Here is a 121,896-nt window from a genome sequence, read left to right as displayed (position 1 = left end):
TTATATATTTTTTCAAACATTGTAAAAATTGAAAGGCTTTCCAGAAGGTGTAAAAAAAATACATTCAGTTTAAGGGTTATCATTTTATATAGGCTAATATAAAGTATTTTCCCATAGCCGTGGCCCCTCTCCAGACATACCAACGTGATGATGTGCCACGATCACCGAAGTTTGCTGGCAAATGCACTAGCCCGGAGCACGGCTAGGGGAGCGAATCACTGTCCCAGAATCAATACATTGTGGAGAGGCTGAGCTCTGATTTTAAACCCGCCCTCCGGAGAGATCTCATTTCCCCCAAAACCTCCCATTTTCTCTCGCTCTCTTTCTGTCCCTCTCGTTCCTTACCTCTTATTTCTCGTCTTTTGCTGTACCCCTCACTCACGAATCATGGATCTCACAACGAGATGTTTGTTTCTTCTATCCTTCCTTTGCGTGATATCGGCGATCGATCTAGAAGCAATAGAAACAAGCTACTATGTGGAGCCCACTGCCACCTCAGATGTGATCGACTATAAGGATCCCTGTAAAGCTGGTAAGCTTTTGGAATGCTTTTTATCCAACATTTATGTGGACCTAAAACATGCCACGAAATGCTTTTATGTATTCGGAAGTGAGGGAAATTCATTTGGAGATGACAGCGGTGAATCGAGTTTTAAAATAGATTTTTTTTATGATTCTTTATTTTTGACCTATTGTCATAGTTTTGCTGATTTACACATGATTGAGCATAGTAACATACTGTTGGCATAACTCATGGTGGAAAGATGGCACCTGTGGAAATAAACCGAGGACATCAATGTAATTTCTCAGGGTACATTTTTCAAAGCATGGAAAAAAAGTTTGGAATCTTTACTGGAAGAACATAATGGAAAATGCTATTTGTTTTAAAGTTTCGCCATATCTTTATCTATAGTTAAGAGTATATTTAATGTATAACCTGTCTGTGTAGTTGTCAAAAATATGGCATTTTTAGAATAGCCTATTTAATCAAATGTATAGCCTAACTTGGAAGATTCATTTGGATAGCACCAAATTATCACCCATTGAACTGTCGGTTGAAATTATTAAAATCCTTGCCGTTGTTACATTTACTTAGTCTATCCAGGCCTTGGTCGTGAAGAAAAACACTGCATTCTACTATGTTATTATGAGGCTCTTGTGTTCCCCACCTGGTTTTGTCATTGCGCAAAATGACGTGCATTTACTTCACCGGCTGTTCACGCGACCACTGAAAACAAGCGGCTGGAGATTGGGATGTTGTATGCTACATATGGGGTGTATTCATTACGCCATTTCTGTTGGAAAACATTTAACCGTTTACTCCAAACGAGAAACGTTTTGCAACGAACCCGAGAATTTCTATTGGACAAATTCAGGTAGGTCCCTCCCATTTTCGTTCCGTTTGCTTCCGTTTGGTTCTGTTTGGCTCATAGTGAATACACCCCTGATCTATTTCATCCTTATGTATGAATGATCTCCACTTCTGACCCCCTCTAAAAACCATTAGATCCATATAGTATGTGTTCTTCTAATTATATGTTGGCTGTTATCTGCAAGTTTCCTTGGACATTGCTCTCATCATCATGGGTCTTCTTCTCCCATAGCCAAGGTTGAAGGTGTCTTTATTCATAATCCAGACAATAAGTGCAGCCTAATTAAACTAAATCAATACATTTGGATTAGCTACATCCAGTTCTGTTGAAGTGTTGGATTGCACCATCCCCTGTCTAGCTGATGTCTCCAAATATATAAAGTCAACATTCATAACAGAATAGGCCTATATTTTGTATAGAAGAGGATATTCTCAGTTGTCATCGTAATAAACACTGTGCTGTGAATTCACTGTATCTCCTAGTGTCTTTGGGGAATTCTGAGAGATTTTTTCCTCATCTGGTGAATACATTTATGTTACAGATAGAGACATGGCTCCTCTTAGAAATGACCCCTCTGAAAGTCCTCCCTGGTACTTAAATGTTTTGGTGCTTGTATATGTCTCATTCTCGCTTGACAGCATCATGCAGGGGATGGGGATGTGGGCAATTCCATGGTAAACAGAGTGATGGCACAAACAGCACAAACCGTCATTCTTTTACCAAACTTTGCATCTGCCTTGTTCTTCAGGTAAATGTGTTTTTGTAAAATGTTCAGCAGAAATTGTTAAAAGTAGTCCTCGTGCATAGAGTTGTGTGGTTTGTTTAACTTTTCAATCAGTGGTTTTTGTTTTACATACATTTTAAAGAGTCTTAGCATCATTCTGTTACAGTGGAATTGACCATGTGTAAAGTCTTACTCTTATTCAGGTCCTTGTCAATTCAGTCCTCCGTCACCTCCTCTTCCTCTCTCATCAGTCCAGTGGCCTGGATTATTTGTCCTATTTTTGTAATGAGAAGAAGCTGGGTTGAGCATGACATAGAAGACCATATACCAGCCACTCTAAATTGCTGCAGAGGCAGATTATAATTCAAGTGGCAGATTATAATTCAAGTGGCGTGTTGCAGTACAGAATGCATCACACACACACTGCTCATATTTCATGTAGCTTGTTTATACTCCTCTTGTACATAGTAAGGAGTGATGTGTTTTTTGGGGGGGGGTTCAAGAGGTTGCTTCCTCTACTCTCAACTCCCTACATAGATATGTTTAGAGGAGCAACCCTTATGTAAATCATCAGTATCTGTTATCTCAGTGGTCAGGACAAATTGTTATATGTCACTTGTAAATAGTAGGATAACTGACACATGACTAGGGTTGCAAAATTCAGGCAACTTTCAATAAATTCCCTGGTTTTCCCAAAATCCCGGTTGGAGGTAACCCGGAATCAGGAGGGAATAAGCAGGAAAGCAGGGAATCCAGAATCTTCCAACCAGGATTTTTGGAAAGCCAGGGAATTTATTAAAAGCCCTACACATGACTCCAGGTAAGGAGCCTCCCAGAAGCAGGGTCAATCAATCAGTACAAGTGCTCCAAAGTGGTATTCCTAAATATAAAAAATGATGTGTCTTCAAATAAGGATTATATGTATAGGCTGGAATTGAGAATGCAACATGAACAAAGATGTTATTTGCAGTGTTTGCTATGGATCAAGGTCCATGGTGTCCATTTGTAGCTTGCCGAGTATCCCGTTTACCTAACATGATGTCTTTCATTTGTCTAGAGAGCAAATTACCAAAACAAGCAAGCTCTGTAGTGTATTTAGGCAGGGACTCTAAGTCACGAGCTGTAGCAATCAAATGTCAAGAAATAATTACTTATTTTAGTAATGATGCTATACCATTCCCATCATCATTATGAACAGAGTGTTATTATGTTCAATGTTACCCCTGGGCATTGTTTAGGACAGGTGGTGGCGAGACAGTTGCAAGAATAACTCCCACCCACGTCAAGCCTCTCAGAGCCCCCTCTCCCCTCCTCAATCCCAGCTCTTCCAGCTCTTTCCACCTGCTCCTTCAGCATGCTCTACATTTGTTAAATAATCCAAGGGATGGCTGATGTTGACCCGGATCCAACTTTTGTACTCTTTTCCCAAAGATATGCTGCACCTATGATTCAGCCCTATTTCATCTCACTCAAACGTCTTCACTCAATGACTCGCTCACTGACTCACTCTCTCACTCACTAGTTTACTTGTTCAAAATGCTAGAGTGCAAAAGGTGACAATGACTGTCAGCAATCAAAACTGCTGTTGTGTTCCTTCACTCACTTGGCCTCGTGCCTGTATAGATTTCTACTCTTATTTCCCCTTAAGGACACCATTGCATTGAGTCAATTTGATAGCTATCTGCTGCTCAAGGTTAGTTGTAGATCAATACAATGGACAGTGTGCTTTCCAGCTGACAAGATTAAACGATAAAATAAACAAATAATTTAACTTTAGGTTCACTTGAGCAAAATATATTTGCTAACATTCATATAAAATGTATATGGGGATAAGCCATTTAAAGCTGATAGTTAAATGATGGAAAATGCCTTAGTTCACAGAGCTCCAACCTTGGTAGCATCCCAGAAACTCATTTAAGACTTTAAGAACCCATTGAGATTAGATCCACTCACTTTCTATATAAAAAATGGATGAGAGCAAGTCACGCTCAATGTCTTCTCTATTTAAATAATGATAGATCTTCAAGAGAGCAGAAACTGAGTTGACATTTGATTATGGATTATAATGGGGTAGATGACTTAATCTACCAAGGAGCGTCTTGCAAGGGTTGAGTCTCCTGAATTTGAAATCGTATCCTAATTTGTATTCTGACATCAGTCTGCGGGCTTGCCCTGTGTTTGAGCTCCTCTACTCTAAGCATTACCAAGAGACATCTGCTGTGTAGCCTATAGGGAGGGAGAGGAGACCAGTCTCAAGCAACCCCCTGCCCTCGCTTATGCAAGTGGTTTTCCGTCTCGCCCAGCCCCTCTCCTCTCCCCTCTGACTGGCTCTGGCAGTTCCCACAGACTGTAGGTCATTCACACCATGCCAGGGCAGAGCTGCTGGAAGGAAGAGGGCAGGCTGGGCAGACTGGCCACACCAGCGTAAGGTGAGTGCAGCCCATTCAGAGGGGCTTGGCAGCTTATCCCGGGGCTGTTTACTGGCCCTGAGAATTGCATGTGTGCATATAACCCAAGCCTTTAATCATTCCCGCCTTTACTTGTGCATTTGGCTATGAGCTAGTCTCTGACTTGATAATAAACACAGGATTATGGGGTGATGAGGGATGGTTCGAAGGCAGGCAGCCGTCTGATGCCTTTTATCATCTGACAAGTTTAGTTCGATAATTCCCTGATTTTATTTCAGGTGTCCTCAGTTGTTGAGAGTATGACCCAGAGGAAGCTTGTTGCTTGAGGCCCTGTTCTCTTGTCAGACATGGAGAGCTCACATGTCTGGGTTCAAATCCTGGATCTTTATATAACTCACAATGCAAAATGTGATCCTAGCGTGTATAGTCATTCTCAAACAGATAGCGAAGTGTGAATGGTTATTCTCAAACCGATGTAGTTACTAGTGCGATTGACAGTAAGAACCAGATGTTTGTCATTGGGGGCACCTCTTTGAGGGGTGACTCTAGTCAGCAAAAAAGCAGTAGGAATGTCAGTATTGTTGTAGAAATGTTTTACTCGTAGTATGGCTTGATAATGGCTGTTATATGGTTTGTTGATTTACTTCTAAACTTTACATCTCTATTTCATTATTTAGTTCATATTGGGACCTGCCCCTAGAAAGCTCTAAGACCCATTATCATTACAAGGCAAATAGTTATCTAAAGGGTAAGCAGCCATGTATGGAAGATGAAATGTATACAAACCAGCCCACCCCACACACAATGTAGTTTACATCAACAGGTTTGCTCCTGTAGTTTTCAGGTGATTAGGGTGCCATAATGTGTGTGCATTTGTGGGGAGTGGGACAATTTGGTTGTTGTCAGCACTAAGAAATAACAAATGCCGTGGGAGTGCTCATTTAAATGAAATGACTCAAAGCACACCCAATTAAGCAACAATAATGAGATGCTAAACAAGCAAAATGGGGACTTCTTTACAATTCAGTCCCATTTGTCATTCAGTTTGACTATTCATTTGATCTTCATTACTGTTCATCTGGATATAGTATTGTTTTCCCAACCTGTAGTTTCTTAGAAGTCTCTCTTTTGATTTTGAACATTATTTTTTATTCATGGGATATTTTAAGAGGGTTTGAAGTCTATTTGTGACTCAATGCATCTTTAAGCATATCTCAGCTTGACTAATGAATTCAAGTCATATTTTAAGCAACTCTTCTCTAATCTCAGATCTGTACCTTATGTAGCTAGCGCTCTTGACTAGCAATGCATTGCCAAGATGTGGCAGATTAGTGATGAGATGTAATGTGTTGCAATGGTTACATGATCATGGAACTCTATAATGATTATTTGAAAATGTTATGGATATACAGTTAGGAAGTTATTGGAGAACACTGTCAGTCAACATTAAGCTTACATTTTAGACATGGATAAATATGGGAAATTAGATCTAGCTAATGGGCCTGATGGAGTGTGAAATGCGTAAATTGAGACAGGCTCTGGACGTGTGGCTCTCCAGCTGAAGCTGTCTTCATGGTGTCAATAATAGGACTCAGTGGAGTGGCAGTAACTCTGGCCTGATCTCTGCTGTGGTGCCTGATGAGACTTCTAGGCTTCTATTGGAGTATTATCCCACCTTGAATCTGGGGCTTTAGCTTGAGGCTTCTCTGGAACTTCTCTCCTAATTACACCTTAGTTATCTTTGAAATGAGTATACAAGTTGAATTTGTTCTCCTGCCTTGGGCTGAAGTTGCAGTGTGAGGAAATGTCAAGATAAGCATTTGTTTAAGATTAACAGCTGGAGTTGTTTTTACAGGAAAGGGGCATAATATTTACAATACTCCCACCCATAAGTCCACCAACCAGCTCTTACTGGAGTTATAAGCTTTTCATAGATTGTAAGATGCTGTTGCCTCACTATTCATGATGCTTGGATGCTTTCTTCGTTTTTTTCTCTCAGGCATTTTAAAGATACAGTATACTCGTTGTGCCTCCTGTTGCTGTATCTCCCTGTTGTCTCACTTTAGCCAGTATGTGTTGCGTCAGATAGGGATTGCAGGCACAGAATGAAACCTGAAAAGTGATACTTGTACTGACATCAGATGGTAATCATCTTAACTCAATACAGTATTGGCTTCCATTGGAATTCAAATGCAAAGTTTGTTAAAGAACACGTTCACTGTGAAAGGCGTCGTCATTGTAATGCATTTCAAGCACACGTCTACTGTTTTTTTTCTCCACCCCTCATCTCAGGGTCTTCGATGGGAAAATGCAATTTTTCTTCAGGGAAACTGAGTCCTACAGATGTCTTTAGGTCTTAGCCTCACGTTGCCTGCACTGTGGCCCTACTGATCCAACTTTCCGTTGTGTGACAGTGGTGTTCATTTTTAGATGATGTAGCAGATGTGGTGCCCTGGCAGTCACACAGAGACAATTGCCGGTAAAGAGTGTCAGTCAGTCATGGTGTGTGTCTGACACTAAGGAGGCCATGTCCTGGGAATTCCCTGAATCAAGTGGTGTTTAATTTGATAGAGATCTTGTGTGTAATCTTACAGGACACAGATTGATGGGGGTGGTCTGAGATTAAAGGGATTATGATGGTTAAGATTATCTAAAGAGACATTCCTTCCAGATATGGGGGAGGGGGCAGCCTGGTTACATAGACTAGACATAACATAGTAAACTTAAATCCGAGACACTGAAATTAGTGTTACATGTTAAATTTAGTATGGTTACATAAGACAGAAGGTTACTTAACGGTGCACTATGCAGAAATCGCTCTGCCATTTCCTGTTTGCTAAGATTCTAATACTTTGCCTAATTTCAGTTTGTGACAAAACAAAGAATCATTGTATGATCTAAACCACTGTGAAATATATTTTCAATTACCAAAAATATTGTATTTTCAGCTTTTTGATGCTGGTGTTAAAAATCGAATGTAAAAGAAGCAAAAATGAAACTTAAGAACGGGAAGCATAGAATTGGCACACAGAACAGATCTACTGCTTCTTAGACTTGCTTTCAATGAGAATGACAGATCTATAACTCATACTTCTATGTGAGTTACATATTGCAGCTTTAAATCAAAAAAGAAAGGAGGGTGGTTGGTCGGGGTGGATGGGTCAACATATAACGTGAACGTCTAGCAACCCAAAAGTTGTGTGTTCGAATATCATCACGGACAACTTTAGCATTTTAGCTAGTTAGCAACTTTGCAATTACATTCTCCTGGGCATGTTAGCTAACCCTTCCTCTAACCTTAACCCTTTAACCTAACTCTTAACCCTAACCATTAGCCTAGCTAACGTTAGCCACAAAAGAATTGGGATTCGTAACATATCATGTGACTTGTAATACGTAACATATCATACAAAATGGATGATGGACATCCACAAATTAATACATACCATACAAATTGTAACATGTATATCATACTAAATGGAGGGAGACAGATTAGCATTTACTACACTGCTCAAAAAAATAAAGGGAACACTTAAACAACACAATGTAACTCCAAGTCAATCACACTTCTGTTAAATCAAACTGTCTACTTAGGAAGCAACACTGATTGACAATACATTTCACATGCTGTTGTGCAAATGGAATAGACAAAAGGTGGAAATTATAGGCAATTAGCCAGACACCCCCAATAAAGGAGTGATTCTGCAGGTGGTGACCACAGACCACTTCTCAATTCCTATGCTTCCTGGCTGATGTTTTGGTCACTTTTGAATGCTGGCGGTGCTCTCACTCTAGTGGTAGCATGAGACGGAGTCTACAACCCACACAAGTGGCTCAGGTAGTGCAGCTCATCCAGGATGGCACATCAATGCGAGCTGTGGCAAGAAGGTTTGCTGTGTCTGTCAGCGTAGTGTCCAGAGCATGGAGGCGCTACCAGGAGACAGGCCAGTACATCAGGAGACGTGGAGGAGGCCGTAGGAGGGCAACAACCCAGCAGCAGGACCGCTACCCCCGCCTTTGAGCAGGAAGAGCACTGCCAGAGCCCTGCAAAATGACCTCCAGCAGGCCACAAATGTGCATGTGTCAGCATATGGTCTCACAAGGGCTCTGAGGATCTAATCTCGGTACCTGATGGCAGTCAGGCTAACTCTGGCGAGCACATGGAGGGCTGTGCGGCCCCACAAAGAAATGCCACTCCACACCATGACTGACCCACCGCCAAACTGGTCATGCTGGAGGATGTTGCAGGCAGCAGAACGTTCTCCACGGCGTCTCCAGACTCTGTCACGTCTGTCACATGTGCTCATGTGCTCAGTGTGAACCTGCTTTCATCTGTGAAGAGCACAGGGCGCCAGTGGCGAATTTGCCAATCTTGGTGTTCTCTGGCAAATGCCAAACGTCCTGCACGGTGTTGGGCTGTAAGCACAACCCCCACCTGTGGACGTCGGGCCCTCATACCACCCTCATGGAGTCTGTTTCTGACCGTTTGAGCAGACACATGCACATTTCTGGCCTGCTGGAGGTCATTTTGCAGGGCTCTGGCAGTGCTCCTCCTGCTCAAAGGCGGAGGTAGCGGTCCTGCTGCTGGGTTGTTGCCCTCCTACGGCCTCCTCCACATCTCCTGATGTACTGGCCTGTCTCCTGGTAGCGCCTCCATGCTCTGGACACTACGCTGACAGACACAGCAAACCTTCTTGCCACAGCTCGCATTGATGTGCCATCCTGGATGAGCTGCACTACCTGAGCCACTTGTGTGGGTTGTAGACTCCGTCTCATGCTACCACTAGAGTGAGAGCACCGCCAGCATTCAAAAGTGACCAAAACATCAGCCAGGAAGCATAGGAACTGAGAATTGGTCTGTGGTCACCACCTGCAGAATCACTCCTTTATTGGGGGTGTCTTGCTAATTGCCTATAATTTCCACCTTTTGTCTATTCCATTCGCACAACAGCATGTGAAATTTATTGTCAATCAGTGTTGCTTCCTAAGTGGACAGTTTGATTTCACAGAAGTGTGATTGACTTGGAGTTACATTGTGTTGTTTAAGTGTTCCCTTTATTTTTTTGAGCAGTGTATGTTAAGTCTACCCCTGAGTCCAGGTTGCAACGGAGGGTCAAAGTGTAACATACACACAAAGTGCAATCAAATGTTTCATCAAAAGCCGTTTTTATCTTCACATTATGTCCACATGAAAACCATCTTTGTCCCAGCCACCGAGCGTGTCGCGCTGATAAAAATGCCTGTTGTGTGTTTTCCTATCATAGATGTTTATGTTAGGACACTGAAAACCATATAACCTATCAACTGGAATGAAACTATCTATCAGAGCAGAAATGATCAAATTGTTCATCTTTTAAATTCCTGTTGATATTAATACCATGCCTGCAGCTGTTGTCATTTAGTTAATGAATGTTGCTGGAAAGAGAGAGAGAGTGGCAGCAGTGCTATGCTCAATAATGATCTGCTCCCATCTGCCACTCTCTCTCTCTCGCGCTCTCTCTCTGGGTTTGAATCTACACTACTAGTCTTTCTTTGCTTAGTCTGTTTTGACAGGGGTGCACATACAGTGGGGTTTCTCAGTTTAAAAAACAACTGGCCATCCTGTCCTCTGCCCGGTGCCCCATATTGAAGATTCCAGAGATTCAGTTTGTGACCGTGGATAATTCAAGCCAGGAGACAATGGGATTAATTCTCAATCGCTGCGAGATTTTCCTTAAACCTGCAGCTTCTCCACGACGACTGGGAAGCCTGGGGAAATGAGGCCTAAGGCCGCAGGGGCTGTGCATTTGCTCATTTCAATCTTCGCTGTTGTCAGGGAACAATTATAGGCTGGATTAAGAGCTTGTCCCCAGAATGTTTTGTGGATGAGTGTGTGTCCGCCATGGACGAAGAATACATTAGCCCTCTGTGTAGGGCAGTGGGGTGGGGGTAGGGGTAGGGGTAGGGGGACAATCCTGCACCTTGTTGTGTGGTTAGTTCTAGCATTAGGCCAGTAAATCACTGCTAATAACTAACTGAGTGCAGTATTACTGTAGCATTAAGAATTAGGTAAAGCAGGGTAACTCTTCAAATTGCAGCTGCATTTACATCTTCCACTGTGTTAAAGGGAAGAGTACTTTGCAAATTATTTTGGACATACCTCTCTTAGTGCTCACTGTCCTCTCTGTGACATCAGCCCCAAATTTATGTTGGTTTTGTCCAAGTGCTTGTCTGTTCTCTCATCCTTTAATGCTGTCAGTCAGTTCTAGGAATCAAAAGTAAGAAGTAAGACAGTTTGTATCCATTGCATACTGTATGGACAGCTGGGAGCTAGCAATGATCAGATATACTCTTGGCACAGAGTTTCTGTATTAGTGCTGATTAGGAATAGTCTGTTTAGTGTTTCGGGGATTTGGTAACACACAGCAATTTAGCGTTTTTCTGAGTGCAAATTCGAGGATCCCTTTGACTTCTGGTATTTCAAACCTGCCCGCAGAACTCTGAGCGTGCCCTATCTTGCAGGCAGAGATCTACATATTTTCTTATTGCTGTCATTAGCCTGTAATCCTGCCTAGCCCCACCGCTCTACAACATGCCCTCTCTGACCCTCTCTGTTGCTTGTGGGAGACTGGCTGCATCTCAGCCAGCTACATACTGTTTCAATAATTCTCCTCTGGTGGATAAGGGACACAAGCCAAAACCTTTTTTCCTCTATTGTTTTCTTTCTCTTCCTTTCTCTTTGAGATAATCACACACCACTATCTGAATGTTATCAAGGGCCGGGCCAATGATAGCTCAGTTATAAAAGAGCTTTGTCTTAGATGCTTTTGTAGTGTTCTAAAAACAACTATACACGCTGAACATATGCTTTCACTTTGATTCCTAGACCACAGTTTGTCAGTTCCTAGTTGTCCATCTTTCACTATTGCACTTGATTTTCAACAAATCTGGGTAATTCTTGGGGTTACCTACTTTCACGCTCAAATTGTGAACACACAGTAGTCAGTACCATATTCACTCCAGCCACAGCAGAGAACTCCATTAGGTCTGACGTGATCTATCGCTTGCTACTCTGCCTCCTATCCCCAAGGAGTAGAACCCTCACACACAGTGAGAACATGTTTTCAAAGGATAATCTTTCTCCCTCCTCCTCACATTCTCCTCCCCACAGGGTTATGAGGTGGGCAGTGAGGCTTTATGCCCTCCTCACACTCTCTTCCCCACAGGGTTATGAGGTGGGCAGTGAGGCTTTATGCCCTCCTCACATTCTCTTCCCCACAGGGTTATGAGGTGGGCAGTGAGGCTTTATGCCCTCCTCACATTCTCCTCCCCACAGGGTTATGAGGTGGGCAGTGAGGCTTTATGCCCTCCTCACATTCTCTTCCCCACAGGGTTATGAGGTGGGCAGTGAGGCTTTATGCCCTCCTCACATTCTCTTCCCCACAGGGTTATGAGGTGGGCAGTGAGGCTTTATGCCCTCCTCCTCCCCTTTTCCTCCTGCTCTCATCTTCCTGTTCAGACATGGATTAACCTGCCACCCCTTCTCTCTTCCGCCTTCCTTCCCTCCCTTCCTCCACCCCTTCACTCCACTCCTTCACAAAGAACAGGCTGTAAATCCAGCAAACGTGCTGGTGTTGAAAGCTTGTAAAACAGAGCGGCGTGTCTCTGTGGAGAGGACTCCTACCATAAATGCTACAGAAATAGGGCATTTTAGAAAGGAATCCCATAAAGCATATTCCTCATAAAGGGTGACTGTTTGGTTATTTTTCCTTCTCCTTGGCCTCATTTAAAAACCTATTACTTGTTCAAGGTGCCCCATATACAGTATCGAGGCAGCAACTCGCAGTATTAGGTCTGCTTGAGGACTAATTAACGGTACAAGAATATCAGGACATGACATTTTCCCTCCGTTCTCTTAGCGGCAACTGGATTGACCCAGCACATCTGGGGTATGCTGCTCTAAAAGCTTTTGAATGTAGCTCTTATTAATTGATTTCATATGTCCTCCGTTGAATGTCATACAGAGATGTTCCCTCCGCTGATAATATGATTTATTTAGCTTGGAGTTTATAGAGCTCTGAGATTCAGACCGCACTCCTCTCCTGTTATTCAAACATTCACATAACTGCTGTTTCACAACTCTGTGTGTCTGTTTGAGAGGGCTAAAGAGAGGGGAGGGATTGTGTGTGGTTGTGCGCGTGTGTATCACTGTCTAGCTTTTTCACCCTTGCTTTGAATGGCTGTCTATGTGATCCACGTGGTTTGTCCGACTGCAGAGCAGGAAAACCTTGAGGCTAATGGACGGTGCAAAACGATGTCCAATATTGTGAAAACACCTTAAATATGTCTGACATGCTTTCTCTCTCGGTGTCTGTTTCAGCTGCCTTTTGGGGAGACATTGCTCTGGATGAGGAGGACATGCACATGTTTAAGGTGGACCGGGTTATAAACATGGTCCAGCGGACCGTCCAGACCTTCAATCAGACAACCACAGGTGAGCAAGAGCTGTGAGGCTGACCCAGTCATGGTCATTGAGACTATAGACTTCGGCCTAGTGCCATAGGCTTAAAGCTTGCATTTTCTTATAGATGTGCCTGTCATCAGTTCTAAAAGTCTGACTCCATTTATGCATGTGCTATTATATAGTGCTGACTAAAATGTGTCTCAAAGGAAAACTCCACCCAAAACATTTAGTATTTGTTTCATTAGTCCATTGTTGATATAGTCTCAAAATGTTTTGCTTATCAGCAATCAAGTTGTCAAGATATGTACCAGTACTTTCAAAATATGGCCCATATGATGCATTTTGTATCATATGATGCTGCGTTTTGCATGATTCTGTATTTAGAAAGTTACATATCTTGAAAACTTGATTGCTGACATGACAAACATTTTGGTACTAAATCAACAATGGACTAATGAAACAAATACCAAATGATCGTTTTGGGGTGGAATTTTCATTTAATGACACAATACAAACAATTCCAAGAAAATAGCTTTAATACAGTTAAATAGTTCCCACATTTTCCCACCTCAAGGCCAATTATAAAAGGAGGCTTTGCAACTCTCTCCCAGTGCATCTGCCAGGAAGATGTGTACTATGCATGAACCACTCAGCACCACGTGATGGCTCGGTTCCAACACTTGGTTGGCCATGACACCTGTTATAAACTAACAGCATGTTTATCACCAGCACTCTCAAAGTGTTTATGACGGCTCTATAGAAAATGCTCAGCAGGAGTTATAAAGCACGCTTCATTGTCGTTATTATCTCTTTACCACTTTTCAGCTGTTCCTAAATGGTAGTCTCAAATGTTTAAGTTTCTCATGGTTTGTATTTTATGGTCTGTGTGAACTGAACTGTCAATTCACATAACAGGTCAATTTCTGACTCAATAATATTTGTTACGGCCCATTCTAGATTCCACAAAAAGGTGGTTGGTTTTTACCATGTTCTCACCGGAGTTTAACTTTTTGATTATGATTATATTGTACAAACTTTATCTTTGGCTGGGTTTTGTGAATGACAGGGTCTTCTGCCAATGAGACCAGTCGAAACATAGCGGTGCCAAACCGGCAAGGATCACACCGCAGGAAAAGGGCGGCAACCTCCAGGCCTGAGAGGGTGTGGCCAGAAGGTGTCATTCCCTATGTCATCAGTGGAAACTTCAGTGGTAAGTCCCACATCATCACTGATGTTTACTTGCCCTATGGTTCTCATATGAGCCCTATAATATAGTTCCCTACTAAAAGGTAGCAGCTGGTGTCTGTTCAGCATAATTGCATTCACAGTACCTACATTAAAATGAATGTCTTGGCAGCTATTGTACATAAAACATTTGATTAACTTTACTTGGGATGAATTTGGCAGTGGATCTATAACTACGAGCAAGCTGTCAGCATTGGTACAGTATTCTATCCTCCTTTTTACGTGTGTCTTATGTTCGTCAGCCTCACTGATCTCCCTTCTTCCCGTCACATTCAGGCAGCCAGCGGGCGATATTCCGCCAGGCCATGCGTCACTGGGAGAAGCACACCTGTGTGACCTTTATGGAGAGGACAACAGAGGAGAGCTACATTGTGTTCACCTACCGGCCATGTGGGTGAGTCCACGGAGGTCTAGGTTCGCATCCCTCAGGAAGGAAGTCTAACTGGTCAGCCTGCTCACACATGACACTCCTTTATCCACACAGCCATAATGATTTATCGCTTAAGTACTTTTCCTTACCTCTCCTCCATCGGCCTTTAGTGCGTGCTCATCCCCTCTGTCCGCAGTCTGTCTGCATGAATTGTGGTAATTGCAGCCCCCTGCAAGTCCTGGGAAAGACGGCCATTCAGGCCTGAGGAATGCTTGCTGTGCCTCATAGTCCTGATTCATCTTTCACTGGGCACATGTGTTTTTTTTGAATGGCATCCAAGGGAGACCTCCTCAGCTTTATCATAAGCTTTATCATAACCCGCCAGCTTTTATTCCGCGTGATATAGTTGGTCCTTTTCCCAGCTATGCATGTTTTTAAGTTCAAATGAGTTTACACAAAAACTGTAGAAGCGTTGATGGTGTTACATTCTGACTCTGTGCACACACAGTAAATCAGTTACCAAGAAGAGCATATTAAAGTGCGGATATGGAACATAAACTGCCCTTTTTCCACCCAGCTGTTGATAGCCATTTTTTTCCTGGTAACTGGCCTCCAGAGTAACAGGGATGACATTATCCACGCAGGCGGCTGCGGTTAGCAGTGGGAATGCCTGAGCTCTGGGCTGGCCTGCTGCATATTCAGCAGGCTCCATCTGTCCTGTGCAAAGTTCAAGACCCATCTCAGGAGAGCCTGGCTGGGTTCATAGTAATTAGAGAGAGGCTGGTTGGCCCACAGGGGCGCAGTGTGTGCACATGGACCGGGCTCCCACACTGAGCCTTTCATGTCAGGGAGGGAGAGAAAGAGCCCTGCAGTCTGCAGCCAGCCTTTACGGTCACACACTGTAACCCTCCATCTACAGTGAAGCACGCATCAATGAATGTCACCACTGTATTCGATCCCGGGCTGTGTCACAGCCGGCCGCGACCGGGAGACCCATGAGGCGGCGCACAATTGGCCCAGCGTCGCCCGGGTAGAGGAGGGTTTGGCCGGCTGGGATGTCCTTGTCCCATCGCGTTCTAGCGACTCCTTGTGGCAGGCCGGGCGCATGCACACTGACTTCGGTTGCCAGCTGTACGGTGTTTCCTCCGACACGTTGGTGTGGCTGGCTTCCGTGTTAAGCGAGCAGTGTGTCAAGAAACAGTGCGGCTTGGCGGGGTCGTGTTTTGGAGGATGCATGGCTCTCAACCTTCGACTCTCCAGAGTCCACACGGGAGTTGCATCGATGGGACAAGACTGTAACTACCAATTCGATATCACGAAATTGGGGAGAAAAAGTGGTAAAAAGTACAAAAAATAAGATGCCAGTTGAACCACAAACTGTTGTAGTCAGACCCTGCGTCTCTCTACGAACAGGGATTCCTTCCCTTGGCTTATTCGTTATTTGTTCACTGCCTCTGGTTTACACTTGCATGTTTGTGGAAGTAAAGCTCTATATATCCGGTGTAACACGAAGTTCACAAAGTTCTTGTTACATGATTGATCTGTAGACATAAATGTAGCACTTAGATAGTACCATGGTAAGCAAGATGGCCCCTCTTGCGCTAACACTGTCATCTTTGTGTCTTTTATGTAGCCAGTTACCACAGTCTTGGGCACTAGCTTGTTACCCTGCCTGTTGACCTGTCCCTGATCTGTGTTCTGTGTGTTGGAACCTGCAGGTGCTGTTCCTATGTGGGCCGCAGGGGTGGCGGTCCACAGGCCATCTCCATTGGAAAGAACTGTGACAAGTTTGGAATAGTGGTTCATGAGCTTGGCCATGTGATTGGTTTCTGGCACGAGCACACCCGGCCCGACAGAGACGAACATGTCAGCATCATCAGGGACAACATCCAGCCAGGTAAGACAACTGTGTATGGAACAGCCCACTCATCTAACATGGAGAGATGTCATATGAGATCAGCTTATTTTATGGCTCGATGATGAGACCATCACATGATTCTGTGATGAACATAGTTTTCCCTTTCTAGGTGATAGCCACTCACTTTTGCCATTCAGTTTGCTGGTACAGTATTTCAGGTAGGGGTAGGTTTCAGCTTCTGTTTTCTTGCTTCTATTCACAGGACAGGAGTATAACTTCTTGAAGATGGAGCCAGGGGAGGTGGACTCTATGGGAGAAGTGTATGACTTTGACAGCATCATGCACTATGCCAGGAATACATTCTCAAGGTAGGAACTGGGCTAAGTTCCACTTCATACACAGCAGAACAGGCATCATAGAAACCAGTTGCAATCTAGGTCAGAGAGCAGATTCCCAGACTATGTAACTTTTGCTCTCTTAATGTTTCTCACCATATCTGTTCTATGTTACTGCTGGAAGTTTGATCTCTTCATAGTTGGGGCTGTGGCGGTCAGGACATTTTGTAAGCCGGTTATTGTCATGCAAATGCACGCATTTGGAACATCCACATTTTTTTAAGTCTAATAAATCCATTTATTATACGCCATCATTATTTATTTTAAGCAGGTCTAAAGAAACTGTATTTCAGAAGAACCGAATATTAGTCTGCCTATTGTATGTTATCTGGCTATGCTCCATGCCATAGGCTGTAGGCTTGTTCATTTAGCAGACAAGATATGCTTATAAGTCCCGTGCCATTATTTAATTTCATATTATACAATTTTAGAAAGGATATTTCTACCATTCTGGAGCGTGTGCGCATATGAAGTGGCTATGTGGAACTTAAAAGTTAGAATTTGAAATAGGTCCTATACGCTCGATTTAGAGTTGCACTAAAAGTATGTGGACACCCCTTCAAATTAATGGATTTGGCTATTACATCCGTTGCTGACAAGTGTATAAAATCGAGCGCACAGCCATGCAATCTCAGTAAACAAACATTGGCAGTAGAATGGCCTGTACTGAAGAGCTCAGTGACTTTCAACGTGGCACCCTCATAGGATGCCACCTTTCCAACAAGTCAGTTCGTCAAATTTCTGCCTTGCTAGAGCTACCCCGGTCAACCGTAAGTGCTGTTATTGTGAAGTGGAAACGTCTAGGAGCAACAATGGCTCAGCCGCGAAGTGGTAGGCCACACAAGATCACAGAACGGGACTGCCGAGTGCTGAAGCGCGTAGCTGTCCTCGGTTGGAACACTCACTACCGAGTTCCAATCTGCTTCTGGAAGCAACGACATCACAAGAACTGTCCGTTTCCATGGCCGAGCAGCCGCACTCAAACCGAAGTTCACCATGCGCAATGCCAAGCAGTCCAACGGATGAATCTGGGTTTGGCGAGTGCCAGTAGAACACTACCTGTCCGAATGCATAGTGCCAACTGTAAAGTTTGGTGGAGGAGGAATAATGGTCTGGGGCTGTTTTTCATGGTTCGGGCTAGGCCCGTTAGTTCCATTGAAGGAAAATCTTAACGCTGCAGCATACAATGACGTTCTAGATGATTCTGTGCTTCCAACTTAGTGGCAACAGTTTGGGGAAGTCCCTTTCAGCATGACAATGCCCCCGTGCACAAAGCGAGGTCCATACAGAATGTCACGGATCCCTCCGTAACTGTCATTAAGCACACCTGGTCCGCATTCCCATTGATTAGTAATTGTATAAGTGTGCCCTTTGTTCACCATTGTCCTGTAGATTATTGTTACAATGTCTGTAGGTTGTGTGAGTACCTGTGTTGTTTTGGCTTTTGTGCCACTTGTATTAAGTTTGCAGCGTAGCATAAGGTAACCAGTCCATCCAGTATGCATAATAATACAGTCTACACTCAAAGGCAATTTACTAGAATTTGTTTCATTTTGTAGTATAAGCCAGACCAATTATGTTTTTTGCCGTGCGTAATATGCGTTAGGCTATGTATTTTATAAACGCACAATCATCATTTTAATTCAGGTTAAAAAAAATTTGTGCTTGGGGCCTCTACGTATGGGTGTTCTACCTGCAACATCTTAAATGCTTTGTATTAATCATCACCTTAGAAAGCACTGTCCATTTCGTTATGTTTGGCTTTGAAACAACATCCACAATGACCACGTTTAACACTGTTTCAACCTGTTGAACTTCTTTCTTCAAATTGATCATCACAGTGAGGTCAAACAAATGTAACCTAAAGGTGGGTTTTAAAAGCATGATACTGTTTACATGATATGTTTGATGTGATTTTTGATCGCATTTGCATTGATGTCAGAGTGGTTAGAGGGACAATAGAGCCCTGAGCACCAGGCCATTAGGACCTGATGGGGGTTCGCGAGTTGGGTACTACCAATGCATGTCCAGAGTGCATAAGAGGAGATTACCGTGACTCAACGGTCACATGGAATTTGACTGCGGTCATGACTATTAGTGTGGTGGTAATAAACAGCCCTATTCATAGTTTTACTAATGTGTCAGTCTCTTTAATTTCATTACTTTGTTTCATTTCAGTGCCAGGGGCTGACTTCAATGCGCATGAAAGGTTGCACAAGTTGAAGTTTAGTGTCCTTTAACACACTCTCAGAAAAAAAGGTACAGAATTGTACTTAGATGGGTATAAACTCTTGTCACTGTAGTGGTACCCTGTCAGGTACATCCGTTGTACCATTTAGTTATAGGTATATAGTTTTACACTTGTAGTTCATACCTTAAAAGGAAAAGGTACATATTTGCATTTGTACCACCAGTAACAAAATAGTTTATTTTAAGTTGCAAAAACAATATAAAGTCCCTCGTGTGCACGCCTCTCCGCTATCTAGTGCTGAGTGATTAGTGCTGTTTGAGGTCGGTTTCGGTTCTATTATTACAAAATATATTTTTTAGACATTAAATGCACCATGCATTATGTGGGTTGAATGCTGTAACAACAGAGAATAAAACTATTAATAAAAGTCCCATGATGGTAGTGACTGTCCATGACTGCCTATCATTTACTAACCATCATTTATTCACATTACTTCAATATAATATTTGTTATCTTTGATTAATTTCTTATTTCATTCCAAGTCATCATCGTATTTCTATAGAGCTGCTACCTATGCTGTCTGACAAATCACTTTTTTATTATTTTAGTAGTTCTTCAAAGTAGTAAATAAGGTATTCTTTTATGACTTCTGAATACCAACTATCAAACACTTAAATCATGTATTTTCAGGTAGAGATACCTCGCAAAGCAACTGCTTTCTATCCCTCTTGCGCATTCTCTCTTATCTCCGTCAACGTGGTCTCTCTGTCTGCTCCACACAGACCAGACAAGCAAGCGGGCGCACAATGTATTATGGTCATTGTAGTTAATTACCACATTTTCTGCGCTAAACTATGTAGAATATTGGCCTGTTTGAAACTACAACTCCCTACTACATCGCACAGTTCGGGCTTGATCTGATTTATCTCTACAGAAACTGAGCATCAAGCTCACAGAAAAAAAAATTAACGAAAAGGAATTCAAATAATTTACGATGTTGATCAATTAGTTATTTAAAAAACGAAAAATAGCCAAATTAAATTTTGGTTAATCGCTCACACTACCAGTATACCACTTCTGACACCAATGGAGTGAATTCGGTGGGTAGCCCCGACCAGGACTTGAATCTGGGTCCAGTGACTGTCAAGCCAACGCCTTAACCGTTACGCCAAGAGGTCTGGGTTGGTACAGTATTAATTACAGCTTACCTGTATTTGTCACATGCAGTTATGTAAGCCTTTATAAAGACTTCAGAACTGTCAACGGACATGCACAAACTTTAATTAACATAACCATAGACCACTTAAACTGGTACAACACTTTCACTCACGGGTGGCCAAAATTACTAATCCACGTCTCCATCCTGGGTAACAAAAATGTACGTTCGCAGTACCCTTTTTTTGAGAGTGCGTGATGATTGTACCTTTTTATATTCAAAGTATTGGTTACAAAAATGTGCCATTATACTAGATTATCCGCACATGTACCCTTAAAGGTATTGAACAGTACCATGTGAGATCATATGTGTACCTCTGAAGGTACAGGTAACTGCCACAATAAAGGAAACACCAACATAAAGTGTCTTAATAGGACGTTGGGCCACCACGAGCCAGAACAGCTTCAATGCACCTTGGTATAGATTCTACAAGTGTCTGGAACTCTTGGAGGGTGGTGAAAGCATTCTTCCATGAGAAATTCCATAATTTGGTGTTTTGTTTATGGTGGTGGAAAACGCTGTCTCAGGTGCCGCTCCAGAATCTCCCGTAAGTGTTCAATTGGGTTGAGACCTGGTGACTGAGACGGCCATGGCATATGGTTTACATTTGTTTTCATACTCATCAAACCGTTCAGTGACCACTCGTGCCCTGTGGATGGTATTGTCATCCTTCGGGGGCATAGCCATGGTAGACAAAATATTTGGCCAAAATAATGGCCTGCCCAGGATTTTTATACATGACCCTAAGCATGATGTGATGTTATTTGCTTAATTAACTCAGGAAGCACACCTGTGTGGAAGCACCTGCTTTCAATATACTTTGTAGCCCTCATTTACTGAAGTGTTTCCATTATTTTGCCAGTTACCTGTACCCCAGGAAAGAATACTGTACCCTAACCATACCCTTTCTTTTGAAAGTGTACTATTAAATTACTAACCTGCTGACATTTTTAGCTTGGGAGACAGAATCTGAAGAGTTTTAAGTACAGGGAAGCAAGACAAATTTCAATAAACAACACTTGATGGACTTCATGAATGTGTCAGTGCCTTGGCTTTAAGGAAGAACAGCTGCAGAATATATGACTTCTTGAGTGTCTTGACTTTCTCTCTTTCTTCCACAAGTTTATTTTGCCTTGGATCTTTTAACTCTCTCAACGGTCACCGCTTACATTTTAGCATGCAGTGAGATTCACATAGGATTTTATTGCTCGTCCTTGTAATGGGATTTCAGAGGATAAAATAGTGTAATCTGGAGTAACATGTCAATAGAGTTGAAAGAGCGGAGTTACAGAGCTTTCCATTTCAATCATGGTACTGTTTCTGATTTACTAAGTTTTCCTAGACAGCGCCAACCTTTTGATATTGTATAGCCTCATGTCCACCTTACCCAGTCCCTCTGTACGCTGAGTAGAGCCTGCCTACCAACCCCCATGTAATACAATGCCTATCTGTTCTTCATAATGGGGTTGAGCATATATCATATTAATTTCTTCCAGGTAGCCTTTCAGATAGCTAAGTCTCTCAGTGAGGATGCTGTCCAGTGGCAGCTATGTATTAAGGGGGGGGGGGGGGCATTTATGGATAAGGTTTGATTATGTCTACCTTTTGATGAGCTAGCTTTTACCCACAGCCACAGGTTGTTCCAATTATCCCTCCCCTGGTTGGCTCCTGCTGCTGGAGTGTAGCAGCAGCCCAGTAAACCTCCACATCCATCCCCAGTTTCAGGTTTAGGTAGAGCAGCTAGCACCAGTGGCCCTGCTGCATCAGGCTGCGTGTCACTTTCATACATCCTGTGAAGTTCCTTGTAAAAGCTTTCCTCTCATAGCGTGAACTGCCTCATTATGCCACATATGGCCTCTTTTGAAGAGGCTTTGATCGTCGTTAGCAACATGATCCCACATACCAGGCAGTTATAGGGTTTTATTCCTGAGGTGTCTGCTGGCTAGCTTCATGGCTCCCAGGTGTTAGCGGGATTTAGGTCAAACACTAATGACCAGATGAACATGTTTAGGTATGGGGTAATGGAGACATATGTACTGTAATTTCCCCGACATTGACTTGACAAGCCAAATCTCAGAGTACAGAATCAAACTGATTCTGTTTCCAGGTGCGTTCTGACTGCAGGCTATAGATTTTGCAATAAAATAGTTTATTTAATTGATCTATTGTGGCATTTGTGATCAAGGCGTCAAAGACGGTTTGTGCAGTCTTTAATAGAAGAGTAAGGAGTGTAATAAATCACATCAGATAAATTCATTCTTTCCCAGATTTTTTTCATGGCCACATAGATGGAATATGTTAAGAAAGCTTTTGTCTCATATTATCTTACTTTTTCCTCTAAGATTTTTTTCTGTAGAATGTATGTAAGGATTAAGAAAAAAATACAGCAAGAAAACTGCTGTCCACTCCATCCAAACTCTCCTAGTGCTGTTGTAGTACATGCTGCTGCTATTTGACCAAAAATATATATATATCTTGGCCTTGAAGTAGGCTTGAAAAGGAGAGCAGTGAATGCGTCATAATCTTAATGATACTCCACCGTGCCAGTTTGTCCGTGGGTGATAGCTGACCTCTTTCTTCCAGATTCCCTGTCTGACGTATCTGGAAATCTCTCCAGATGCTGTCCTGTCAGTCCCAGACCAAGACAGTGGTATTATAGTGGCTGTTAGAGGGTGGGCTGGTCCATCCATTCTTTTTTTTAAGGCTGCAGTTCAGCACTGTTTCTGTTGGATCAAAGCATGGCCAAAAAAGTCCACTTGGGACTGAGTTGGAGATTGAGGTGTCATTGTAATTATATACTGAACAAAAAATATAAACGCAACATTGAAAGTGTTGGTCCCATGTTTTCATGAGCTGAAATAAAATATCCCAGAAATGTTCCATACGCACAAAAATATAATTTCTCTCAAATTCTGTGTACACATTTGTACATCCCTGTTAGTGAGCATTTCTCCTTTGCCAAGATAATCCCTCCACCTGACTGGTGTGGCATATCATGAAGATGTTTAAACAACATAATCACTACACAGGTGCACCTTGTGCTGGGGACAATAAAAGTCCACTCTAAAATGTGCAGTTTTGTCACGCAACACAATGTCACAGTTGTCTCAAGTTTTGAGGGAGTGTGCAAATGGCATGTTGACTGCAGGAATGTCCACCAGAGCTGTTGCCAGATAATTTAATGTTTATTTCTCTACCATAAGGCGCATCCATCATTGTTTTAGAGAATATGGAAGACCACATGTAACCACGCCAGCCCAGGACCTCCACATCCGGCTTCTTCACCTGCGGGATTGTCTAAGAGCAGCCACCCAGACAGCTGATGAAACCGAAGAATTTCTGCAATCATCTCAGTGAAGCTCATCTGTCCTCACCAGGGACTTAACATGACTGCAGTTTGGCGTCGTAACCGACTTCAGTGAGTAAATGCTCACATTCGATGGCCACTGGCACGATGGAGAAGTGTGCTCTTCACGGATTAATCCCGTTTTCAACTGTACCAGGCAGATGACGGCGTCGTGTGGGCGAGCGGTTTGCTGACGCCAATGTTGTGAACAGAGTGCCCCGAGGTGGTGGGGTTATGGTATGAGCAGGCATAAGCTACGGACAACGAACACAATTGCATTTGCTCATGTTTCAGCATGATAATGCACAGCCCCATGTTGCAAGGATCTGTACACAATTCCTAGAAGCTGAAAATGTCCCAGTTCTTCCATGGCCTGCATACTCACCAGACATGTCACCCATTTGACCATGTTTGGGATGCTCTGGATCGACGTGTACGACAGCGTGTTCCAGTTCCCGCCAATATCCAGCAACTTCGCACAGCCATTGAAGAGGAGTGGAACAACATTCCACAGGCCACAATCAACAGCCTGATCAACTCTATGCGAAGGAGATGTGTCACGCTGCATGAGGCAAATGGTGGTCACACCAGACACTGACTGGTTTTCTGATCCACGCCCTTACCTGTTTTTTTAAGGTATCTGTGACCAGTCATGTGAAATCTATAGATTAGGGCCTGATGAATTTATTTCAATTGACTGATTTTCTTATATGAACTGTAATTCAGTAAAATCTTTGAAATTGTTGCATGTTGCGTTTATATTTTTGTTCAGTGTAGTTTTTATAGTTTGAGATGGATGAAGAAGTGATTGATAGAAAGGATATGGGAGTGTATGTTATTAAAAGTTTGGGGTCACTTAGAAATGTCCTTGTTTTTGAATGAAGAGCAATTTTTTTTGTCCATTTTTAAAATAATATCAAATTGATCAGAAATACAGTGTAGACATTGTTAATGTTGTAAATGACTATTGTAGCTGGAAACGGCAGATTTTTTAAAATGGAATATCTACATAGTTGTACAGAGGCCCATTTATCAGCAACCATCACTCCTGTGTTCCAAGGTATCTGTGACCAACAGATGCAATCTGTATTCCCAGTCATGTAAAATCCATAGATTAGGGCCTGATGAATTTATTTCAATTGGCTGATTTTCTTATATTAACTAACTCAGTAAAATCTTTGAATTTGTTGCATTTTATATTTTTGTTCAGTGTATAATGCATACAAACCCAGCATAAAGGTTTCATATAATCTTTGTTTGGCAGTGGGCAGTCTATAGGGGATTGCGTGACAATGGGGGAGTATCCTGGCACTAAGTTTAACATACCAGTTACATGAGGTTCCCTCCCACAGCCGTGTGTGTGGGTGTGTGATTGAATTTTGGTACCGTCTGTGCAATTCGACCCAAATTTTCCCAAACAAAATGTGAAACTGTTTAGCGCTACAGACAGCGGTACCAGTGATTGTTGTTCCAATTTAATGCCCCTTTCCCAATTGCAGGAAGAGATTTGATAGGCCCCAGCTCCCCAATGTGACTGTAACGTGAGTCTGGGCACACGCAAAGCGAATGAAAGCTGGAGGACAGGGAGGCCAGACCAGACCAGACCATAATCATTACTACACAGCTCTCTGATATGAGAACCAGCTGTTGGCTCTCCTTTTGTTCTTATTTTTCTGCCCTCTTTTTCACTGAGCCTGGACCTATCCTTCATGCCTCCTATTGCAGCCTCGCTGTCTGGACCTCGTCCCAAATAAACTGCCATGCGCTCGTGGCAACTGAATTTTGGGAAGCCGGGAGGCTGAGATTGGATACAAACACTGCCAGGCCACTGCACAGAATGGGCTGTCTGGCCCTTTATTTTCTAACTGTACAGACAGAATGAAGTAGGTTTATGATTGTTGATGCTCCCTGCTTTGTTGTGATTTCACCACTCTGAGCATTCCTATTTTCCCTAAATATAGCCTTATACCATTATTTTACTGTTTAGAGATAAATGTTTTCATTGTGGATTGTATCGAGAGTGTGGTCAGTGTGTTTTCAGAGATCCTTATTAGGAGACAAGGTGCTCCTGTTAGCTTTTCTCAAGTCACTGAGGTTTGTGATCCGGTTTACACTTCCCCTGCATGCTGATTGGCTGATGTACCTGTCCCAATGTCTCCCTTTGTTTCCCCATTATTAGCCTGTGTGTTTGCACAGCGTTTTTACTGTAAATCACCGTGGGAAGCCAGGGCCTTTGCTGAGATTGTTGTTGGGAAGATTTCATGGGCAGCCCTCATGTTTTGAAGTGTCTCCTGGGGACACGTAAGGCAGCTCCCCATGCTTTTTGTCTGGGGCATGTTACCCGACCCTGGGCTTTATCCGCCCCCCTACGCTGGGGACATTTTTAAGGCCTGGTGCATGGAGCAGAGCCAACTCAAATAAAGACCTTCCAGTGTGCCCTTTGTCTACTCTGACACCGGCTGCAGTGGCGTTGTTCACCGGCAGCCAGCATACGGCAGGCAGGCAAGTAGACAGACAGGCAGGCAGTGCTTCAACTGTTAGCTCAGGCTGTTCTGTTTGCACATGCCTGGCATTGATGGGCACGTCACCATGGGAACGGCCAGGGAGAAGGCCTTTGCTCACCATTGCAGAGAGAGAAAAGGAGATGATAAACTAGCAAAGTGTCAAGTGAGAAAGTGGTGTGAAAACGTCTGTTTTTTCGGCATCAACCGTTCCTTTTCAAGCCAAACGCAAGCCACCATGGTGTGAGTTTTGTACTTCTTTGTAATCGTTCTTGTTCCTTTTGACTTTTAATCCTTATGCTAAATGTTGTTGTCCATACAACAAACCAATCCATTTTGAGACTTTCCCATGGAGTTGTCAGAGGAGGGCTTTTGTTTGCAGTGTTGGACTTTTTGTTCTGTACAGCCTGTACAGATGGAAGTAGTACAGCACACATGATGAGGTCAGTGTGAGTTCAGTTCTGACACTCAGTCCTGTCTGAACTACTTACGTCCTCTGAGGACGACATTCCTACAGCCTTAGAGGGGACCACTGACCAGGAACAGTCCATTGGTTATTTATTATATAATAATATTAGAAGTTAAGCACTTAGTTATTTTTTTATTTGAGTTTTTTTTGTATTTTACCCCCTTTTTCTCCCAATTTCAATTATGATCGTGTCTCATCGCTGCAACTGCCCGAATGGGCTCGGGAGAGGCGAAGGTCGAGTCATGCGCCCTCTGAAACATGACCCGCCAAACCACGCTCATTAACACCCAACCGCTTAACCCAGAAGCCAGCTGCACCAATGTGTCGGAGGAAACAATGTTCAACTGAAAACTGAAGTCAGCCTGCAGCCGCCCGGTCCGCCACAAGGAGTCGCTAGAGTGCGATGAACCAAGAAGCCCCCCCGGCCAAACCATAGTGAGGTCACTGATAACCAGTCAGTGGGAAGCATGACTTGGCATCACACTCTGTCCACTTTCTTAACTGGCAGAATGTTCCAGTGCATATTTGGTGGTGTCTCGGCACCAAATTCCAAAATCAATAAACGTGTTTAAGATGGGGGGGAACATTTTGTACATATTTTCTCATGTGTTCGTTTGACCATGTATGAATTCAAAGGCTTATACATATCTTTATTATTATTTGAGTTGTTATTTCCACATCTTCAGCTTTTTAAATGCATCCCTTTCTGATCAAGAGAGAGTGAAACAGGGATTATATGGCCTCCAAGCCCCTTGTATGCCCCCATACAGTAGATCTCACTCCTTGGCTCAGGCCCTAATGGCAGGCCGCCAGACTCACACAGGCAAAGCTGTGGCCTGATGCGTCCATAAGTTTCAGCGTCCTCAGTAGATCCCTAAATAATGCCTACTATCAGTGTTACTGGCAGCAGTTTAGCTGCTGGTTGATGGATCTTTAGGCTTCACCAGAGTCCTCTGAGTGAACATGTATTTTCTGAGTGTGTGCAGTGTTGGAAAAAGTACCCAATTGTCATTCTTGACTAAAAGTAAAGATACCTTTTAATAGAAAATGACCCAAGTGAAAGTCACCCAGTAAAATGCTACTTGAGTAAAAGTCTAAAAGTAGGGCGCAGTGGTCTAAGGCAGTGCTAGCTGTGCCACTAGAGATTCTGGGTTCGAGTCCAGGCTCTGTCGCAGCCGGCCGAGACCGGGATACCCATGGGGCGGCGCACAATTGGCCCAGCGTCGTCCGGGTTGGGGGAGGGTTTGGCTGGCTGGGATATCCTTGTCCCATCATGCACTAGCGACTCCTGTGGCGGACCGGGCGCAGTGCACACTGACAGTCACCAGGTGTACGGTGTTTCCTCTGACACATTGGTGTGGCGGGCTTCCGGGTTAAATGGGCATTGTGTCAAGAAGCAGTGTTGCTTGGTTGGGTTGTGTTTCGGAGGACGCATGGCTCTCGACCTTCGCCTCTCCCGAGTCCGTACGGTAGTTGCAGCAATGAGACAAGACTGTAACTACCAATTGGATACCACAAAATTGGGGTGAAAATACAAAAAAATACAAATAAAAAAGCTCAAATAAAGTAAAAGTATAAATAATTTCACATTCCTTATATTAAGCAAACCAGAAAGCACCATTTTCTTGTTTTTTCATTTAAGGATAGCGAGTACTTTTGGGTATCAGGGAAAATGTATGGAGTAAAAAGTACATTATTTTTATTTAGGAATGTAGGAATATAGTAAGTAAAAGTTGTCAAAGTAAATTACAGATACCCAAAAAAACAGCTTAAGTAGTACTTCAAAGTATTTTTACTTAAGTACTTTACACCAATGTGTGTGTGTGTGTGAGTGCCTTCTTGGTTTTGTTGTGTTTTGATCTAACCGCAGTCTCTTCTCCTGAAATGCAGAGGAATCTTCTTGGACACAATCCTGCCACGCTATGATGTCAATGGAGTGAGACCGCCGATTGGCCAGAGGACAAGGCTAAGCAAAGGGGATATCACACAGGCACGCAAACTCTACAAGTGTTCCAGTAAGAACAGCACAATTATTGTAAACAATATTTTGAATGGGTTCAACATACATGTTGGTGTAGAGTTGATACATACCATATGGTAGATATTAAACAATAGGCCTATGAAGTTGAGATAATATTGCATAATGGACATAATATAGTGCTTGCTGTTGCTTTAGCTTACTGCTGGGAGTGAGATTGTATTCTCCTTTTTCGTGTCTCATTATCACTGAGAGTGATACTCAAAACACTTTGTTTTCTGAGGTCTTTTACTGTACATTGGATGGAAAAAGTTGAGCATTTACCATTGATGTGGCGTGGTTCCCTGGCAGTGGAGGCTGCTGAGGGGAGAACAGCTCATAATAATGGCTGGAATGGAGTATAATGGAAGGGCATGAACACATGGTTTTCATGGGTTTGATACCATTCCATTATACTCCATTCCAGCCATTATTATGAGCCGTTCTTCCCTCAGCAGCCTCCACTGTTCCCTGGCTATGGTTGCTGTGACTCCCCCGGCCAGGAGAAGGAGTGTAAACAGTGCCCTAGGACAGGAAGTTTGTCATCACTCTTTCCCAGATAGACCCAAAATAACAGCTGGTTTCAAGAGGACAATGACTAGAATGATGGCTGGGAATCAACACTCTGTTCTTAGGGTCCAGAGATCACGACATTTACAATGTAAACTGAATACATACAGTTGAAGTTGGAAGTTTACATACACCTTAGCAAAATACATTTATACTTAGTTTTTCACAATTCCTGACATTTAATCCTAGTAAACATTCCCTTTCTTAGGTCAGTTAGGATCACCGCTTTATTTTAAGAAGGTGAAATGTCAGAATAATAGTAGAGAGAATGATTTATTTCAGCTTTTAATTATTTCTTTCATCACATTCCCAGTGGGTCAGAAGTTTACATACACTCAATTAGTATTTGGTAGCATTGCCTTTAAATTGTTTAACTTGGGTCAAACGTTTTGGGTAGCCTTCCACAAGCTTCCCACAATAAGTTGGGTGAATTTCAGCCCATTCTTCCTGACAGAGCTGGTGTAACTGAATCAGATTTGTAGGCCTCCTTGCTCGCACACGCTTTTTCAGTTCTGCCCATAAATTTTCTATAGGATTGTGGTCAGTGCTTTGTGATGGCCACTCCAATACCTTGACTTTGTTGTCCTTAAGCCATTTTGCCACAACTTTGGAAGTATGCTTGGGGTCATTATCTATTTGGAAGACCCATTTGCGAACAAGCTTTAACTTCCTGACTGATGTCTTGAGATGTTGCTTCAATATAGCCATATAATGTTCCCTCCTCATGCCGCCATCTATTTTGTGAAGTGCACCAGTCCCTCCTGCAACAAAGCGTCTCCTTCCTGAGCGGTATGACGGCTGCGTGGTTCCATGGTGTTTATACTTGCATACTATGTTTTTACAGATGAACGTGGTACATTCAGGCATTTGGAAATTGCTCCCAGGGATGAGCCAGACTTGTGGAGGTCTACACATTTTTTTCTGAGGTCTTGGCTGATTTCTTTTGATTTTCCCATGATGTCAAGCAAAGAGGCACTGAGTTTGAAAGTAGGCCTTGAAATACATCCACAGGTACACCTCCAATTGACTCAAATGATGTCAATTAGCTTATCAGAAGCTTCTAAAGCCATGACATACTTTTCTGGAATTTTCCAAGCTGTTTAAAGGCACAGTCGACTTAGTGTATGTTAACTTCTAACCCACTGGAATTGTGATACAGTGAATTATAAGTGAAATAATCTGTCTGTAAACAATTGTTGGAAAAATGACTTGTGTCATGCACAAAGATGTCTTAACCGACTTGCCAAAACTATAGTTTGTTAACAAGAAATTTGTGGAGTGGTTGAAAAACAAGTGTTAATGACTCCAACCTAAGTGTGTGTAAACTTCTGACTTCAACTGTACATGTAGGTGTTGGAAACGAAAACAAACCCTCCTGGCGCTTTACTAGTAGTTCCATTGGTCTTTAGAAATCCTTTTTTTGAAGGCTGAAGGGACAACTTTCACAAGTTTGAAATAGTCATTCAAAAAATAAAAGTGATGTCAGTGTGTTAATTGTGGCTCAGACAGGGAAAACGGGGTTTGTCAGAACCACATTAAAGCTCAGTGAATAAACGGCATACTGCTGACCAGAACTGGACCTCCTGAATGTGGTTTTATTTGGGGCAATCATCCGTCTTGACCATAGATGGTTCAGAGGGGTGGGGCTGGTTGAATGGGTGTGTTATGTGTCTTTCCCAGTGATTAACTCCGTCTCAGTGGAACAGGAGAGAGTAGATGATGTGGCGCACAGCGCAGCACAGGGAATGCAGCTAGGAGGGAGTCTCTGTCGGTTTTCCTGGAAAACAGATTCTGCGTGCATAGTGCGGTGGATCCTCATTCATACAGCATTACTGGGGGCATTTGTCATACCCCAGTCTGCTTGGTAATGGTTTAGTATCAGCAAACCTCTGCCAAGAGTTATTAGACAGAGCTCTCACCTCCTCTTTAAATGCTCACACAGGTTCGGAGGGAGTCAATGAACGGTAACTGTTGAGGGAGATATTTTTCTTTCTCCCACTGAACAGAGGAAGGTGAAGTGAGCAGGGAAGTAATATCTGAGGTTTGTGTCCTAGAGAGACAATAATTATATGCTTTCATGCTTTTTCCTCTCCTCTGTTGATCCGTGAGTAGAAAGCTCCCAAGGTCTGTTCAGTTCCCCAAGAGACAGTTTTTCCCAAACTTTTTATAGTCCCGTACCCCTTCAAACATTCAACCTCCAGCTGCGTACCCCCTCTCGCACCACGTTCAGTGCACTCTCAAATGTTGTTTTTTGCCATCATTGTAAGCCTTCCACACACACATTATACAATACATTTGTTAAACATAAGAATGAGTGTGAGTTTTTGTCACAACCTGGCTTGTAGGAAGTGACAAAGAGCTCTTATAGGACCAGGGCACAAATAATAATATAATTATAATCAATAATTTTGCTCTTTATTTAACCATCTTACATATAAAACCTTATTTGTTCATAGAAAATTGTGAATAACCCACCACAGGTTAATGAGAAGGGTGTGCTTGAAAGAATGCTCATAATTCTGCAATGTTGGGTTGTATTGGAGAGAGTCTGTCTTAAATCATTTCCCACACACAGTCTGTGCCTGTATTTAGTTTTCATGCTAGTGAGGGCCAAGAATCCACTCTCACATAGACACGTAGTTGCAAAGGGCATCAGTGTCTTAAGAGCGCGATTTGCCAAGGCAGGATACACTGAGCGCAGCCCATTCCAGAAATCTGACAGTGGCTTCTGATTTAAATTACATTTTCACAGAACCACTTTTGCAATTTCGATGAAGCTCTTTTGTTCAGATATCGGTAAGTGGACTGAAGGCAGGGCATGAAAGGGATAACAAATCCAGCTGTTTGTGTCGTCCGTTTCGGGAAAGTACCTGCGTAATTGCGAAGCCAACTCACTCAGGTGCTTCGCTACAGTTGAAGTCGGAAGTTTACACACACTTAGGTTGGAGTCATTAAAACTCGTTTTTCAACCACTCCACATATTTCTTGTTAACAAACTATAGTTTTGGCAAGTCGGTTAGGACATCTACTTTGTGCATGACACAAGTCATTTTTCCAACAATTGTTTACAGACAGATTATTTCACTTATAATTCACTGTATCACAATCCCAGTGGGTCAGAAGTTTACATGCACTAAGTTGACTGTGCCTATTAAACAGCTTGGAAAATTCCAGAAAATTATGTCATGGCTTTAGAAGCTTCTGATAAGCTAATTTACATAATTTGAGTCAATTGGAGGTGTACCTGTGGATGTATCTCAAGGCCTACCTTCAAAGTCAGTGCCTCTTTACTTGACATCATGGGAAAATCAAAAGATTTTGGTTCATCCTTGGGAGCAATTTCCAAATGCCTGAAGGTACCACGTTCATCTGTACAAACAATAGTACGCAAGTATAAACACCATGGGACCACGCAGCCGTCATAATGCTCTGGAAGATGACACAGTCTGTCTCCTAGATTTGAACATACTTTGGTGCGAGAAGTGCAAATCAATCCCAGAACAACAGCAAAGGACCTTGTGAAGATGCTGGAGGAAACAGGTATAAAAGTATCTATATCCACAGTAAAACGAGTCCTATATCGACATAACCTGAAAGGCCGCTCAGCCAGGAAGAAGCCACTGCTCCAAAACTGCCATTAAAAAAAGCCAGACTACGGTTTGCAACTGCACATGCGGACAAAGATTGTACTTTTTGGAGAAATGTTCTCTGGTCTGATGAAACAAAAATAGAACTGTTTGGCCATAATGACCATCGCTATGTTTGTAGGAAAAAGGGGGAGGCTTGCAAGCCGAAGAACACCATCCCAACTGTGAAGCACGAGGGTGGCAGCATCATGTTGTGGGGGTGCTTTTCTGCAGGAGGGACTGGTGCACTTCATAAAATAGATGGCGGCATGAGGAGGAAAATTATGTGGATATATTGAAGCAACATCTTAAAGCTTAAAGCTTGGTCGCAAATTGGTCTTCCAAATAGATAATGACCCCAAGCATACTTCCAAAGCTGTGGCAAAATGGCTTAAGGACAACAAAGTCAAGGTATTGGAGTGGCCATCACAAAGCCCCGCACCCCACCATACCCCTGTCTGTACATTATGCCCTGAATCTATTCCACCACGCCCAGAAATCTGCTCCTTTTAATCTCTGTCCCCAATGCATTAGACGACCAGTTTTGATAGCCTTTAGCCGTACCACCATCCTGTTCCATCCTGTTCCTGTTCCTCAGGTGATGTGGAGGTTAACCCAGGCCCTGCGTGTCCCCAGGCACTCTCATTTGTTGACTTCTGTAACCGAAAAAGCCTTTGTTTCATGCATGTTAACATCAGAAGCCTCCTCCTTAAGTTTGTTTTACTCACTGCTTTAGCACACTCCGCCAACCCTGATGTCCTTGCCGTGTCTGAATCCTGGCTTAGGAAGGCCACCAAAAATTCGGAGATTTCCATACCCAACTTCAACATTTTCCGTCAAGATAGAACTGCCAAAGGGGGAGGAGTTGCAATCTACTCCAGAGATAGCTTGCAAAGTTCTGTCATACTTTCCAGGTCTATGCCCAAACAGTTTGAGCTTCTAATTTTAAAAATGAATCTCTCCAGAAATAAGTCTCTCACCGTTGCCACCTGTTATAGACCCCCCTCAGCTCCCAGCTGTGCTCTGGACACCATATGTGAATTGATTGCCCCCCATCTATTTTCAGAGTACGTTCTGTTAGTCGACCTAAACTGGAATATGCTTTACACCCCGGCAGTCCTACAATCTAAGCTAGATGCCCTCAATCTCACACAAATTATCAAGGAACCCACCAGGTACAACCCTTAATCCGTAAACATGGGCACCCTCATAGATATTATCCTGACCAACTTGCCCTCCAAATACACCTCTGCTGTTTTAATCAGGATCTTAGCGATCATTGCCTGCATCCGCTATGGGTCCGCGGTCAAACGACTACCCCTCATCACTGTCAAACGCTCCTTAAAACACTTCTGCATGCAGGCCTTTCTAATCGACCTGGCCCGGGTATCCTGGAAGGATATTGACCTCATCCCGTCAGTCGAGGATGCCTGGTCGTTCTTTTAAAGTAATTTCCTCACCATCTTAAATAAGCATGCACCTTTAAAAAATGTAGAACTAAGAACAGATATAGCCTTTGGTTCACTCCAGACCTGACTGCCCTCGACTATCACAAACATATCCTGTGGTGGACTGCACTAGCATCGAATAGTCCCCGCGATATGCAACTTTTCAGGGAAGTCAGGAACCAATACACGCAGTCAGTCAGAAAAGCAAAAGCAAACTTTTTCAAACAGAAATTTGCATCCTGTAGCTCTAACTCCAAAAAGTTTTGGGGCACTGTAAAGTCCATGGAGAATAAGAGCACCTCCTCCCAGCTGCCCACTGCACTGCACTGAGGCTAGGTAACACTGTCACCACCGATAAATCCACGTTAATTGCCCTCCAACTGCTCTTAAACGCTAGTAAAACCAAATGCATGCTTTTCAACCGTTCGCTGCCCGCACCCGCCCGCCCGACTAGCATCACTACTCTGGACGGTTCTGACGTTGAATATGTGGACAACTACAAATACATAGGTGTCTGCCTAGACTGTAAACTCTCCTTCCAGACTCATATTAAACATCTCCAATCCAAAATAAAATCTAGAATCGGCTTCCTATTTCACAACAAAGCCTCCTTCACTCACGCCGCCAAACATACTAGAGGTCGACCGATTATGATTTTTCAACGCCGATACCGATACCGATTATTGGAGGACCAAAAAAAGCCGATACCGATTAATCGGACGATTTTTTTTTTTTTTTTTAATATATATTCTTTTTATTTTATTTTTTTTATTTTTTTTGCGGGGGGGGATTTTTTTTTAAATTTGTAATAATGACAATTACAACAATACTGAATGAACACTTATTTTAACTTAATATAATACATCAATAAAATCAATTTAGCCTCAAGTAAAATAATGAAACATGTTCAATTTGGTTTAAATAATGCAAAAACAAAGTGTTGGAGAAGAAAGTAAAAGTGCAATATGTGCTATGTAAGAAAGCTAACGTTTCAGTTCCTTGCTCAGAACATGAGAACATATGAAAGCTGGTGGTTCCTTTTAACATAAGTCTTCAATATTCCCAGGTAAGACGTTTTAGGTTGTAGGAATTATAGGACTATTTCCCTCTATACCATTTGTATTTCATTAACCTTTGACTATTGGATGTTCTTATAGGCACTTTAGTATTGCAAGTGTAACAGTATAGCTTCCGTCCCTCTCCTCGCTCGAACCAGCAACACAACGACAACAGCGACCATCGAAGCAGCGTTACCCATGCAGAGCAAGGGGAACTACTAGAAGGCTCAGAGCGAGTGACGTTTGAAACGCTATTAGCGTGCGCTAACTAGCTAGCCATTTCACTTCGGTTACACCAGCCTCATCTCGGGAGTTGATAGGCTTGAAGTCATAAACAGCGCAATGCTTGACGCACAAGGAAGAGCTGCTGGCAAAACGCACGAAAGTGCTGTTTGAATGAATGTTTACGCGCCTGCTTCTGCCTACCACCGCTCAGTCAGATACTTAGATACTTGTATGCTTGTATGCTCTGTCAGATTATATGCAACGCAGGACACGCTAGATAATATCTAGTAATATCATCAACCATGTGTAGTTAACTAGTGGTTATGATTGATTGTTTTTTATAAGATAAGTTTAATGCTAGCTAGCAACTTACCTTGGCTTACTGCATTCGCGTAACAGGCAGTCTCCTTGTGGAGTGCAACGAGAGAGAGGCAGGTCGTTATTGCGTTAGACTAGTTAACTGTAAGGTTGCAAGATTGGATCCCCCGAGCTGACAAGGTGAAAATCAGACGTTCTGCCCCTGAACAAGGCAGTTAACTCACCGTTCCTAGGCCGTTATTGAAAATAAGAATGTGTTCTTAACTGACTTGCCTAGTTAAATAACGGTATGTAAAAATACCGATTTCCGATTTTTATGAAAACTTGAAATCGGCCCTAATTAATCGGCCATTCCGATTAATCGGTCGACCTCTAAAACATACCCTCGTAAAACTGACTATCCTACCGATCCTTGACTTCGACGATGTCATTTACAAAATAGCTTCCAATACTCTACTCATTAAACTGGATGCAGTCTATCACAGTGCCATCCGTTTTGTCACCAAAGCCCCTTATACCACCCACCACTGCGACCTGTATGCTCTAGTCAGCTGGCCCTCGCTACATATTCGTCGCCAGACCCACTGGCTCCAGGTCATCTATAAGTCTATGCTAGGTAAAGCTCCGCCTTATCTCAGCTCACTGGTCACGATAACAACACCCACCCGTAGCACGCGCTCGAGCAGGTATATCTCACTGATCATCCCCAAAGCCAACACCTCGTTTGGCCGCCTTTCCTTCCAGTTCTCTGCTGCCAATGACTGGAACGAATTGCAAAAATCGCTGGAGACTTATATTCCCCTCACTAACTTTAACATCAGCTATCTGAGCAGCTAACCGATCGCTGCAGCTGTACATAGCCCATCTGTAAATAGCCCACCCACTCTACCTACCTCATCCCCATATTGTTTTTATTTACCTTTCTGCTCTTTTGCACACCAGTATTTCTACTTGCACATCATCATCTGCTCATCTATCACTCCAGTGTTAATTTGCTAAATTGTAATTACTTCGCTACTATGGCCTATTTATTGTCTTACCTCCTCACGCCATTTGCACACACTGTATATAGACTTTTTTTTATTGTGTTATTGACTGTACGCTTGTTTATTCCATGTGTAACTCTGTGTTGTTGTTTGTGTCGCACGGCTTTGCTTTATCTTGGGCAGGTCGCAGTTGTAAATGAGAACTTGTTCTCAACTAGCTTACCTGGTTAAATAAAGGTGAAAAAATAAATAAATAAAAACTCAATCCCATCGAAAATTTGTGGGCAGACCTGAAAAAGTATGTGCTTGCAAGGAGGCCTACAAAGCTGACTCAGTTACACCAGCTCTGTCAGGAGGAATGGGCCGAATTTCACCTAACTTATTGTGGGAAGCTTGTGGAAGGCTACCCAAAACGTTTGACCCAAGTTTTAAACAATTTAAAGGCAATGCTACCAAATACTAACTGAGTGTATGTAAACTTCTGACCCACTGGGAATGTGAAGAAAAAAAATAAAAGCTGAAATAAATCATTCTTTCTACTATTATTCTGACATTTCACCTTCTTAAAATAAAGCGGTGATCCTAACTGACCTAGGAAAGGGAATTTTTACTCAGGGATTGTAAAAAACTGAGTTTAAATGTATTTGGCTAAGGTGTATGTAAACTTCCGACTTCAACTGAATATCACATTTGACATTGTCCTTAAGCTTGAGTTCATTTGCACACAAAAAATCATACAATGATGGCACGACCTGTGTGTTGTCCTTGTTAATGCAGATAGAGAAGAGCTCCAACTTCTTAATCATAGCCTCAGTTTTGTCCCGCACATGGAATATAGTTGCGGAGAGTCCCTGTAATCCTAGATTCAGATCATTCAGGCGAGAAAAAACATCACCCAGATAGGCCAGTTGTGTGAGAAACTCGTCATCATGCAAGCGGTCAAACAACTGAAAATGATGGTCAGTAAAGAAAACTTTAAGCTCGTCTCACAATTCATAAAAACGTGTCGATACTTTGTCCCTTGATGACCAGCGCACTTCTGTATGTTGTAAAAGCATTACATGGTCGCTTCCCATATCATTGCATGGTGCAGAAAATATACGAGAGTTCAGGGGATTTGCTTTAACAAAGTTAACCATTTTCACTGTAGTGTTTAAAACGTATTTCAAGCTGTCAGGCGTTCCCTTGGCATCAAGAGCCTCTCGGTGGATGCTGCAGTGTACACAAGTGGTGTCGAGAGCAACTGCTTGCACACGTGTTACCACTCCACTGTGTCTCCCACTCATGGCTTTTGCGCCATCAGTACAGATACCAACACATCTTGACCACCAAAGTCCATTTAATGTCACAAATCTGTCCTGTACTTTAAAAATATCCTCTCCTGTTGTCCTGGTTTCCAGTGGTTTGCAGAAGAGGATGTCTTCCTTAATTGACCCCCCCCATAAACGTAATGGACATATACCAGGAGCTGTGCCAAGCCCGCCACGTCTGTTGATCCATCCAGCTGTAAGGCATACAATTCACTGGCTTGTATGCGAAGCAGTAATTGTTTCAAAACATCTCCTGCCATGTCACTGATGCGTCATGAAACAGTGTTGTTTGATGAAGGCATTGTCTGTATAGTTTTTTGGGCCTTTTCCCCCAGCATTGTCCCAGTCATATCTGCAGCAGCAGGAAGAATCAAGTCCTCCACAATAGTATGGGGCTTGCCTGTCCTAGCCACTCGGTAGCACACCATATAAGACGCTTCTAGCCCCTTCTTATTAATGTTATCTGTTGCTTTTATACATGTCTTACTACTCAAAAGTCATCTTATTTTTCAAATTGGCATTTTTTTTCCTAAATGTCTGCACAAGAGTGAAGGTTTCATCAAGTTGTGAGATGATAGTACTTTTGCAAATATAACACATTGTGGCTGAGGAAAGGCACTACTCCCAATATAAGTGAACCCCAAATCAATGTAGTTCTCATCATATTTGCGCCTCTTCGATGGTCCAACATCCCTGTCTGTTGTTCAGTGCTTTCCCGGGTAAAGGGGCAGTAGCTCTTCAGCTGCATCAAATCCACAACTGTCAGTGTCATGCTAGCTGGGCTAACAACAAATGTAGAATTACTGATGCTAGCATTGGATGTGCTTGTGGAAGCAGAACAACTTGTGTTGTTGACAGCTGCAGGTGTAGTATGTGTCTCTATGGACACGGGCCTTACTAAATGGACTGTTTGAAAATGTGATGAAATTAAATTTTAAATATTTTATTTATTTGTATTTTTAAATGTGAATCACATTTTTATTTGGCATGACCCCAACAGCATTGCACGTACCCCAGTTTGGGAATACTTGCCCTAGAGCACTGTCCCCCTAAGCCATGCATGCTGGTTGGAATGAACCCTTGTAGCCAGTGGTGGGCCGTCAGGGCCAGCAAGGCCTTCTCTGCTGGCCTAAACATCATCAGAATATATATATTTTTTAAATATATTTTCCCACAAATATGTATTAAATTATTCCCCAGAGTAAGAGTTATACTCTTCATTTCATAGCTTTCCTCTTGGTTGCACTGCTTCCAGCCCCAGGTTGAGATTTGGAGGGCTGGTCTTTATGTTAGATCTTTTATCCAATCATATTCAGCCATCATGTGTTGCCAGGGGTCTAAAATCTGCCCTCAGGCCTTCAGAATCAACAGTGCGGGCGCTTGTAGCTTATAGTGAATGGAAATGAAAATTTAGTGTCAACCAATCAGCTTTAGAGTTGGCTATTGTACGCCTGCTGGCTGGCTCCAGTGTTACACAGGAGCCAGCTAGCAGGCGTAGTGCGTGCACGTCTTTTGATTGGATTACCAATATTGAGAGGCAGGTCCTATGGGCAGGTCTATGCAGATCTAGGAAACTGAATTTGATAAACGAATTAATCCGCGTACTACTAAGCTGTTTTTTCAACCCACAATGGCGGAAGGAGGAGAAGATATCGATTTGGTCGAGGATATAATTATAACGCCATTCTCAAGACAAACTTTTCAAGAAAAGTTAGACATTGTAAGGAGAGGTCGCCCGCCACTTTCAAAGTTTCAACTACGAGCGCTATCAATGGCTCACAGGCTCCTTACAAGCAATGGTGCTTTTGAAAACTTTTGGGGACACCAGAGTGGATCTACAGCTCAACGAACAAGCGCGCAGGGCAACGGAGCTGCACAATGAAAAGGTGAAGGGAAATATTGAAAAGACTCATTGATTGTGTCATGTTTTTGGGTAAACACTGTTTGTCAATTTCAAGGTGACGCAACGCCTGGTTATACTGCGTTTCTGTCTAAATGTATAGTGTCTAGAGCCATGGCATCATAATGATGGTAATAAGAGGTGGATTAATTCGGGTGGGACTGTCTAGTACCTCACTGAAGGCCCAGGCCCCAGGCCCACGGCACGCCACTGCCTGTAGCACAGTTGGTTTAGCCAGTTGGCCATGGGGAGGCTTGACTACCAGAATGTACATTATGTATTACGTCTCCCAGAGGGTTGGGTTATTTATAGTAAGCCAGGTTTATTTTGAGACGATGTACAGAGAATGTGTCTCATACTGTTTTCTGCTATCGCTTCTCATCATCTGGAAGAGGTTGAATATCATCACGATCAGCAGATGTGCCTCTGAACATGAAAGAGTTGCCCTCCTCTTAAGATTCAGGATTATACAGTGCCTAAACAAAGTATTCATACCCCTTGACTTATTCCACGTTTTGTTACAGCCGGAATTCAAAATGGAGTAAAAATAATAATAATTCTCACCCTTCTACACACATTACCCCATAATGACAAATGTTTTTAGGAAGTTTAGCAAATGTATTGAAAATGAAATACGGAAATATATAATTTATATAAGTATTCACAAAGGTGAATTTGCCTCCCAGTGTCTGTTGGAAAGCAGACTGAACCAGGTTTTCCTCTAGGATTTTGCCTGTGCTTGTAGCTGTATTCCATTTCCTTTTATTAAAAAAAACTCCCTAGTCCTTGTCGATGACAAGCATACCCATAACATGATGCAGCCACCACCATGCTTGAAAATATGAAGTGTGGTATTCAGTTATGTGTTGTTGGATTTGCCCCAAACACAACATTTTATATTCAGGACATAAAGTTAATTTCTTTGCCACATGTTTTGCAGTTTTACTTTAGTGTCTTATTGTAAACAGGATGCATGTTTAGGAATATTTTTTTCTGTACAGGCTTCTTTCTTTTCAATATGTCATTTAGATTAATATTATGGTAGCTACAATGTTGATCCATCCTCACTTTCCTCCTTTCACAGCGATTAAACTCTGTAACTGTTTAAAAGTCACCAAACAGGAAACCACTCACCCAGAGGCGGCGCTCCTAGTGGCCGGAGACTTTAATGCAGGGAAACTTAAATCAGTTCTACCAAATTTCCATCAACATGTTAAATGTGCAACCAGAGGGAAATAAATTCTAGATCACCTGTACTCCACACACAGAGACACGTATAAAGCTCTCCCTCGCCCTCCATTTGGTAAATCTGACCACAACTCTATCCTTCTGATCCCTGCTTACAAGCACAAATTAAAGCAGGAAGCTCCAGTGACTCGGTCTATAAAAAAAAGTGGTCAAATGAAGCAGATGCTAAACTACAGGACTGTTTTGCTATCACACACTGGAACATGTTCCAGGATTCTTCCGATGGCATTGAGGAGTACACCACATCAGTCACTGGCTTTATCAATAAGTGCATCGAGGATGTTGTCCCCACAGTGACTGTACGTACATACCCCTCACCAGAAGCCATGGATTACAGGCAACATTCGCACTGAGCTAAAGGGTAGAGTTGCCTCTTTCAAGGTGCGGGACTCTAACCCGGAAGCTTACAAGAAATCCTGCTATGCCCTGCGACGAACCATCAAACAGGCAAAGCGTCAATACATGTTAAGACTGAATCATACTACACCGGCTCCGACGCTCGTTTTATGTGGCAGGGCTTGCCCAGCTGCCCAGTGACACGAGCCTACCAGACGAGCTAAATCACTTCTATGCTCGCTTCGAGGCAAGAAACACTGAGGCATGCATGAGAGCATCAGCTGTTCCGGACGACTGTGTGATCACGCTCTCCATAGCCGACGTGAGTAAGACCTTTAAACAGGTCAACATACACAAGGCTGCGGGGCCAGACGGATTACCAGGACGTGTGCTCCGGGCATAATGCTGACCAACTGGCAGGTGTCTTCACTGACATTTTCAACATGTCCCTGATTGAGTCTGTAATACCAACATTTTTCAAGCAGACCACCATAGTCCCTGTGCCCAAGAACACAAAGGCAACCTGCCTAAACAACCTGCCTAAACGTCCGTAGCCATGAAGTGCTTTGAAAGTTTGGTAATGGCTCACATCAACACCATTATCCCAGAAACCCGAGACCCACTCCAATTTGCATACCGCCCAAACAGATCCACAGATGATGCAATCTCTATTGCACTCCACACTGCCATTTCCCACCTGGACAAAAGGAACACTTATGTGAGAATGCTGTTCATTGACTACAGCTCAGCGTTCAACACCATAGTACCCTCAAAGCTCATCACTAAGCTAAGGATCCTGGGACTAAGCACCTCCCCTCTGCAACTGGATCCTGGACTTCCTGATGGGCCGCCCCCAGGTGGTGAGGGTAGGTAGCAACACATCTGCCACGCTGATCCTCAACACTGGAGCTCCCCAGGGGTGCGTGCTCAGTCCCCTCCTGTACTCCCTGTTCACCCACGACTGCATGGCCAGGCATGACTCCAACACCATCATTAAGTTTGCTGACAGTGGTAGGCCTGATCAACGACGAGACAGCCTATAGGGAGGAGATCAGAGACCTGGCCGGGTGGTGCCAGAATAACAACCTATCCCTCAACGTAACCAAGACTAAGGAGATGATTGTGGACTACAGGAAAATGAGGACCGAGCACGCCCCCATTCTCATCAATAGGGCTGTAGTGGAGCAGGTTGAGAGCGTCAAGTTCCTTGGTGTCCACATCCACAACAAACTAGAATGGTCCAAACACACCAAGACAGTCGTGAAGAGGGCACGATAAAGCCTATTCCCCCTCAGGAAACTAAAAAGATTTGGCATGGGTCCTGAGATCCTCAAAAGGTTCTACAGCTGCAACATCGAGAGCATCCTGACTGGCTGCATCACTGCCTGGTACAGCAATTGCGCGGCCTCTGACCGCAAGGCACTACAGAGGGTGATGCGTACGGCCCAGTACATCACTGGGGCTAAGCTGCCTGCCATCCAGGACCTCTACACCAGGCAGTGTCAGAGGAAGGCCCTAAAAATTGTCAAAGACCCCAGCCACCCCAGTCATAGACTGTTCTCTCTACTACCGCATGGCAAGCGATACTGGAGTGCCAAGTCTAGGACATAAAGGCTTCTCAACAGTTTTTACCCCTAAGCCATAAGACTCCTGAACATCTAATCAAATGGCTACCCGGACTATTTGCATTGTGTGCCCCCCAACCCCTCTTTTTACTCTGCTGCTACTCTCTGTTTATCATATATGCATAGTCACTTTAACTATACATTCATGTACATACTACCTCAATTTGGCCGACCAACCAGTGCTCCCGCACATTGGCTAAGCGGGCTATCTGCATTGTGTCCCACCCACCACCCGCCAACCCCTCTTTTACGCTACTGCTACTCTCTGTTCATCATATATGCATAGTCACTTTAACCATATCTACATGTACATACTACCTCAATCAGCCTGACTAACCGGTGTCTGTATGTAGCCTCGCTACTCTTATAGCCTCGCTACTGTATATAGCCTGTCTTTTTACTGTTGTTTTATTTCTTTACCTACCTATTGTTCACCTAATACCTTTTTTGCACTATTGGTTAGAACCTGTAAGTAAGCATTTCACTGTAAGGTCTACTACACCTGTTGTATTCGGCGCACGTGACAAATAAACTTTGATTTGATTTCACCATTGGCCTCATGGTGAAATCCCTGAGCGGTTTCCTTACTCTCTGGCAATTGAGTTTGGAAGGACGGCTGTATCTTTGTAGTGACTGGTGTGTATTGATACACCATCCAAAGTATAGTTAATAACTTCACCTCGCTCAAAGGGATATTCAATATTTACCCATCTACAAATAAGTGTTCTTCTTTGCGAGGCATTGGAAAACCTCCCTGTTGTTTTTGGTTGAACCTGTGTTTTAAATTCACTGCTCAACTGAGATACAGCTAATTGTAAGGTCCATCTGGGGTACAGAGATGAGGTAGTCATTAAAAAAGCATGTTTAACACTATAATTGCACACAGGGTGAGTTCATGCAACTTATTATGTGACTTGTTATGCACATTTTTACCCCTGAACTTATTTAAGCTTGCCATAAACATAACAGCAGGGTGGAATACTTATTGAGTCAAGACATTTCGGCTTTTCATTTTTAATTATTTTGTAAACATTTCTAAGAACATAATTCCACTTTGACATTATGTGGTATTGTGTGTAGGCCAGTGACACAACCTCAATTTAATACATTTAAAATTCAGGCTTTACCACAACAAAATGTGGAAAAAGTCCAGGGTTGTGAATACTTTCTGAAGGCACTTTAATTGTTGCATCAAGCTGCTGTCTTCTGGAGCATCCCTTTAGTGGGACTTGGCTACTTCATTGCTGTTTCTCTATGCTACTGCTGGAGTCCATATGTCTTAGCTCATATCAGTACAGAAACGAATTGCTATGTCCTCCACTGGTTGATGTGGTCCTCATGTTAATGTCTGTCTCTCTCGCGCACTCTCTCTTTCTCTCTCTCTCGCACACTCTCTTTCTCTCTGTCCGTCTGTCTCTCTCTGTCCGTCTGTCTGTGTGGATAGGATGTGGAGACAGTCTGCAGGAAAGCAGTGGGAACTTCTCTTCTCCTGGCTTCCCCAACGGATACTCAGCCTACATGCACTGCATCTGGAGAATATCGGTCACGCCAGGGGAAAAGGTGGGAGGCATGATGAGGCCTTGGAAAACTGACTGACATAGAAACTTGGATCAGTCTTAGAAGTGCTTTGTTTATCATGGCTTAGTAGTGATACCTCTGTTTTCCTTAGGATAATGTAATCTTAGATGATGATCTATATGATCCCTTTGAGTCAGAACTGGAGTTTTGTTCTTCTCATGTTAAAAAATATATATATATATATAAATGCTGATGCCCCAGATACTCAACTAGTCTAAAGGCAAGTTTTATTGCTTCTTTAATCAGAACAACAGCTTTCAGCTGTGCTAACATAATTGCAAAAGGGTTTTCTAATGATCAATTAGCCTTTTAAAATGATAAACTTGGATTAGCTAACACAATGTGCCATTGGAACACAGGAGTGATGGTTGCTGATAATGGGCCTCTGTACGCCTATGTAGACGTTCCATTAGAAATCAGCCGTATCCAGCTACAATAGTCATTTTCAACATTAACAATATCTAGACTGTATTTCTGATCAATTTGATGTTATTTTAATGGACAAAAAAGTTGCTTTTCTTTCAAAAATAAGGACATAAGTGACCCCAAACTTGTTAACGGTAGTGTGTGTATATGTATGTGTGTGTGTATGATATATATATATATATATATAATCACCCGACCTCAACCCAATTGAGATGGTTTGGGATGAGTTGGACCGCAGAGTGAAGGAAAAGCAGCCAACAAGTGCTCAGCATATGTGGGAACTCCTTCAAGACTGTTGGAAAAGCATTCCAGGTGATGCTAGTTGAGAGAATGCCAAGAGTGTTCAAAGCTGTCTTCAAAGCAAAGTGTGGCTGCTTTGAAGAATCTAAAATCAAAAATATACTTTGATTTGTTTAACACTTTTTTGGTCACTACATTATTCCATATGTGTTATTTCATAGTTTTGATGTCTTCACTATTATTCTACAATGTAGAAAATAGTAAAATAAAGGCAAACCCTTGAATGAGTAGGTGTTCTAAAACTTTTGAATGGTACTGTATATATGTTTTATTGTCACATGCTGGATATATGCAGGAAAATGTGTTGTTTTACAGGTTCAGCCATAGTAGTACCACGCCCCTAGAGCAAATTAGGGTTAAGTGTTTTGCTCAAGGGCACGTAGGAAGATTATTTTCACCTTGTCGGCTCAGGTATTCGAACCAGTAACCTTTCGGTTACAGGCCTAACACTAACTGCTAGGCTACCTGCCGCACTGTACCAGTTCTGTAACCTTGCTCTCTTGGTTTTTAAGATCATTCTGAACTTCACCTCCATGGATCTGTACAGGAGTCACCTGTGCTGGTACGACCATGTCGAGATCAGAGATGGATACTCCAGGAAAGCCCCTCTGAAAGGTCAGGATTTATTAGAAGAAAGATATAGTTCCATACATGCACTACACTACGGTACAGTGATGCTGAAAATAAACTTAATATAATAAGTTTGTCTGGACAAAAAAGTAGTTCTGGAGTCTGATAAGGTGGTCTGGTGTGTGTGTTCCAGGTCGTTTCTGTGGGGATAAGCTGCCTGAACCAATCATCTCCACTGACAGCCGGTTGTGGATCGAGTTCCGCAGCAGCAGTAACTGGGTGGGGAAGGGCTTCTCCGCTGTGTATGAAGGTAAGGCCAGAGCCGGAGCCCAATCCCCAGCAGCCCCATAACAACACAGCTCAGCTGACTGACTGGGCACCTGGGTCACAGACTGAACAACGTGCCTGAAAACAGCTCAGTGATTCTGTCAAATCCCCACATCTGGCTGCCTCCATGCTAATGGGTAGAGCACGTTATTCTGCATTAATCAGATTTTGGTCCAAGGTGATTTTCAGCTCAACATTATATCCAGACTGTAGAGCATGATGTTTTTAATATAGGAATCATTTTTAATAATCAACATTATGAAATACATGAAACAAAACACAATACCCTTGAGAGAAATGTGGTAATGATGATGATGATGATAGATAACGATGACATCACTGCATGTTCTCTGCCATTCAGCCATCTGTGGAGGGGAGGTGAAGAAGGATAACGGACAGATCCAGTCTCCTAACTACCCAGACGACTATCGGCCCAACAAGGTGTGCATATGGAAGATCAGTGTGTCTCAGGGCTACCACGTCGGCCTGACCTTCCAGTCCTTTGAGGTAAGAGATACGAGCCGCTTTGTTATTTTCATACCCTCCACATCCAGTAGCACATTTTTACACAGTGCTACACAGACTGCGAATCCTACCATGACATTGGGGGTTTCCATTTTTTTCATGGGACTGATTGTTAAAATTGTATTTATGTGGCATGATGTTATTTTCATCTGATCGTCAAACAAATCACTTCAAAAAGTAGGCCACCTACACACTTTCGTCCACTGCAAAATAATTACAGCACTGTGCACCCGCGATTGATGAAGGGAAAGAGATTTGTTGCAAAATACCCCAATTGTCATTAGGCCCACTCTTGTAGCCTGAATTAATTTATGCGTCTTGCTGACAAATTGACATTTTTTGTAAAAAGAAAAGTTGGTACACCTGAAAAGGGGCTGAACTACGGATGTGTCTGTCCCAAGCTCATCGGCAAGGTAAACTTTTGAGGGCCCAGTTAAAACAATGTTGCAAGTTTTCTAGCGATAGCTCAAGACAGAGGCAGAGTGAAGAGATGAATGTGATTGAAAGAACTTGAACCAACTGAAACCAGTTTAAACCATGACAGAGAGATGGGGGTGTTCGTTTAATTTGGAATAAGCTTTTATTTGTATATTTACCACTAGCAGTACACAATTGCGTTGTAAACAAATAGGAGATTGGTTAAATTAGCCCCCCCAAAGTTAGACTTTTGTTACATTTAGCGGCACTCATGTCTCATTCAGGGGGGCCCCCTAACTCCCCCACCCGCTTTCTAATTTACATACTGCCGCTACATCCATATCCTCTGCAACCTTTAATTATGAAAATGACTTGAAGTTCTACTAACCCTGTCCCTTTGTCTCCTCTTTTCCTTAGATTGAGAGGCATGACAGCTGTGCCTATGACTACCTGGAGGTGAGGGATGGGAACTCAGACAACAGCCCACTACTGGGACGCTTCTGTGGCTACGACAAGCCAGATGACATCAAGACCAGTTCCAACCAGCTGTGGATGAAGTTTGTGTCTGATGGCTCTGTCAACAAGGCTGGTTTCGCAGCCAACTTTTTCAAAGGTCAGATCTCAAGGGTTTGGACTATAGAAAATAACACCTAAAAAGTCATTGCTGATGGCATATACCCTCGTTGTAGAAATTACCAGTGTGATTTCCATAGTAATAAATCTCTCAGCAGCATGTCAAATTGAGTAATTTGAGAGTAATTCCGTCATGATTGATTTAGTTAAATTATGTTTATTTCAGGATAGTTAAATTGCAGCATTCATCATTTGTGACTTATAGGCTGTTGAGTTGCGAGGCCGTGTAAAGGTAACATGTTGTTGTTGTGGTTGTAGAGATGGACGAGTGCTCCAAGCCCGACAATGGTCGCTGTGAGCAACGCTGTGTCAACACACTGGGCAGCTACAAGTGTGCCTGTGACCCGGGCTACGAGCTGGCTGCCGACAAGCGCAGCTGTGAGGGTGAGTACAGTAGAATGCTGCCCAGATCCGTCTCAATAATGTCTCCTCTACTGCAGGTCACATAGTAATGCAGTTCACTGCTGTTATTTAATCACTACCACCCAAATACACCAAGTCCAGTTGCCCCACATACAGTAGCTAGAAAAAATACCTCCAGAGATTTGTCATTGGATTGTCATTTGGATTTCTGCCACCAAATGGGGTTGTAATTTGATGCACTCACCCAACCAAAATTCAATCCAACATCACAGGTAATCAGAGCCCAACGCAAGTGTTAAAAACATCCTAATTAGATGATCACCTGTAAATTAGAACCAGACAGAAGTGCTGATGCAGTGGTTTATAGCTTCACCTTTTCGTTGCTCTTTTTTTTTTTTACCAAACCTGACCACTGTCTGCCTCTAGAGGAGGAGGCCTGCTATTACATGTTCCTCAAACATTGAATAATTATCGAGCTTAACCCTTTTGGATTACATACATTTCTGCATGTTTAAGGTTTTGGTGAAAATAAAGTAGGGTGTCTGTTATAACATTATCCTCAATGGTTTATTAATACCCAGCTTAACCTTTTTGGATGACACGCATTGTGTTTTTAAGCTTTTTGGGGATAATACCCTACCACACTTTGCATTAATACGACAGAACATGATATTGCGTAACTGTCAAGCCTGTCTGAGACCATCAGCGGTAGGTTGCTGTGAAAACAGCAGGTCAGCCAATTGTGTTGACCTTTATTGACCGATATGTGTAATGAAAATGATTCTGCTACGACAGATAGATGTTTTGCACAAATTGTCAGTGATACACATTTTTATATACACCATTTTATCATTATAACCATATGAAGTTTAAGCACATCTTAACCATTGTCCTGGTCTCCTCTCCTCTCCTCTGTCTGTCTGCCTGTCTGTCTGTGTAGCTGCCTGTGGAGGTTTCATCACCAAGCTGAACGGCTCCATCACCAGTCCAGGCTGGCCCAGAGAGTACCCCCCCAATAAGAACTGTATCTGGCAGCTGGTGGCACCCACACAGTACCGAATCACTCTGCTTTTTGACGTCTTTGAGACTGAGGGCAATGACGTGAGCACCGGGGTTGTTATGACTGAGCACGGGTTGGGTTTGTTCTATCCCCATGGGCCTTAGTGGTGTCATCATGAAGCTGTCCTCCTGTCTGTCATAGAGTATAGACTGTTTGTAATATATTCCTGTGCATCGTATTTGTACAAGTTGTAATTACATTCCCTTAATGTTTCATGCTGTAATGGCCTGCTGTTTCTCTGTCCAGGTGTGTAAATATGACTATGTGGAGGTGCGCAGTGGGCTTTCAGCAGACTCAAGGCTACATGGGAAGTTCTGTGGAGCAGAGAAACCCGAGGTCATCACCTCTCAGTACAACAACATGCGCATTGAATTTAAGTCAGACAACACCGTCTCCAAGAAGGGATTCAAAGCTCAGTTCTTCTCAGGTGAGCCTTTGACACTGTGTGTGTGTCTTTCCCTCCAAGAGTCTGTTTCTGTGTGTACAGTGGCTTGCGAAAGTATTCACCCCCCTTGGCATTTTTCTATTTTGTTGCCTTACAACCTGGAATTAAAATTTATTTTGGGGGGGGTTTGTATCGTTTGATTTACACAACATGCCTACCACTTTGAAGATGCAAAATATGTTTTATTGTGAAACAAATAAGAAATAACACAGAATAACAGAACTTGAGTGTGCATAACTATTCACCCCCACCAAAGTCAATACTTTGTAGAGACACCTTTTGCAGCAATTACAGCTGCAAGTCTCTTGGGGTATGTCTCGATAAGCTTGGCACATCTAGCCACTGGATTTTTTTGCCCATTCTTCAAGGCAAAACTGCTCCAGCTCCTTCAACTTGGATGGGTTCTGCTGGTGTACAGCAATCTTTAAGTCATACCACATATTCTCAATTGGATTGAGGTCTGGGCTTTGACTTGGCCATTCCAAGACATTTAAATGTTTCCCCTTAAATCACTCAAGTGTTGCTTTAGCAGTATGCTTAGGGTCATTGTTCTGCTGAAGGGTGAACCTCCATCCCAGTCTCAAATCTCTGGAAGACTGACACAGGTTTCCCTCAAGAATTTCCCTGTATTTAGCGCCATCCATCATTCCTTCAATTCCAACCAGTTTCCCAGTCCCTGCCGATGGAAAACATCCCCACAGCATGATGCTGCCACCACCATGCTTCACTGCGGGGATGGTGTTCTTGGGGTGATGAGAGGTGTTGTGTTTGCACCATACATAGCGTTTTTCTTGATGGCCAAAAAGTTCAATTTTAGTCTCATCTGACCAGAGTACCTTCTTCCATATGTTTGGGGAGTCTCCCACATGCCTTTTGGCGAACACCAAACTTGTTTTTCTTATTTTTTTCTTTAAGCAATGGCTTTTTTTGGCCACTCCTCTGTAAAGCCCAGCTCTGTGGAGTGTACGGCTTAAAGTGGTCCTATGGACAGACACTCCAATCTCCGCTGTGGAGCTTTGCAGCTCCTTCAGGGTTATCTTTGGTCTCTTTGTTGCCTCTCTGATTAATTTTCTCCTTGCCTGGTCCGTGAGTTTTGGTGGGCGGCCCTATCTTGGCAGGTTTGTTGTGGTGCCATATTCTTAAAAAAATGTAATAATGGATTTAATGGTGCTCTGTGGGATGTTCAAAGTTTCTGATATTTTTTTATAACCCAACCCTGATCTGTACTTCTCCACAACTTTGTCCCTGACCTGTTTGGAGAGGTCCTTGGTCTTCAAGGTGCCGCTTGATTGGTGGTGCCCCTTGCTTTGTGGTGTTGCAGACTCTGGGGCCTTTCAGAACAGTTGTGTATATATACTGATATTATGTGACACTTAGATTGCACACAGGTGGACTTTATTTAACTAATGTGACTATGTGACTTCTGAAGGTAATTGGTTGCACCAGATCTTATTTAGGGGCTTCATAGCAAAAGGGGGGTGAATACATATGCACGTACCCCTTTTCCGTTTCTTTATTTTTTTGAATTTTTTGAAACAAGTAATTTTTTTCATTTCACTTCACCAATTTGGACTATTTTGTGTATGTCCATTACATGAAATCCAAATAAAAATCAATTTAAATTACAAGTTGTAATGCACCAAATAGGAAAAATGCCAAGTGGGATGAATACCTTTGCAAGGCACTGTATGAGTGACGGTTCATCAATTTGACACCACAAGTGTGCTTGTGTGGGAGAAACATTCATCAAGGTAGTGTCCCTTTATGTCCCCAGACAAAGACGAGTGCTCAAAGGAGAATGGAGGCTGCCAGCATGAGTGTGTCAACACCTTCGGGAGCTACAGCTGTCAGTGCCGCAGTGGCTTTGTGCTGCACGAGAACAAACACGACTGCAAAGAAGGTACCAATTGGCCACCTGCGCACTGAAACTGAGACCCACTGGCACATTGATTCTGGGTTTATTTATTTTATGCGGGTTGGAGCTCTAGAGGTTATTTTTAGGGGGATGACTTCCTATTGCAATGAGTGGGGGTGAGCGAGGAAACACTACCATGTGCCAAGAACAACAGCCCCTGAGTGGGGTTTGGACATTATCTTGTGTGGAGCAGTGATGATACAGGAGAGGGATGCTAACTTTGTGGATGTGTTTTTGCAGCCGGCTGTGATCACGTTGTGAACAGTGTGACTGGCACCATCACAAGCCCCAATTGGCCAGATAAATACCCCAGCAAGAAGGCATGCACTTGGGCGCTCTCCACCACTGCAGGCCATCGCATCAAAATCGTATGTGTCCGTCCCCCTCCAACTCTCTAACAAACAGATTGCATGTGTGTGGCTCTTGGTATGCTTGTGTTTGCAGGAAGGGGGGTTTGAATGAACTGTGGAAATCATTGAGGACTTTATACTGTACTGTACTGAGCACCACAGCCTCTGTTGGCAGTGTGATTGAAACAATCCCCTAAGCATGAATGGCTCTCCCTTCTGTAACATTCATACCATTTGTCTTCATCCATGGCATGCTGTACATATCTCAGCTTTTTGAATATAGTTAACTGGGCTTAGCCAATGAAAAGTGATTGCATGTGTCTTCGTTCCAATGGGTTTCTAAAGGTTATTCCTCTAATAGGGAACCATTGTATTTCATACTCTATCTCTTGTAAAACAGGCTGTATACCTGCAATCCTCTTTCCCTATTTGATCTCCTTCTCTCCCCTCATGCTTTTTCTCAGGCCTTCAATGAGATTGACATGGAGGCCCATCTGGAGTGCGCATACGACCACATCGAGATCTACGATGGGCGCGACGGCAAAGCCCCCAGTCTGGGTCGCTTCTGTGGCACTAAGAAGCCTCCTCCCATCATGTCCAGCGCCAACAAGATGTTCATCCGCTTCTTCTCTGATAACTCTGTTCAGAAGAAGGGCTTCGAGGCCTCCCACACAGCAGGTATATTACCGCCAACACAACTTAGACTCACAAACTTAGAGCCCACTGTATGGCTAGATGTATTGCACTTGTTTCTCCTCAAAGGTTATTGGTTAGTTCCTTCTGAGTGATATCTATGGATGTTTTTTTGTTATTATCTCCAGAGTGTGGAGGTCGTCATAAGGCTGAGGTCAAGACCAAAGACCTGTACTCCCATGCTCAGTTTGGGGACAATAACTACCCCGGTGCGTCTGACTGCCAGTGGGTGATCGCTGCTGAGAAAGGATACGGAGTGGAGCTCATCTTCCAGACCTTTGAGATTGAGGAGGAGGCTGACTGTGGCTACGACTACATGGAGCTCTTTGATGGTGTCGATACCAAGTCCCCAAGGCTGGGACGCTACTGTGGCTCTGGGGTAAACTCACTGATAATCTCATCTATTGAAGGACCAGCGATGTACTGTCATAATATCGGTATTCTTTCTTTCAGGTCTAGCTTTGTTGAACCAGCTGTGTTAAAACAACACTTTCAGAGATTGTGTAAAATTAGCTCTGCAGTTGAAAAATAACCTTTCACACTGTGTTTGAGTGTTAAAGTTTTGAAGATTTCTACTCCGCTCTCCGGCTTTAATCACTTTGTTAAAGTTGATGTGTTCCACCGGGTTGGAGTATATTGCTTCAGTAGCAGCTGAGCTTGATAAAAGCGGACCCTGGCTGGCTTGTGAAAGGCTATCATGGTCTCCAGCATTGAGCTGTAACTGAGAACTAATCAGCTGACGCTGAGGCTACAGTAGGTGGGGGGGAGCTGAAACAATGAGGCCACTGGGGAGTTGAAGCATTAAATCCGTAGGTCAAGGAACAGCTTGATTTAATTTAACACACATCAGTAATAAGCCTGTGTCTCTACTCTACTGATGCCTGGTCCTGTAAATCAGTGCTAGCAGGAGCTGGAGGACACATAATGCTCACAGTACCAAGTGGGCCACTTCCTCCATCAAGCCCTTTTTAGACATATTGGACTAAACTGGAAACAGACTGTAAAGTAAAGTGGAAAGCTCATTATATGATTTTTATTGGAGAATAAGTGGCAGTTGTTCACTCCAACAGCCCTCCCCTCCCTTACCCTACAGCCCCCTCAGTCTGGATCTATGAGATATCATTTGGTTTTAATTGAAGTGCAGTCAGAGTGCCAGAAGGCGACAGCGGTTAACTCCATCTGTGTTTTCTCCTCTGTTCCCCCAGCCTCCTGAGGAGATCTACTCTGCCGGCGACTCCATTGTAATCAAGTTCCGCTCTGATGACACCATCAACAAGAAGGGCTTCCACGTGCGCTACACTAGCACCAAGTTTCAGGACACACTGCACTCGCGCAAGTGACCAGCGGGGGCCGGAAAGGGCCGGGTTGGGCAGAGGGGCAAGTGGAGGGGCCCCCAGGGGAGGCGACAGCCTGACACTCGGAAACCTTCGGCCACCAAGATCATTCAGAAACGACAGAACAGCCGCAAGACCACCAACCGCACCTCAGCTCCAAGGGGCTCCAGCTCCCTACAGACTGTGAGGAGTAAAGCCATTCTACAGTAGACCTTGTTTTTACCTTTTTTTTATGGTTATGATTGGGGCGGGTGGGTGGATATCCGGTTAGGTGGATTCAGGGAGAGAATTTTCTACCCCCAGGTTTTTTTTTGTTCTTTTTTTATTTTCTATGCCTCCTAATGAGAGCGAAATGAACAACAGTGGATTCTCAGGACCTGTAGGAAGGCAGGCATCAGCCAGACAGATCCCTGCTTTTGTCAGGCCAGCCCCCCCACGCCAGGGGGGAAGGAGGCGAGGAGAGAAAAGGATGGGGAAGAGACTGGAGGAAGTTCCAGAGGGATTCACCAACCTCAATCTTCCAGCCAAACTCCTCCAGAATACTAGAGCTCCTCTCCTCTCCTCCTCACATTCCCACCCATATTGTTCAAGGATTCCAGTCAATAAGAGGATTAGAGGGATGCCCTTGACTTGAGGTTTTGATACTGTATGTCTGAGAATTGCATGTAATTACAAGAAGAGAGAAGGAAACTGTACAGTGACAACACCAGCATTTGTAATTGGCATTGTCCTGGCAACCAGTGCAAGATTCTCGCTATTACCATTAACAAGGAAATTAAGGAAGCAGTTATCTTATTAAAGGACTAATACATGAAATGTGGCCTATGTCTTCTGGTTGGTAATTGCTTGCCCATTGAGGGGCTATTGCTGTATCTCTCTGTGTAATTGTAATGTGTATGATTATTCAAAGGGACATGACATGCTTTCCTCAACTCAAATCATCAGTAAGCACTTTACAGTGAATTGTTCAAAAATCATGAACTAACGATTTTTTGTAAAATGCAATGCAAGTTCACTTATTTTTTATGCATTTTATCACTTTTATTCCCTGATTTTATTTTCATTGCACCATTTGGTTGCTCAGGTGTGCTTGAAAGCTGTTTGTACCCTGTAACATGGGGTAATAAAGATATGGGTTCTGTTTCAGTGTTCACGTACAGTTTTAATGTGCAGCATTTTCTCTCCCTAGACTAAAACTCTCCATAAATAGTGCAATCTCCAGGGGCAGGCCAGAGCCCTTTTTTGTGACAGAAGGGTCTGGTGCAGGCGAGTCTGAGTAGGCATTGTCATAGCAACACCTTCACAATATATTCATCTGTTTATGATGGGGCTCTGCTGAATTCCATGTATTATGATGTGTTGGTATTGTGCAGCGAGAATGATGTTGAATACATGTCAATTACTGTTATCCCACTCTCTTTTCGGGTTCTTTTTAATTTGACTGAAAATGCCAGCTGTCACTTAATGTCTTTGCCTCTATAATCAATCAATGCAGATGTTCAGCATGGTTGGTTTTGTAAGAACCAATGGATGTGCTTGTGCTAACAAAGTAAGTGCTCTGTGTGTGTGTGTGTGTGTGTGTGCTCCTGTGTTGTTTCAGCTGTGTTTTTACCCTATGCTGTTTAGGTGAGAGCCCTGGGCACTGTAGGGGCAGAGAATGCTTCCACAGGACTGATTATTTTCTAATAGCCTGAAGCACATAGGTCTGAGACTGCCAAGCTCCACAAACCAATGAAGGCCAAGAATGTTCAGGTATTCAATCACACAACACCAGCCCCCCACAAAAAAGCAAAAACATTTAATCTTCCTAAATGATTTCCTATGTTTAGTTTGAGTTTGATTCATGTTGACCTGTGAACATATCCAGTAACCTCTGACAATGGTTCAGCCACCGTTTTGCTCTGTACAATACTGCCTTATTATTCATGTTGCATGAGTGAAGATGGTATCAAGCAATCATCCTCGGGGTGGCACCAAACAATGAATTCACACCAGCTGTGCTCACTGGAAACCAAATCTGTACATCTAAGAGCAGAAAATAGCATAGCTGGTCTTTGTGCATTTTAAAATGTGATAATTTGAATAGTATTTCTTCATTCGTTTGTTCTTGCTTAGCAGGAAGAACATGGTTTTGTACAGTAATTAAAAAATGAAATATTCTGTAGCTAAACTGCAAATTGATTTGTAATAATTTATTTAACTAGATATTATATGCTCTGCCATGGTTGATGCGCAGTAATTGCAAATTATGAAATCCCAATAGTGTTGTCTCTGTATACAGTTTTGGCAGAATCTCCAAGCACAGACATCCAATATATACTAATTCCATATTTGAACATAAGCTGGCAGACTGCTGCTGTGTGATTTAGTCATCAGACAATAAGGCTTGTGGCAATAAGGCTTGTGGATATCTATGTCAATAACAGTTCTGTGTTCACCTAATGGCTGACATGAAAAATTCATTACACTCATTGCAATTCATTATTAATCCTGAAATATTTGTCATGAATTATTAACTGTCACTAGAGGAGACATGTCAAGCTCTCCTCCTAGCTCTCACATTGGCTGAGTGTCAGACTAAGCTGATTATGACATCTCTCTTAGTATCCCTGTTCTCCTGAAACATTGTTACCAAGCAAAATCAGAGGCAAGGGGGGGAAACCAAGGACACACACCACTAAACCCACTCGATTGTTCAGCTGTAGAGAGAAGAACTTGCAATCAAAGACTACCAAAATAACATCTCTGTTGGATGTTTGCCCTTCAAGAACATCTATAAATGCTTAGAGTTAGTGGGTAGTGCTGTTGAAATGTGTGCTTTAAGACTGATGGCTCATACAAAGGTTATATGCAAACATTAGCCTATGTAATTTCAATTATCAGTCTTTTAAAATCAACTTTGAAATGCAGTGAAAGAAAATGACCACTTTCAAGAACATTCTTCTAAAGATATCTGTTTTATTTAATTTTAACAGCAATACACACATATAACAAGACTAGTTACAGTTACATCAAGTAACTCCCTTTAAAAGCATTATTGTGTCACATAAATTAACCAATGTGTTTGACCTTGTCGGCAGGGCAGGAGAGAGCCTTTGCGTTGGTGTATAAAACGGTGCACTCTACTAGCCTGAAAGCAGTGGAGGGAGCCGAGTCAGTTATAGTAAGTATCATCAAGTGCTTTGCAAAGAGCATTGAGTGCCTTCACCTGAGAGGCTCACAAGTGATCATATTATTATTATTATGTCATGGTTGAGTCATTCAAACAGCCAATGTGTGAGCAGTTGGTATAGGTTTGTGTATTGTAGGTAGGCGGACAAGAAAAGGGTAAAGGGAAGCATACAAGCTTACTATTGATATAAAAACACATGGAAAAATACATTTTCTACACCCATCAGAGAAAGAACATGTTTTAAGATGTACTGTGCCATAGAAGAGAGAAACCTTCACCACAGAACATAACTCACATTTTTCTATGTTTACAATTTTCCCATTTACAATCTGCAGTGCAGGAAGATGGGGTACCACATACCTCAGAGAGAAATGTACAGTACATTTGAACCATAATGACAGGTTAGCATTTCTTGTTGTTGCATTTTGTTCAGGTAGGTGTGGCTTCTCCTTAATGTCCTTGTCCGCTGTTGAAGTTGAATTACTCCTGGCTGTGGCATTGTTCGTGGAATTGCAATTTCCTTTCCTCCAAGGTGCTCCTCAAATCACTGCTCTATTTGCACAGTATGTTGCAGCACTTAAAGAGTGTGTTAGTAGTCTCAAGATACAAGGAATCACTTTCCAAATCTGTGTTAGCAGCATAGATACTTACACATTAAGCTACATCTCACACTACATCTAAGATGCACATATATAAAACGGACAGGAGTCAGAGCACAGTAGGGATTCATATTTTCCCGAAAATCTACCAAGTTTAAATACCGGGAATAATTCATATTTATCCCGATAGTCCCGGGAAATACAGCAAAAAACGGAAGTGCATTTAAAGCGTTTAAAACCAAGATATGGTCACTATTCCAGGGTCCTCCCCAAATAAGAAGGTCGCTGTGCAACCTCATCACTTGGCTGCATGCACCAATATGTACAGATTTCAGAGAAAATTAAACATATATTCAGTAATGATATGATCTTTGATCGCCAGCGCATTTCAGCAGTAGGATATCTCGACACAGAGCGCACTCCGAGTACAGCGTTGTCGAATCATTCTAACTTTGTAATGGCAGTCAAAAGCTAAAATGCTAGATAACCTCTAACGAATGACAGATCAACTAGATTTTTCCAAATATAGGAGATGATTATGGGATACAGATAGCAGATCAGCTCATAAATAATGGGGAGATGAAGAGTGGAAATAGTTTAAATATCAAGGTAGGCGATCTTAACGGGGACCAACTCTTTAAAAAAACATGAATATCTACTGCATACCGTTTGTTGATCACACAATCTCTACCAAAGCTCTCATGGGCAAGTACCAGACTGCGCAGAGAAGCTGGGGAAATGTTATAGCGGTATTTTGCCATGCATAGGTGAGACGTGCCTTGATTATTATTTAATTTTTTATTTAACTAGGCAAGTCAGTTAAGAACAAATTCTTATTTACAATAACGGCCAAACCCAGACGACGCGGGGTCAATTGTACGCCGCCCAATGGGACTACCAATCATGGCTGGTTGTGATACAGCCTGGATTCGAATCAAGGACTGTAGTGACGCATCTGGCACCGCGATGCAGTGCCTTAGACAGCTGCGCCATTCGGGAGCCCAAATAATGCAACCTATGGATTACAGAATAAAGTTAGGAATTTCATGCGATACAGGAGTCAGGATTTGACGTTTCAGTGGTATTGGGACTGGATAGGAAAATAGCCAAGGCTCTAGAATAGCCTCTGAATTGTGTCTGTGACAGAGATGCCTAGTGAATTGAGCATAGGCCTGTCAAATGTGTGCCTGTCTGAAGATTCACAATGACAGGTCAAAGAGCAGCCCAGCGAGGCACATGTTCATTTCTAGGCTATAGCCTACTGTAAGGGTTTCCTGTTGGGGTTATTAACTGCGTTCGGCTCACTTGTGCAGTCCGGCAGTGTTAATTATGCGTTCGCTTTGCATTTATGGCGACTTTGTTTGAAGTAAATATGCTAGGCTAAAAGGCTTCCATGCGACAACCTGTTTGTATTTTGTGTAATTGCATATTGTGCCAACTTTGGGGGAATTTTTAAAATAATTTTCCCATTGTTAATGTTAATTCCTAGAGTAGGCCTACAGCTGTAGTACCTTTCATCCATGTTTTTACATCCTTCTAAATGTACATTTATCTGCCTTGTGGTGAATAACCTTATGACTCCTAACATTCTCTTCTGAACAATCATATAAGTGAAGAGAAATTGTATGTCATTTCAACCAAAAAGTCTGTGTTGACATTGAATCAATGTGGATAACTGATTGGATTTGCAAAAAGTCATCAATGTCAGGGAATTTTGTCATTTTTTTCACCCAACATTTAACCTAAATCCAATGACAAAGTGACATTTTTGGTTGATTTCACATTGAATTCCAGCCTGGTCTGATAGACTAGACATAACATAGTAGACTCAAATTAGTATGATACAGTAGTTATTTTTGGGTTCCTATGGTTGCGAATGTCCAGCAACCCAAAGCTTGTGTGTTTGAATTTCATAAAGAACAACTTTAGCATTTTAATTAATTAGCAACTTTGCAACTACTTAGCATGTTACCTAACCTTAACCTCTAGCCAGCCTAGCTAATTTTAGCCACCTAGCTAACGCCAGCCACAACAAAATTCGTAACATAAACCATACATTAACAAAAATATATACATATTGTACAAATTGCAATTTGTAACATATTGTACGAATTGCAATTCATAATATATCATATTAATTATAATTTGTAACATATCATATAAAATGGATGATGGAGATCCACAAATTAGTACATATCATACGAAACGTAACATATCATACTAATTGCAGTGTCCTGGATTTACGTGTACTATGTGACATCTACCCCTAAGTCCAGGTTGTGAATTCATGTTTTTTGACAATTCAACCAAATGTAAATCCAAACTAGACATTGAACTGAGGTATGTGCCCAGTGGGATGTGATATGAGTGATATCATTGGAATAAGGGATCATTGGAATAAGGGAGTGCATGACACATTCTGGCTTGCATTTTTTTATGGTACAATACCTGTCTTTTTGGACCTCAAAGTGTGGTTTCAAACTGCCAGAGATGAGGTCAGTGCTAACAGCAGGTCAGAGAACAGTCAGTGATTTTACTGTCAGGAACAGAATAACGTGGACAATAGAACAATGTGGACTCAACCAGTATTTCATTACCATTGTGTCATCTCCTTTCAGCAGTAGGCTGCATCCACAGAAACCAAAGCATGTCCTGCAGACTACCTATTCTCAACAGACTATGTTCTGTTCTTTTGGAAAAAAATGATTAAACTTTCAATCATCCACACAAAGAAATATCTACTTCCACAAGATGCTTTTACGTACATCTGAAACCTTCCACCTGCATTTATAGAACAATACTACACTGATGTTTAGACTGAGCCTTTTGGTTCTGCTTACAGAGGTGACAGTAGTGGTTGAGTTATGTTTGTGGGGTCACATGGTGACTGCTGTGTGCCAGGTGACTGGTCCTAGTTGCCCTCCTGCCCAGCACAGGGCAGCGCCAAAGGCTGTGGTGCCCAGTACTGCCAGGCTGGCCTTCAGCACAGCACCAGGAGGCCTGTGGAAGTTGGCAGGGCCCATGGTGGCCAACATAGCTGCAGTCACAGTCAGGGTAAACAAGATGGACACTGCTGTGTTAATGGCCACAATCTGGCCAAATTTAGCAAAAGGCACGATGACACAGAAAAAGAGAGGGACTGTGGAGATCACGGTGGTGACAGCACTGGACACAATGGCAACTCCCACGTGGTTTACTGCATCTAGGGACCTTCTTTGCCTTTTAGCTGACAGGCTCTGAGAATGAAAAACAGATTGATATATTGAGTCTTTTCTCTTTATGCATTATTTCCCTCAGGCTTATTTCATTAAATATGATGACTTTTAAAGGCCCTGTGGAGTCAAAAACGTGAATTTTCTGTGTTATATAATTCCAAACTATGAGGTTGGAATAATACTGTGCAAATTATGATAATGCCCCTTTAGTGTAAGAGCAGTTTGAAAAGACGGCCTGAAATTTCAGCCTGTTTTGGAGGGATGGAGATTTTTGGCCTGCCTGGTCAGTAAATTAGTCAATAGACCAAGAAGAAACACTTCCAAACCTCTCTGACAATAACAGCACATTTTCAGTTTTCCCCTCCCTAGTCAGACCACTCCCAGACAGTCCTAGCAAAATTCTTGCTTGAGAAATTGCTCTTTGCTTAGAAGCTATTGTTGTTTGTTTTCAATTAAAATTGTAAGAAAATAATCACAGTGAGGTACTAAATTGTTATCTAGAAATTATTTGTAATTGAGATAAAAACGGCTGCAATGAACCTTTAAGTAAACTGAATATTGTCGAGGCAAATCCTTCATTTACATAGTTTTACTCTCTTACAGTAGAATATATAAAGGAGTGAATTCAATACCTCTATGCCAGTTATAGATGATTATCAGATTATGTGTTGTACGTACCATAGTGTGTCCTGGTGTGGCTGGTATGGTCTCCCCAGCTAGCAGGTAGCCCTCCACCAGGTGCAGGCAGTAGTCCACTGAGGAGCCCACTAGGATGGACAGAGAGATGGCCTCCACGGCCCCCAACTCCCAGCCCAGCCAGTACATGATGGCCACCACCAGACAGATGACCCCTGTATTTGGTCAGGAGATCAATGTTGCACACTGACAGACAGATGACCCCTAACCCTCCCAAGGCTAAAACCACAGAAAATACAGTATGTACAGTACAACAGTTACTGACTTCCTCTTACATTATTCCCAATAACACTTCATATCAATACTGCATCATATCTTATTATTGGAGACTTTTCTCTGCAGTCTATGCATAATGGGCCTATCTGATGACAAAGGTTTGATCAGCAGTGTCTTACCCAGGATGGTGAGCAGTATTGGCAGCAGCAGAAGCGGATGGGCAGTGAAAACAGACACAGCTGCCACACAGATGGCCAGGGACAGGAGCAGACTGCAGAGGGCGCTCTCGACACCTACATATAACCCACAGAGAAGGCAGTCAGTCAGCACAGGAAGGTTACATTCCCAGAAGGACTGAAATAATCTTTTAGATACATAAAAATGAAACATTTATTGATTGTGCCTTAGGCATGGAACAACTGTGTCCTCCGGCCTCTCCACTTGCCTATGATTTCCATAAAGATCTGCTTCCAGTGCTCACAGGTCTGGAAACCTCTCCGTAGAGCAGAGGACTCTGGGAGAGTCGAGAGCTGCTCTTGTAGGAAGGTCTCCCATTGGAGGAAGTCTGAGTGTGTCTGGAAAGAGGATTTCCCCTTGTAGGTGGTCTTGGGAACAGACAGATAAAAAAGACTCAGTTTCTGCCACAGATCTGGACTGGGCTACAACATTAACATTACATTAGAGGTGGTAGTATACACCACGGACAACCGTTGTACTCACAGACTCAAAGGCCATGGAGAGCCAGCTTACTCTGCCACCGTGCGTCCCCACGACCCCATGGGACAGCTGGCCTGGCAGCAGGTTGGGCTCAGGGAGGGAGTGGCAGTCTGGGTTGAGTAAGGGCAGGATAGAAGAAAGCTTGTTGCCTAAGGGGGAGAGAGAGAGGGAGTACAAGAGAGAGAATACATGTAACTCATATCAAACATGGTTTATGTGTGCTGTTATATTTGTTAGACTGTGTCTGTGCAGTTGGTACCTGACGGTAGACACTGGGCTCCTCCCGGCTTCACAAGCTGTTTATTAGCACTGATAGCTTTACAGATTTGGCAGAGGTGTCCAATCTCTTGGAAGATATCAAAGTTTGGATCCAATATCACACTGCCCTTTGGAGATCATTTTAGAACAAATCAATACCACTAAAACAGTATTGATTATTGAATTACACCTTATATCGTTATTGTCATGCAGTTGGCCCCTCACCATGTCCCCAATGACGTGGTTGTCTGTGCGTTGGGTGCGGTTGACTCCAAGTATTCCAAAAACCACAAACACCATCGCACCAGTGTCAACCAGAGGACGGACTGCTGGCTTGCCACAGCCACCTCCACTACAGGGGTTAAAACCAGAAGTCTTGGACCTTTTGGTTGAGGTGGAATCTTTGAAATAAGGTACAAAACAGGAAAAAAGTAACTCCCTCACATTCATAGGCAAACATTCATAGTACATGCTTTAATTTAAACCAATGCAGAGTAGTTATGCAGTTCCCAGATGTCTTCTGACTCCAGGTGTTCTCCCTCTTACCTGTGGGGAGTGGAGTGTAGAAAGAGCCCTGTGTGGGTCCGTCAGGCCCGGAGCTGATCACACAGCCAGGTGGTTCTGCACACACTCGGCTGGGATGAGGACTCAGCTTGTGCTGGGCAAAGTACAATCTCCTGGGAGGCGCAAGGAGCTCTGTCAACACCTTGCCCACAAAAAGCTTGACTGATTGACCAATTCACTATTCAGCCATCATCTGTCCATCATTCCTCTTACCTGCTGTGCTGCTGCTCAGCCGATGCCACATAGAAGCTGAACTCTGACCTCCAGCCGTGGCGTGGATCACATGACTGGGAAGTGATCATCCAGCGAGGGTGGGGGTGGTACACACGGGACACACACACAGTCATGTGGGTGCTGAAGTTGCTGTGAGGTCCACTGTATGCCTGTTTAGAGAAACCAGAAGTTATACTAAGTATATGATGGAGTTGGTTATCAGAGGTGAGATATTAAATCATAACCCAGAAATAGTGTGTTTATATTTGTGGGTCTCCTAACCTGAAAGGATGGAACTTCTCCATGCCCGGCACTGAGGCTTTTCCAGGGCGATGGCACGCTGCTATTCAGAGAGAAGCGGTACAGAGTGATAGAAGCACCCACATCCAGCTTAGAGACATACACTGTCAGCAGAGGCCCTGCCATGAAAGGATACAGTGAGTGGCAGCAGTAGAGAAATAGAGGCACACATTAAAACATTGCCAGAACATTGCCACGGATATATTCATGTGGATCCTCTTTGGATATATAATACCATTTTATCCAGTACCTGTTGTGATGGAGGATATGCTTGGTGTGATTGGGCTCTGTAGAGTTGAGTTTGAAGTGCTCTGTGTATGTTGCTGAGGGTGAAACCCAGGCATGGAGGGGGTAGTATGGGTAGGGCTGTGCAGAAGATGAGGTTTCTCCATGAACAGACCTGCAGGAAATAGGACACTTCGATTCAACACTTCAAATCAAAGCCAAATGCTTGGCTGACCTTAATATCCTGATACATGCAATGGCCTGGGAGTGTTGTGAATGTGGGCACTGAACTGGAGCATGCAAATATCCGTAGGAAGAAAAATAATGTAATTGAGTCAGCTCTTATCAGGAGTCGACTGTAAATTAATATCCCAGTTTAAAATGAATTGTACCATGTCATATAAAGACATTTACAGCCAGACAGTTGCAGGACCTGGGTTTAAAGTTAATTTGGGTTTAAAGTAGTGGAATCGGTTTACTTTACACCCATCTGGGTTCCATCACAGAGATTGATGGCGACGTCTCACCAGAGCACATGTGGCAAGAGATGCCCTGGGCACTGAGGTTGTTCCTCAGTCCCAGTAGAGTCTGGAGGTTGGTGTCTGGGCGAAATAGTAACGGGGCATGAGTAGCCGGCCGCAGGAGGCAGCAGCACCCAGCAGACAGCAGCAGGACCAGGATGTAGATGCCTATGGGCAGCAAGACAAAGACTGGCCTGTGAGAGAGGCAGGTCAGATGGGGTAGATCACTGAGGGGAGAGGCATTAGATTAAATTGCTTTTCTGTGAGGAAGAGCAGGGATAGGCAATACAAAACGCTTTAGTTGAAAAAGGCATATGGGCATCATGAGATGTGATTCTCCCAGCCCCTGCAGACAGACAGAGCCCTTACCTAGAATGACTTTGCGTTTCTCCACGGCTGGCTCTGCCACCCAGTGCCTCAGAGCCCACTGAAGTTTAGCACTGACCACACCTGCATTCCCCCGCCCTGGGGGTGAGAGCGAGGTCTCCACTGACAGGGACAAAATGGCTGCATCTACATCAGTGACACAGGAGCCTAGATGAGACAGGATGAGACAGAGAGGGGGGTGAATAGTGTCAGGACTCTATTACCTTTCATTCTCCTGCCATTCATTTATGCAGCTCTGTCCAGATCAGTATCTCACCTGGCTCCATCTCCACCGACAGGAGGGCCACATCTTCATCCTCATCTGACAAAGGACTGTGACTCACTGACAGTCCTGTAAGAGCTTTCCACCTTTAAGATAAAGTGCATCAGAGAGGTGCAGCTTTAGAACCTCACTTTTTTCATAATAGGAAAACAAAATGAAAAGGCAAGCAGCACAACAGTAGGAACTCTGTTCTCTAGCAAAAAAAGGAGGAAAGATGGAATCACACCATTTGAGACAGGTGTTCTCCTGGGGGTCAACACACTGGGTCCAGATACACAGGGCAGCGGGCATGAGGATGGACACCCAGAGCCAGCAGCAGCTGACGATGAGGGCCATGAACAGGCCAAAGTCATGCACTGCCGGAATCTGTTTGTAAGGGTAAAAGACCTCAATATCGCAATACATTTACATTGTACTTTTCATGTTGATACATACTGTATACAGACAGTTTGACCTCACAGCTATTCATTCCCTTTGGAAGGATTATGCGATATGGACTGACAATATTTCTGAGTACCTGTGAGAAGGTGTTAGCAGCGTAGGCAGCTGCGGTGGTGAAGGAGGTGAGAAAGGTCGCTCGGCCAGCAGTTTTCACCGTGTACATCATCCTCTGCACCGGGTGGACCAAGTGGGAAGCCTGTCTGAATGTACTGATGAACACAAACACATCATCCACACCTGGAGAACAGTAAGAGGGGAAACAGAATAAAGAGTGGCATGTTACCTGTAACAAAGATGTTGTTTCTCAACCAGTTTGACCATGAGAGAAATTCTAGAGTATATTTTAATATTGTCACTAACCAATGCCAATGATCACAAAGGCTGCAACTCCATTGAGGATGCCAAGGTATCTCACCCCAAAGACCACATGGTAGAGGAAGAGAGCCACCTGGCAGCTCAGACCAATGCTAGTGAGCCCAAAGAACGTCAGGAACACTGTAGAGAGACACCAAATAGACTGGGTTGGAGACCTCATGCTGCAAGTCTTGTATGTGGTATCAAAATTCTAAGAATAAGACACTTATGCTAGCTTTTATCAGATACTATGTATGACAGCAAATTAAGTATAGGGAATGTTAGAATAACATGCATGTAATATCCAATGCAGGTGAGAGAGTGGATGGGAAATTACCTGAGAAGGAGGTGAGGACATAGACCAGTAGAGTGATGCAGCCCCCACTGATCAGCGCCAGCAACATGTCTCTGTGGAAGGTCTGTCTCACCTCGTTATCAAACAGCTCTGTGCCCCCATACAACACCTTCACCTGGCTGGCATCACACAAACCCAGAGACGTTCGTAGTCAGAAAGAGGGAATGGAAGAATACTGTGTGGGTGTCATGAAAGGAGGAACTCTTTGATGTGCTTAATTACAATTGGTCTGGAAAGTGGAGACAATATTTACAAAGTCAAGTCTTGGGGGGAAATGAAAAACAACATCAGTTAATCTCAATATCGATGTCTCTTTTGTTTTTTAGAGTTTATAAGCCATAGCCCACCTGGTGGACTGCTGAGCCAGGATGTCAGAGTACTGAACCACAAAGTTCCTGAAGCGCTGCCTCTGCTCCTCAGGCCGGTCCTGGAGGGAGTAGTATGAGGGCAGCGGAGCTCCGAATTGGATCTCACTGCGCAGGAGAGAGGAGGAGAGCCGGTCAGGGGCCAGACTCTCATCCACATACCAGTAGAACTGTGGGTGGGTAATCGCTAGACTCAGAGCACCTGGGAGCAGAAACACAAGTGAAGATCAAAGTGGTAGTCACTGCCAGCTCCCTTTTGATCTTTCAATTGACCTCCCATAATAAAATGAAGGACAAGCTCGCCACTTAATCATGCAGAGCAGTGACTGTACCAGTGGAGGCTCCTCAGAGGAGGAAGGGGAGGACCATCCTCTGTGATAAATCGTAAAACATAAAAAAGTTATCATTTTTAGATAAAACTATACTAAATATAATCACGTCACCAAATAATGTATTAAAACACACTATTTTAAAATGAAGGTCTACAGTAGCCTCAACAGCACTCTCTGGGGTAGAACCATGTTGTAGCTGGAGGACAGCTCAATTCCGCCATCCTCTGGGTAGATTGACTTCAATACAAAATCTAGGAGGCTCATGGTTCTCACCCCCTTCAATAGACTTACACAGTAATTATAAAAACTTTGAGAGGACGTCCTCCAACCTATCAGAGCTCTTGCAGCATGGACTGACATGTTGTCCACCCAATCAAAGGATCAGAGAATTAATCTAGTGCTGAAAGCATAAGGTACAGCTAGCTAGCACTGCAGTGGATACAATCAAATATTTTTTGTTGTTGTTGTCACGTGCACCAAATACAACCTTACCGTGAAATGCTTGCGTACAAGCCCTTAACCAACAATGCAGTTCAATAAATGAAATAAAAAATTAAATTAAAAGTTACACAATAAAATAACAATAACGAGGCTATATAAAGGGGGTACCGGTACCGAGTTAATGTAAATGTAGGTAAAGGTAAAGGGACTATGCATAAATAATGTGCAGTGAGTAGCAGCGGCGTAAAAAAAAGGAGGGGGGGGGGGGTCAATGTAAATAGTCTGGGTCGCCATTTGATTAATTGTTCAGCAGTCTTATGGCTTGGGGGTAGAAGATGTTAAGGAGCCTTTTGGTCCTAGACTTGAAGCTTCTGTAGTGCTTGCCGTGCGGTAGCAGAGAGAACAGTCTATGACTTGGATGACTGAAGACTGAATTTTTGTGGTTAGTAGTTGACTCAAAGAGAGAGAAAGACAATTGCTGAACAGTTTTGAACAAATATATTTCTTCCCGAAATGGAGAAGCAAGAGAGAGAAAGAAAGTGCCATTTTTCAATTTCAGTTTCACTTACTTAGCTAGCTAATGCAGCTAACGTTAGTTAGTTTTGCCTACTCGAACACCCTCCTCAGACAGAGGGATGCTATGTTAGCTAGCTGGTTATGACTATCCCAACACAACACTGGAACTCCTCCAAGTCAAGGTAAGCTTTTGGTTTGACTAATTTATTGCCACTGGGGCCTGCCGGTGTAACTGCTTACTGACTGTACACTGTAACGTTACTGCTTGATTGTAGCGGGTGAACTAACATGTTAATTCTATTAGCTATGCTGACTATGATGTTGCTTTATCTAATATGGAGACAACTATTTAGGCTGTGTGTAGCGGTTATGATATGATTTGGCTTGGAAAGGTGTTTTTGCCTGGCCACATACAGCTTATGTGTTGTGCATTAAAGTCCACAAGCAAAGGGACAAGGTGAGAGGAGGAGAGCGCATAGATGCGTGAAGGAATACAACGTGGCTGCTATGAAAGTGAACTATGTTTACACATGATCAGGGGTGTATTTACTCTGCCGAAAAACGTTTCTTAAATGGAAGCAAACGGAACAAAACGGGGATAAACAGACCTGAATTTGTCCAATAGAAACTCTTGTTTGCAACTGTTGGACTAATGATTACACCCTACTGTATATCAGCTCGACCTGTGTGCATCTACGTTGTAAACTTTCATTCATAGGCTAGGTTGTACCAACCTCATGATGGATATAGGGAAAAGTATAATATCATGTAGTAGATTAAACCTATTGCTGTTACATTGAACTGGGTGAATGGACTATGAATGACAATATTACAATATGCTGTAATAGAAATAAGGCCATACTCATGAAGAAAAAAAATGTCTTTGCTGATCTTAAACGGCACTGATCGCCACTGGACTGTACCTACAGTAATGCCAAGTTTAATGAACCTCAGACTCACCATGGATGTCAGCCAGGTCAGGTCCCATGCCATCATAGTAGATCCTGCCTCCCCGTTCACTGGGGAAGAGGTAGGAGAGGAGGGAGCTTGGAGGGGAGCAGTAGGAGGGGCCCAGGGGCAGGTCTCTCAGGACCTCCAGAGGCTTCCAACAGAACTGCTGGAACTGGGGGTGCTGCATGAGCAGGTGCTCTATGTGGTGGATGGTGCGGAGACGCTCTGGGGTGAAGATGTTGTTGTCCCCCCCACCCTGAGCTACAAACACCAGCTCCATCCTCCACAAGGCTTGGCTCTGCAGGTATGAGTAGTTGGGAGCAAACCTGCGCATCCTAGTGTGAGATCTCTCACTGTCTCTGAACCCCTCTTCCCCTTTGAACTCATGACTCTCAGGTTTTCCTAAGTTAGTTGTATTTTTATCCTCCTCTCTTATCTTTGCTTTACCAGCCCTTGCCTCTCTATGCATCTCAGTCTTTTGCTGACTCAGGGCAACTCCTCTCTGTTGCATAACTACTCTTTTGAACGTGTGGTTTTTCAGAGATTTCGAATTCAGCCCTCCATGTGATGTCCAGTTGGATGCTTCATCTCCCTGCCTACCCAGTCTGTCCAACAGCAGCTCCTGTAGAGCAGTGAAGTCATAGTGGTCCACGTCACGCCTGCGTCTGTCCCAGGACCCCAACTGAGTCTTTATGGCAATGGTGAGTGCATCAAACCGCTCAGCGGAGAAGTGGCTGTGAACCTCAAAGGCACTGTAGGAAAGGTCTATGTCCAATGGGGGGCAGTATAGGAACATGTAGGCAGAGAGGGCACAGGGAAGAAAGACTCCAATTCCCAGGACCACCCCACTCACCCAGGGCTGTGTGTAGACCCAGCCCACCGCCCCCCACACTATGCTGCCTCCAGTGGTGCTGCTCCCCCCATTAATCTGTGTATCTGACTCCCCATCTTCCTCATCCTGCTCCTCTTCCTCCTCAGCATCCCAGCTGCTCTGGAATAACAACGGCTCGTCTTCTAAGTCCATTGCAGCACCTGTCAAACACACAGAGTACTTCATCATCACTCACTCTCCTAATGTAAATCCTCTTCTGTCCTTGGACATGAAAACATAGACCTAAACTATAGGTGATTTACAGAGCAAACATAATAGTGGTTTCAGGATATTCTGCAGTATACAACCAGCAAGGACACAACAATTAAATATGTCCCTCAACAGCCAAGACACACAGGGTTCCTATTCAGCTCACAGAAAAGTAAAGGGGAGAATTTAGGAAGAAGATGGACCTTGTCTCAAGGGCCCAAAGCAGTGTATGGTCTGCTAAGCCCCCAGTTAAGATGCTGAATTGTGGCTCGGGGCTTAGAGAGAGTACTGGCTGCAATTTGATTCCTCTCACTCCTTCCTTCAGTGTGTGCGAAAACCATCTCCCCTTGAGTGCTCGGTGGTGTCCTTGTCCATATCAGCAGTCGACTTGGGTTCGGCTGATCTGCAGCAAATTAAATCATCTCACTTGTCTAATTACTGACAGGGGAGAGAGGTGTGGAATGTAAGAGAGAGGTGTGGAATATGATAGGTGTTTTATTTCCGATAAAGTAAGTGTGTTTGGATCGACTGTTCATTGGGTTGTTAAAGAAACCTATGGCCATTGATCAAGAACCAAGATAGGCATTATGATAATTTGTGTAATTAGCTGTTATCAGCCGTAGTAGGCTATCTATTCAGATTTGCAGCTGCAATTGCACATAGCCACAAATACACTATATTCAAGGGGATCACCATGACAATGGGCTCCTGAGTGGTGCAGCAGTCTAAGGCACTGCATCTCAATGCAAGAGGCGTCACTACAGTCCCTGGTTCGAATCCAGGCGGTATCACATCCGGCCGTGATTGGGAGTCCCATAGGGCGGCGCACAATTGGCCCAGCATCGTCCGGGTTTGGCTGGGGTAGGCCGTCATTGTAAATAAGAATTTGTTCTTAACTGACTTGCCTAGTTAAATAAAATTATAATTAAAGAAAAATATGGATTAAAACATTTTTAAAATAAATAGAGCCCACGCAATGCCATGCCATTGTTCAAGCAGAGTTGGACACCGATGTTCACGTTCACTGAGAGAACAGAGCAGTTGAACATCTGTCTGCACTGGGAAAACATCTGGGTCTGCAACCCCTTCAGAGGACAAATTTATTAGACACAAGATCAGTCCGTTGGGAGGGGAGAAGAAGAGGGTAAAGAAGAGAGAGGAAGGGCGAGAGAGAGGGGGAAGGGAGGGGAATGGAGGACCTTAGGCTGCAACAGTCACCCATCAACAAATGATGATCTCCTGTGTGATAAAAGGCAGCTTTGTGCTGTTTGATATTCAAGGCAGTCTAAATCTGCTAGCTCTGTACATTTCCATAACTGCCATGTTTGTTTCCACATCTCTGGAATTGCTGATCAGTTGTCGTGAGACACCATGCTGGCCCCTCATACTTACACCACTCATCAAAGACTGTTATGCTATTAAAGCAACGTTGTGCATTTCATGTTAATGGTCGTTTGCTGGTTGAGTGCACCGTTACACAGACATAGTGTAAAGTAGACCCTCCCTAGCTCCCTCCACCAACAGGCAGATTACTGCCATGCCTCCTACAATAATCTGTCTCTGACAGGCTCCTGGGACACATCATTTTCCCCTGTTAATGAATTCAGCTGCGCCGCTTTGCCAACCATACGATATCTAATGTACATTAATTATGAGAGAAGCCTCAACTGCAGGGTAACGCTCCCAGTGCTGAACCGAGAATGAGGAATGTGTTGACAAGCTGAGAGAATCGTTCAACTTTTCTATTTATTCTCAGTGCTTGAGAGCGGAGGGAGTCAATTTAGACTGTGCAGGTGGGGAATAAAAATAGAAGGGTGAAGACTGGCTTTATGGACAACAAAAGCATTCTCCCATTTGTTTCAATCAGCATGATTCGGGAACTCTTTATCCTTATAGTCTTACTCACTCCTTGGTCTGACATTTAGTTTCAGCCCCATATTGTAGAGCTGCTGTCCAGCAGAATTTATAGGTTATTTTCAACTACAGATTTTCCACAGCAAAAATAAATTAATTTGATGAGGTTGAGAATTTTTTACATTATTGACAATGCTGTGATATACCAATTGCCCATATACAACTAATCAAAAAGAAATGTGTTCTGTCCTTGAGCTGTTCTTGTCTATTAATGTGATGTATTATGTCATGTTTTATGTTTGTGTGAACCTCAGGAAGAGTAGCTGCTGCTTTAGCAACAGCTAATGGGGATCCTAATAAAATACAAAAATACCAACTCATATCCTTATGTGAATAAACTTTCTAAAGAACTCAAGATTGAACTGTTCCACAGACCGAATGCTAGCTTTTTGGGTTGACTTTGGAGTGTGAAGCACCAAAGACCAGAGTTGAATGCCAGTTGGTGACTATTGCAGTTGTGTGGCAGTGTGCTGTTTTCTTGGTACTGTGCAAACTGTGTTAGTCTCATGTGGACCTGATGTGATACTATAAACACAACCAGCATGCCATCCAACTAACTAACAGGCGTATAAAGCTTTTCTTTCTTACTTTCTGGGTATGTGTGTGTGTGTGTGTGTGTGTGTGTGTGTGTGTGTGTGTGTGTGTGTGTGTGTGTGTGTGTGTGTGTGTGTGTGTGTGTGTGTGTGTGTGTGTGTGTGTGTGTGTGTGTGTGTGTGTGTGTGTGTGTGTGTGTGTGTGTGTGTGTGTGTGTGTGTGTGTGTGTGTACAAGCATATCGAAAGGTGGGGGTAAGGGGGGTACATAACCTTCCTTACTGACAATAGCTAAAAATAGTACACTCCCCTCTGCTTTCCTTCCTCCCCTCCCTCCCTCTTGTTTCATCCTCCCTCCATCTCATCCAATATGGATTTCACACTGTTTCTCCTGCCCCACAGATTGAGCATGGTGTAATTTCACAGCATTTAATACAGGGACATTCATCTCAGCCCAGCACTCCAGAAAACAGACTGAGTATCACTACAGGAGCATCACTGAGGGTGATGCCTCTATTCTTCACATATCCCCAGGATATAAAGGTTCAGCACGGTGCAAGTGTTAAGACCTCACGCTCTCACGCTCTCATGCTCCTTTTGCACCTAATGATAGTAATTTGTTTGATATTTGCATACATGGATGACCCCCTCAACAAATACAGGTACTGTAAACCTGAAGTTGAAAGCTCACTATTGCTGCTACACTTGCGTGAGAGATGGTGGGTGATTGCAAAATACAGAATGATTGCCTTGAGATCTACAGGGCAATTTCCTTCAATCTAAGAATTCAAATGCAATACCATGTGAAGTTTGACAACAGACGAAATCAATGCAATCTTTGTCTGGTCCTGGGTTTCTTCAGAGGTCTCTGAAAGTTCTCTATCCACCTGAGAGCTCAATTTACTGCAGCTGTGCTACTCAGAAGCTGCAGACAGAGTTGACCTTTTGCTGCCACCTATTGACTATGTTATTTGGCTTAGTAAATGAGAGAATGACAGGATAATGCCATGCTCAGTTGTTGTTGTTGTGGTGTGTAGTTCATTATTTAAGCATCTGTAATATCTAAACAAAATATACATTTAGTGTATGGCAGAGCTGGGTAACCTTACCTGAGCTTGATGAGTAGAGGTATGAACTGATGGGATGTGCAGCCTATGGGGTCCTCTTCTGAGGATGCAAACCTATGCTGAACAATTTCATTTCAAACTTGTTCTCCAAATGCTCTCTTAATTTTCTCTGTTGATCCGTTTTATTTTCATAGTACTCTAGCTGCACGAGGGAGAGCGACTGCACCTCAGCACAGCCTCTCCTACACAAGATTTATGAGATCTTTAATTTGCTTAATAAGTCTTGTCTATCATCATTTTTTGTTTTCTCCCTTTCTCCCTTTCTCCCTTTCTCTTGCTCTCTTCCCTCCCTCCTCTGTGCCTGGTTGTCCAGGCGACGGAGTCAGTGAGAGTATCAGTTCTTTCACTCTCCCAGCAGCTCCTCTCTCTCAATGCTTTGTTCAGGCTCCACTCTTGACTGACTCACCAAGGGGAGAGGAGGGGAGGAGAGCACAGCCCTGAGCATCAAGGAGACTATGTCTGACAGGGATAAATCTCATCACAACCTAACAGGTAAAGCAGAAAAAGGACGGACTCTGATTCAAGCTCTATTTGTCAGGAAACACGTGCCTAAAATGAAGGTTTTGCCAGGAGACTGCAGCAGAGTCCCCCTCTAGTTTGAAGAGGATTTTGTTGGTATAGTCTGGCTGAGGCTCTGTGAGGAGGAAAGGGGTAGGAGGGGGGTAGTAGAGGAGGTAGACCAGAGTAACTGGATACAGTGGAAGATGAGGTGTAGGCCATATCATTTCCACCCCAGGAATCTGAGCCCTTTAAACATCTCTTATTGTTTTGCTCCCCAATTCCCTGCTGCATTCACATTTATAGAATTTTGTTAAATGCAACGCTCTCAGAGCTATCATAATTTTTAAATATTTTTTTAATTGAACCTTTATTTAACTAGGCAAGTCAGTTAAGAACAAATTCTTATTTACAATGACGGCCTACCCCGGCCAAACTCTCCCCTAACCCGGATGATGCTGGCCATCCCTATGGGACTCCCAGTTGTGATACAGCCCGGGATTGAACCAGGGTCTGTAGTGACGCCTCTAGCAGTGCCTTAGACCGCTGCGCCACTCGGAGCTTATTCAACATGAAATTACATTTGTGATTGAGGTTATTTGAGTAGGCTGCTATTATTCAATAATATGATCAGATAGGGCTGCTTGCTGTCACATCACTTTTCTTTATTACGATACAGTGATGGTTTTACATATTCTCTCCACTGTTTACTCAACTGATTGTGCCCATTTGTCCATGTACCGATACACTACACTGGGTGTAGACCTACACTACCGTTCAAAAGTTTGGGGCCACTTAGAAATGTCCTTGTTTTTGAAAGAAAAGCTAACTTTTTGTTCATTAAAATAACATCAAATTGAGCAGAAATACAGTGTAGACAATGTTAATGTTGTAAATGACTATTGTAGCTGGAAACGGCAGATTTTTAATGGAATATCTACATAGGCGTACAGAGGCCCATTATCAGCAACCATATCACTTGTGTGTTCCAATGGCACGTTGTGTTAGCTAATCCAAATGTATCATTTTAAAAGGTTAATGTATCATTAGAAAACCCTTTTACAATTATGTTAGCACAGCTGAAAACAGTTGTGCTGATTAAAGAAGCAACAAAACTGTCCCTCTTTAGACTAGTTGAGTATCTGGAGCATCAGCATTTGTGGGTTCGATTACAGGCTCAAAATGGCCAGAAACAAAGAACTTTCTTCTGAAACTCGTCAGTCTATTCTTGTTCTGAGCAATGAAGGCTATTCCATACAAGAAATTGCCAAGAATCTGAAGATCTCGTACAACGCTGTGTACTACTCCCTTCACAGAGCATTGCAAACTGGCTCTAACCAGAATAGAAAGAGGAGGGAGGTGGGAGGACCCGGTGCACAACTGAGCAAGAGGACAAGTACATTAGAGTAGATAGTAAATAGAGTAGAGTAAATAGTACGCGCAAAACACCAGTCTCAACGTTAACAGTGAAGAGGCGACTCCGGGATGCTGGCCTTCTAGGCAGAGTTGCAAAGAAAAAGCCACATCTCAGACTGGCCAATAAAAAGACAAGATTAAGATGGGCAAAATAACACAGAGGAACTCTGCCTAGAAGGCCAGCATCCTGGAGTCGCCTCTTCACTGTTGACGTTGAGACTGGTGTTTTGCGGGTACTATTTAATGAAGCTGCCGGTATTCCCATATCCTTTTTATCAATCACTTCTTCATCCTTCTCAAACTTTAAAAACTACACTGAATAAAAATATAAATACAACATGCAACAATTTCAAAGATTTTACTGAATTACAGTTCATATCAGGAAATAGGTCAATTGAAATATATTCATTAGGCCCTAATCTATGGATTTCACATGACTGGGAAAACAGATATGCATCTGTTGGTCACAGATACCATAAATAGGGGCGTGGATCAGAAAACCAGTCAGTATATGGTGTGACCACCACCAGTGGCCATCGAAGGTGATCATTTGCCAGCTGAAGCCGGTTACGACACCAAACTGGTCAGGTCAAGACCCTGGCGTGGCCAATGAGCACGTAGATGAGTTACCCGGGGACTGTTTGACAGTTTGTGCAGAAATTCTTTGGTTGTGCAAGCACTCAGTTTCATACCCCCAGTATCATTAGCTGTCTGGGTGGCTGGTCTCAGACGATCCCGCAAGTGAAGAAGCCGGATGTGGCGGTCATCTGCTGGTGTGGTTACATATTGTCTGCGGTTGTGAGGCTGGTTGGACATACTGCAAAAATTCTCTAAAATGACATTGGAGGCAGCTTATGGTAGAGAAATAAACATTACATTCCCAGGCAACAGCACTGGTGGATGTTCCTGCAAACTTGAGACATCAGTGGCATTGTGTTGTTTGACAAAACTGCACATTTTAGAGTGGCCTTTTATTGTCCTCAGCACAAGGTGAAACTGTGTAATGATCATGCAGGTTTAATCATCTTCTTAATATGCCATACCTGTCAGGTGGATGGACTATCTTGGCAAAGGAAAAATACTCACTAACAGGAACGTAAACACATTTGTGCACAGCATTTAAGAGAAAAGCTTTTTGTGTATGGAACATTTCTGGGATCTTATATTTCAGCTCAAAACATGGGACCAACACTTTACATGTTGCATTTATATTTTTGTTCAGCGTGATATCCAAGCCTCGCCTGTGTGTTTATACACACGCATGCACCTGCACCAGAAGACAGCCAATCCATCATTGCTAAACTGCAGTATTTTAGATAAGGCTGACATTTAGAGTCCTGCTGGTTTTCTCAATTACAACGGGTGTTGTTGCACGTGATAGGCAGGGAAAATGAGGTTGCAGACAGGGCCAGGCGTGTAAGTGCAAGTCAATCGGTCTCTGCAACATGCAGGCCACTTTGTCATTGTCTTTTTCAAGAAGGATCCAATCTTACCTCAGAATAATCCTACATATCTAGTGATTTCAGCTCACCTGCTTAGTATGAATAGAGGACAATGGCGATAGATACCAGACTGCTGTGAGTCATAGCCATTTGCAGGACTGAATGGTACATTTCTGCAGATCTTATCATGACTTTACAGATCATATCAATTATAAAGGATATCCTGCAAAGCAATCTCACAGAGGCCAGACTGTTGTTAAGAGTTTAATGAGTCCCATCTGAACAGATATTATTCTATCAACTTACATGTATCACAAATATTGGCAGTCAAGCACTTCCAGGCAGTATGTAAAGATGTAAGATATTCATTTAAATAGAAAACACAGTCTCATTCAGATAGAAAAACTTAAAGACATTCACACATACGTACACACACACAGTCCTTTCAGAAAGACAGACTAGACACCGTGCTCTCCTTGATCACATAGAAGTCAGTGTTTCTGCTAGATGGTGCTTGGTACCTGTTCCTTTAAGGCTTTCTGAATAATGCTCATCATCCTTTGGGAACATTTCCATGACATACAAAAACCGATGCACACTTACGCTATAAATTATTTGAGAAACTTTAGAATCTAATTCTAAATGGAAGATACACTAACGGCACGCAATTGGTACTGAATCACAAATAAAAGGCTGCAGGGCATACTTCCCTTGGGGAACTACATCAACAAAATGAGAATATAATTACAGCTGCATGCACAAGTTCAAATCAGAAACAATGTTGGTCTCTTACACCTCCAACATCCCTGTCATCTGGGTAGAAGCAGGCCTAAGGATAGTCTTCAGAAGAGGTGGCACCCCAGCAACAGCCCCCTCTCTCTGAGGCACACTGCATACATGGGTTCATTTAAGGGGGGGGGGGGGGGGGGGGGGGGGGAACTGGGGTACAATATTTCAATGCATTCTGAGATTTTGAAAATTATTTTAACTTTCCGTTGGCTAAGTACCTTTCTACAATGAATCGCTATACCCCTGGCCCTCAAATTGCTGGACTCAACCAACTATTCTGCATCTCCTGACAAGCTAGCTATACAATATCTATATATATATATACACACACACCTATTCAACTCTTTGTGGGTGCTATTCTTAAATGTGGTTTCAGTTATCCAACAACATGCGAAATAAGAGTCTGACTAGAAACTTCATACGGAGAAAAGGAACACTGTACTCTATGTTGTGAACGTACAACTTTGTTATAGGATTAAATATGCACAAACAGTGCAACCGTACACCTGGAACGATACATAAATGCGACACACGTAAAGAACATACGTCTGCTCTAGGGTACAACTACTATACCCAGGCGCACTGTAGACCAGGTCAAACCAAACCTCTGCAGCATCCCTGAAGAAAAGGATCATATTCCAACATCACATTGCAGACAATGCCCACTGTTCAACCTCAGGTTGGGTTGTCACCCTCTGTTCAACTTTACATAACGTTGCTTAAAACAAGGGGAAACCTGATACTGACTGATTATACTTACTCTACATACGTTCAGAAACTGTTACATGCGTATCAAGCAGTCATGGTTTGAGATCACCCTTTCACAAATAGATACCTAATCAATGGAAACAAATGCAGCAGCACAACCTGTGTCATGATCAGATGCAAGAAAGACTCAGGAAAACAATGTAATACTCCACATGATATACAACACATTGACAACCAAAAGGCAAGACAGACATTTAGACAGACGATTGTTGCAACAAAAACAAAATTGTTTTTGATCATGGTTCTCTTTCACATTAAAGACATCTCAACACAATGGACCAGCTCTGCCTGAGTGTGTTGGTCTCATCACTATATTCAGTGAGACACAATAGACCAAATCCTGGACAAACAAAAAGGACGGCTGGATGTTTAATGGACAGTATGAGCTCAGTGGTATTGCCATACATTACCATAACACACACACACACACACACACACACACACACACGGTCAGTTGCATTGGGCTACCACAGGTGTGTCTCCCGGATCTCTGAGATGATGTTGCTGGCTTTTTGGAGAGCCTGAAGTGAAGAGAGAGAGAAGGATACTGGTGTTAAAAAGGGAGAAACAGAAAGTACAACACAACGTGCATGAGAGTAATTAGGGGTACTAGTAATACTTGTACAGTACCTCCAGCATCTGGGCCACCTCTGTCCTCTGTTGTGCTGTGTCTTGGGACTCAATGAGCAGCCCCTGCAGCAGGTTCTGTTTGTACAGCTGGCCCACCAGCTCACTCTGCAGACGCTCCTTCACAAAGTTCACCAGGAAGTGCATCACCGTCTTGGGCACACTGCAGACACACGTCACAAGATACACAGTTAGCTAGGCCGGAGAAGGCTCAACTCACCACTAACTGGATACCCAAATAATAACACCCCTAGATGCCCTGGAGCGCCAGTCTCTGACCTGTCCTGAATGCTCTTGCGGACGATGAGGAAGTAGCATTTGATGAGGCGTTGAATGACCTCACAGTCTCTTTGCTCCCGGGAACTCAGCTTTCGGGACACCGGCACCGCCTGGCAAACAGAGCAGGGGTCAGATGTTACAATCTGTCACAGACCGAATCAGATACAGTTCTGCTCTACAGGGTAGCGCTGGGTCAGTTCTGACTGCTGATTCCACTACTCACTGTGTCCAGGAGGTTGATGGCCTGGCCCTTAACAGGGCTGCTGAAACCTGCCACTGGTGCCTTCTCCTCAGCCACCTTCTCATTCATCCAGCATTTATCTCCATCCTGCAGGCCCTAAAAGAGGTGAAATGGGGGGGTCAATTCAATTTAGTTGTTCTGGTATCGGTGTTAAAGTCACAACTGGCTTATTGGAATTCCTCAAAGGTGTGATGTCCATACTGGTATGAGAAGACAGCATCAGACTCTAGAACCCTCTGGTCAACATTAGGCTCATCTATATGCATGAAAGCAGAGCATGTGCTTTGAGTTGAGGCAGAATTACCTGTTGACTGTTGACAGATGCTGAGACCTGAGCAGCATCGGTAAAGTCTGGGTGCTTTGTGTTGATGTAAGCAAGCTCAATTTGAACCAAGTTGTGGACCTGAAACAGTTTGGTGCTCAGAATCATCCACGAACAGACAGACCGCCAGTAAGCAATAGCACTAAATTGTAGAATAATTACACAGGATTTTTGTACAAAAAAAATGAACTGAAAATGTCAAATCACAAAAACAACTGTCTTACCATGTCATTAGTAATGGGCAAGCGCTTCCTGAGTAAACTAGTCACCACCTCCACAATGGAGTCGTGCAGCTTGGGAAACCGAAGGAGCTCCTGACAAACACACAGCATGTCAGGACACATACAGAGACACCTCTATTACAATTTGGTTCAGGCTTGCTTTGTAGTATGTGTTGTACAGTGTCTAGCGTACCTGCGTGCTGTAGGAGGAGCAATGCTGGATGATTCTCTGCAGCTCCTCGTGGACCAGCTCCACACAGCGCAGACTGGGCTCCTCCAGACGCTTGATCTGCCTCTTCACCAGCAGCTCAAAGGAGATCTCAGGTACAAAGAGGGCCGGCCGCGGACCCTGCAGCACAGCACAACACACACCTCTATTAACATAACTCATGTGATTCTCTACAGCCATTAGCTTCAATGGAAAACTATTCAAAGACATATGTTTAACAAGCTACACACAGACAATGCGATTGGAGCTGATGGTTATTACCGTAGCATTGCGGATTGCAGTGAGGATGTCGAGCTCCGTCAAGCCCCCCAGGGGGTCAATAGACTGAAGAGTGCGGCCAAAGGTCTCATGGAATATGTAACAGATCCGAGCCCCCCCACAGCTTACCGGAGAGGAGGACAGAGGAAGCAGTATCAGTGGCTGTGTCCGAGGGTTGTCAACATCAGATGCAGTCAGCCAGAATGAGTCAATACTTGCTTCACATGCTTGAGGAAATCAATAAATCAGTGAGCGGTACAAGAGCTATTGAAATGAACCCAGAAAATATGAAATGCCAATACATGAACACCTACAAAATTACAAGGAGGCCAAGAAATACAATAAAACGCCTGCCTAAGTGAAATGCATTCAGCTGAACAATAACCAAGTTTTCCGTCACAAAATGTCCGCTGTGCACCTTCTAGGGGGTTGCTAAATATTTGGTGGTCAATGAGGAGTTGCTCCAATACAATATAAAATACTGAAAGATGATTGGTGCCTGGATAAAGGAGCCTAAAGCAGTTGAACTACTCACAGCTCAGATGTCTGGATGTGCGTGGCGGTGCCCTCGATGGTGTTGCAGTAGTCGCTGGCGAACTTGGTGACGATCTGTAGCAGGGTGGCGCTGTGGTCCTCTACAGGCTGGCCGTAGCTGCTGAGCCGGGACTGGTACTGGGCACTCAACACCGTCACACGCCTCTTCAGCTCCGGCAAGCAGTCCCTGATGTGGTGCATGAGCAGGCGGCTCAGGGTGCGAGCCAGGTAGCGGGAGCCGCAGCGGGAGGCCAGAGACGGGTAGTGGCGCTGGAGGAAGGCCTGCTCGTCCCGTGCCGTGTCCTCTATGCTCTTCTGGGTGTTGATGTCATGCTGGCTCCTAGCAGGAAGAGACATGGAGGATGACAGCTGGAGTTACAGAATACTCCACAGTGGTTCTGCATGATCCGATGGTCACCAGCTCCAGCATAGCAGGAAATTATACACCCAAATAGGATGCAGTACTTTTGAAATGGACGTTACTGTAGCCGTACAGATTCCTTAAAACTAATCTTTAGCACTCTGGAGGAATGTGCTAAGCTGAGGTCCCTACTGACTTCAGACAGCCTTCCAAGGCGGTTGCTATGATTGCTAGTGTGAGCTGTCGGTTGAACTAGATTGTCTCTGCTCAGTGAAATTACTTCAGAAAATGACTTACTATTTCAGCCTCTGGGCAGATATGTTTTTTTTTGTGTTGCAATTCTGTACCCTTGGCGAAAAATCACTCAGATAACTCATACATCAGCCCTGTGCTGGAGCCCCATGAGTAAGACATGGCACACATTATCTCAGCAGAATGTGTGAGAATGATCTCAAAGTAGGGAGACAATCATTCAGAAATTAGAGCTTTGTTTGAAAAATGCAAACAAATTGATCTGGTGAATAGCAGGGCCATTGGAACATTCGTTGTTTATAGCACAAAGGTCTCTGAGGGTACTTGAGTTAATTTAACGACCATAATGATTCAGATCCTTTATACTCAATCAGATGTGATACATTGGCCTAATATTTGTATAGCATCTTTCACTGCTATGGGACTTCATCTTTTTAAGCACCGAGGTGACATCACCCAGTAAGAATTAGGTAAATCTGTTAGCTAAGTTGTAGGCATATGGACAAACCTGTTGACCACTCCCACAATTCCGAGCCGCACTGGAATGACCCGACCCAGCAAGACCTCCAGAGCATCTGTCCCTGCGTCCATCAGGTCCAGCTTACTGATCACCAGCAGTGTTCTGCGGCCTGCAAGACACATGGACACAGCTGGGTAAAGACACACCCCTTTTGTCCATGGCTCTTTCTACACACACACACAAACTAACAGCACTTGAATGGCACAGTTCATTATGTAATCTAAAATGTTTTGTGTATATAGCAATCACTGATGTTCAAAAAGTTGAGGTCAAACCTAAAAAGTAACATTGACCATGTTTACTGACATTTAACACATCTGTATCGATGAACAAACAGGGTACCTGCAAGTTCCATGAAGTTGAATTTAAGACTTAAACCCTTTTTAATGCCACTTGGAATGCAAATTAATACAAATTTGAAATCTGCTTGTGCCACACAGCTGCTAATATTAGGTCTAGCTCTTTCACCAAAGGCTATATCCTACATGGCTCATATTATCAAGCAGGTGTGCTATTCTAGCAATGAGCATTCTCCTGTAGTCTAACAGATGTAGTAGCATAGTGGCTAGGCTATAGATAGCTGATGGATGTAGTAGCATAGTGGCTAGGCTATAGATGGCTGAAGCATGGGGTTGCCCATCTGCATTTGTTTAGGCTACCCCAATGACCTAATCATCAGCTAGATCACAACTCTAAGTGTTTAGAATTTTGGCTTCAATACCACTACCAGCTTAGTATAATGATACTCAACACCATAATGATACCACTGTGAAAAAATGCCTTAAATGTAAATATACAGAACCGTTACTGTATAAAACACATGGTCCACTCTCCATCTGGAGAGCTAGGGCAATGGGTGAGCAGGCTTTTGATCCAGCACTGCTCAAAACACACCTGAGTCAGCTTAACAAGGTCCTGTTGAGCTGTTGATTTATCAAATCTGGTGTGTTAGAGTGGGGTTGGAACAAGTATACACACCCAGTAGCTCTCCTGGAGGTGTTATGCTAGAAAAGACTACAACACCAAAACATTTTTTTAAATCCCTCTTTCAGTGAATCGGGTATCACATGGCTATACTTGGGAGCAAGGTAGCTTAAGAACAGAGCTCTAGAACTGACAGTGCCAAGTAAGACGTGAAAGAAGTTAGCTATTTCATCTAACATGTTCAGGAAATGCATAATGAATATATTGATGGGCAACATGACAAAATAATCAAATGTCTTTTTGGGTCTCTCGAGATTAATTTGCCTGAATGTTTTTAGTGCATATTGCCCTAGGCTATGCTACATTTTTTACCACCGGAGGAAGTAGGAACTCAAACATTAGCTAGATTGCTAACTAAAATATATTGTTGCAAGATATATCCATTCAATGGATCTAACAGTATATTTTATGTCCCACAAAAACATTACATTGTGTGCCTATAGGCTACTTAGGGTATTAACCGCAAATGGCGCTCTCCACTCCGTATCATCTCAATTACATAGCCTATTCAGTTTGTATAATAAGTGGTTATTTCCTCTATAGTAAAGCACATAAAGCTGCGACTCTGCTCTTGTTCAACAGTAACAGTTGTTTTAAAAACTGTCTTTCCCACAGTTACATTTAGAAATGTTTCTCAACTGTCAGTAAGTAGTATGCATCTTTCCCTTCACTGTGCGCAAAAGGTGGGAGAGGGAGTGAGAACAGGCAGCGAAACAGGGACAGGGCAGATACTTTCATAGCAGGGCGCAGGTTAATGCACATTACTGTTGAATAAATAATGGTTTTAGAACCAAAACATTTGCAGGAACGTTGTGCAGCCTAATCACTGACATTACAGATGTAAGCCAAATTGCATCGGTAAGGGGAGGGTGTCGGTGTCTGTAATTTTTGGCTTATTGTCCCAACTCTAGTTAGTGTTGTCTATCAAATTGTATAGGCTACCATGCGCTTTCCTCTCCCACTCTCCTCTGGCAATGGCCCAACTCCCATTGGCACATGATGTTCACACAAGGAAGAGAACATGTGGTTGGAAAGCTCTGGAAAGTGCCTTGACTATTATTTGATGTTCTATTTTTTTCTTTCTTGCCATGTTGGCAACAATTAAGCAGAGACACAATATTATAGAAACACTGTAGTCCACTTTTAAGACCTTTGAAAACAGAACTAAGGCATTTAAATCAGAAAATTAATGTAAGACTTAAGGACCCGCGGACACCCTGAAAAATATATACAGTGCACTCGGAAAGTATTCAGATCCCTTGACTTTTTCCACATTTTGTTACATTACAGCCTTATTCTACAATTGATTAAATTGTTTTTTCCCCCTCTCAATCTACACACAATACACCATAATCACAAGGCAAAAACAAGTTTAGAAATTTTTGCAAATTTATTACAAATAAAAAAAACTGAAATATCACATTTACATAAGCATTCAGATCCTTTACTCAGTACTTTGTTGAAGCACCTTTGGCAGTGATTACAGCCTCAAGTATTCTTGGGTATGACGCTACAAGCTTGGCACACCTGTATTTAGGGAGTTTCTCCCATTATTCTCCGCAGATTCTTTCAAGCTCAGTCAGGTTGAATGGGGAGCATCGCTGCACAGCTATTTTCAGGTCTCTCCAGAGATTTTCAATGAGGTTCAAGTCCGGGCTCCGAATGGGCCACTAAAGGACATTCAGAGACTTGTCCCGAAGCCACTGCACAAAACAGATATAGCCCTTGGTTCACTTCAGACCTGACTGCCCTTGACCAGCACAAAAACATCCTGTGGCAGACTGCACTAGCATCGAATAGTCACCGCGATATGCAACTTTTCAGGGAAGTCAGGAACCAATACACGCAGTCAGTCAGGAAAGCAAAGGCTAGTTTTTTCAAACAGAAATTTGCATCCTGTAGCTCTAACTCCAAAAAGTTTTGGGACACTAAAGTCCATGGAGAATAAGAGCACCTTCTCCCAGCTGCCCACTGCACTGAGGCTAGGTACCACTGATAAATCCACGATAATGGCAAATTTCAATAAGCATTTCTCTACAGCTGGCCATGCTTTCCTCCTGGCTACCTCAACCCCGGCCAACAGCTCCGCACCCCCCACAGCTACTTGCCCAAGCCTCCCCATCTTCTCCTTCACCCAAATCCAGACAGCAGATGTTCTGAAAAAGCTGCAAAACCTGGACCCGTACAAATCAGCTGGGCTAGACAACCTGGACCCTCTCTTTCTAAAATGATCCGCCGCAATTGTTGCAACCCCTATTACCAGTCTGTTCAACCTCTCTTTCAAATCGTCCGAGATCCCTAAAGATTGGAAAGCTGCCGCGGTCATCCCCCTCTTCAAAAGGGGGAGACACTCTAGACCCAAACTGTTATAGACGTATATCCATCCTGCCCTGCCTTTCTAAAGTCTTCGAAAGCCAAGTTAATAAACAGATCACTGACCATTTCAAATCCCACCGTACCTTCTCCGCTGTGCAATCCGGTTTCCGAGCTGGTCACGGGTGCACCTCAGCCACGCTCAAGGTACTAAACGATATCATAACCGCCATCGATAAAAGACAGTACTGTGCAGCCGTCGTCGACCTGGCCAAGGCTTGCAACTCTGTCAATCACCGTATTCGGCAGACTCAACAGCCTTGGTTTCTCAAGTGACTGCCTCACCTGGTTCACCAACTACTTCTCAGACAGAGTTCAGTGTGTCAAATCGGAGGACCTGCTCTCCAGACCTCTGGCAGTCTCTATGGGGGTACCACAGGGTTCAATTCTTGGGCCTACTCTTTTCTCTGTATATATCAACGATGTCGTTTTTGCTGCAGGCGATTCCCTGATCCACCTCTACGCAGACGACACCATTCTGTATACGGTTCTGACTTAGAATATGTGGACAACTTCAAATACCTAGGTGTCTGGCTAGACAGTAAACTCTCCTTCCAGACTCATATTAAACATCTCCAATCCAAAATAAAATCTAGAATCGGCTTCCTATTTCGCAACAAAGCCTCCTTTACTCACGCCGCCACACAAGTCTATGCTGGTTAGTGCTCCGCCTTATCTCAGCTCACGATAACAACACCTACCCATGGCACGCGCTCCAGCAGGTATACCTCACTGGTCATCCCCAAAGCCAACACCTACTTTGGCCGCCTTTCCTTCCAGTTCTCTGCTGCCAATGCCTGGAACGAATTGCAAAAATCACTGAAGCTGGAGACGTATATTCCCCGCGCTAACTTTAAACATCAGCTATCTGAGCAGCTAACCGATCGCTGCAGCTGTACATAGGTCCCATGTGGCTCAGTTGGTAGAGCATGGCGCTTGCAACGCCAGGGTTGTGGGTTCGATTCCCACGGGGGGCCAGTACAAAAAAGTATGAATGTATGTACTTGTAAGTCGCTCTGGATAAGAGCGTCTGCTAAATGACTTAAATGTAATGTAAATGTACATATCCCATCTGCAAATAGCCCATCCAATCTACCTACCTCATCCCCATATTGTTTTTATTTACTTTTCTGCTCTTTTTGCACACCAGTATTTCTACTTGCACATCATCTGCACATCTATCACTCCAGTGTTAATTTGCTAAATTATAATTACTTCGCTACTATGGCCTATTTTTTGCCTTACCTTCTCCTGCCATTTGCACACACTGTATATAGACTTTCTTTTTTTCTATTGTGTTATTGACTGTACTCTTGTTTATTCCATGTGTAACTCTGTGTTGTTGTTTGTGTCGCACTGCTTTGCTTTATCTTGGCCAGGTCGCAGTTGTAAATGAGAACTTGTTCAAATAGCCTACCTGGTTAAATAAAGGTGATTTAATTTTATTTTTTTTGTCTTGGCTGTGTGCTTAGGGTCGTTATCCTGTTGGAAGGTGAACCGTCGCCCAGTCTGAGGTCCTGAGCGCTCTGACGCAGGTTTTCATCAAGGATCTCTCTGTATTTTGCTCTGTTCATCTTTCCCGCGATTCTGACTAGTCTCCCAGTCCCTGCCGCTGAAAAACATCCCCACAGCATGATGATGCCACCACCGCCCCCCCGCACCTCTCTGATTCAGAGGTGTTGGGTTAAATGCGGTAGACACATTTCAGTTCAGTTGGACAACTGACTAGGTATCCCCCCTTTCCCTTGCTTCAATGTAGGGATGGTGCCAGTTTACCTCCAGACATGATGCTTCACATTCAAGCCAAAGAGAATCTTGGTTTTATCAGACCAGAGAATCTTGTTCCTCATGGTCGGAGAGTCCTTTAGGTGCCTTTTGGCAAACTCCAAGCGGGCTGTCATCTGCCTTTTACTGAGGAGTGGCTTTCGTCTGCCACTCTACCATAAAGGCCTGTTTGGTAAAGTGCTGCAGAGATGATTGTCCTTCTGGAAGGTTCACCAATCTCCACAGAGGAACTCTAGAGCTCTGTCAGACTGACCATCAGGTTATTGGTCACCTCCCTGACCAAGGCCCTTCGCCCCCGATCGATCAGTTTGGCCAAGCAGCCAGCTCTAGGAAGAGTCTTGGTGGTTCCAAACTTCTTCCATTTAAGAATGATGTAGGCCACTGTGTTCTTGGAGACCTTCAATGCTGCAGAAATGTGTTGGTACCCATCCCCAGATCTGTGCATCGACACAATCCTGTCTCGGAGCTCTACGGACAATTCCTTCTACCTCATGGTTTGGTTTTTGCTCTGACCTGCACTGTCGACTGTGGGAACTTATATAGACAGGTGTGTGCCTTTCCAAATAATGTCGAATCAAATGAATTTACCACAGGTGAACTCCAACCAAGTTGTAGAAACATCAAGGATGATCAATGGAAACAGGATTCACCTGAGCTCAATTTCAAGGTTCATAGCAAAAGCTCTGAATACTTATGTAAATAAGGTGTCTGTTTTAATTTGTAATACATCTGCTAAAATTTCTAAAAACCTGTTTTTGCTTTGTCATTATGGGGTATTGTGTGTAGATTGATGAGGTATTATTTTTTTTAATCCATTTTATAATAAAGCTGTAACATAACAAAATGTGGAAAAAGACAAGATGTCTGAATACTTTCCGAATTCACTGTATACACTGAAAAGACATGCAGTGAAAAATGAAGGAGCACAAGTGTACACTATGCCTCACCATCCGGGTCGACCTCGCGGGCCAGTTTGAGGGCATCAGAGGTGGCCAAGTCAGAGTTGGCAGGAGACACTGAGAGGATAAGGGAGTTGGGGTTGGAGATGAAGGATAGGATCATCTCTTGGACTTGAGCTTCTATGTCCTCTGGCTGATCTCCAACCGGAACCTAGTACAACAAGAAATAACTACATTACTGCAATTAACTATACACATTTGTTTTCAATGAGTAATGGCATTAATTTTACCACGAGGAACATCATAGTTGTGCATTTTCAAGTTAGTGGGATTAACACACTGGTTGCACTTACCTTGGTTATTCCTGGCAAATCAACCAGTGTGAGATTGAGGACATAAGGAGAGAAAATCTTCAAATAGATGGGCTCAGGGCTGATTCCCTAAATGCCACAAGAGAGGAAATGGGGATGGAGCAAGAAGCAGATAAAAGTAAATCAATAATGCATAAACTGGAGATAAGACAAATTTATCTACAATGTATACATACATACCTTGTTGCCTCCTGAGCTACGCTCAGTCTCTTCTTCAATCTCCTTGCGAATCTCCAAGAAATCTGTGAAAATCTATAATGCAAACAGAGATGGGATACTGAAACATCGACTTCACCAACACCCCTGGCAGCATGACGTTAAGAGATACAGTACCAAGTCTCTCGGCCCTACTGCAAATATGAAACACTCAATGTGCAGTGCAAAACAGCAAAATAGATTTGTGCAAAGCAAAGATAGTGCCACATACCTGGTTCTTGCTATGAAGGAACGTGCCCCATTCATCAGCCTTGATCCCTTGACAAAATATAAAAAGATTGAGTGTAAAATAATATGCAAATGGAAATGAAATACTTGTATCACATAAAAACAGACTTTGATGGGGTTTATAAATATTTGGAAACAAAATATGACAGAGAGAGTTTGTAAGTTGATGTGATGATTAGACAGAGGAAATGAAAGACGATGAGGATATTAAGATGGATGACAACGCAACAGGTCCATGCAGATAAACTATGGAAGTAAAGACCTGGGTAGCTGTTTGCATTTTGTTTTACCCCATTTCCTGAGAAAGGTGAAGAAGGGATGGTAAATATGTTAGAAAAGAGCGAACATCCCAAAGACCACTTAGGCTTTATCCAATGAGTGAAATTACATGAATGCGAGATATTGAAATTCATTGAGTAAATGTCAACTGCACTGGCATTGATTTGTTTCAGTATGTCCAGTGTACAGTTTATCTGCGAGAAGCAACATGAGACAGCTTTTAAAGTGACAATCACATCTTTGTTTCTGTGTCAAGTGCATACCATTTTCTTGCAGTCTCCTCTCTGCCAATGGAGGCACATTCACCAGCTGCAACACTAGGGGTCGCCGTGTGACTATGCCTGATCCCCGAGGCAGAAAATCCCTTCCAACCAAGCTCTCCAACACAGAACTCTTGCCGCTGCTCTGTCATGGGAAAAGAGGAGATCAATTTTAGAAAGACTTTAACACTTAGCTACATGAATGATTCATTGCTATTATCTATACTTCCTCCATCTCCCTGGAAAGACTGCTGGACATTGATATGTTAATTTCAACAATGACACAATTCCCCAATGTAACAGGTAACAACCATTGATTCTTGCATTTTGATTCTGTCCTGACCTGTGAGCCAACCACCACTATCTGAGGCAGCTGGATGATCTCTGCCCCCACTGTCAGGAAGACTTCCTGGAGCCGATTGATGATGGGAATTAGAGTCTCCATTTTTTAGGACTGGACACTACAGTTGGCAAAATAAAGTGAAAGAAGCAATGGTGAGATTATAAACATATAGTACACAGGAGTCTCCTTAAATCTCCTACAAAAGGCAAAAACAAGACCTCTTGCAGATGGATAAGAATGTGTAACGTTAGCAAGCAATAAACAAACTACACAATAGCTTAACAGTAGTATTTGTTGTTGTGATTCATTAACTCTCGTGATGATAGCCAACATTACATACGGCCCGCGGGTGGTCATGTGAAAGGGAATGGATTCAGGCCCTACTGTTCAGGCCCTACTGAGAGACAAAACTGGAATCGTTTGATTTGGGGTTGGTCGCTGATTAGTGGCTAAAGTCCAAGATATACTATATTCAAAGCTACCCAGACCTATCTAGCTAGCCAGTTAACCTAGCTTGCTTATGACCCCTATCATGCAATAAATGTGGACTAATTTCGCAAACAACCAGACATTTAGCATTGTCAAGTCTTTCGGTATACAACATTTGGCTATTTTTTACATTTGACATTGTTATGAAGGGGAACAAACGGAGATGCTGCTGGACTTCCTAGTTTAGCCGATTCGGGCCAAGGTGCTCTGATGAGGAAGCAGGGAAAGGGTAAGTGGCTAACGCTTTAGTCGTTTCCTTACCGGATAACACGGTGAAGATGTTCCTCTCAATCCAACAAGACCGTGCTCACTTCATACTGCAATGACAGCTAGCTACAGTAACGGAAGTTCTGTACTATCCACAATTTAGCGTTATCTGTATTTTTAGCGACTACAAACCGGGTTGTTTTCAAGGCTGTCATTGATTTATTTTTTTGAAAGAGGTGATTGGTCATTCAACGTTTTTCCGTATATTATAAGGTTAGTTGATTGGTTTAAATAGAGTCTGTCATAATTTTGACAACGCCCTCTACACGAAACTCCCTCCTCTTTTTCCAAGTGACATCACACATTTTTCTTTATGCTCTAACATTTAAAAGCACCATATTCAATGAGTGTGGGCCACTCTGCCCCTGGGGCATCTGCCTCGAGGTAACAATGGAATAATATAAATACATGATTATATATATATATATATATATATATATATATATATATATATATATATATATATGTGTAAATGCGTGTTCACGAGAGTCAGCAGGGCAAAAGACTTGCGCAAATTTGCTAAGTGGAAAGTCCAATCCAGGTCTGTTACAGATCAGATAATCACAGCACCCTGCCCCGACCGACTCGTGAACAAGCTGCATACCTTCAGATAAAAAACAGCAGAAGGTTGTATGTCTAGACATTACCAGTTTTAATCAAAGTAGTTAGTTAATGAGAATTATTCAAGAGAACAACAGTTTTCTCTCTGCATCTGTCTGACGCCAGAGTAAAAGGTAAACGATTTGATTTTCCCTAAAAGCTAGCCAACTAGCCAACGTTAGCTAACTAATATGTCAGGTCATGTGGAAATGGAATAGTTAGCAAACATCTGGGTTACCACGATTTGTCTCTTCTGTAAATCATGATTCATGGTCAAATCATGATTCATGGTCAAAGCCCGTCACACATCGGATCCCAAGCATCCTGCATTGACTTCTTGATGCCGCTTTGATAACTGATAACAGCAAAGATTTTTCTAACTAACCCAAGATGGTCCACAGCCTGTCATTTCCAATGGAAGCAAATGTATCATAGTGGGTGGACTAGCAAGGTGGCAGCGCCAAGCACGAGCTAGCGAGATCCTATTGGCGGTTTCTAACATATATTTCAGTTAGGGAACGCCTACTTTACGAATTGCGGGCGTGCAATAACTAAATTCGACCTTGCACTCCTAAAGAAAGCAATTTTTAGAAAATGTGTTAAAGTCTACAAAACGTAGTCCGCTATGTTAATAACAGATTCTAGTTTTGGGAACAGAAAACTCTATTGAGATCAAATGTTTCATCAATGAGAAAATTAGCAGTTTGTCTGACAAAATGCATGTCCCTCCATCTTCTGCCATTGCTGGCCACTGGACTTCCCCTCATCACCATATTTGGTAGTGAGTGGAACCGCCAACCAGATACTTCAGATGTATACATCTGGTATAACATCTGGCACATTGTTCATCTGTGGTAACAGTGTCCTAGTCCTAACTGATGCACTGAAATTGCTTACCTATTTTCGCATCAGCAAATATGACGTCTCGGAAGAAGATTCTACTCAAGGTGATAATTCTTGGAGACTCAGGGTGAGTAGAATACTTGGTGTGAAACCTGTTCATTCCAAATTGTCCTTCCCATAGATCACATTCTTCATGTACATTGGGTTCCACTCATTTTTGGGTAAAGGTGCCTAAAGATTATTTTATCTAATTTTGTCCCTGCCTATGTTTGTTCCTCACTCTCCTCTATCTCCACACTGACAGAGTTGGGAAGACCTCTCTCATGAACCAATATGTGAATAAGAAGTTCAGCAATCAGTATAAGGCCACAATTGGTGCTGACTTTCTTACCAAAGAGGTGATGGTGGATGACAGGCTTGTGACAATGCAGGTAGACTTTTCTCTTTCCTTGACCATGCACATCTTCCATAACCTCTCCTCGGTATTGTGTCCCAATACCATAAGTCTAAACCTGATAGAAATGTATTCAACTAAACATTTTAGTCAAGCCTTTCTCTATGTAACATGGTCCCTTTGGATATGTATTGAAGTGCATGTAGTGGTGAGTTCAGTTATGAATGTCATCCATTCTACTAGATCTGGGACACTGCAGGGCAGGAGAGATTCCAGTCATTGGGCGTTGCTTTCTATCGAGGTGCAGACTGTTGTGTCCTTGTGTACGATGTTACTGCTCCAAACACCTTCAAGACTCTTGACAGCTGGCGAGACGAGTTCCTGATTCAAGCCAGCCCCCGTGACCCAGAGAACTTCTCATTTGTTGTGCTCGGCAACAAGATTGACTTGGAGAACAGGCAGGTCTGTACATATGCGAAGTTGTGCCATCAAATCAAATGTTATTTGTCACATGTGCCGAATACAACCAGTGTAGATTTGACCATGAAATGCTTAAGAGCCCTTTACCCAAAATGTAGAGTTAAAAAGTAAGAAAAATTTGCAAAAAATAAATATTAACAATAAAATATGAATAACCAGACTATATACATGTGTAGCCCCAATGTTTGTTTGAGATGTAATTTGTTTATATGAATATTATATTACTGACCAGGTGACGACCAAGCGAGCCCAGGCGTGGTGTACGAGTAAGGGCAGTATCCCATATTTCGAGACAAGTGCGAAGGAGGCCATCAATGTTGATCAAGCCTTTCAAACTATTTGCCGAAATGCTCTCAAACAGGTAGGCCTATGCTGATTGAATTTGGATAATGTTAAACTCATGACATAGCTTTCACTCTTTAAGAACAATTTATTGATGCAGATACAAGAATGTATTCACTTTGGAACTTTAAGGCATTAACCTGCCATGTTTTCCTGTCCTCATTGTTAGGAGTCAGAAGTGGAGACTTATGACTTCCCAGATCAGATCAAACTGAGGGATGACAGACCAGCCTCTAGTGATGGCTGCAGCTGCTGAGGAAGGGAGGAAACATGACAGATATACACATTGATGTTTGATTGAAGGGGGGGATTACAATAATGTACATTCCTACCATTTTATGTCTTCACATATGCAAGATCACAGACGAAAAATGCTAAATCCCCCCCCCCCCCCCCCCCCCCCGTTTTTCTCTTTGAAGTTCATGTGGCAGGAACTGAAACATCAGTTACATCAATATCGGTATTTTCACCAAGACAACTGGCTTTGTATTTGTCAAACATTTTGTTTTTGATACTATCATCAGTCCTGCAATAATGTATGTTATGTCCGGGAGACATCCGATGCATTCTCCCTTATCAACGTGCCTTCCATTTCCTTGTGGTCTCTGTGCTAGCTCTCTGTGTTTGTCATAGCAGTCACAACTATAATGGTTCCTCTTTAAAGAACTTGGTGTCACATTTCTCTGCACTACTATTGCATTTCCTCTTCAAGGTGAAGACCTAAGTACAGCATATTTGCATGAACAATGAAGAAATGGTAGACAGTTTTAAGCTGCTGATCTGAAATGTAAATTGTACAAATGGGACTCAAGTTTGACTGTGTGTGTTTGTGGGGAGAGAAGAAACAAAGCTATCACTAGAAAATCCAATATGATCAGCAGTGTGCTTTCTAATATGGATAATGCAGTCGGAGGCAAATTCCTGTTATCAAGTCTTGTTCCAAACTGGACATCTTGTCAGATGGGAGTTGAAATAGCTTTTCCCAGTTTAAGGTGTTACATTTGCAGGCCAAAGCACATCCTGCTATCATATATAAGGCAGCATCTCTCTCACACACACAATCTGACCTCTTATTTTTACCTTTGTATAATATAAATACAACTATATGAACGTCCTCATCAATTTTATATAAAAATTGTTAAGGTTGATGTAAGTAGAAGTTGAACAGAGTCCCTATATCTTAATATAAATTGTTAAATATAATTTCCTGAGTTGAATAAAAAGGTACAATTATGACTAAATACTATTTGAGGTAGATTGTGCTTTATTCAGTTTTTTAAAAATTATGCTAGGCCTAGACCAAGTGAGTACTTGAAATTTAGGGAAAACAGTCCATTTTTTTTAAATGCTTGTATAAACAATATATACATCATACAATGACTGCACTGATCAACATTAACTAGAACTAACCTTACTGTGTGTGTTTTCTGTAAACTATCATTCATTTACAACACATTGCTTATAAATAAGAACTTCCATAATTACTCAGTGATCATTTTAGACCAACAGTCAAAAGGTATTGGCTCTTGTTTCAGTCTGATTTGATCAAGTGAAAATATCCTATTAATTGTACAGGAATGTCTGGAGAAAACAAAGAAAAGTATCATTAAGACAGGCTGTGATCTGAATGCTTTGCAGCTACACTATATTCAACCTTTCATGTTATCCCTGTACAATTAAACCTTTATCAGGCCGACAAAGGATTCTTAGCATGAAAGTCAATTAACACCATCTTCCCTGCCATGCTCTTTTAAAATTTACCCACTGCTTCTCTGAATCGCCAGAATACCGTCAAGTCAGACAGGCAGGTTTTCAATCCATGTACGATGTGTCCATGCCCTCACTGTCTGGGTGAAGCAGTCGCCCGGCCAGGCGCTCAATGTCATCCAGACTGAGTTGCCGAAGTGAACGTTCATAATCCTTTTGGAAGAGAAAGCAGTGTTAATAGCTAGCCTGAGAATGATAAAATCATTCATACAGTACAAAAGTAGTACCTGCAGTCTAAAGGTGAGAACATTCAGTGAATTCTGTACTTCAGCAAAAGTATGTGGAGGGATATTCTTAAACACTTAATTGGTAATTATTGATGTAGTGTAGAAACTGAAGGGATTCAATGGGTGTGCATGCAAAGCAGCTTATACTCCGAAATCAGAATAATGTACATGACCTGAATGTGTTTTGTTGGCGAGTATGATAAGATCTATGGATATGTACCAACAGCTGCCTACTCTTGTTAATGGAAATAATGTACCTTGATTAACTGTTCTTGGACTTTAGCTGCATCTGCAGGGCTGAAGTGTTTCGCCAGTACAGTGGACAGTGTCTGCCACACTCCGTTGATCGCACTGCTACTGCTAGCCATCCCACTCCTCTCCCCTGCTGGACGAACCACCAAGTTTAACTTGGCCTCTGGCCCAATGGAATAATCGCTCAATCTGTGTTCATCTGTAACAAAAATGGACAAAGATGTGTATGGCTTTGTGATAGATGTACAGGTATGAATGTTATAAAGAATATTCAAGAATGCAGCAGGGCAATGTGTAACTTGGTAGATTCGGTGATGTGACATCCTCATACACAGCTGGGGTACTTCGACAATGCCAGGCTGTGTATGATTAGCTACAGTAGTTGGCCTGTGTAGGTACCTGCAAGGGCTTTCCCCTTGTAAAGCAATCGCTGCTGATTTGCAGGTATATTCAGACGTTTCGACACTAGTTCTTTCACCATGGAGACTTTTTCATCTTCTGTGACCTGAAATTGTGACAGATTAAACTGACATTTAATATTCTTGACAGTATTGATGAAATAGATAGCGACAGCACAATCACATTGATATTGCTGAACTATTCCTCTTGACAAGATGACCATATCTACAGCAGGCACATTATCTTCCCTGGCCTAGGTCTGGTCTACTGAGAGGACTAACGCCCTGAACCGCAGAGCTTTATCTTCAAGCTACGAACATGAAAACTAGAAGAAAAAAAGCAGAGCTACAACTCGGATTTGTTGCCAGCTTCATTTCCTGTAGCTAAATCATCAAGTTACAGACCTGCTGTGAACACCCTCTGCATCAAGAAACTCAATAGCTAGCTACAACAAATAGACATTTCCTTTAAAATGTTAGCCCGTGATGCTGGAAAACAGCAGTAGCAGCTAGCTGACATAGCTAACTAGGTTAGCTAGCTACCGGCTCCAGTCTGCCTTTTGCTCATAAATGCTTACCTGTACATTGCACTCCTTTCCTTGAAGTGGTTTTATAGTTAAAATCATTGTATTGACTTTGTAATTGAAAACAATTCAACGTTATGATAACAGGTTTGTTGTTTCTCCAAACAGCCCAAACCTTATCAGCAATCATGTTCTAGTTACTTCCCCACTTTAAATACTCAATATGCGCGTGCTGCCCCCTGCTGTGTGGAATATGGATTGGCCAGTCAGGTCAGTCGATGCGGGAATCTGCATCCCCGCTATTTATGGCCTGGATAAATGTAGCTAAACGATCTCAAATTCGTGGATGCAGTTATAGTTGCAAGAATTGTGCATGATTATATTACAATTGTTTTAAACGTTTTTATCATGCTGTTTTGATATGGAGAGCATATTACACAAATTAACATATTATTTGTTTATAACATTAGGTAACAACATTAGAAATGTTTGAACTTGCTCATCAAATTCTTCAGAAAAATTCCTTAGAGAGGAAGTTCCACAATAGCTTATTGTAATATGATGACATGACATCCACGATTTTACCTACAAGTGCTAATTTCTGTGGTCACCTGTCTGTTTTAGAAACTTTTGGAGAACAACCCTTAATATTAAGCTGTCATGATAGAGTATATCTAATTACACTGGACGTTTTAGAGCAGTTTAACCACGGACACATAGTAATCCGCCCAAACAAGTTAATGGGAAAAGATCTCTAATGACATAGTTCTGCTACTTTAAGAGAATCATAGCTACTCCCAGCTTGTACTTGTTCATTTTGGGGAGCGTTTACATGCGTTTCGGAGAGAGGGGCCGATGCCCAGAGAGGGGGACCGACCCGCGGCCGGCGACACCATGTGATGCCACTAAATCCAGAGAGCGCCGAAAGGGCATAGCCGTAGGAAGTAGGGATGCTGAAAAAAATGAAAAAGAAGCCCCCCCCGTTGAAGACAATAATCGCAGTACTCTCACCCCCAAACTACTTCTTGCGGCTATGCGTAAGGGGCTGGTGCCGACCCAGAGAGGGGTCCAACCCTCGCCCACAGCCTAAGGGGGCGCAAATACATCCAGGGGGAGAGGTGGGGGGAGAGGGCTGGATGGGGGGAGAGGGCTGGAACGAGGGGGGGGGACGGACGGACGGACGACGACGACGACACCTATGCTGCGCTCGGTCAGCGCCCATCTATGTATTTATATGTACATATTCTTATTCAATCCCTTTAGATTTGTGTGTATTAGGTAGTTGTTGTGTAATTGTTAGATTACTTGTTAGATATTACTGCACTGTCGGAACTAGAAGCACAAGCATTTCGCTACACTCACAAAAACATCTGCTAATCATGTGTATGTGACCAATAAAATTTTATTTGGTTTATCACGGCTGGTTGTGATACAGTCTGGATTAGATATTAGATAAAGGGAACCAGAGTGAACAAATAAAACAAAAATGTGATACCTATTTAATTGACTTAATAAATAAAGTTATGCAACATCCAATGTCCCTGTGTGAAAAAGTAATTGCCCCCTTACACTTGATAACTGGTTGTGCCACCTTTAGCTGCAATGACTGCAACCAAATGCTTTCTGTAGTTGTTGATCAGTCTCTCACATCACTGTGGAGGAATTTTGTCCTACTCTTCCATGCATAACAGCTTTAACTCAGCAACATTTGTGGGTTTTAGAGCATAAACTGGTCATTCTGAGGTAGACTGGCTTGTGTGTTCTGGATCATGGCCTTGCTGCATGACCCAGCTGTGCTTCAACTTAAGCTCATGGACGGATGGCCTGACATTCTCCTTTAGAATTCTCTGATACAGAGCAGAATTCATGGTTCCTTCGATGACGGCAAGTCGTCTAGGTCCTGAGGCAGCAATGCATCCATAAACCATGACACTACCACCACAATGCTTGACCGTTGGTATGAGGTTCCTACTGTGGAATGCAGTGTTTCATTTTTGCAGACATTACAGGACCCATGTGTTTTTGGGAATACGCTCACATTCATTTATAACACTTCTTTAACACAGTGTATTACAGCTGGTGGCACATGGGCACAACGACCAGGAGATGGCACCATGTGAGTAGTAGGTTCCCACCCCTCCCCCCAAAAGTACATTTGTGGAAAGGGGCCGTAAGATTGTCAACAGGGCTTCCCCCAAGCAACAACATCTGATCATCAACACGGATGCCCCTCAGGGCTGTGTGCTTAGTCCCCTCCTGTACTTCCTGTTCACTCACGACTGTGTAGCCGCACACGACTCCAACACCATTATCAAGTTTGCTGACATGACAGTGGTAGGACTGATCACCGACGACAGTGAGGCAGCCTATAGGGAGGAGGTCAGAGACCTGGCAGTGTGGTGCCAGGACAACAACCTCTCCTTCAACGTCAGCAAGACATAGGAGCTGATCATGAACTAAACGGAGGTTGCGAGCATGCTCCCATCCACATCGATGGGGCTGTATTGGAGCGGGTCGAGTCCTTCAAGTTCCTCGGTGTCGACATCACAAAGGAATTACATGGTCCACACACCCACACAGTTGTGAAGAGGACACAACAGCGCCTCTACTCCCTCAGGAGGCTGGGCCCTCAGAGCCTCAAACAGTTCTACAGCTGCACCATTGAGAGCCTTTTGATTGGCTGCATCACCGCTTGGTACGGCAACTGCTTGGCACTACAGGGTGGTGAGTATGGCCCAGTACATCACTGGGGCCGAGCACCCTGCCATCCAGGACCTCTATATCAGGCAGTGTCAGAGGAAGTCCCCCATAATTGTCAAAGACTCCAGCCACCCAAGCCATAGACTATTCTCTCTGCTACCACACGGCAAACGGTACCAGTGCACCAAGTCTGGAACCAACAGGATCCTGAACAGCTTCTACCCCCAAGCCATAAGACTGCTAAACAAGACTGTTAAATAGCTAATCAAATGGCTACCTGGACTACCTGCATTGACACTTTTTTGCACTAACTCTATGCACACACACTGGACTCCACACAATCACACATACTTACACTGACACACCAAAACAAAGCCTAACATAAGGACAACTCAGAGAATGGTATTATTTTCTTCTGAAATTTTATTCATATTATGTTTCTTTAGACCTGTCGAAAATAAATAATATATTTATTGTGAAGGTGTAGGCTACATTACATGGATTTATTAGACTTTTTAAAATGGCTAGTAGGCTATGTGTGGAAGTCAGGAGATGCTGAATGTGTTTATGTTAATTAACAGTGAATTATCATGAGACCGACAGTTAATTGCTTGACAATCACCGGTTGATGAAATTTCGTGACCGCCACAGCCCTAGGTACTGTATATATTTTTTTACCTTTAACTCTGCATTGTTGTTTACAACAATTACAGTGGGCTTTGTTGTTTACAAAGCACACTGTAAATTGCACCCTATAGGTCGTTAAACATCACAATAAGGAGCAGAGCATTCAATTTGCTTTCTGGTGGGCAAGGAGACCCCGAGCTCTGTTAAAGCCATTGACAACTGTTTGGCGTTTTCAAGGGATTGTTAAATACGTGTGAACTATCTGGTTGTGATATACTGTTGTCCACCTCTTGAAGAGCATAGTCAGAACTAAACATTTCCGATTATTCCATGTGAAACAATTGCGTATATTTAGCTCTATCATCAGAGTTATTCCGCAAGTAATTAACTGCATGCTAATGATTAGAAAACATAATTTAATCATATAATTTCAGATACGTGAGGGTAGCCTCATGATATCTCTCAATATTGGCCTCCATTAATTGGATATTTAAGTGATATAAAATAAAAGTGAACTATAACTGACAAGAATGAGTGGTTTAGGTTAATTTCCCATCCTTTGTGGGCTCTACCTATCCAGCCTGGTCTGATAGACTAGACTTAACATAGCAAAAGTAAATCTGGGATCCCCAAATTAGTATATGTTACGATTGGTATGGTTACATAAGACAGATGGTTACTTAGGCAAAAATGAAAGTAGAGTGTTTGGTCGGGCGAGCGAGTAACGTGAATGTCTAGGAACATCTTGCGAGTCCAAATCTCATCACGGACAACTTTAGTATTTTAGCCAATTAGCAACTTTTCAACTACTTACTACTTTTTAGCTACTTTGCAACTACTTAGCATGTTAGCTTCCCCTAACCCTAAGCCTAACCTTAACCCTTTTAGCTAACCCGTCCTCTAACCCTAACCTTAACCCTTTAACCTAACTCCTAAACTTAACCATAACTCCTAAACACTAACCCCTAGCATAGCAAGAATTCATAACATATCATATGTTTTGCAAATTCATAATATATAGTCTGTTTAGCAAATTCGTAACATATAGTACATTTTGCAAATTCGTAACATATTTTACGAAATGGGTGATGGACATTCACAAATGAATATATACCATACAATACATTACATGTCATACTAAATCGAGTGTCTCAGATTTATCTACAGAATAATACAAAATGTTCTCAGACCAGGCAGCAGGGTAAAGCAGCAGAACCATGCATTTGGTGATGTAGGCTACTGTTAGCTAATGTTTACTTTGCAAGCTACCAGTAGAAACTTTGTACAGTTGGCTAAACATAGTGGTAAGTAAACGTAATGTACTTTTTCTCCAATGTAGGCCTACCTAGTGAAGTTAGCGAACATTATCCCCTTTTCAACATTTTTAACAGTGTTTAATCCCGATTGCTTTGTGATTTATAATTTTGTGCAATGTGCAATTAAAGTTGCATAGCTGAATGCATGCATAATCTATCAATTTTACATATTTTGTTGCATGCTATGCAATTATTTAATCAACTGCATCCTCAGTGGGAATGGAGTTTCTGAGCTGTCTTTTCAATCAAAGATAATTTAATTAGAATGTTCTAAGACATTTTCAACGCGTGTATAGTGAGATATCAGGCGACCACACCGTTTGTACACCAATACACTTGATTAGGACAGCATTATAGTAAAACGAGTCGTCAGGGTGAGACTATTTGAACCTTTTGGCTTTCCATAGATCTGAGAGCAAAGCTTATTGGTAAGAGGCTTCATGAATCATCCACCTGAGTCTTTCTGTAGCGACAAACCATTCACTCTTTACTGACAGTATTGCGAGGCGTACCTGTGCTGCACCTGTCCATGCTTTTACACCGAGCAAAAACAGAGAAGTCGTCTCACACAAATTCAAATATCAGTCAGAGACAGATGTGATACAACTGTTTAAAAATAAAAGCATTTCAGTTCTAAACAGTCAGGCATTTCAATTCTCTGAACTTTCTTGCTGATGTTCTTCTGCTTAGACAGGTAGGCTACTGTAAGTGATTTTACTTTGTGATTTATAATTTTGTGCAATGTGCAATTAAAGTTGTATACCTGAATGCATGCATAATCTAACAAATTGCCATATTTTGTTGCATGCTATGCCTATTATTTAATCAACTGCAGCCTCGGTGGGAATGGAGTTTCTAAGCTGTCTTTTCAATCAAAGATAATTTAATTAGAATGTTCAGAATGCAATACGTAACAATGTAATTAACACACACACACACACACACACACACACACACACACACACACACACACACACACACACACACACACACACACACACACACACACACACACACACACACACACACACACACACACACACACACACACACACACACAGTCTCTCATTCTCATTCTCCCTCGCTCTCATAATTCCCTGGCTTATCACTTCTGCTCCCCAAGGGCAATGGGTACACTTCGAGACCTGCAGTTTGCCCTACAGCTGAAGATTGAGGAGCGTCGCCAGAGGGAAACACTCATTGATGAGCTAGAGCTGGAGTTGGATGCCAAGGATGACTTGATTCATGAACTGGACCCCTACATGGCCACATCATCACATCCCCAGGGTCTTCTGGGGACAGCAGGAGCGGTAGAGATACTCTCAATGATTGGCTATGAAAAGCCAACTGACATTTACTCCTGTGGTGCTGACCTGTTGCACCCTCGACAACCACTGTGATTATTTCTGGAGCAAGTGCAGGTAAGATTTTCTGCAGAAAGTACAACCAAATTTCAAGCAATGTTTTTCTTTTATGCTATTATACATATTATTTATAACATGTAGGCTACATTGTATCATGCGGTTCAAAGAAAGAGCATATTGTCAAAGCCCGTGACCCTGAATCCAAGGCAACTTGCTCTGGTCAGCCTGAAAAGCTACAACATAAACCAACAGTGACAGAACACCCCAAGGACATGTTCCCTTTGACCTGTTTTGCTTGAGAAATGTCAGCCTGGTCTCATAGAATAGACGTAACTTACTAAACGTAAGTCCGGGACACTCAAATTAGTATGATATGTTACCTTTGGTATGGTTACATACTGTAAGACAGAAGGTTATTGAGGCAAAAACTAAAGTAGGGTGGTTGGTTGTGGTGAATGGGTAGGCGCAAACGTTTAGCAACCCAAAAGTTGCGTGTTCGAAACACATTATGGACAACTTTAGACAAATTAGCAACTTTGCAACTACTTACTTCTTTTGAGCTACTTTGCAACTACTTAGTATGTTAGTTAATTGCAAATCACCTAGCAACCACACCAGGCACCATGTTGGAAGACCAGAGTCAGTCTGGTGGTAGTCCTCCAATCGTCCAAATGGCTGGCTGTGTTTTGCTACCACCGGAAACTTTGGGGAGATTGCCCATTATTTCATTTTTCGAAGGAACCAAAAAATGGAGGCAGTGAGAGAACCTATTCAAGTAAGTAAATATATTTAGAAAATGATAAAAACAATAGCTATTATTAGCTAGCTAGCTAGTTTCTCCAGGAACTTTGTGTGCAGGCTAACTGAAATGAACAGCTAACTAATGTTAGCTAGTTAGCTAACTTTACATACTGTATAGCTAGCCAAGTGAATTAAATATCACCAGCTAGGTATCTTCATATTAGCTAGTTAGCTAGCTATCTTGATGTATTCATCATTGCAACACTAAATACATTTGTATCTAGGTAGCTAGATAGCTAAATAGCTAATAGCCATGGAAGAGGGTGAAAGGATTAGCTAGCAGTTCCAGCTCTTAGAGAAGGGATAGGGCAGTTACCTTTGTGGGAGGATATTATTTAAAGATTCTCCAATTCCTGTCCCTAGCGAGAAAAACTATGACGACAGAGAGATATAGCAACATAATATTCAGTGCTGTCTAATTTGAGTATAATACAGCCTGTTTCTTTGTGATGTTTTCTGTTGTCAGATACAGAGAGCCGTGAAACCCTGTCTGCAGATGAAGAGAAACCCTGTCTGCAGCTGAAGAGGTCCCAATGAATGTCCCAAGAGAATAAGGGTGCATCCTTGTATTCCATTAATTATATGTGTACCTAAAGTATGTTAGCACATTTTGTAAACAAAAATACAGTTTTAAAGTCACACATAACCTTTAAATACCTATTACAACTGGAGCAGGCCAACCCTTTTGGATGTGCAGGCATCTGTATTCCCTTTAAAGTTTAACTAAGTCATTGGCCCGCCCCCGTGAGCACAGACATGATCTAGCGTCATGGAACAGCCCTTTTCTACTGTTACGAATAAAAAACCCTCCTGAAGAAATCGTCTTCAGACCACACGTATGTAACAGTTGAGCTTCCGTCCCTCTCCTCGCCCCTACCTGGGCTCAAACCAGGGACCCTCTGCACACATCAACAACTGCCTCCCACAAAGCATCTTTACCCATCGCTCCACAAAAGCCACGGCCCTTGCAGAGCAAGGGGAACAACAACTTCAAGGTCTCAGAGCGAGGGACTTCACCGATTGAAACGCTATTAGCGCACACCCCGCTAACTAGTTAGCCATTTCACATCGGTTACACGTACCTCGACGGACACCGAGGGGGCAGAGTTTGAGTTCAGACCACAAAAACCTCAGTATAAGCTAAAGTTGTAATGGTTGTTGAATTCCTAACCATACCACGTGGAGCATTGGCTACACGACAGGAAATGGTTCAACTCTGAGACTGTCGATCCCGACAGAATAAGAGCCAATCTTAGATACTAATTACTAGTCTGCAGCTAGAAATTATGTCAACCTGGGATGTGAAGACCGACAACCGCCGAAACATCTATTTCCTTAAGAACATTTCTTAATGGTACTCTGAAGTATCCATTCTAACCACGAAAGACTTCAGGGAAGCAGAGAGAGAGACGCTCGGATGAACTTTCCAACAGAAGGACTGACGATTCCAACAGAGATCACGACGACACACTGGGCATAAATATATATTGATTGCAATTACTCCTGAATGAGTGAGCGTTCATGTGCAAAGGATTAGCATTTCAATTAATATAATTATCAACTGTGTAGTGACTATTTTTGTCTTTCCCTCCCTTCTCAGTCCACACCCACTTCCCTTTGTCCGCCAAGCCGTCATATCGGTTTAGCTCATTAGGGAACCTCCCCTATCATTTCCTTGTAACCATATCTACTGTTTGTGTGTTTATGCATTTTTGTGATTATTTAGTTAGTTAGTAAATAAATGATTTAGACAATTGATGTATGGATGATTCATAGTAAAGGCTGGGTTCGTGCAGATAACCAACAATTTACGACGTTTGGAATGAGACTAACGTGAGGTAAAGAATAATTCATTCATTAGAAAACTATTTGATCAGATATTAAAATATCTGAAAAGTTATATCAGGAAAATTATAACTTTGTAATCTGAAAATTTTCCTTGGTGCCCCGACTTCCTAGTTAATGACATTTACATGATTAGTTTAATCACGTAATAATAATTACAGAGAATTGATTTGATAAAATAACAGTCTTCACTTTAATGATGCCAGAGACACGACATTATAAAGGTTCATGTTTATGGTGAACAAAATTACTTACCCATAACTTGAAACTCACGCAACACATGCTAATAGCTAGACTACAAACTATCTAGCTAGCTAATGTTGGCTAACTTAGTCTTGTTGTTAACACCTGGTTAGCATAACAGCTAAACTAAACTTGAAACCGATCAGACTTACCAGTGATGAAATGATTGGAGTAGACGTACTGACGACTGTCTGGGTTCAGGTCTTGACGTTCAAAAGTTTATTTTTATTTTTCTGACAGTTCTTGTCTTATCTCCTTGGTGTTTCATGATTGCGGGTAATCTGTTTTTTTTTTATCCAGTTGTCTTTCCTGCCTTGTTAGAGCAGCCAAATACTGCACAGAAATTGACCATGGTAAGGAATCAACTAGTGTTATGCACTGTTATCATACAGCTTGGGGTAGCCACTCAGCTGTTGTTGTCGAAAGAATTGATGCGGTGGTCTTCCAACATGGCCGCTAAAAGCCATCATACAGTGCCTTGCAAAAGTATTCACACCCCTTGTCATTTTCCCTATTTTGTTAACTTACAACCTGGAATTAAAATAGATTTTTGGGGGGTTTGTATCATTTGATTTACACCACATGCCTACCACTTTGAAGATGTAAAATATTTTTTATTGTGAAACAAACAATTACACAAAAAACAGAAAACTTGAGCATGCATAACTATTGACCCCCCCCCAAAGTCAATACTTTGTAGAGCCACCTTTTGCAGAAATTACAGCTGCAAGTCTCTTGGGATCTGTCTCTATAAGCTTGGCACATCTAGCCACTGGGATTTTTCTCCATTCTTCAAGGCAAAGCTGCTCCAGCTCTTTCAAGTTGGATGGGTTCCTGCTGGTGTACAGCAATCTTTAAGTCATACCACAGATTCTCAGTTGGATTGAGGTCTGGGCTTTGACTAGGCCATTCCAAGACATTTAAAAGTTTCCCCTTAAAACCTCTACGGACCCCCCATCCCGGAACCGGGATCATCCTCATCAAAAAAGCTGACTAGCATAGCCTAGCCTAGCGCCACAGGGATATCATATAATATAATTTCATGAAATCACAAGTCCAATACAGCAAATGAAAGATAAACATCTTGTGAATCCAGCCAACATTTATGATTTTTTAAATGTTTTACAGCGAAAACACAATATATATTTATGTTAGCTCACCACAATAGCCAAACACACAACGCCATGTTTCCACCGCAAAGGTAGCTTTCACAAAACCCCCAAATAGAGATAAATTAATCACTAACCTTTGAACAACTTCATCAGATGACAGTCTTATAACATCATGTTATACAATACATTTATGTTTTGTTCGAAAATGTGCATATTTATAGGTATAAATCGTAGTTTTACATTGCAGCCACCGTCACAAATAGCACCAAAACAGCCAGAACAATTACAGAGAGCAACGTGAAATAAATAAATACTCATCATAAAACATTTATGAAAAATACATGTTGTACAGTAAATGAAAGATAAACATCTTGTGAATCCAGCCAATATTTCCGATTTTTTAAGTGTTTTACAGCGAAAACACAACATATATTTATGTTAGCTCACCACAATATCCAAAAACACAACGCCATTTTTCCACCGCAAAGGTAGCTTTCACAAAACCCACAAATAGAGATAAACTCAATCACTAACCTTTGAACAACTTCATCAGATGACAGTCTTATAACATCATGTTATACAATACATTTATGTTTTGTTCGAAAATGTGCATATTTATAGGTACAAATCCTGGTTTTACATTGTGAATACGGCGCCATAATGCACCAAATTGTCCGGAGAAATTTTGGACAGTCACGTAATCTAACCAAAGAACTCATCATAAACTTTACTAAAAAATACATGTTGTACAGCAAATGAAAGATACACTGGTTCTTAATGCAACCGCTGTGTTAGATTAAAAAAAATAACTTTAGTACAAAGTACAGCATGCAATATTGTGATACAGCGCCCAGCCTTGTTGGAGCCAACATATACCACAAAAATACAAAATAACATCATAAATATTCTCTTACCTTTGATGATCTACCATCAGAATGTAGTGTAAGGAGTCCTATTTCCACAATAAATCGTTGTTTTGTTTTAGAATGTCAATTTCTTCTGTCAAATTAGCAACTTTGGCTAGCATTGTGGCGCACACGTGTCCATCATCTCCTGGCGCATGGAACGAAAAATTCCAAAAGTCACAATAGACGTCGAATAAACTGGTCAAACTCGGTTGAAAATCCATCTTTATGATGTTTTTCTCATATGTATCCAATAAAGTCAGAGACGGAGCATTTCGTCGTGTATACCTAACGCATTTCAGAAAACAATGTCGTGTTCCCTGGTGCGCAGTTGAATACTGCCAATAGGGCGGACCTGTCACTCCAAAAGCTTTCATTCGGTCTCACATCAAGCTAGACACCCCATTCAACATTCTACTGCCTGTTGACATCTAGTGGAAGGCGTATGAAGTGCATACAGATCCATAAATATAAGGCAATTGAATAGGCAAGCCCTGACACAGAGCCCCATTTTCAGAATTTTCACTTCCTGTTTGGAAGTTTGCTGCCAAATGAGTTCTGTTTTACTCACAGATATAATTTAAACAGTTTTAGAAACTTCAGAGTGTTTTCTATCCAATAGTAATAATAATATGCATATTGTATGATCTAGAACAGAGTACGAGGCCGTTTAATTTGGGCACGATTTTTTCCCAAAGTGAAAACAGCGCCCCCTATTTCCAAGAGGTTAAACCACTCAAGTGTTGCTTTAGCAGTATGCTTAGGGTCATTGTCCTGCTGGAGGGTGAACCTCCGTCCCAGTCTCAAATCTCTGGAAGACTGAAACAGGTTTCCCTCAAGAATTTCCCTGTATTTAGCGCCATCCATCCTTCCTTCAATTCTGACCAGTTTCCCAGTCCCTGGCGATGAAAAAACATTCCCACAGCATGATGCTGCCACCACCATGCTTCACTGTGGAGATTGTGTTCTCGGGGTGATGAGAGGTGTTGAGTTTGTGCCAGACATAGCGTTTTCCTTGATGGCCAAAAAGCTGAAGTTTAGGCTCACCTTACCAGAGTACCTTGGGGAGTCTCCCACATGCCTTTTGGCAAACACCAAACGCGTTTGCTTATTTTTTTCTTTAAGCAATGGCTTTTTTCTGGCCACTCTTCAGTAAAGCCCAGCTCTGTTGAGTGTACGGCTTAAAGTGGTCCTATAGACAGATACAATCAATCTCCGCTGTGGAGCTTTGCAGCTCCTTCAGGGTTATCTTTGGTCTCTTTGTTGCCTCTCTGATTAATGCCCTCCTTGCCTGGTCTGTGAGTTTTGGTGGGCAGCCCTCTCTTGGCAGGTTTGTTGTGGTGCCATATTCTTTCCATTTTTTAATAATGGATTTAATGGTGCTCCGTGGGATGTTCAAAGTTTCTGATATTTTTTATAACCCAACCCTGATCTGTACTTCTCCACAACTTTGTCCCTGACCTGTTTGGAGAACTTCTTGGTCTTCATGGTGCCGCTTGCTTGGTGGTTCCCCTTGCTTAGTGGTGTTGCAGATTCTGGGGCCTTCAGAACAGGTGAATATATACTGAGATAATGGGACAGATCATGTGACACTTCGATTGCACACCGGTAGACTTTTTAAAATTCATTATGTGACTTCTGAAGGTAATTTGTTGCACCAGATCTTATTTAGGGGCTTCATACCAAAGGTGGTGAATACATACGCAAGCACCCCTTTTCCGTTTTTTATTTTTTTACATTTGTATTTGTATTTTTTCATTTTTTCATTTCATTTCACCAATTTGGACTATTTTGTGTATGTCCACATGAAATCCAAATAAAAATCTATTTAAAAATTTGAAAAACGTCGATGGGGGTGAATACTTTTGCAAGGCACTGTACGTCAACTGGCAACCCTCTATAATCAAGTGCTGCTAAGAAGGACCTTGTTAAACTACAGCTGGCCAAGAACAGAGCGGCATGTTTTGCTCTTCATTGTAATCAAAGGGCTAATATCAATACTATGCATGCCAGTTTCTCTTGGCTAAGAGTTGAGGAAAGACTGAAAGCATCACTTTTTGATTTTATAAGAAACATTAATGAGTTGAAAATTCCAAATTGTTTGCATCATCAACTTACACACAGGACTGACACACACACTTACCAGACATGCCACCAGTGGTCTTTTCAAAGTCCGCAGGTCCAGAAAAATTAAAGGAAACGTACAGTATTATACAGAACCATGATTGCATGCAACTCCCTTCCATCTCATATAGCGCAAGTGAACATCAAACCTGGTTTCAAAAAACAAATAAAGCAACACCTCACAGTACAATGGCTCTCCCCTATGTAACCTAATTTTGTGTGTACAGTATGTACTGACATGTATAGTATGTGTAACTGATAAATGCACACACACAACATGTTAACGTTTTTAAATGTATGTAAATTGTAAAGTATTATGTCTGTAATGTCTTTTTCGTTACGTGTCGGACCCCAGTAAGACTAGCTGTTGCCATTTTCGTCGGCTAATGGGGATTCTAATAAAATAAAATAAAACCTTAACCCCTAGCCTAGCTAATGTTAGCCACCGAGTGGCATAGCGGTCTAAGGCACTGCATCTCGGTGCAAGAGGCATTACTACAGTCCCTGGTTCGAATCCAGGATGAATCACATCCGGCTGTGATTTGGAGTTCCATAGGGCGGCGCACAATTGGCCCAGCATTGTCTGGGGTAGGCTGTAATGGTAAATAAAAAATGGTTCTTAACTGGCTTGCCTAGTTAAATATAGGTTCAATAAGATTTTTTGATTTTTTTTAAACCTAGCTAACATTAGTGTTAGCCACCTAGCTGATGTTAGCACAACAAATTGGAGTTCATAACATATCATACGTATTGCAGATTCGTGACCTATCGAACGAATTGCAATTCGTAACATATTGTACGAATTGCAATTTGTAACATACCATGTGAATTGTAAAATCGTTACATATCACACGATTTAACTTTACTATGTTACGTCTACCCCTGAGTCCGGGTTGGAAATGTTCTCTTAAGGCTGATAAAGTGTTTCCTGCACAGACAATAAGTCAATAATGATTGATTTATACACACTGTATGACAATTGGCTCAAGGCTTTAGTGCCTTTGTTGTCAAACCCTAACCACAATGACATTACTATTAGATATCCCTCTAGTGGTGTGGGGGCTGTGCTTTGGCAAAGCGGGTGGGGTTATATCCTTCCTGTTTGGCCCTGTCCGGGGGTATCATCGGATGGGGCCACAGTGTCTCCTGACCCCTCCTGTCTCAGCCTCCAGTATTTATGCTGCAGTAGTTTGTGTCGGGGGGCTAGGGTCAGTTGGTTATATCTGGAGTACTTCTCCTGTCTTATCCGGTGTCCTGTGTGAATTTAAGTATGCTCTCTCTAATTCTCTCCTTCTCTCTTTCTTTCTCTCTCTCGGAGGACCTGAGCCCTAGGACCATGCGTCAGGACTACCGGGCATGATGACTCCTTGCTGTCCCCAGTCCACCTGGCCTTGCTGCTGTTCCAGTTTCAACTGTTCTGCCTGCGGCTATGGAACCCTGACCTGTCCACCGGACGTGCTACCTGTCCCAGACCTGCTGTTTTCAACTCTCTAGAGACCGCAGGAGCGGTAGAGATAGTCTTAATGATCGGCTATGAAAAGCCAACTGACATTTACTCCTGAGGTACACCCTCGATAACTACTGTGATTATTATTATTTGACCATGCTGGTCATTTATGAATGAACATTTGAACATCTTGGCCATGTTCTGTTATAATCTCCACCCGGCACAGCCAGAAGAGGACTGGCCACCCCTCATAGCCTGGTTCCTCTCTAGGTTTCTTCCTAGGTTTTGGCCTTTCTAGGGAGTTTTTCCTAGCCACCGTGCTTCTACACCTGCATTGCTTGCTGTTTGGGGTTTTAGGCTGGGTTTCTGTACAGCACTTCGAGATATTAGCTGATGTACGAAGGGCTATAAACTTGATTTGAAACTTGATTTGATTTGATTACTTATTGATTGCCTCCCACACGGTTTACTACTTCAGGTCACATGAGCTGATTAAGACCTCCTTTTTAGAGAATTACTTTCTAAAGAACCTGGAAAGTGGGCAAATCCTGGCTATAATGGACTGTGTGTACCCCACCACGGTCAACCAAGGCTGCTGCGTCATTCAAGAGGGAGACAGTGGAACTCTTGCCTATATTCTAAAAGGTAAGAAGTTAAATCAACAGTTGTTTATAGGTGGTGAGTAAAGTGGGGATTGGGAATACAGCCACTTCAAGGTCCTTCAAGGTCCCAACCACTGTTTTCTTGAATTTTCATGCATAGCCCTACTCTCAAAAACCAAAGTCCCCAATGTAGAGTAATTGCTTGAGACATTTTGGTGAATTATTCATCAAGCACTTGGTCTCCACAATCGAAGCGCAGTCAGCTCATGGTCTTTAATGAATGCTGCTTATTTGTCTTTTATGTTTGCTCAGAGATGGCCCAGTGAATGTTACTCAACAGTTGCCCCTCCTCATTTCCTCCTCCCTCTGGCTCATGTACGAATTGCAATTTGTACGAATTGCAATTCGGGGCGTCAGGTGGCCTAGTGGTTAGAGCATTGGACTAGTAACTGAAATGGTTGCAAGCTCAAATCCCCAAGCTGACAAGGTAAAAATCTGCCCCTGAACAAGGCACTTAACCTACTGTTCCTAGGCCATCATTGAAAATAAGAATTTGTTTTTAACTGACCTGCCTAGTTAAATAAAGGTTTAAAAAAAAAGTTGAGTTGGTATTCTCCTCTGTTAGTGCCAGCACTGCTTTATAGCGCAATGAGGGGAAATGTTAGAATGATCTGTTTCTGGAAGGAGAGTGAGAGATGGTGGTGGTATGCATGACAATAAGCGGCATACATAATGATGTGATGAAATGTCAGGCAGGGACAGGGCAAGAGGTCCAACTCAGCCCTGGTATGCAATGCTCATTGATAATGGCGCTCAGGCATTTCTCAGACTACCCTCATATCTGATGTGACAGGTAATGGGCCACGGCTGTCCAATTTGCTTTTCTTGTTACCTGAGGCCTAGACTTTGTCTGTTTCTGCTGTGGTGTTGTAGATTAGAGTGTCTCTACCTGTCACATGGCATATCTCAGACAGCTGCGTTTATCTGATGGTGTGTCAGACACACTCCCTGTCAATCACCTGCAGCTGGGAACTGAGTAAGGAGGGCTGAGCTAATGTGTGGTCACACCTCTTCAGCTGCCACCCTGCTGTCGTGGGGGACGCCACAGACTGCCATCATCATCCTTTATCATCCTCCTCTGAAGGAGCTCAAACAGAAGCTGCACTGTCACACACACACACACACACACACACACACACACACACACACACACACACACACACACACACACACACACACACACACACACACACACACACACACACACACACACACACAGTCTACGCCCATGCCAACATCATACAGTTTTTTTTCAATCACTTTCGCAAATGTTTCATATGTAAGTGGTATAAACTCTAAGCTGATAACAATGCCCCCTATCTTGTGTTCAGAACCTTTGATTGTGCATTAATTGGGGTTTCACATTTTTCACCCCTGAGTCATTCATGATCAATCAAAGTTTTCCGTGAAATACCATGATAACATTTTGTTTAGTCACCAATACATCAGATAATGATAGGCTCACCATTTAATCCAATAGCAAAAAACACAAGATACACCTTTCAAAACAGCTATTTTTGAAGTGCTAAATAAAAATAATAGTAGATGGTACATTTTCCATCCAGTATTTGACTATAACTTGACATGCACCATTTAAATATAATAATTAGTATCCAATGGCAGGTTGTGAACATGTTGAGAAACATGTCAGTCTTACAGTTTCATTATCGTTATACAGTACATGCGTAGGATAAATCATCAGAAATTGAGGTATTGTAAAGTAGTTGCACAATGTAAAAATGTAGCACAGTATGCCAATTCTGCCCAATGCAACCCTGTACAAGATCACCTTCTTTTTTTATGTGACAGTATCGCCTATCTCTCTGCTTCAAATCCATCAGTTTATAGTGTATCAATGAAATTCAGATAATGAGTGGAATATATTGTTAAATACAACTCAGGTATTTCAGTAGTGCATTGTACACTACTCTATAATTCCAAATAGTAGCACATAGTGACTCCTTCCACTTTTTCCTATTGAAGCACACTGGCTGATGTAGAATGATGATGTACGGTGCCTTTAGAAAGTATTCATTTTTCCACATTTTGTTGTGTTACAAAGTGGGATTGAAATTGATTTAATTGTCATTTTGTGTCAACGATCCACACAAAATACTCTAATGTCGAAGTGGAAGAAAAATTAGAACATTTGGAAAACATTTATTGCCGAAAAAACACTAATATATCTTTATTAGATAAGTATTCAACCCCCTAAGTCAATACATTTAGAATCACCTTTGGCAGCGATTACATCTGTGAGTCTTTCTGGAAGGAACGTGAGGAAGGCTCCACACCCCTCTCTCATTTGAGTATCTTACCTAGTTATTTTCAGATGAAGAACGGCGAGTTCAGCTAAGCCCATACTGCCCTTCAGTCCCTTGACTTTTTGGCCCTGACGGAGACATAAATCACCCCAGAGAACAATGCTTCTCCAGCTGCTCTCTCTTCATCTGATTAAGTTTTTTCTCATTGTCCGAGAGCATCTGGTCGTCGCGGTGGTGGCACAGGGATACTCATTTCTCCTCAGTACAGATTTTCTCTTTTCTCTCTCTCTCTCTCTCTCTCTCTCTCTCTCTCTCTCTCTCTCTCTCTCTCTCTCTCTCTCTCTCTCTCTCTCTCTCTCTCTCTCTCTCTCTCTCTCTCTCTCTCTCTCTCTCTCTCTCTCTCTCTCTCTCTCTCTCTCTCTCTCTCTCTCTCTCTCTCTCTCTCTCTCTCTCTCTCTCTCTCTCTCTCTCTCTCTCTCTCTCACCTGTCCATCTCCTCATTTGAATTCCATACTGTCACTGTCACTTGTCCACTCAAGCTTAACATTGTTGTCATCTTTCACCCACCAGGTGCCTTTAGAGCGTTCCTCAATGGGCTTGACACCTTGATAAGCTAATTTCCTGACGATGGCTCACCGCTCTTCATACTTAGCTACTTCAACCCCCGACATCTGCCTTCGATTCATTTATTTCCAATGCGCTCTTTCTCCTCCTTGCCTCTTTTGACCTCACCCTTTTCCAGTCCCCTTACACTCACAAGGCAGGCATCTTTACTAGAGGATGTTCGCATACTAATCTCTCACTGCAAACCCCCTCCAGGTCTCTGATCACTACTTTGTTTCCTTTTCTGTCTCCCTTTCCTCCAACCCTAGTCACTCAGCCCGTACCCAGATGGTCATGCGCCATTGCAATCTTCGCCCCTTGAGAGAATGCCAAGAGTGTTCAAAGCTGTCATCAAGGTAAAGGGTGGCTACTTTGAAGAGTCTAACATATGAAACATATTTTGATTTGTTTAACACTTTTTTGGTTACTACATGATTCCATATGTGTTATTTCATAGTTTTGATGTCTTCACTATTATTATACAATGTAGAACATAGTAAAAATTAAGAAAAACCCTTGAATGAGTAGGTGTGTCCAAATATTTGACCGGTACTGTACTTGTGAAAATTGCACCAGAGTGATTGAAAAAAAGAACTGTAAACACGCACATTCAAAATGTAAACATGCACAAAGACACACATGTGTACACACACGCCACATAATGCTGCAACATCCCTGCCTTCTGCCACACTATGATTAGTATTCAGTTGACAATGATATATTCAGTATTTGCTGCATTGTGTATGTATGTTTAAATGTGTGTTTAACAGAAGGGAAGATGGAGGTGACGAAGGATGCCAAGAAGCTACTCACAATTGAACCAGGAAAAGTGTTTGGGGAATTGGCACTCCTGTTCAACTGCACACACACCTACAAGTACTGGAGCGTTGTGCATGGAGTGCTGTGTAGCGTGGTTGTTCTATTCTATTGTAATAACAGCTGAAGTGAATACAAAATGTCATCCAGAAATCCTTTCTTTTGCTGTGTTTGGATGGATTTTTCATAATAATTATTGTTCAAGAGAGCAGAACAATCACAGACCAGCATATTCACAGCTGAGTAGATCTGGTGCAGAGGGAAGTACTCTAGAATTTCTCATCAAAATATATATTTCAAACAACATCACAGCTTTACATGCTCCTCTCTGAGATGTGGGGAATACAAAACACGTCTTGCTTTGGCTCATAAAAACTCATCTCCTGTCTCAGGGCTCCCACTATTTATACCTGGTCCTTGGAAATGGAAATTACTGTATGCTAATATGTAAAATGGTATATCAACACATTTTATTTGATTATACATTATTTGATCAATTTCACAACAATTTTCCTCATGACCAACCAAATATCCCCTCAATGAGAGCTATTATTTCTCAGTGGCTTTAACTTGATTTTCTCAATGGAAAATGAAATGTGTGCTATAGCTACACTGTCTGTGCTCAGCCTCTGCTGCTCACATCTGACTTGCTTTCACAAAGAAATAGGTTGACGAAATGGAAAGAATCAGTGCAAATTTTAAAATATTTTTTTCCCTTCACAGTGTTTCCTATACACTTTTCCTCTGTGCATTTTCTCTTTCAGTGCAATGATGCTTTCCTGATTAATTGTATAGCACCTTTATCTTTCAGTCAATCCCTCTCCAATTCCCTCTCTCTGTATATCCGTTCTCACAGCAACAGTTCAGCAGTTCTTTCTTCCATATCCACTCCACCCATTCCTTTCCCTGGCTTGGCACTGACCTTGTTCTCCTGGCGGACTTGAAATGACTTTCCCTTTGTTGCCATCAGAGAACATCAATAAAGCTTCCTCTCCTGTGGTCTGACTCACTGTGACTGCAAGAGGTTCTAGTGAAAAAAGGAGTTCATGGTTGCACAGGATGTTCTTCCCAGAAAATGGCAGAGAGTATGACATAAAAGGGTTAGACAAATATCTTAGAACGCTCTATTAGGTGTCAGTTGACATTCAGGTTTTAAACTCAAATATACTGTAGCGATCCTCACTATATGAGCCACGTTACAACACCCACCAAGAGGGTTAATCCTATTTGCGTGATACATAGGGTGTTTGCCTTTCAAGCCAGCAACCCTGGTTCACTTCTCTGCCCTGCTGTTCGCTACAATTACGTACCATATAAAGATAACAATGCCATTGATTTCACACAGCAAGTTAATTTAGGAACTTAAATAATGACATGATTGGTAAGAATTCAGAGGAGCATTTCTCAAGGTTAATTAGACCCATTTTGGAATGGAATCTTCATAGTTGACACAGTATGCACCTATTTACACCTCTTTCCTGTATATGACCTATTCCTTACTGTTATTTCATTGTCACTATTAAATTCATTAGTGTGATGTTTGCAATGTAATCTAAGCGTGTAGTGTCTATTGTACAGTAGAGAGGAAGGACTAGAAGGATTGGAGTTGTACGGTTAGTACAAGACAGAGGCTCCTGTTTGACGAAGCCCTGCTGAATCAATTCTTCTGTTTCATTATAATTTAGAACATCTCTGTCAGAGTTCCATTCCTGTCTGGCCAAATAACCAACAAAGAAAGAGAGGAAGGCTGCATGGAGTAATATGATCTAGAATCTGTCCTCCTTATTCCCTTATCCACAACACCTTCAGAGAAAGGAACACAAACACTCAGATATTCCTTAATAGTAGAGGGAACATTTCTAGTACTGTTATCTGACTGTGTTTCTAGGAGGGAAATGGTTGGAGAGCATCATTTGCAAACACAGCCTTGACAGGTGCTGCATCTATTTACAGAGTTAAACATGTGAAACAGAAGACATTTGCTAAGTCCCCTGGATCCTTTCACAGCATTATAAGACTGCGTTTAAAAATATATATTTGTATTTTACCTTTATTTAACTAGGCAAGTCAGTTAAAAACACATTTTTATTTTCAATGATGGCTTAGGAACAGTGGGTTAACTGCCTTGATCTTGCAACCTTTCGGTTACTAGTCCAACACTCTTACCACTAGGCTACCTGCCACCGTTGAGACAATGACTTATCATTGACCCAAGCCCAGCTCAGTTAATCCTTACCATTGTGTCGCTGAGTTGTCATGATGCTTCAGAAAATGTACATGATCCCAGGGGCATTGGAAGACACAATGTAAGTAACCTAATTAATGTCCTTCTAACTGCCCTGAATGCCTCCGCTGATCCTACAGCTATTGTATGTTGTAATCATGTGCCTATGAACCAGAGTTATATTGTTAGCATTGAGGCTGTGTGCCTTAGTAGGAAGTCTACTTTGTGCAGCTCACCCTGCTCTAAGATAAATAACATGAGCATGTCTACTTCTGCTAAGCTTCCCAGCAAAGCAATGAAAACAATCAAGTATCCCAGAAAAGTGCTAAAAATAGCCCATGTTAACATATGTAGCTTAAATAAAGGTTCATTTAAAAAAAATATTGGTTCACACACTTCACCACAGTGTTTTCCAGTCTATATAATATATGATTATAGATGTGTTGTTGTTTATTTTATGTATTGCCAAAATAAAGGTTCAATAAAATAAGTAATACACTTGAGTTCTTACTGGTGGCAAAGACTGACTACAAAGACACCACATTCAAGTCCTCCATCCCCCACTTAGTCTGATTGCTGCTGTCTCTGGCTCCACAACAAACCCCCGCCCGGCCATCTAGAGGTGTGAATACCCAGCCAGCCTACAAGTAGAGGATGTGCTTTAAGTGCTAAGTGCTTTACAGCAGAAAGAGACTTGGGACTTGGGACCAGCAGCACAATGATGTGTAGAGGGTGTTCTAAATTCTGTAATTGTAAATACTGTTTTTATTTGTTTTACTTTGGGTGGTTTGTGATGTGTTTTCTTATGACATTAGATCAGTGTTGGCTGCTAACTTGGCCCCTTTCTTAAATATTTCAATTCTGTGTTTGGAGACATTGGATCAGCATTCTTATTGCATCTCTTGTTAGTACATTTTATGGAGGCAAGCTAATGATCCATAATATATGACATTCCTGGGAGTGTGTAAACTAGTTTTTTTATTAGCATAGCATTTTGTATGTTTTCTATAGTTATATTCTTGAAATGCATCAATTAACCAATTCGCCCACTTGGAGGCCACTTGGGTACATTTGGGCAAATCGTGAAGGACACCTAGGTGACTTCATACTAAATGTCATGTAGCTTGCTCATTCTTGAATTTATCAGTCTGAAACTTTGCACATACACTGTTGCCCTCTTGTGGACACCATCTAAATTACCTGTGTGATCTTTCTCTTGCATTTCAAAGATGATGGTACAAAAAAAATACAAAAAACCTGTTGTTTCTTTCTTAGTATTTTCTTTTACCAGATCTAATGTGTTATATTCTCCTACATTCATTTCACATTTCCACAAACTTCAAAGTGTTCCCTTTCAAATGCTATCAAAAATATGCATATCCTTGCATCAATGCCTGAGCTACAGGCAGTTAGATTTGGGTATGTCCCTCTAGGCAAAAATTTAAAAAAAGGGGCTGATCCTTAAGAGGTTTTAAGGAACCTTTTGGTCCTAGACTTTGCGCTCTGGTACCGCTTGCCGTGCGGTAGCAGAGAGAACAGTCTGACTTGGACGACTGGAGTCTTTGACAATTTTTTGGACTTTCCTTTGACACCGCCCAGTATATACAGTAGGTCCTGGATGGCAGGAAGCTTGGCCCCAGTGATGTATTGGGCCGTACGCACTACCCTCTGTAGCGCCTTACGGTCAGATGCCGAGCAGTTGCCATACCAGGCGGTGATGTAACCGGTCAGGATGCTCTTGATGGTGCATCTGTATAACTTTTTGAGGATCTGAGGGCCCAAGCCAAATATTTTCAGCCTCTCGAGGGGAAAAAGGAGTTGTCGTGCCCTCTTCACGACTGTCTTGGTGTATTTGGACCATGATAGTTTGTTAGCGATGTGGACACCAAGGAACTTGAAACTCTCGACCCACTCCACTACAGCCCCGTCATGTTAATGGGGGCCTGTTCGGCCCGCCTATTCCTGTAGTCCACGATCAGCACCTTTGTCTTGCTCACATTGAGGGAGAGGTTGTTGTCCTGGCACCACACTGCCAGTTCTCTGACCTCCTCCATACAGGCTGTCTCATCGTTGTCAGTGATCAGGCCTACCACTGTTGTGTCGTCAGCAAACTTAATGATGGTGTTGGAGTCGTGTTTGGACACGCACTCATGGGTGACCAGGGAGTACAGGAGGGGACTAAGCATGCACCCCTGAGGGGCCCCAGTGTTGAGGATCAGCATGGCAGACGTGTTGTTGCCTACCCTTACCACCTGGGGGCGGCCCGTCAGGAAGTCCAGGATCCAGTTGCAGAGGAAGGTGTTTAGTCCCAGGGTCCTTAGCTTAGTGATGAGCTTTGTGGGCACTATGGTGTTGAACGCTGAGCTGTAGTCAATGAACAGCATTCTCACATAGGTGTTCCTTTTGTCCAGGTGGGAAAGGGCAGTATGGAGTGCGATTGAGATTACGTAATCTGTGGATCTGTTAGGGCGGTATGCAAATTGGAGTGGGTCTAGGGTTTCTGGCATGATGGTGTTGATATGAGCGATGACCAGCCTTTCAAAGCATATCATGGCTACTGACGTGAGTGCTACGGGGCGTTTACTCAGACCCTTTACTCAGTACTTTGTTGAAGCACCTTTGGCAGCGATTACAGTCTTAAGTCTTCTTGGGTATGACACTCCCATTCTTCTCTGCAGATCCTCTCAAGCTTTGTCAGGTTGGATGGGGAGGGTCACTGCATAGCTATTTTCAGGTCTCTCCAGAGATGTTAGATTGGGTTCAAGTCCGGGCTCTGGCTGGGTCACTCAAGGACATTCAGAGACGTGTCCTGAAGCCACTCCTGCGTTGTCTTGGCTGTGTACTTAGGGTCATTGTAGTGTTGGAAGGTGAACCTTCGCCCCAGTCTGAGGAGGTTGTCATCAAGGATCTCTCTGTATCTTTCTTTCGATCCTGACTAGTCTCCCTGTCCCTGACGCTGAAAAACATCCCCAAAGCATGATGCTGCCACCACCATGCTTCACTGTAGGGGTGGTGCCAGGTTTCCTCCAGGCGTGATGCTTGGCTTATAGGTAAGCCAAAGAGTTCAATCTTGGTTTCATCAGACCAGAGAATCTTGTTTATCATGGTCTGAGAATCTTTAGGTGTCCTTTGGCAAACTCCAAGTGGGATGTGATGTGCCTTTTACTAAGGAGTGGCTTCCGTCTGTCTCCCTTCTCCACAGAGGAACTATGAAGCTTTGTCAGAGTCACCATCGGGTTCTTGGTCACCTCCCTGACCAATGCCTTTCTCCCCCGATTGCTCAGTTTGGCCAGGCGGCCAGCTCTAGGAAGAGTCTTGGTGGTTCCAAACTTCTTCCATTTAAGATTGATGGAGATCGCTGTGTTCTTGGGGACCTTCATTGCTGCAGAAATGTTTACCTTTCCCCAAATGGTACCCTTCCCCAGATCTGTGCCTAGACACAATCCTGTCTCGGTGCTCTGCGGACAATTCCTTCGATCTCATGGCTTAGTTTTTGCTCTGACATGCACTGTCAACTGTGGGACCTTATATAGACAGGTGTGTGTCTTTTCCAAATCATGTCCAATCAATTTAACCACAGGTGGACTCCAAGTTGTAGGACATCTCAAGGATGATCAATGGAAACAGGATGCACCTGAGCTCAATTTCGAGTCGAGTTTCATAGCAAAGGGTCTGTATACTTATGTAAATAAGGTATTTCATTTCATTTTATTTTTAAGGTGCAAAATTGGCTAAATAACCTGTTTTCATTTTGTCATTATGGGGTATTGTGTGTAGATTGATGAGGAAAACAATTAGTTTAATCATTTTTAGAATAAGGCTGTAACATAACATAATGTGGAAAAGGTGAAAGGGTCTGAATACTAGCC

The 121,896-nt window shown here is 42.7% G+C and overlaps 5 protein-coding genes across 7 annotated transcripts; 2 read left to right on the top strand and 3 right to left on the bottom strand.

Moving 5' to 3' along the window:
* Positions 1-280: 280 nt before the first annotated feature.
* Positions 281-55,293, top strand: LOC120063226 (bone morphogenetic protein 1-like). Its single transcript, XM_039013455.1, has 20 exons — positions 281-532; positions 12,865-12,978; positions 14,015-14,158; positions 14,470-14,587; positions 16,282-16,460; positions 16,684-16,789; positions 28,430-28,554; positions 44,651-44,766; positions 46,023-46,125; positions 46,274-46,390; positions 46,769-46,914; positions 47,767-47,962; positions 48,241-48,366; positions 49,286-49,446; positions 49,652-49,832; positions 51,625-51,750; positions 52,006-52,133; positions 52,580-52,793; positions 52,937-53,187; positions 54,014-55,293. Exons 1-20 carry the CDS (start codon positions 388-390, stop codon positions 54,146-54,148), a joined length of 2,931 nt encoding a protein of 976 aa, XP_038869383.1. The 5' UTR covers positions 281-387; the 3' UTR covers positions 54,149-55,293.
* Positions 55,294-60,789: 5,496 nt separating this feature from the next.
* LOC120062872 (protein dispatched homolog 3-like) lies at positions 60,790-70,266 on the bottom strand. Its single transcript, XM_039012939.1, has 20 exons — positions 69,252-70,266; positions 66,985-67,204; positions 66,620-66,756; positions 66,289-66,423; positions 66,005-66,165; positions 65,714-65,853; positions 65,482-65,573; positions 65,208-65,372; positions 64,845-65,006; positions 64,343-64,492; positions 64,075-64,211; positions 63,793-63,962; positions 63,562-63,692; positions 63,241-63,416; positions 63,017-63,143; positions 62,761-62,906; positions 62,486-62,645; positions 62,220-62,333; positions 61,803-61,979; positions 60,790-61,139 (listed from the first exon to the last, which is right to left on the bottom strand). Exons 1-20 carry the CDS (start codon positions 70,264-70,266, stop codon positions 60,790-60,792), a joined length of 4,065 nt encoding a protein of 1,354 aa, XP_038868867.1.
* Positions 70,267-77,503: 7,237 nt separating this feature from the next.
* On the bottom strand, positions 77,504-91,295 carry LOC120063222 (dynamin-1-like protein). Its single transcript, XM_039013449.1, has 17 exons — positions 91,142-91,295; positions 90,392-90,509; positions 90,052-90,193; positions 89,493-89,539; positions 89,246-89,317; positions 89,048-89,134; positions 88,743-88,905; positions 82,642-82,762; positions 81,522-81,860; positions 80,990-81,110; positions 80,693-80,848; positions 80,503-80,592; positions 80,261-80,359; positions 79,939-80,052; positions 79,716-79,825; positions 79,440-79,599; positions 77,504-79,330 (listed from the first exon to the last, which is right to left on the bottom strand). The coding sequence occupies exons 2-17, from the start codon at positions 90,491-90,493 to the stop codon at positions 79,274-79,276; spliced, it is 1,980 nt and encodes a 659-aa protein (XP_038869377.1). The 5' UTR covers positions 90,494-90,509; positions 91,142-91,295; the 3' UTR covers positions 77,504-79,273.
* On the top strand, positions 90,873-95,052 carry LOC120063224 (ras-related protein Rab-7a-like). Of its 3 annotated transcripts, none has more exons than XM_039013450.1 (6): positions 90,873-91,109; positions 92,660-92,717; positions 92,895-93,021; positions 93,228-93,446; positions 93,697-93,825; positions 93,976-95,052. In XM_039013450.1, exons 1-6 carry the CDS (start codon positions 91,091-91,093, stop codon positions 94,060-94,062), a joined length of 639 nt encoding a protein of 212 aa, XP_038869378.1. In that variant the 5' UTR covers positions 90,873-91,090; the 3' UTR covers positions 94,063-95,052. The 3 variants fall into 3 exon arrangements, with proteins under 3 accessions (XP_038869378.1, XP_038869379.1, XP_038869380.1); XM_039013451.1 differs by lacking the exon at positions 90,873-91,109 and adding an exon at positions 91,708-91,881; XM_039013452.1 differs by lacking the exon at positions 90,873-91,109 and adding an exon at positions 91,717-91,774.
* On the bottom strand, positions 95,048-97,203 carry LOC120063225 (ubiquitin-like protein 4A-B). The gene is made up of 4 exons (XM_039013454.1): positions 97,029-97,203; positions 96,452-96,557; positions 96,058-96,251; positions 95,048-95,726 (listed from the first exon to the last, which is right to left on the bottom strand). The coding sequence occupies exons 1-4, from the start codon at positions 97,074-97,076 to the stop codon at positions 95,619-95,621; spliced, it is 456 nt and encodes a 151-aa protein (XP_038869382.1). The 5' UTR covers positions 97,077-97,203; the 3' UTR covers positions 95,048-95,618.
* Between the last annotated feature and the right edge of the window lie 24,693 nt (positions 97,204-121,896).

Source organism: Salvelinus namaycush, chromosome 18 (genome assembly GCF_016432855.1).
Source record: "Salvelinus namaycush isolate Seneca chromosome 18, SaNama_1.0, whole genome shotgun sequence".
Taxonomy (NCBI): Eukaryota; Metazoa; Chordata; class Actinopteri; order Salmoniformes; family Salmonidae; genus Salvelinus; species Salvelinus namaycush.
Note: the sequence above shows the minus strand (reverse complement) of the source record. Positions and strands in the feature narration are given on the sequence as shown.

What these genes read in the sequence shown, in the direction of transcription:
- LOC120063226 (XM_039013455.1), top strand. Translation starts at nt 388, where the DNA reads ATGGATCTCACAACGAGATGTTTGTTTCTTCTATCCTTCCTTTGCGTG. An exon ending in CATCAGTGGAAACTTCAGTG is followed by an intron (nt 14,159 to 14,469) that starts GTAAGTCCCACA and finishes CGTCACATTCAG; the next exon opens with GCAGCCAGCGGGCGATATTC. An exon ending in TTCACCTACCGGCCATGTGG is followed by an intron (nt 14,588 to 16,281) that starts GTGAGTCCACGG and finishes TGGAACCTGCAG; the next exon opens with GTGCTGTTCCTATGTGGGCC.
- LOC120063224 (XM_039013450.1), top strand. An exon ending in ATAATTCTTGGAGACTCAGG is followed by an intron (nt 92,718 to 92,894) that starts GTGAGTAGAATA and finishes CCACACTGACAG; the next exon opens with AGTTGGGAAGACCTCTCTCA. An exon ending in TTGACTTGGAGAACAGGCAG is followed by an intron (nt 93,447 to 93,696) that starts GTCTGTACATAT and finishes ATTACTGACCAG; the next exon opens with GTGACGACCAAGCGAGCCCA.
- LOC120063222 (XM_039013449.1), bottom strand. Translation starts at nt 90,493, where the DNA reads ATGGAGACTCTAATTCCCATCATCAATCGGCTCCAGGAAGTCTTCCTG. An exon ending in ATTGTGGGAGTGGTCAACAG is followed by an intron (nt 81,861 to 82,641) that starts GTTTGTCCATAT and finishes TCTTCCTGCTAG; the next exon opens with GAGCCAGCATGACATCAACA. An exon ending in TGCCCATTACTAATGACATG is followed by an intron (nt 80,360 to 80,502) that starts GTAAGACAGTTG and finishes AAACTGTTTCAG; the next exon opens with GTCCACAACTTGGTTCAAAT.
- LOC120063225 (XM_039013454.1), bottom strand. Translation starts at nt 97,076, where the DNA reads ATGATTTTAACTATAAAACCACTTCAAGGAAAGGAGTGCAATGTACAG. An exon ending in CAAGGGGAAAGCCCTTGCAG is followed by an intron (nt 96,252 to 96,451) that starts GTACCTACACAG and finishes TTTTTGTTACAG; the next exon opens with ATGAACACAGATTGAGCGAT. An exon ending in TCCAAGAACAGTTAATCAAG is followed by an intron (nt 95,727 to 96,057) that starts GTACATTATTTC and finishes CTCTTCCAAAAG; the next exon opens with GATTATGAACGTTCACTTCG.
- LOC120062872 (XM_039012939.1), bottom strand. Translation starts at nt 70,266, where the DNA reads ATGGACTTAGAAGACGAGCCGTTGTTATTCCAGAGCAGCTGGGATGCT. An exon ending in CTGCTAACACCTTCTCACAG is followed by an intron (nt 65,854 to 66,004) that starts GTACTCAGAAAT and finishes CCTTACAAACAG; the next exon opens with ATTCCGGCAGTGCATGACTT. An exon ending in AGCCCAGTGTCTACCGTCAG is followed by an intron (nt 62,907 to 63,016) that starts GTACCAACTGCA and finishes TCTCCCCCTTAG; the next exon opens with GCAACAAGCTTTCTTCTATC.